Raw genomic sequence first — 144,179 nt, forward strand, 5'->3', positions numbered from 1 at the left:
CCTCCACATGGAAACAGGCTTGGGGCTATTGCAGGGGGCACAGTGACAGTGAGACTGGCCCTTCAGTTTGTGTGGGAGTAGGGTGAGGCCTGTGACTGCCGGCTTTCCCCAACTTCCCTGACAACCTGCATGGCTCAGCAGAGACAGCCATAATCCTCCTGGGTACACAACTCCAGTGACCTGGGAACCTCACCTCCATCCCCTACAGCAGCTGAAGCAAGAACCACCCAAGGAGAGTCTGAGCTCAGACGTGCCTAGCCCTGTCCCCACCTGATGGTCCTTCCTTACCCACCCTGGTAGCGGAAGACAAAGGGCATATAATCTTGGGAGTTCTAGGATGCTGCCTGTCACTGGTCCCTCTCCACACTGCTATAGCTGATGCTTTATAGAAAACACCATCTCATAACAGGAGGCCAACCAGCACAAAAATAGAGCACTAAACCACCAAAACTAAGGACCTTCCTGGAGTCCACTGCACTTCCCTGCCAACCTACACCGGAACAGGTGCTAGTATCTATGGCTGAGAGACCCGTAGACAGTTCACATTACAGAACTCTGTGCAGACAATCCCCAGTACCAGTCCCGGACCCTGGTAGACTTGCTGGGAGGCTAGACCCAGAAGAGAGACAACAATCACTGCAGTTTGGCTCACAGGAAGCCACATCCATAGGAAAAGGGGGAGAGTGCTACCTAAAGGGAACACCCCGTGGGTCAAAAAAATCTGAACAGCCTTCAGCCCTAGACCTTCCCTCTGACAGAGCCTACCCAAATGAGAAGGAACCAGAAAACCAACCCTGGTAATATGATAAAACAAGGCTCGTCAACACCCCCCAAAAATCGCACTAGTTCACCAGCAGTGGCTCCAAACCAAGAAGAAATCCTTGATTTACCTGAAAAATAATTCAGGAGGTTAGTTATTAAGCTAATCAGGGAGGGACCAGAAAAAGGCAAAGCCTTATGCAAGGAAATCCAAAAAATGATACAAGAAGTGAAGGGAGAGATATTCAATGAAATCGATAGCTTAAAGAAAGAACGATAAAAAATTCAGGAAACTTTGGACACACTTTTAGAAATGCAAAATGCTCTGGAAAGTCTCAACAATAGAACTGAACGAATAGAAGAAAGAAATTCAGAGCTCAAGCACAAGGTCTTCCAATTAACCCAATCCAACACAGACAAAGAAGAATAAGAACATATAAACAAAGCCTCCAAGAAGTCTGGGATTATGTTAAATGACCAAACTAAGAAAAATCGGTGTTCCTGAGGAAGGAGACAATTCTAAAAGCTTAGAAAACATATTTGCGGAATAATCGAGGAAAACGTCCCCAGTCTTGCTATAGACCTAGACATCCAAATACAAGAAGCACAAAGAACACCCGGTAAATTCATTGAAAACAGATCTTCACCTAGGCACATTGTCATCAGGTTATCCAAAGTTAAGATGAAGGAAAGAATCTTAAGAGCTGTGAGACAGAAGGAAGCACTGGGTACCCCACAAAGGAAAACCTATCAGATTCACTGCAGATTTCTCAGCAGAAACCCCACAAGCTAGAAGGGACTGGGGCCCTATCTTCAGCCTCCTCAAACAAAATAATCATCAGCCAAGAATTTTGCATCCAGTGAAACTAAGCATCATATATGAAGGAAAGATACAGTTGTTTTCAGACAAACAAATGCTGAGAGAATTTGCCATTACCCAGCCACCACTACAAGAACTGCTAAAAGGAGCTCTAAATCTTGAAACAAGTCCTGAAAACACATCAAAATGAATCTCTTTAAAGCATACATTACATAGGACCTATAAAACAAAAATACAAGTTAAAAAACAAAAACAAAAAACAAAACTAAGTACACAGGCCAACAAAAAGCATGATGAATGCAACAGTACCTCACATTTCTATACTAACACTGAATGCAAATGGCCTAAATGCTCCACTTCAATGATACAGATGGCTGGGCATGGTGGCTCACACCTGTAATCCCAGCACTTTGGGAGGTCAAGGCGGGTAGAGAGAATGTTGAACACCTGAGGTCAGGAGTTCAAGACCAGACTGACCAACATGGTGAAACTCCGTCTCTACTAAAAATACAAAAATTAGCTGGGCTTGGTGGCACACACCTGCAATCTCAGCTACGAGGGAGGCTGAGGCAGGAGAATTTCTTGAACCCAGGAGGAAGAAGTTACACTGAGCTGAGATCATGCCATTGCACTCTAGCCTGGACAACAAGAGCAAAACTCCATCTCAAAAATAAAAGATACAGAACAGCAGAATGGATAAGAACTCACCAACCAACTATCTGCTTTCTTCAGAAGACTCACCTAACACATAAGGACTCATATAAACTTAAAGTAAAGGGGCGGGAAAAGGCACTTCATGCAAATGGACACCAAAAGAGAGCAGGGGTAGTTATTCTTATATCAGGCAAAACAAACTTTAAAGCAACAGCAGTTAAAAGAAACAAAGAGGGCCAGACTCGGTGGCTCACACCTGTAATTCTGGCACTTTGGGAGGCCGAGGTGGGCAGATCACCTGAGGTCAGGAGTTTGAGACCAGCCTGGCCAACATGGTGACACCCCGTCTCTACTAAAAATGCAAAAATTAGCCAAGTGTGGTGTTGCATACCTGTAATCCCAGCTACTTGGGAGGCTGAGACAGGAGAAACTCTTGAACCCAGGAGGTGGAGGTTGCAGTGAGGCAAGATTGCACCACTGTACTCCAGCCTGGGTGACAGAGTGAGACTCTGTCTCAAATAAAAAAAAATTATATATATATAAATATATATATTATACATATATAATTATATATTATACATATGTAATTATATATTATACATATATAGTTATATATATAATACAAAAGATAAATGAAACAACAAACTGTTTCTTTGAAAAGATAAATAAAATCGATAGACCATTAGCAAGATTAACCAAGAAAAGAAGAGAGAAAATCCAGATAACCTCACTGAGAAATGAAACAGGAGTTATTACAACTGACACCACTGAAATACAAAAGATCATTCAAGGCTACTGTGAACACCTTTACGTGAATAAACTAGAAAACCTAGAAGAGATGGAGAAATTTCTGGAAAAACACAACCCTCTTAGCTTAAATCAGGGAGAATTAGATACCCTGAACAGACAAATAACAAGCAGCGAAATTGAAACCGTAATTTAAAAATTACCAACAACAAAATGCCCAGGACCAGATGGATTCACAGCAGAATTCTACAGATGTTCAAAGAAGAATTGGTACCAATCCTTTTGACACAATTCCACAAGATAGAGAAAGAAGGAACCCTCCCTAATTCATTCTATGAGGCCAAAACCAGGAAAGGACACAAACAAAAAAGAAAACTAAAGACCAATATCCTTGATGAACATAGATGCTAAAATCCTTAACAAAATACTAGCTAACTGAATCCAACAACATATCACAAAGATAATCCACCATGATCAAGTGGGTTTCATAACAAGAATGCAGGGATGGTTTAACATATGCAAGTCAATAAATGTGATGCACCACATAAACAGAATTAAAAACAAAAATCACATGATTATTTCAATAGATGCAGAAAAAGCATTCAACAAAATCAGTATCCCTTTATGATTAAAATCGCATAAAAATCAGCAAAATCGGCATACAAGGGACATACTTTCATGTGATAAAAGCCATCTATGACAAACTCAGCCAACATAATACTGAATGGGGAAAAGTTGGAAGCATTCTCTCTGAGAATGGGAACAAGACAAGGATGCCCACTCCAACCACTCCTCTTCAACATAGTACTGGAAGCCCTAGCCAGAGCAATCAGACAAGATAAATAAAGGGCATCCAAATCGGTAAAAAGGAAGTCAAAATATCCGTGTTTGCTGACAATATGATCATTTACCTTGAAAATCCTAAGGACTCCTCTAGAAAGTTCCTAGAGCTGATAAAAGAATTCAGCAAAGTTTCCGGATACAAGATTAATGTACACAAATCAGTAGCTCTTCCATACACCAACAGTGACCAGGCTGAAAATCAAATCAAGAACTCAATCCCATTTACAATAGCTGCAAAAAAAGAAAAAAAAATACTGTCCAGGCATGGTGGTTCACACCTGTAATCCCAGCACTTTGGGAGGCCAAGGTGGGCAGATCATCTGTGGTCAGGAGTTCGAGACCAGCCTGACCAACATGGTGAAACCCCATCTCTACTAAAAATACAAAAATTAGCCAGGCATGGTGGCAGTCACCTGTAATCTCAGCTACTCAGGAGGCTGAGGCAGGAGAATCGCTTGAACCTGGGAGGCAGAGGTTGCAGTGAGCTGAGATCATGCCACTGCACTCTAGCCTGGGCAGCAGAGTGAGACTCCATCTCAAAAAATAAATAAATAAATAAATAAATAAATAAATAAATGAAATAAACTAAGATAAAATACTTAGGAATATACCTAACAAAGGAGTCAAAAGACCTCTACAAGGAAAACTACAAAACACTGCTGAAAGAAATCATAGACGACACAAAGGGAAACACATCCCATATTCATGGATGGGTAGAATCAATATTGTGAAAATGATCATACTGCCAAAAGCAATCTACAAATTCAACACAGTCCCCATCCAAATACCACCATCATTGTTCACAGAGTTAGAAAAAACAATTCTAAAATTCATATGGAACCAAAAAAAAGCCCACATAGCCAAGGCAAGACTAAGAAGCAGAAAGAACAAATCTGCAGGCATCACACTACCTGATTTCAAACTATACTATAAGGCCATAGTCACCAAAACAGCATGGTACTGGTATAAAAATAGGCACATAGACCAATGGAACAGAATAAACAATCCAGAAATAAACCCAAATACTTACAGCCAACTGATCTTTGACAAAGCAAACAAAAACATAAAGTGGGGAAAGGACACCCTTTTCAACAAATAGTGCTGGGATAATTGGCTAGCCACATGTAGGAGAATGAAACAGGATCCTCACCTTTCACCTTATACAAAAAGCAACTGAAAATGGATTAAGGGCTTAAACATAAGACCTGAAACTATAAAAATTCCAGAAGTTAACATTGGAAAAACCCTTCTAGACATTGGCTTAGGCAAGGATTTCATGACTAAAAACCCAAAGGCAAGTGCAATAAAAAGAAAGATAAATAGCTGGGACCTAATTAAACTAAAGAGCTTTTGCATGGCAAAAGGAACAGTCAGCAGAGTAAACTGACAACCCACAGAGTGGGAGAAAAATCTTCACAATCTGTACATCTGACAAAGGACTAATAACCTGAATCTACAATGAACTCAAACAAATCAGTAAGAAAAAAACCATCCCATCAAAAAGTGTGCTAAGGATGTGAATAGAAAATTCTCAAAAGAAGATATACAAATGGCCAACAAACATATGAAAAAACGGCCACCATCATAATAATCAGGGAAATGCAAATCAAAATTACAATGCAATACCACCTTACTCCTGCAAGAATGGCCATAATCAAAAAAACAAAAAACAGTAGATGTTGGCATGGATGTGGTGAACAGGGAACACTTCTGCACTGCTGGTGGGAATGTAAACTAGTACAGTCACTGTGGAAAACAGTGTGGAGATTCCTTAAAGAACTAAAAGTAGAACTACCATTTGATCCAGCAATCCCACTACTGGGTATCCACCCAGAGGAAAAGAAGTCATTATAGGAAAAAGATAATTGCACACGCGTGTTTATAGCAGCACAATTCACAACTGCAAAATTCTGGAACCAACCCAAATGCCCATCAATCAATGAGTGGATAAAGAACTGTGATATATATATATGATGGAATACTACTCACCTGTAAAAAGGAATGAATTAATAGCATTTGCAATGACCTAGATGGACTGGAGACTATTATTCTAAGTGAAGTAACTCGGGAATAAAAAACCAAACATTGTATGTTCTCACTGATACGTGGGAGCTAAGCTATGAGGATGCAAAGGCATAAGAATGATACAATGGACTTTGGGGACTTGGGGGGAATAGTGGGAGGGGGGCAAGGGAAAAAAGACAACATATATGGTGCAGTGTATACTGCTCGGGTAATGGGTGTGCACCAGGATCTCACAAATCACTACTAAAGAACTTACTCGGGCCGGGCGCGGTGGCTCATGCCTGTAATCCCAGCACTTTGGGAGACTCAGGTGGGTGGATCACGAGGTCAGGAGATCGAGACCATCCTGGCTAATATAGTGAAACCCTGTCTCTACTAAAAATACAAAAAATTAGCTGGGCGTGGTGGCGGGCACCTGTAGTCCCAGCTACTCGAGAGGCTGAGGCAGGATAATGGCGTGAACCCAGGAGGCGGAGCTTGCAGTGAGCCAAGATCGCACCACTGCACTCTAGCCTGGGTGACAGAGAGAGACTCTGTCTCAGAAAAAAAAAAAAAAAAAAAAGAACTTACTCATGTAACCAAATACCACCTGTACCCCAATAACTTATGGAAAAAAATAATAATGAAAAGATAACTGAAAAAAAAAATAATAGATATTGGCATGGGTGTGGTGAACAGGGAACACTTCTACACTGCTGGTGGGAAGGTAAACTAGTACAACCACTATGGAAAACAGTTTGGAGATTCCTTAAAGAACTAAAAGTAGAACTACCATTTGATCCAGCAATCCCACTACTGCGTATCTACCCAAAGGAAAAGTAGTCATTATATGAAAAAGATACTTGCACATGCATGTTTATAGCAGCAAAATTTGCAATTGCAAAAACGTGGAACCAAACAAAATGCCCATCAATCAATGAGTGGATAAAGAAACTGTGGTATATATGGCTGGGCGCAGTGACTCACAGCTGTAATCCCAGCACTTTGGGAGGCTGAGGCAGGCAGATCACATGAGGTGGGGAATTCGAGACCAGCCTGGCCAGGATGGTGAAACCCCATCTCTACTGAAAACACAAAAATTAGCTGGGTGTGGTGGCAGGTGCCTATAATCCCAGCTACTTGGGAAGCTGAGGCAGGAGAACTGTTTGAACCTGGGAGGCAGAGGTTGGGTGAGCCAAGATCGTGCCATTGCACTCCAGCCTGGGCAACAGAGCGAGACTCCATCAAAAAAAAAAAAAAGAAGAAAGAAACTGTGGTGTAAACATATACGATGGAATACTACTCAGTCATAAAATGGAATGAACTGGCTGGGTGTGGTGGCTCAGGCCTGTAATCCCAGCACTTTGGGAGGCTGAGGTGGGCAGATCACAAGGTCAGGAGATCGAGACCATCCTGGCCAACATGGTGAAACCCTGTCTCTACTAAAAATACAAAAATTAGGCTGGGCACAGTGGCTCACGCCAGTAATCCCAGCACTTTGGGAGGCCGAGGCAGGAGGATCACGAGGTCAGGAGATCGAGACCATCCTGGCTAATATGGTGAAACCCCGTCTCTACTAAAAAAAAACAAAAAATTAGCCAGGCATGGTGGCAGATGCATCTAGTTCCATAGTTCCAGCTACTTGGGAGGCTGAGGCAGGAGAATCACTTGAACTTGGGAGGCAGAGGTTGCAGTGAGCCAAGATTGCGCCACTGTACTCCAGTCTAGGCAACAGAGTAAGACTCTGTCTCAAAAAAAAAAAAAAAAAAAAAAAGGAATGAATTAATGGCATTTGCAGTCACCTGAATGAGATTGGAGACTATTCCTCTTTTTGTTTTTCTTTTTTTTTTGAGACAGGGTTTTGCTCTTGTTGCCCAGGCTAGAGTGCAGTGGTGCAATCTCGGCTCACTGCAACCTCCACCTCCTGGGTTCAAGCAATTCTCCTGCCTCAGCCTCCCGAATAGCTGGGATTACAGGCACGTGCCACCAGTCCCAGCTAATTTTGTATTTTTAGTAGAGATGAGGTTTCTCCATGTTGGTCAGGCTAGTCTCAAACTCCCGACCTCAGGTGATCCACTCACCTCAGCCTCCCAAAGTGCTGGGATTAAAGGCATGAGCCACCACTCCTGGCCTCTGGAGACTATTATTCTAAGTGAATTAATTCAGGAATGGAAAACCAAACATTGTATGTTCTCACTCATATGTGGAAGCTAAGCTATGAGGATGCAAAGGCATAAGAAAGACACAATGGACTTTGCAGGCTCAGGGGGAAAGGGTGAGAAGAGAGTGAGGGATAAAAGACCACAAATTGGGTGCAGTGTATGCTGCTCGGGTGATGGGTGCACCAAAACCTCACAAATCACCACCAAAGAACTTACTCATGTAACCAAACACCACCTGTTCCCCAATAACCTATGGAAATAAAAAATAATAATTAAAAAGGAAAAAAGAAAGCTGTAGTGGATCAGACTGGCAGAAGACCACCAAAGAGTGACCATGACCTTTTTTTGGTGCAAGTTTGGCTTGAGAAGTGCTTTGGAGCTTCTTCTTGGTCTAACCACTGAGCTGGTTATCACTGGTCATTGTATAAAATCCACTTTTCTTTCTTTCTTTTTTTTTTTTTTTTTTTTTTTGAGATGGAGTTTCACTCTTGTTGCCCAGGCTGGAGTGCAATGGCTCGATCTGGGCTCACCACAACTTCCGCCTCCTGGGTTCAATTGATCCTCCTGCCTCAGCCTCCCGAGTAGCTGGGATTACAGGCATGCGCCACCATGCCCAGCTAATTTTGTATTTTTAGTAGAGACAAGGTTTCTCCATGTTGGTCAGGCTGGTCTCAAACTCCTGACCTCAAGTGATCTAAAATCCAATTTTTACTGTCATAATTAAATTGAGAAATGGTTCACCACTGTTGCATAGAATAAGAAAATATGACATTTCAAAATGACAATTTTTTAAATTTTCCCTCAGCTCGAGAGGCACCCACTTTTGAGCTTTTTCACCTTTCCAATTTGCTTCAAGTGCCTAACAACCATAGAATGTTCGATGTTGAGTTCTTCAGCAACTTTTCGAGTATTTGTAAGAGAATCAGCTTCAATGAGTGCTCTTAACTGGTCATTGTCAACTTCCGATGACCGGCCACTACGCTCCTCATCTTCAAGGCTCTCATCTCCTTTGCAAAACTTCTTGAACCACCACTGCACTGTTCATTAGCAGTTCCTGGGCCAAATGTGTTGCTGACTTTGTGAGTTGTCTCCATTACTTTATGATCCATTTTGAAATCAAATAAGAAAATTACTCAAATTTGCTTTTTGTCTAACATTATTTCCGCAGTCTAAAATAAACATAAAATAAGCATCAAGTAATAAGTCATTAGCAAAAAAATGAAGCGAGAAATGTGTGCTAAAATGATGCATAACATAACCACATTTATTTATTCATTTATTTATTTATCGAGACAGAGTCTCCCTCTGTTGCCCAGGCTGGAGTGCAATGGCACAATCTCAGCTCACTGCAATCTCTGCCTCCTGGGCTCAAGAAATTCTCCAGCCTCAGCCTCCTGAGCAGCTGGGCTTACAGGCACCCACCACCAAACCTTTTTGTATTTTTAGTAGAGGCAAGGTTTCACCATGTTGGTCAGGCTGGTCTCGAACTCCTGACCTCAAGTGATCCACCCAACTCGGCCTCCCAAAGTACTGGGATTACAGGCGTGAGCCACCATGCCCAGCCCATAACCACATTTATTTAAGAATGAATTCCAATATCAAATGGCAAATTCCAAAAATGCAAAAACTGCAATCACTTTTGCACCTAGGAATTCAAACATCCCTAGGTCTGAAATGAGATTTCAGTAGTTTAGAAGGCAATTGTGTTTCTTTTGATAAGAAGCTTTCTTAGTTTAGATAAGAAAATTTCAGAGAGAGTCCCTCTGTGCACTTTGGGGGAGGGGAGGGGAGAAAGAACAATACAAGACTAGAGGGTCCTTGATTCTGGGGCTTATTTCTGAGGCATTTCAATTTTCAGAAATACTCAGCATGCCCAAGTGCCATGTTTTAGAGAATCATTTCTGCATTTCTCCATGCCAACATCTGGCTTTTCACATATTCTGATGCCTCCTCTTCCCCAGAGGATTCCTCTGCTGTGTTTCTGCTTAGCCTTAGTCTTTGTTTTTTTATGGGGCCAGAGACGGGGCTGGGAAGTTGTCAGAGTTGAAGAATAAAGAGAGACTAGAAGAGCATCAAGGATATTTAGCAAGTGGCAGGGGGATTGAAGACTGAGCTAGCGTTAGAAACAAGTCTTTGTGTCACAAAAGAAATAGCACTGGCACAGAAATTTTCTCAGCAAGGCAAATTTACTTCTGCAGAAGGGTGCAACTTGCATCAGTCACGATTGCAAGAGCACACCGAGCAGGGTAGGGCAGGGGTTTTTATCCCTAATGAAATTGGTTCCTACTGCTGTGTTCTTTCTTCATTGGCTGGGGTGGGACTGCATAGTCTAAACTAACCCAATTGGTTAATGTTTGAAATTGAACACAGCTATCTAGGTGGGAAGGGGAAGGCTATCCATTATGCATGTCTAGGCATATCCGAAGGCATATCTAGGCTTCTTAGGGCATGTCAGGGCATGGCAGGGGTGGGAAGGGTTGTTTACAGCAGGGGTAACCAGAGAAACAAAGAAATGGAATAACAGGGAATTAAAACCTTTTGAAGAGGAATTTATCATCTCTGCCAATTTCCCCCTCTAGATTTTGTAGTTTTTCCTCTTCAAAATGTCTTAGCATATCTCAGCTCTGTTGTTCTTCTTGGGCATCTAGAAGGAAGAGTTTATCTGAATAGGGTGGGGGTGAACTAAGGGAGGTTTTGGTGAGAGCTGTTTCTATAATCTTTGCACTAAACCACGAATACAGTATATGATACAGCATCCTACAAGAATGAGCACACCTATAATGATTACAAGGGAGGTGAGTATTGAGGTCATAATTCCTTTCCATTTTCCAAACCATTTTTCCATGAGGCTTTGTAAAGGGGTCATTTATTCTAGAATTTTTAGCTAACTAATTTGATAAGGAGGTAAGACCTTGTAAGGCTTTTCTTATTGTTCCATTGGGGATGGTGTTATTAGGAATAAAAGTACAACAATGGACTCCAAACATGACACAACCCCCACATTTTTCAGCTAATATCATGTCAAGGGCTATTCTATTTTCCCAGGCCATTTAGCTGGTACAGCCTAATTGTTCAACTATTCCTTTAACAGCATCTCTAGTATAATTAACAAAGTGTTGTTGATTATAAAAGATATAATTTATCTAAGCTACATTCTTGTTTACAGTTGACCACCAGAACAATACAGACTCGAATCCTGCAGCTATTTGATTTCAGGATTTGAATTCATCTGGTATCCCTCATGGTACTCTGGTAGCGTCTATATAAATATGAGGATCAAATGATCCGTGAGAGACATCTCTCTTTTTAAAATATTCTGTTTTCAACTTTCTTGGTTGATGAAATGTCAAGGTGAAAGGGATAGCCAATTGAATTAGAGTGTAAGTGCCGCTCCAGTTACTTGGCAGAGTACCCAGCAATAGTCCCCCGCAATACCACCACGTACCTGCTCGGGGATGAACAAGGGCAGACTGCTTGGTAAGCTCTTGAAAAGGCTTGGTTTCACTGCACCCTGTTAAGTCTCCAAGGAATTCTAACATTTCCCCCTGCCATGAAAGGCATGAGGTGAAGTTAACATCAGGGACTGGAGGCCAGATGGCCCTCAGGGCTGACCCACAGGGCTCTTGACCTCAGGGAACAGCAGTGAAAGAGTCTTGCATGACTCATCACCCCAGGCTGTGGGGTTCTGGAAGAGAGCTACCATACAGCTCATGCCCGGTCATGAGAGTCCGTGAGTGGACCACCCAAGTGGAAAGGGGACAATTCGGGTCTCTGGCCTGCCTGTCGCACAAGCATAACAGTCACTTTTGTTTAGCTTGTGAACAGAATATTTAATCCATTCCAGACAAGCATTTGCATCCTGATACCATGTTTCAATTGCTATAATTTGTTTTAAATCTTTTACCACTACAACAGCTACTTTGGTTTTATCATTGGATATATAACGAGAAAAGGTTTGGTTAGCAGAGAACTTAGGAGAGGGAGAAGGGGGTGCAGGAGGTGGGGAAGCAATGAAGCACATTTCAAAGGATCCTATGGGGTCCTTCCCTGAGACTTCTGCTCCTATATCATAAAAATGGCTTAATGAAGGGGAAGAACTCTGGGGAGCAGAGATGGTAATCTGTGCTGGATTACATTGTTTCAGCTGACAATTGAGAGGGATAATTCCTTTAGTAAAATGAATATATGGTTTTAAGAAACTGCAAGTGCTCGTTGGGGTGGTTCATACTTGCTCTTTAGTATTTCATAGAACATTGGACCAACTTCAGCAGAGAAGCTCTGCTCTAAGAGGACAAGATTCCTGGTTCACACTGGAATCTTCGTCAAACTTTTCCCTAACTAACTTATCCCAGTTAACAAATGCCCAACCTGAGGAGAGCCAGGAAGGACAGAGATACTTTTCTGAGGTGGAGAGTTGCTTTTGACTTGACAAATCTCTGTGGGGTATAACAAGGCAAGCATCAAAGGTAATAGTTTGGGGTGAGCTTGACTTGGTTACATTAATGATAAGGGGACTAGCGATGGTCGGGGGCAGGGAAGGAAAGAAATACAGAACAAGAGGGTTAAACCTGCTTTAGACTTAGTTTGGAAAGAGTTGGTCCTGGAACAATGGTGCATGATTCTGGGAAGGGTGGTGCCTGCTTAACTTGAGTGTGATGAGTCCAGCTCTTCTCAGTGGTCCGAACTGCTGTCTCAGTTGTTAAGAGCACTAAATAAGGTCCTTCCCAAGTGGGCTCAAGCTTCCCTTCTTTCCAACTCCTTATGAGGACGTGATCTCTAGGCTGGTGTTGGTGAACTGGAAATTCAAGAGGTGGAGTCTGGGCTGGAACGCCTTGAGTCTTAAGGGAAGAAAGGGCAGAAGGCAGACCTAATATATAGTTTTTGAGAAACTGAGTGAGGGTTTTCTCACTCAAAGGCAAATAGGTCTCGGCTGTCCTCTGCTATTGGACAAGCCCAGAAGGCATCTTTTAAATCTATTACTGTAAGCCACTGGTGACTGTATGGGATCCTACTGATAACAGTATAAGGATTGGGAACAACAGTGTGTGTAGTTTGGACTATCTGATTAATAGCTCTAAGGTCTTGCACTAACCGGTATGACCTGTCTGGCTTCTTTACAGGCAGTATTGGAGTGTTATAGGGAGACATACAGGGTTCAAGAAGCCCATCACGGAGGAGATCTTTAATTATAGGTTTTAAATTTACCCTGGCTTCTAAAGGAATAGGGTATTGCTTTCGCTTTACTACTTCCCCAGGGGTTTTTAATTTAACAAGAATTGGAGGAATCTGTAACTTTCCTCTATTCCCGTCTTTTGACTATACCTCGGGATGAATGTGTTCTTCATCTGTGGTGGTGAGCAAGTTTAGAGAGGGGAGGAATTTTCCATGATTGATTTGGAGGCCTAAGCCTAATTTTAGCATGAAATCCCTTCCTAATAGATTTGTCCCTGCTTCTGGAATTAATAGAAATCTGATACTAGCTGATCGGTTTTTATATTTCACTTGTGTCTCCTACTTACTGGTTCCTTCTTTAAATCCATATTTTCATTCCTGGGTGTTATGTCTCCCCCCATCTCTCTCAGCCCCTATGTCCTACCCAGGACAAAGCACTATTAGTTGGCCTAGCAGAGAGGAGCTGAGCCGCTGACGGGAGTGTGCTGACGGTCCTAGTAGGCCCTGACCGCAGCCAGCCACACCTTTGCAGGGACTCTGGTTGCCGTAAACACACAGCTGGGCTGAAGTGGGCAATGCCGGGCGCAAGAGCCCTCCAGAGTGGTCCCTCAGCCAACCTGTCCCAGTCACCCAGCTTGCAGCCGAACTTGCCTTTCTTCCTCTTTCCTCGCCAGCTTCACAGTCATGCCGGGATGGGGTAAAATGACAAGCTTTTATCTACTTTAAACAGTCATGCCACACTGCCAACACAGTTTTCAAAGCATTATAGCCTTCAAAGAGATCCTTTCTTCCTTTTCTAATTTTAAGTTCGAAGGCTTCGCTTTTTGGTGCTCTTTATATGGCTTGGAAAGTGGGGGCCTAGGCTCTTTATAGGTTCTCGCCCCCTGAGTACTGTGTGGTATGGTTGACAGCAGAAGTTTTGCCTTCTGCTTTTGTTTGTTGTTTCTTTTTGTCCCTTCTTACGTACACTTTTGAGCCTCCCTAAGAAGTTTACTCATGGGACAGTTTTTCCAATTTTCTATCTTTTGTAATTTCTTTGAAATATCTGTCCAACTGTTAGTAAGAAAATGAAGTTTTAACATTCCCTGCCCAAGAGGATCCTCGAGATCTAGACCTGCATACTTTCTCATTTGTTCTTTTAATCTGTCTAAAAATTCTATAGGCCCTTTATCTTTCCCTTGCTGAATATGAAATGCTTGGGTAAGATTCTAGGTTCAGGGTACTGATTTTTAATTCCTTTTATTATCATTTCCCTAAGGTCTTGCATATTTTCTTGGTGGGCTGCATTGTTATTGTCCAACCAGGGGTCTTGGGAGGGGAATTTTTGATCTGCTGCAGGAACGTTTTGGCCAGGAGGGTGTTCACGTTCCCAGACTACCATAGCAGCTCTACGAATGATGCTTCTTTCTTCTCCTGAAAAGAAGTTGCCTAGGATGGACATTAGCTCAGCCTAAGTATGTAACTGTGGTCCTAGAAAGTGGTCAATTTGGTTTGCTACCCTGTAAGGGTTGTCTAATAGTGGCTTAAGCTCTCTTTTTAGGTTTTGTACTTCTGAGCTGGTTAAAGGAGCATTTACAAAGCCAATGCCTCCTCCTCCTAGGGGCACCTCCCTCAAGGGGAAGAGAGCTGGAGCTGATTCCCCTAAGGCAGAGGGGAAGGGGAAGTTTGGGGAAGTTTTGAATATCTTTTTTACATTTCTCTATTTCACGTTGAAGTTCCTTTAGGGAAGGGTACTTAGGCTGGTAGTGAGTGGGCTCTTGGGATGATTCCCAAGAGGCAGGGTTATAAGGAGGGGGAACAACGGGGGTAGGAGAAGGGTCTGGGACAGCAGTTGCTTGAGGGGGAGGAAAGTTAGGAGTGTTTGGTGGGGGAAGGTGATTTAGCAGGTCCAAGGTGTAGATTGCTTGGGGTTAAGAGTTTCAGTTTCCTTAGGGGAAATATTCTCTGGCTTATGCTTATCTTTTAGAGTTTTGGGGGGTAGAGAAGAACAGGTCCTTGTCACCAAAACAAGGCATAATCTATCTCTTCTTGGGAAACAGGACTCTTGATATTAACATGTTCTATTAGAAGCTGACAAATCCAGTACTCATTTGACCCAAATTTTGTCCACAAAACTGAGGGTTTGAGGATTGGTTCCTGGGTCCAAATAAAACTATTTTATCATTTGTTGCTTTATCTTATGCTTAGTCCTTTATTATCTTTCAAATACTTTAACATGAGACCTAAGGGACTATCAAGGGGAATATCATTGCTGTTAGGTTTATCCTTTTTACTTCCTGTCTTACTTGGGGTATTTCCAATCTTGATGGTTTTGGGGTGAACCTTAACTTCCCCTACTGGAAATTTTTTTGCCTTCCCTAATACTAGAGGTTTGTGTGAGGCTCAGTGCCCCCTACTGGAGATTTCTCACCTTTCCTTTCTTCTAGAGGCTCAATGCCTCATATTAGGGATTTCTTGCCTTCCTTTTCTCTAGAGGCTCAACCCTCCCTGGTGGAGGCTTCTTGCACTCTTTTCCTTTCATTTCATCCTCTCTGGCCACTTCCCCAAAGGGAACATCGGGTCCCTCTTAACGTTGGCGGGTCAGTATAAACCCCTGATGGGACCCTTGAAAGGCCGCCATATGAGGTGACCATGGAACCACAGATTGAACTCAACTCACTCTGCACGCTAGTAGTGCTTATTCACACACTTACAGCTTTCAACCTCCAAGATGTCCCAACAATCAAGGAAATACGTTGTCAACCCAGTAATGTTTCTTACCTTGGTCTGTGCACAGAGTTACCTGGTTGCCATGGTATATGATGATCTTTTTCTTTTTTTTTCCCAAGTTGTTGGTCTGTTTTTTCCTGCATTGCTGAGAGTCCAGGTTTATTCGTCACACCAGGTGGGTCTTGATTCCTTACCCCTGAGTCCACTGCAATGAGGCAGCAGGGCACACCTCCTCACAGGAGAGGACTGGACCCTTCCCCAGAGGAGAATGGGAATCCTGGACAAACCCCCAAATTTGTTAGAAACAAGCTTCAGTGCTGCAAAAGAAATAGCACTCAAACAGAAATTTTCTCAGCAAGGCAAATTTACTTCCGCAGAAGTGTGCAGCTTGCGCCAGTCACAATTGCAAGAGCACACTGAGCAGGGTGGGGCAGGGGTTTTTATCCCTAATGCAATTGGTTCCTACTGCTGTGTTCTGTCTTCATTGGCTGGGGTGGACCGCACAGTCTAAACTGACCTGATTGGCTAATCTTTGAAATTGAACACAGCTATCTAGGTGGGAAGGGGAAGGCTATCCTTTATGACATAATGCATGTCTAGGCCTGTCAGGCATGTCAGGGTGCAGCAAGGGCGGGATGAGTTGTTTACAGCATGGGCAACTATAGAAACTAGAGAAACAAAGAACTGGAAGAACAGGGAATTAAAAACTTTTGAAGAGGAATTTATCATCTCTGACGCTAGGAAAGTCAAAAGGCAGTTGACCAATGTCTGAATTAGAGGTGTTACAACAAAAATGCGGATGTAAATCAAAAACAAAATTCTAAGTCCTCCAACTGACTGAATGGAGCCCCCTCTCCACCAAGGTGACCCAAAGACACCTGAAAAACTAGTTCAGGCTGTGACAGGAACGGGACATTTGGACATGCCTCATTGTACTCTCCTTCCCTTCCAATTTGGGCACAACTGACCAGCATTAACATTGAAACAGAGATCATAAGACTGACAAAACAGATTATTTGTAGCAAGAAAATAGCAAATTCCAACCTGACTCTACTATATCATGACATGACAAAGAAGGAAATGAAAATATTTTACCTCAAAATATATTTCTTTGCCATACTTTGAGATGACCCTGCAAAGCCATATTTTGCAGGGAGAAATTTGCATCTGTGAAAAATCTCTATCAATATAACTAGATTTTTTCCCCCTTGCAGGTCCTCCCAATCCTGAAGAGAGTAACTAAGAGTTCAGCATCCTTTAAAGGTCTAAATAAGAAGCATTTGGCCAGGCACAGTGGCTCACACCTGTAATCCCAGCACTATGGGAGGCCAAGGCAAGTGGATCACTTGAGGTCAGGAGTTTGAGACCAGCCTGGCCAACATGGTGAAACCCTGAAATCCTGTCTACTAAAAATACAAAAAAAACCAAAAAACAAAAAACCCAAAACATTTGCCATCTCTCTCTAAGGGTGACCACCTATGTAGACTTCATCTACGTAGTAAGAACCTTGATCTCCACAATCCCTGATCTTAATCCAAAGACTCCTTTCTCTTGATTCCAGGTCTTTAGATAATCACTTTTTTTCGGGGGGGTGGTTGGAGGGACCAGGTTCTCGCCATGTTGCCCAGGCTGGAGTACAGTGGCATGATCATAGCTCACTGAAACCTAGATCTCCTGGGCTCCAGTGATGCCCCCACCACCCTCAGCCTCCTGAGTAGCTAGGACTATAGACATGCACCACCATGCCTGGCTTTTTTTTTTTTTTTTTTTTTTGTTGTTGTTCTTTTTTGGTAGAGACAGCGTTTCACCATGTTGCCCAGCCAGGTCTCAATCTCTTAGGCTTTAGGGATCCTCCCACCTTGGCATACCAAAGTGCTGGAATTACAGGCATATCCCAACATGCCTGGCTAGATAATAACTTATCTCTTTCAACCAATTGCCAATCAGAAAATCTTTTAATCTGGCTGGACACAGTGGTTCATTCCTGCATGTTGGGAAGCTGAAGCAGGTGGATTGCTTGAGCCCAGGAGTTCAAGACCAGCCTGGGCAACATGGCGAAACCTTGTCTCTACTGAAAATACAATAACAGCAAAAAATTAGCCAGGCATGGTTACACGTGTCTGTAGTCTCAGCTACTGCAGAGGATGATGTGGGAGGATCACCTGAGCCAAGGAGATTGAGGTTACAGCAAGCCATCATTACACCACTGCAGTCCAGCCTAGGCAACAGAGTAAGACCCTGTCTCAACAACAACAAAAAGAAAATTTTTGAATCCACCTATAACCTGTAAGCACCCCTTCCCCTGCTTTGAGTTTTTCTGCCTTTCCAGATTGAACTAATGTATACATCACATGTACTGGTTGATGTCATCCGTCTCCCTAAAACATATACAACCAAGCTGTAACTCAACCACCTTGGGCACATGTTCTCAGGACCACTTGAGACTGTGCCTCAGGCCATCGTTATATCATACTTTGCTCAGAATAAACCTGTTTAAATATTTTACAGAGTTTGGGCCGGGCGCAGTGGCTCACACCTGTAATCCCAGCACTTTGGGAGGCCAAGGCAGGCAGATCACCTGAGGTGAGGAGTTTGAGACCAGTCTGGCCAACATAGTGAAACCCCATCTCTATTAAAAATACAAAACTAGGCCAGACGAGGTGGCTCACGCCTGCAATCCCAGCACTTTGGGAGGCCGAGGCAGGTGGATCATGAGGTCAGGAGATCGAGACCATCCTGGCTAACATGGTGAAACCCTGTCTCTACTAAAAATACCAAAAAAAAAAAAAATTAGCTGGCCGTGGTGGCAGGCACCTGTAGTCCCAGCTACTCCGGAGGCTGAGGCAGGAGAATGGCATGAACCCATGAGGCGGAGCTTGCAGTGAGCCAAGATCACACCACTGCACTCCAGCCTGGGAGGCAGAGCAAGACTCTGTCTCAAAAAAATAAAAAAATAAAAAATAAAAATAAAAATACAAAAATTAGCCAGGCGTGGTGGCAGGCACCTATAATCCCAGCTACTCGGGAGGCTAAGGCAGGAGAATCACTTGAACCCAGGAGGCAGAGGTTGCAGTGAGCTGAGATGGCGCCACTGCACTCCAGCCTGGGTGACAGAGTGAGACTCTGTCTCAAAAAAATAAAAAAATTAAAAATTTACAGAGTTTGGCTTTTTTTTTTTTTTTTTTGAGATTGAGTCTCACTCTGTCACCCAGGCTGGAATGCAATGGCGCCATCTCGGGTCACTGCAACCTCTGCCATTCAGGTTCAAGGGATTCTTATGCCTCAACCTCCCCAGTAGCTGGGACTATAGGTCCACGCTGCCACATCTGGCTAATTTTTGTATTTTTTAGTAGAGACGGGGTTTCACCATGTTGGCCAGACTGGTCTCGAACTCCTGACCTCAAGTGATGTGCCAGCCTTAGCCTCCTAAAGTGCTGAGATTACAGGCGTGAGCCACCATGCCTGGCCAAGTTTGGCTTTTTTTGTCAACATAGGTACTGTGGTATATAAAAATATTATGGTAAGAAAACAAGCCAGGCATGGTGGCTCATGCCTGTAATCCCAGCATTTCAGGAGGCCGAGGTGGGAAGATTGATTGAGCATAGGAGTTCAAGACCAGATTGGGCAACATATCAAGACCCCATCTCTACAAAAAAATTGTATGCTATATACTTTTATACAACTGGCAGAGCAGTAGTTTTATTTGTTGTTTTGTCTTTTAAAATAGATATGGCAGCCGGGTACACTGGCTCAAGCCTGTAATCCCAGCACTTTGGGAAGCTAAGGCAGGAGGATCACCTGAGGTCAGGAGTTCAAGACCAGCCCGGCCAACATGGTGAAACCCCATCTCTATTAAAAATACAAAAATTAGCCAGGCATGGTGGTGCACACCTTTAATCCCAGCTACTCGGGAGGCTGAGACAGGAGAATCGCTTGAACCCAGGAGGCGGAGGTTGCAGTGAGCTGAGATCACGCCGCTGCACTCTAGCCTGGGTGACAGAGCAAGACTGTGTCTTGAAAAAAAAAAAATTAAAATAGATATGGCGTCTCACGATGCTGCCCAGGCTGGTCTCGAACTCCTTGGCTCAAGGGATCCTCTTGCCTCAGCCTCTCAAAGTGCTGGGATTACAGGCATGAGCCACCACACCTGGCTCAGTTTTTTTTACACCAACATTTTGTTTTGTTTACACCAACATTACCGCAAATATATGAGTAATGCTTTGCACTAGATATTATGACAGCTAGAAGGTCACTAGATGACAGGAATTTTTCAGCTCCATTATAATCTCATGGAACTAGTCATATATGCAGTCTGTCCTTGACCAAAACATTGCCATGGACCACATGGCTGTATAAGTTAACATCGTACAGGAAGTGCCATCCCACCACCTCTGCCATTTGCCATTGGTTAGTAGAAAGTCGCAGGTCCTACCCACACTCCAGGCAAAGGAATGATCCCTTCGCCTTGGTTCCTACATAAGGGTAGGACCACTGGGAAGAGATCACGGGGGACCATCCTAGAGTCTCCTGCCACACCTGGCATAGGTGCTGCTCGGGTGGGGACAGTGGTATAGAATGTGATACCAGGAAGAGAGAGATTCTTTAGTTTGCCCAGGGTAATAAACAGATGGAAGTTGTAAAAACGATGGATACAGGCAAGCTCAAAAGCAACACATCCTTTACGTGTATGGCTCATTTAATCTACACAACAAGCTGGAGATAAATAAGGGTATGCTCATGTTACACAAGTGACCTGGAAGAAACTAGGCTTTCCTTGACTGGGAGGTTGAGTCAAGGGGAGTATTTGGACAGATGGCAACTGCAGAGAGTCAGTATCGTTAGACTGCTCATGCAGTGACTAAGTGAGAACCGTCTGGGTCCGATGGTAAAGAGGCCCACCAAAGTGTAATTACCTGGCTGACTCTGGGCATACTGCCTATGAGTTAGCCCTGCTCCACAATGAGCAGTACTATTCAATAAAAAGTTGCAGGCTACTACCACCAGTTTGCCCTGGAATTCTTAAAAAAAAATTTTTTAAGAGAAAAAAATGCAACAAAGTGTTGGATCACCCAGTGGGTTCTTCCTGTCCACTGTACAGACAAAATCAATCCACTGAGATCGTGGCATTGCAGCAGAGAAACTGTTTAATTGACAGAAGGTGGGCAACAGGGAAGAATTAGAGTTATCACTCAAACCAGTCTCCCCAAAGGCTCAGAGCTTAGGGTTTTTATGAACAATTTGGTAAGCAGGGGGATAGGGAATGAGTGCTACTGATTGGTTGGGGATGAAACCATAGGGGTGTGGAAAACACTCCTCGTGTGCTGAGTCTGCCTCTAGGTAGGGCCACAGGACCAGTAGAGCCATGAGTCACGAGTTCAGATCGGATCAGTATGAAAGATATCTCAAAAAAACAATCTTTACAACAGTGATGTTATCTATAGGAGCAACTGGGGAAGTCATAAATCTGAGACCTCTGGCCACATGACTCCTGAGCAGTAAAGGATTATAGAAACGGACTACTTTTTAGCAGAGTTCAGGCCCCTCTCATAATCCTATTCTTGTGGTCTTTCATTGGTTTACAAAGGTGGTTTTGGTACCCAAGCAAGGAGGGGGTTAGTTTTAGAAAGGGACTATTATCATCCTTGCTTTCAAGTTAAACTATAAATTCTGAAACATAGCTGAGTCTATACCCAGGAATAACCAAAGACAGTGTGGAGGTCAGAAGTAGGATGGAGTCAACTATGTTAGATATCTCTAACTGTCACGATTTTGCAAAAGTGGTTTCAATCACATCACCAAGTCTCAGGGACCATTCGCTGACATCTGACTGACTTCCACAGAACGCTCACGTGGAGAATCTGCTTTTCTCTAGAAAATCACCGAGCAGATATGATGCCTATTGTATCTCTGCTTAATCCATTCAAAAGATCATGGGTGGACAACACTTTTTTAAATTTTTTTTATTTTTTGAGACTTGCTTTGTCGCCCAGGCTGCAGTGTAGTGGTGCAACCTTGGTTCACTGCAACCTCGGTTCACTGCAACCTCCACCTCCCAAGTTCAAATGATTCTCCTGCCTCAGCCTCCCATGTAGCTGGTATTAATTTTTGTACTTTTTGTACTTTTAGTAGAGATGGAGTTTCACCATGTTGGCTGGGCTGGTCTCGAACTCCTGACCTCAAGTGATCTGTCCGCCTTAGCCTCCCAAAGTGCTGGGATTACAGGTGTGAGCCACCACGCCTGGCCAATTTTCAAGAACCTCAAATACTAGTAAGCTCCTGAAACTGGCATAGGGCTTGAATACTTGAGGAGTGTAGAAGGTTCAGTCTGGCTGGGGCACAAGGTGTGTTTTCTGCACACCAAGCTCAGTTGATGGGAATTCTAAACCCTAGTGATAAAAGATGGGTGAAGCACCTGTTTCCCTTTAAGTGTCCACTATGTGCAGGACCAGAGACATGGATGAATAAAGCCATAGCTACTGTCCCAAGTAACTCAGGAAAACTCCAATTTCAATCATATAGTAACGCCGATGTGTTTGTGATTATATTTAGCAAACATTTATTGAATGCTTCCTGGATCTAAAACCCTGTTGACAGGAGATATAAAGATAAATAATTTCTCTGTTTGCCTACTCCAGGAGGAATATGGGCAGACACAGATCAGTGCTGTAAGAGAGGTACTGAGGAAATTCTATGGAAATATTCTAGAGGGTGGGGAAAAGAGAGGAATTGGAAGAAGGCTTCTTGCCGAACAGAAACAGTTTTATTTCCAGTTCGGCATTATAGAATTGGCAGAACTCTTCTAGATGATTGCTGAGCATCCTAGCCTATTAGAAGGCACTTCAGGCCAGAGCAAAATGCTGGAAGCCAAACTGCGCAGATAACTAGTAGAAACTGTTGTTGGCAGAGTATCCAGTTTTTGGAGAGGCAGGAGAGACTAAATTATTAAGGCCTTTGGATAACGGGCATAGGGATTTGGAATATATTCCGAAGATATGGAAACATCGTGGATGGGAAGGATAGATCCAGATTAGTGATTTAGAAAAAGAATTCTGGAGGACATAGTGGGTGTAGGAAGAGATTTCAGTGGGGGCAGCAGCATTGCTGCAATTCAGATAAGAAATAATGACAGCTTGAGCCACAGCTATGGAAACAATAGAAAAGGAGGCAGAGGTGCATATCAATGTAATATGGCGGCTGTGGGAGATGGAAGAGTGTGGAACAACATATATGAAGCTGAAGACAGAAAGGATGGTGATGCCAGTAAGTAAACCCAGGTATCAAGGGGAATACATAGGGGAGGCAAATCAATAAAGGTGTTCAATACATTAACTTTGAGGGGCTTGTTAAGACTTCTGTGTGGATTGGCCCATCAGGCGGAAATATAGGTATACAACTCAGAGAGGTCACCTATGCATAGGTAACATTTTCAAAGATATTTGAGGCTGGGTGTAGTGGCTCATGCCTATAATGCCAGCACATTGGGAGGCTGAGGTGGGCAGATCGCTTAAGCCCAGGAGTTCAAGACCAGCCTGGGTATATGGTGGAACCCTGTCTCTATTAAAAAAAAAAAATATATATATATATATACACACACACACACACACGTATATATACGTATATATACATACAACTCCATCTCAAAAATATATATTATATATATTCATATATAAATATATATTTTTGAGACAGAGTTTCGCTCTTGTTGCCCAGACTGGAGTGCAATGGCTTGATCTGGGCTCACAGCAACTTCTGCCTCCCGGGTTCAAGCAATTTTCCTGCCTTAGCATCCCGAGTAGCTGGGATTACAGGAATTTGCCACCATTCCCGGCTAATTTTGTATCTTTAGTAGAGATGAGGTCTTTCCCATGTTGGTCAGCCTGGTCTCAAACTCCTGACCTCAGGTGATCCGCCTGCCTCGGCCTCCCAAAGTGCTGGGATTACAGGCATGAGCCACGTGCCTGGCATATATATATATGTTTAGTGGGGTGTGGTGGCATGCGCCTGCAGTCCTGGCTACTCGGGAGGCTGAGGCAATAAGTTAGTTGAGCCGAGGAAGTCGAGGCTGCAATGAGCTGTGATCACGCCACTGGACTTCAGCTTGGGCTGAACTGAGAACCTGTCTCAAAAAAACAAAAAACAAAAAGGATGACATTTGAAACTGTGGAAATACATTAAACCATTTAGGAAGGCAGTATAGCATTAGCGTGTTGGAGCCCTGAAGAATGCTGTATTTATGAGAAAGAGGAGGTATAATGGAGCTTGAGATAGGAGTAGAAGCAGGAGACAGCCTGGTTCTAGAGGCCAAGGGAAGACATGAGGAGGAATTACTACTCGTCAGTAAGCTAAACAAGATGAGATCTAAGTGAGGACCGATGGGTTTGAAGTTGAGTAGGTGTTGGCAACTTTTGGGGAGCAGTCTGAGAAGAGTGGCAACTCCAAAAGGGATAAGGACTGCCTAGGCAGAGAGGAGGCTGAAGTCTATCACAGGAGTCACTCTTTAGAAGTTTGAGAATGAAGGCATGAAGGTGGAAAAGGAAAGTGGCTTGAAGAGGAGTATCTGAGACTCATCCCTGGGCTATAGCCAGGAGCTACTCTCTCCTAACCAAGCAATTGTCTTACACAGCTGTGCATGATAGGAAGAGGGGGGTTTGAGCCCCATTTATTTCCTAACTAATCACAAAACTCCAGGCCTAAATTACCATCTGGTAAGGGAAGAGGGAGACTTAATCTCTTATCAGACACAAATGTGGCCTCAAAAGATATGGCTAAGTCTTCTACAGGTGCATAAACTCCAACCCTGAACCCCAAACAAAATGACAAAATAAAACTGCCCCCTTCAGCTCCTTTATAATCCGGAAAGGGCGCGCAGGTGCGCCCCGGCCGCCCAGAGCCCTGCCGGCCTGCTTTCACAGAGCCGCGCCCGCGCTGCGCCTGGCGGCTCCCGCCGCGCGTAGGCTGTGCCGACCGCGGTTCCCGGTGGGGACACCGAGTCCCACTCGCGGCATAGGGAGGCGGGCACCGTCACGACACTGGCCTGGCCCGCGGATCCCTTGGCCGCCGCAGTTGGCCTCCATTACCCTTTCCCGCGCCGCGCCTCCCCGCGGGGAAAATGAAACCCAGTGCCCTCAGGTTAAGGCACAGGGTGGGATCCACTGTCTTCTCACTTAGCCAAGAGAAAAGGCAGAACCGACTTCAGACAGCAAAGGGGTGTGTTACCCTGGCCGGGTCGCCTGCGGCCCCGCCCCGGCGCTCTCCACCTCCTTCGCGGCCCGCCCTCCTGGCTCCGGCGACTACATTTCCCAGAGGACGCCGCGGCTCAGAGGGGCGGGCCCGTCCGCTCTCCCGCTCACGACCACCGGCGACTGGCTGACTCGGCAGGGGGCGGGGCCTGCGCCAGCCAATAGACGGGAGGCTCGTTACGGCGGCGGAAGCAGCGGCGCTGGAGTGAGGGGTGGGGGGCAGAGTGCTAGCTCCCCGGCGGTGGCTGCGGGTCCGGAGCCTGGGGACGTCGGCCCCACAGACGGAGAGCGCGCGGGAGCGAGCTCAAGGCGGCGCGGCGGCCACTGGGCGCAGCACCCAGGTAATGGCGGGACGGGCGCCCGGGAGGGAAGGGGAGGAGACGAGGGGGCGGGGCGGCCGAGCCGGGCTGCAGCGTCCGTCCCGTTGCGCGTCCCCGGGGAAGGGCAGAGGATCCTCGTCTCCTGCGGCTCGGACCGCGGCTCTTTCACGAGCAGGGCACGGCGGTTGGGCCGGCGACAGGGGCTGGGTGTCCTGTGGCGAGGAAGGGAGAGGCACCGGGAGGGGTGGGCTGACCCGGGCGTGGGGGCGTGGCGGACGTGGGCCTTGGCGGGGAAGCAGAGCGGCCGGGGGAGCGCGGGCGGGCGGGCGGCCGGCCCAGGGAGTTTGGCTCCTGGAGCAGTTTAAAGTGACTCTCCACATCCGGGCCCTGCGCCCGCCGCTTTCAGACCCTGGCTGAGGCGGGGCCTCCCCGCTCCCCGCCCCCCTCGCCGGGGGCGCCTGTCTTCCTCTGCCATTGGCTCAGCCTCGAGGGGTTTGGGCTGCCCCGGCCAGGCTCGCGCCTGATTGGCTGGCAGTCGGCGGGAGGGTGGGGCGGGCTCTGACCGTGCAGGTCGCTGTGGATTGGTCCTGGGCCTCCACTGACGCGTCGGGCGTGGGGCCAATGGGCGGGCGGGGGAGGCAGGGGCAGGTTCGGGGGAAGAAGACTGCGAGCACAGCGGCGGCCGGGTGGCGGGGGTGAGTGGGGCCAGCGGGGCTGGACAGCGGCGGGCCCCGGGCGCCGCCGCCGCGATCCCTCCCCGCGCCCGCCGAGCACATCGCCGCCGCCGAGATGGGCCCTCCGCGGCACCCCCAGGCCGGCGAGATAGAAGCGGGCGGTGCGGGCGGCGGGCGGCGGCTACAGGTAAAGAGGCACAGTGCTCGTCTTGTGGTCGGGTCCCCAGATCGCCCGTCCGCACCCCCACCCCGGAGACGGGGGTCTCACACTCCGAGGTGTCTGGAAACCGGCGTCCTCCGGTCTCGGCGGGGGCTTCGCGGTGGGGTGGGGTTGCGGGCGAATCAGGGGAGATCGCTTGGCTCCTGAGGGAAAAGTGGGGGGCGATTTTAGGGAAGATGGAGAAGGTGTAGGGTACTCTGGCTCTGTGAGGGGATCTGTGAAAGAGAAGGAAAAGGAAATCCGTAAATGGAGGCCTTTGCCGAAAAGCATTGGAGAATTCCTTTTGCATCGGGTCTGGATGTAAGATATCCGATCTTTTCTTAGGGCTGGATATCTTCCTCCGAATGTTCCTATGACATACTGATCACAGTTCTGTTCACCTTGGTGTGAGATTTGAGTGTTTCAAAGAGACATGCCATTTTCCATAAAACTTTACACAGAGAAATACACATGCATTGTGGTAATACCTGTCATGTGACTCTTGTACAGGATTCAATGGTGATTTTTTTAGCATAGCAATCCACAAGTATTTATGGAGGGTCATAGTACCCGCCAGCTCCGTATAAACAATATTTGTAGAAAACTTAGGTAGTTTAGATAATATCTGCATTTATATTGATCCCAAGTTATTGTTTTTAAATAAATGATGCAGCATTTGCTTTTCCAAGGGACTATCTCATAGGTACTAAAGATGCTTTAATTTCTCAGTATTGATTCAGATCTCAGAATCTAGCAATAACCATATAACTGTATGTACTACAGGTGGAAATGAGTTCTCAACAGTTTCCTCGGTTAGGAGCCCCTTCTACCGGGCTGAGCCAGGCCCCTTCTCAGATTGCAAACAGTGGTTCTGCTGGATTGATAAACCCAGCTGCTACAGGTGAGATATGTAATATTCTAATATATTTTTTCCTACTTTAAGAATATTACCAGTTTTCTAACTTAAAAATTAGCAGATTCTTCTAGGATTTTAGTAAATTCTTGTTTCTTGAATTTGAAGAAAGGGTATTTTACTATTCTAATTTAAACAAGGCTTTTTTTCCTTCCTGTTTTAACCACTTCATTCACATAGAGTACACATGCAACTTATAGCAAAGCGTGCCTGTAAGAACTGTTTTTGAAATGCATTAATATATTCTTGTTTAATTAATGTCCAGGAGTATAGCATTAGTGCTGTGAGGGAGCCCAGAGGTGTTTAAGGAACAGATCTTGCCTTTTAGGAGTTTATTATCTAGGAAAAGAAGTGGAAAACAAAGGATATGCGGTTTCCCTATGGTATCTGTGGGGGATTGTTTCCAGGACCCACCTCAGATACCAAAATCCATGATGCTCCACTTTCTGATGTAAAATGGTATAGTGTTTGCATATTACCTATACCTATCCTCCAGTATATTTTAAATCATCTCTAGATTACTTGTAATACCTACTACAACGTAAATGGTATGTAAATAGTTGTTATACTGTATTGCTAAGGGAATAATGACAAGAGAAAAAAGTCTGTATGTGCTTAGTACAGATGCAACCAGGGTTTTTTTTCCCCCCTGAATATTTAACATCCAAAGTTGGTTGAATCCACATCAGGGAACCCATGGATACAGAGGGCTGATTGTATACACATAGATAAAACTTGGTTTTTAGTCTTATACCCTTTGAGTGGTAGAAATTAGTGGTTCTCAGTGACAGGTGTTTGGGGAGGTGATTTTTCCTCCAGGGGAGTACTTGGCAATATCTAAAGACAGTTTGGTTGTCACAACTAAAGAGTACTATTGGCATCTGATAGGTAGAGGCCAGGGATACTGCTTAACATCCTACAAGGTAATGGGAAGCCCCCCACAACAGAGAAGTATCCAGTCCAGTCAGCAGTGCTGAAGTTGAGGAATTCCTTCAAATACTCTTTTTCTCTATGTATTAAGTAAATATATGACATTGCAAAGTGAAATAAATGCTTTTCTATTCCTTTTTCTTCACCACTGGATTCTGGTGTTCCTTATGGTAAATGATACCACTGTCTACTCATTGCTCAAACCAGTAGCTGAGGCTTTTTTTTTTTTTGCACAACAGGGTCTCACTCTGTCACTCAAGCGGGAGTACAGTGGCATAATCACAGCTCACTGCAGCCTTGATCTTTTGGGCTCCCCAGCTAATTTTATTTTATTTTTTATTTTTTAAGTTTTTTTTGAGACAGAGTGTCACTCTGTAGCCCAGGCTGGAGTGCAGTGGTGCGATCTCAGCTCACTGCAGTCTCTGCCTCCTGGGTTTAAGTGATTCTTGTGCCTCAGCCTCTGAGTAGCTGGGATTACTACATGCGCTACCATGCCTGGGTAATTTTTTTTTTTTTCGCATTTTTAGTAGAGACAGGGTTTCACCATGTTGGCCAGGCTGATCTTGGACTCCAGACCTCAAGTGATCCACCCTCCTTGGCCTCCCAAAGTGCTGGGATTACAGGCATGAGCCACCACACCCAGCCACATGTTCAGCTAATTTTAAATTTTTTTGTAAAGAGGGGATCTCACAATGTTGCCGAAGCTGGTCTCAAACTCCTGGACTCAAGTAATCCTCCGTTCTCAGCCTCCCAAAGTGTTAGGATCACAGGTGTGAGTCACTGTGCTGAGCTGGAAGCATCTTTAATTGCTCTGCGTTTTCTTATGAGCTATGGCCCTTGTCTAATGTTCCAGCCTCATTTCTTACTATTTAGCCTTCCTCCTGCCAACTTAATTTTTTTTTTTCCAATGGAGATGGAGTCTTGCTATGTTGACCAGGCTTGTCTCAAACTCCTGTTCTCAAGGAATCCTCCCGCCTAGGCCTCCCAAAATTCTGGGATTACAGGTGTGAGCCACTTGCGTGGCCGCCAGCTTAGTTTTTGTTATAAATTTATTTTAGTTATCTTTAGACTTGAAGTGACTTTAAGCTACTTATGACTCCTGCTCGATGGTATCTACTCATATTTCTAAATAAATGATTAAAAAATTCCCAATTTCATGACTTTGGGACTTTGTACATTCTTTTCCTTTTGCCATAGTCTTCCTTGTTCCTTTCCATATACTTACTTATTTGGCTAATTCCTTCTTTTTTCAAGTTTCAACTTAGATGTTATTTTCTCTAGAAGAAATTATTGTTATTCTCTAGAATAACAGAAGACTCTATCTTCCATAACAACTCAGGTAGAGAATCTAGAAATAGAACCAGATATATATAGCCAATTGATTTTTGATAAAAGTTCCTAAGTAATTCAATAGGGAAATGATAGTCTTCTTTTTTTCTGAGACGGAGTCTCGCTCTGTCTCCCAGGCTGGAGTGCAGTAGCGTGATCTCGGCTCACTGCAAGCTCTGCCTCCCAGGTTCACACCATTCTGCCTCAGCCTCCTGAGTAGCTGGGACTATAGGCGCCCACCACCGTGCCCGGCTAATTTTTTGTATTTTTTAGTAGAGACGGTGTTTCACTGTGTTAGCCAGGATAGTCTTGATCTCCTGACCTCTTGATCTGCCCGCCTCGGCCTCCCAAAGTGCTGAGATTACAGGCATGAGCCACTGCACCTGATAGTCTTTTCAGTAAAATAGTGCTGGAAGATCATAACATCATTATGGGGGAATAAAGGCTGTGTGCTGTAGACTCATGCCTGTTATCCCAGCACCATGGGAGGCCAAGGCAGGTGGATCACTTTGAGCTCAGGAGTTTGAGATAAGCCTGGGCAACATGGCAAATCCCCGTTTCTACAGCAAATACAAAAATCAGCTGAGGCCAGGCTAATTGTACAGTGGCTCATGCCTGTAATCCTAGCACTTTGGGAGGCTGAGGTGGGCAGATCACCTGAGGCCAGGAGTTCGAGACCAGCTTGGCCAACATGGTGAAACCTGTCTCTACTAAAAATACAAAAATTAGCTGGGCGTGGTGGTGGGTGCCGGTAATCCCGGCTAATCAGGAGGCTGAGGCAGGACAATCACTTGAACTTGGGAGGCAGAGCTTGCAGTGAGCCAAGATAGCGCCACTGCACTTCAGCCTGGGCAACAAAGCAAGATTCCATCTCAAAAAAAAAAAAAATTAGCCAGGTGTGATGGCTCATGCCTATAGTCCCAGCTACTTGAGAGGCTGAGGTGCGAGGATCGCTTGAGCCTGGGAAGCGGAGGTTGCAGTGACCTGAGATCTTACCAATGCACCCCAGCCTGGGTGACGGAGTGAGATCTTGTCTCCGGGAAAAAAAAAAACAAGAACTTATAACTTAGTGGTAAAAAGACAAACAACCTGATTTTTTTTAAGATGGGAAAATATTTGAGTACAGAAGAGCTAGATAAGTGCCAAAGAAGCACATGAGAAGATGCTCACCATTATTAATCCTCAGGGCAGTGCACATTAAAACCACTGTGAGAAACTACTGCACATCCAGTAGAAAGACTGAAATTACAAAGACTGACAATACCAATGTTGGAATGGTTGTAGCACAAATAGAACTCATACTTTATTGTTGGGAATGCAAAATGGCTAGCCACTTCAAGAAACAATTTGGCAATATCTTATAAAATTAAATATACACTTACCACACCACTGAGCAATCTCATTCCATAGGTATTTATCAAAGGTAAATGAAAATGTATGTTTATACAAGGACTTATATTCACATGTTCATAGAAACTGTATTCATAATAGCCAAAACAGGGTTCTCACCAAATGTGTATCAGATGGTGACTGGATAAGCAAATTGTTGTGTGTCCATCCGTGCAGTAGAATGCTACTTGGCAATAAAAAGGACCAGACTACCAATATACACAACATTATGGATAACCCTCAGTAACATTACACTAAGGAGAGAATCCAGATACATAGGACTACAGATGGTATGATTGTGTTATATGAAATTCCAGAAAAGACTATGCCATAGTGACAGAAAGCAGATCAGTGGTTTCTGGAGAATAGAGGTTGTGGGGAGGGAATTGACTGCAAAAGGGTGTGAGTGAACTCACTGGAGTAACAGGAAATGATCTGTATCATGATTGTGTTATACTGCTGTATACTTTTGCGAACACTTATCTAATGTTACACAAAGAATTAGTGAATTTCATATGTAAATTGTACCTCAGTAAAGCTAATTGATTAAAATGGACAAAAGATAAACATGCACTTCACTAAAGAAGATATATATGAATGGGCTGGGATCACATAAAAAGATGTTCAACATTACTAGTCATCATGGAAATGCTAATTAAAACTACAGTGAGACACACACTACAACCCACTAGAATGGCTGTATATCAAGCATGAGTAAGGAAGAGGAGCAGCTTGTATACTGCTAATGGGAACAGGCAATGCTACAATCACTTTGGAAATGACTTCGGCAAAGTTAAACATATACTTACCATTTGACCCAACCATTCTGCTCCTTGGTGTTACTGAGGATATTTGTAAAAAAATTATTGAACTTTTCTTGTAAACCAGTGGTGTTATTCTATGTAATTTATTCCCCAATAAAGAGGTTTTATAGATCAAAATTTTAAAAATTCTGAATGACCTGGGAGAAAAGTCAATATATAGTGAAAAAGAAAACGTATATCAGTCTTTTCTTTCCTCTCTGTTTTTTTTTTTGTTTTTTTTTTTTGAGATGGAGTCTTGTTCTGTCGCCCAGGCTGTAGTGCGTGGCGCGATCTCGACTCACTGCAACCTCCACCTCCCGGGTTCAAGCAATTCTGCTGCCTCAGCCTCCCAAGTAGCTGGGACTATAGGCGCCCGCCACCATGCCCAGCTAATTTTTGTATTTTTAGTAGAGACAGGGTTTCACCATATTGTCCAAGCTGGTCTCAAACTCCTGACCTTGTGATCCGCCCGCCTTGGCCTCCCAAAGTGCTGGGATTACAGGCTTGAGCCACCGCGCCCGGCCACATCAGTCTTTTCATCCAGCACTTGTACTTTTAGAAATTTTTTCCTGAAGAGATCACTGGACAAGATTGTTGATAAAAGCAAAAATTTGGAAATAACCTAAAAGCCCATCAATGATACAGTGATTTTAAAAGCTATAGTACATCTATACAATAGAATCCCATTTCACTTTTTTTTTGAGACAGAGTCTTGCTTCGTTGCCCAGGCTGGAGTGCAGTCTTGGCTCGCTGCAACCTCTGCCTCCGGGGTTCAAGTGATTCTTCCGCCTCAGCCTCCCGAGTAGGTGGGATTACAGGCAACCGCCATCATGCCCAGCTAATTTTTGTATTTTTGTGGAGACGGGGTTTCACCATGTTGGATGATGGTCTTGAACTCCTGACCTCAGGTGATCCACCTGCCTCAGCCTCCCATAGTGCTGGGATTATAGACATGAGCCACTGTGCCCGGCCCCATTTCCCCTTTAAAAAATCATGCAGTATTCTCTACTCAGTAGTTCCAATCCTAGGTATATATTGAGTAGAAGTGGTACATATGTTCACCAAAAGACACGTACAAGAACATTACTAGCACTATTCAAAATAGGAAAAAAGTGAAAACTAAAGTGCCTCTTAAGAGTAAAATGGATAATTTGTACGTTACTCATGTGTCGTACTATATACAGCATTGAGAATGAAAGATCTACAGCTGTGTACACTAATGTGAATGAATCTCATACCTGTAAGTGAAAGAGGCAAAGCACAATAGGGTGTATTTGTTATAAGTCTGTTTACGTAAAGTTAAAAAACAGACAATACTAATCTATAGTGTTACAAGGTAGAAGATTGATTTCCTTCGGAGGATAGTGGCTAGAATAGGGCCAAACTAAGGGTCTCTCGGGGACCAATAATGTTTTCTATCTTGAGCTGGGTGCTATTTACTCAGGTTTATTCAGTTTGTGAAAGTCCATTGAGCTGCACAGCTAACATTTGTGCACTTATCTTTATGAAAATCATACTTCAAGAAAAAAAAGTCAAATGAATAAAAACCCAAAATTTAAAAGAAGCGAGAACTGTCACCAAAACTTTAAGTGTTGGTGCCTTTGTGGGGTAAGTTTGGGGGCAACATTACTTTGTTTATGGTACTCCAAATAATTTAAATTCTCTACATAAGTAAATATTATCTTTATGCTCAGAAAAAAATATTATTATTTTGGAAAAATTATAGACAAATATGAGTTAATATTTTCACAGGCTCTTCCTTTATTACATTAGTATTGTTCTCTGATTTTTTTCCACTTAATTTTTTTTTTTTTTTTTTGACACAGAGTTTTGCTCTTGTCCCCCAGGCTGGAGTGCAGTGGCAGGATCTCCCAACCTCCGCCTCCCGGGCTCAAGCAATTCTCTGGCCTCAGCCTCCTGAGTATCTGGGATTACAGGTGTGCACCATCACACCTGGCTATTTTTTGTATTTTTAGTAGAGACAGGGTTTCACCATGTTGGACAGGCTGATCTCGAACTCCTGACCTCAAGTGATCTCCCCACCTTGGCATCCCAAAGTGCTGGGATTACAGGCGTGAACCACCACGCCCGGCCTCCACTGAGTTTTTAAATACTTAATTTTTAAATAGGCCAGGTGCAGTGGCTCACACCTGTAATCTCAGCACTTTGGGAGGCCAGAGGTGGGAGGAACACTCGATCCCAGGTATTCAAGACCAGACCAGGCAACATAGTGGAACTCTGTCTTCATAAAAAAATAAAAGAATTAGCCAGGCATGGTGGCGTGCACCTGTAGTCTTAGCTGCTTGGGCAGCTGAGGCAGAGGATCACTTGAGTCCAGGAGTTTGAAGCTGCAGTGAGCTGATATCCTGTCACTTCGTTACAGCCTGGGAGACAGAGTGAGACCTTGTCTCAAAAAAAAATTTTTTTTAATTAAAAAAAATTTTTAAATAGATTGTCTTCTGGTAGACCAAAACACCAAAAGAAAAAGAGCATACATTGGAAAATATCTCTCCTATCTCTGTCCCTCAGTTTTGAAAAATTATATGTTCTTAAAGTTAGGAACCGTACTTAAAATATCTTTTTTTTTCTTTTTTTTGAGATGGAGCCTCACTCTTGTTACCCAGGTAGGAGTGCAGTGGCGCAATCTCAGCTCACTGCAGCCTCCCATCTCCTGGGTTCAAGTGATTCTCCTGCCTCATCTTCCCTAGTAGCTGAGATTATAGGTGTGTACCACCACGCCCGGCTAATTTTTTTGTATTTTTAGTAGAGACGGGGTTTCTCCACGTTGGTCAGGCTGGTCTGGAACTCCTGACCTCAAATGATCCACCTGCCTTGGCTTCCCAAAGTGCTAGGATTACAGGCGTGAGCTGCTGTGCTCAGCCCCCCACCACCTTGTTTTTTTTTTTTTTTTTGAGACAAAGTCTCACTGTGTCATCCAAGCTGGAGTGCAGTGGCACAATCATGGCTTGGCTCACTGCAGCCTTGACCTCCCAGGGTTAAGTGATCCTCCTCCCTCTGCCTCCAATATAGCTGGGATTATGGGTGCGTGCCACCATGCCCATTTAATTTTAAAATTTTTTGCAGAGATGGAGTCTTATTGTGTTGCCAAGGCTGGTCTTGAACTCCTGGGTTCAAGGGATCTGTTTGCCTTGGCCTCTCAAAATGCTAGGATTGCAGGTGCGAGCCACTGCACCAGCCATATTTTTTTTTGGAGACAGTCTTCCTCTCTCGCCCAGGCTAGAGTGCAGTGACGGAATCTTGGCTCACTGCAACCTCCGCCTTTTGGGCTCAGGTGATCCTCCCACCTTAGCCTCCCAAGTAGCTGGGATTACAAAAAAACGTGGCTTTCGGTTTTTGGTGTTTTTTTTTGTATTTTTAGTAGAGATAGGGTTTTGCCATGTTGGCCAGCATAAAATATCTTTTTAATGTCAGGCTTTTATAACTTTCTAAGAGGATGTTTTAAATGAAATTGTCTTACATCCTGTATTGTACTTTTAACTATTTCGGCTCATTTTAGATGATTTTCAGGTAGTTTGTTCATAAGGCTACAATATCCAGAATAAATTCTATATTCCACAGTTGTGGCTCTTTTGTCTGATGTCCATCAGGAGAATCCAGTGCCCATATTGACCTTGTTAAGAAAACATCACAAGGAAATGGCCACTTTGTCAATCCTGAGATTTAACTTCAGGTGCCACTCTTGTCTGTGCTGCTATCTTACACTGGGAGACTGTGACATACTGTCTCACTCTTAATGTCTTTACTAGTCAATGATGAATCTGGTCGAGATTCTGAAGTCAGTGCCAGGGAGCACATGAGTTCCAGCAGCTCCCTCCAGTCCCGGGAGGAGAAGCAAGAGCCTGTTGTGGTAAGGCCCTATCCACAGGTGCAGATGTTGTCGACACACCATGCTGTCGCATCAGCCACACCTGTTGCAGTGACAGCCCCGCCAGCACACCTGACGCCAGCAGTGCCACTTTCATTTTCGGAGGGACTTATGAAGGTAATGGAGAGGGTTAAAACTTCACACTGAACCAGAGCTCGAGACTGGCTAATGTTTGTAACAATTTGTATAAAATCTTAGGCTGTATCTTAGGATCACATTTCATTTTTTCTTTATGACATATGAGTTCAGCTCCTTTCTGTAACTCAGCCCTGGTTTTCTGCAGTGCCTTGTCTTGTGCTACTGGGCAGTTGGCATCATAGGATCTTTGCTGTTATCCATTTTGATACTGATACTATTCAACTTATGGGCATGTTAAGTTAGATACAATCTTGAAGGGACCCTCTTTTTTTTTTAAGCCAGTCAGATTTAGCAGTGGGGGCTTAATGACACTAATGTTTTGTTTCTGTTTTCATTTGAGACGGAGTCTTTCTCTGTCATCCAGGCTGGAGTGCAGTGGTGCAATCTTGGCTCACTGCAACTTCCACCTCCAAGGTTCAAGCAGTTCTGCAGCCTCGGCCTCCCAAGTAGCTGGTACTACAGGCGCACGTCACTACGCCTGGCTAATTTTTGTATTTTTAGTAGAGATGGGGTTTCACCATGTCGGCCAGGCTGGTCTCAAACTCCTGGCCTCAAGTGGTCTGCCCGCCTTAAGCTTCCCAGATGGCTGGGATTACAGGCGTGAGCCACTGTGCCCAGCTGACAGTAATGTTATAAGTTCAGATAACCCAGTACCATGGGACCAAGTGGAGTGGCACTCTTCTTTAAGGTTTGTTTTAATAACTGGTTAATTTGGGGGTTTCTGAGAATATTGCCTGTGTATTACCTTGGGGTTATGTTTCAGTTACTGGGAGTTTTGTTCAATCTACCCAAACTTGGGAGGCAGCATCATGTAGAAGAAAGGGTGTGGGCTGTGAGCCGTACAGCTCTGGGCTTTATTCCCAGTTCTACGTCTTACTGTGTGTGTGGCTTTGAGCAAGTCAGTTAGCCTTGCTTTGTATGTTTCTTTATCTGTGAAATAGAAATGCTAGTACTTCAGTGGAAACACTGTGATGATAATAGATAAAATGTATAAAGCTTATGGCATCTTTCCTGGCACTTTCCAGGTTCGATTTGTGCACTCTTAATTGTGGATTGAAACGCATCACCAGTATGAGGCCATTGATATGTTTTGTGTGGTTTTCTGTTTGCAGCCGCCCCCGAAGCCCACCATGCCTAGCCGTCCCATTGCTCCTGCTCCACCTTCTACCCTGTCACTTCCCCCCAAGGTTCCAGGGCAGGTTACCGTTACCATGGAGAGTAGCATCCCTCAAGCTTCAGCCATTCCTGTGGCAACAATCAGTGGACAACAGGTTTTTCTTCCTTTTAATTTGCTGATTTTCGAACGGAAATGCCAAACTGTTGATCATGATTTATTGAATGCTAGCAGTACATTAGTCACGGTAATAAAAAAAAGATTAAACAGTCACTGATACCTGCAAGTGAAGATAGTAGGTTTGAGAGAGAAGGATAACTGTAAAGGGAGTAGAAGCCAGTGTCCATAGTGGTCATTTAGCCAGAATTTATTGAGCAGCTACTAGATGCTCGATTCGACCCTAGTGTGATATATAAATCTAGATAAAACAGTCCGTGTCCTTGAGGAGTCCGGAGTCCGGTTCGTGTTTGATTTTAGCGTCAAGAACTGCCTTCCGGGGGTAGGCAGTGCTGCTCTGTGGTTTCTCTGAGGAGAGCAGATGTGCATCTCTTGGGATAGGTTACCTCAAGCAGCTCTCTAGTTCCAAACTTTTTTTTTTTTTTTTTTTGAGACAGAATCTCACGGTGTCACCCAAGCTGGAGTGTAGTGGTGCAGTCTTGGCTCACTGCAACCTCCACGTCCCGTGTTCAAGCGATTCTCTTGCCTCAGCCTCCCGAGTAGCTAGGATTACAAGCATGCACCACCACGCCCAGCTAATTTTTTTATTTTAATAGAGACGGGGTTTCACCATGTTGGCCAGGCTGGTCTCCAACTCCTGACCTCAAATGATCTGCCCGCCTCAGCCTCCCAAAGTGCTGGGATTACAGGCATGAGCCACCGCACCCAGCCTTAGTTGCGAACATTTATTCTGAAGTCTTCTGTTTTAAGGTTTTTTTGTGAAATTTTGCAATCCTACTCTGCTGTGTACCTGATTAATTAAATATTTTACATTTTTTACCTGGGGAAAAAAACTAAATCTAAAAACTTTCCCTTCACATTTTCAAGAAAAATTTACATCCCAAAGAGATGTACCGTGTTTTTTCCTTTTGTCATAGTGCTGAGTATTCTCAGAAGTACCAGAACCCTTAGCTGAGAAGCCCTGAACTCTGTGGTTTGGGAGAATGTAAGGGACATTTCAGGGTTGAGCTGAAGAACTGGTAGGGAGCACCTGTTGGATACCAACTGACATTTACTTAGAAACAAAAAAGCTTAAAGAATGGATGGATGCAGTGGTATGTAAAGGAAATAGTGAGAATGGGAAAAAAAATAAGCATTTGGCCAGAACAGGGAAAACAAGTGTGAAAGGTAATATCGCAGATGAGAGTTTCTAAACGTAGATATCGGAGTATATTATCTGTTATTATGTGGGCCTGCAGCAGTTGTGGGGTCCTCATACTTCTCACATGCCTGTTAGTGCAGTTCATTGTACGGTATGGCATGTAAAAGTAGCTCAAGCTGAATGGCCTTAGCCATTTCCCTTGGGATACTCACTATCTAAAAGAAACAACCTGACCCACATTTGGAGGCAGGTGACTTCCTAGAGGCAATGGCTAAGAGCAAACATGTAAAAATAACGTTCTATCCTCTTTCTTTCAGGGCCATCCCAGTAACCTGCATCACATCATGACTACAAATGTGCAAATGTCTATCATCCGCAGCAATGCTCCTGGGCCCCCTCTTCACATTGGAGCTTCTCATTTACCTCGAGGTAACGACTTGCAAGTTTTGTTCAAACTCTCAAAATGCAGTAGTAGATATACATTTGGTAAAATACATAACACAGAATGTATCTAGAATCAGCTTGTTAAAGTTGCAGAACAACAGTCTGCAGAACCGTGAACCAAATAAACCTCTTTTATTTAAAAAGAAAAAAAGGCCAGGTGCTGCGGTTCATATCTATAAACCCAACACTTTGGGAGGCTGAGGTGGTAGGTTCACTTGAGTCCAGGAATTTGAGACCAGCCTGGGCAACATGGCGAAACCCTGTCTCTACAAAAATACAAAAAATTAGCCAGGTGTGGTGGCATGCATCTGTAGTCCCATCTACTCAGGAGGCTGAGATGGGAGGATGGCACTCAGGAGGCGGAGATGGGAGGATGGCACTCAGGAGGCTGAGATGTGAGGATGGCACTCAGGAGGCGGAGATGGGAGGATGGCACTCAGGAGGCTGAGATGGGAGGATGGCTTGAGCTCGGGAGGCAGAGGTTGAAATGAGTTGAGATTGCGCCGCTGCCCTCCAGCCTGGGTGACAGAGCGAGAACCTGTCTCAAGAAAAAGAAAAAAAATTGCAAGACAGTAGAAATAAACTTAGAGCAATCCATGTTTTTAGCATGGTTTAATATGTGCTTATTATAGTTGTATTACAAGTGTGTATATTTATGCAATTAAAGTGTTCAATATGGTCTAAAATTGTCCTTTATATTGAGGAACTGCCCAAGCTTTGATAATCTCAACATGGTCTTTATTATTAGACTGCTTATCTGCAACATGGTCTTTATTTTTAATACATAAGTCACAAATATTAATACTGAATATTTTTAAAGTTCAATGATGATCTTTACTCAGTTTTTTAACTTATGTAACAATAAAATGATGATGATAATTATTTTTTGAGACGGGGCCTCACTGGGTTACCCAGGCTGGTCTCAGATTTCTGGGGCACAAGCGATCTTCCCACTTCAGCCTCCTGAGTGGCTGGGACTACAGGTGTGAGCCACCACATGGCTAAGATTAATTTATTTTTACCCTTAAGTTCTAATAGGTTGTGAGGTAATAAATGAGTTTTGACTAGAAATTTTTACCTTTTATTGGAGACTTTACAACAATTGGAGATTGTTGGCAAAATCAAGTTAGCAAACGCAAGACCAGGTTTGCTTGGTTATAGCATAACTCAGCAGTTCTCCAAATGTGGTTCACAGGCCCTTATGGGGGTCTGCAGGGTGAAAAGTGCAGGGTTAGGTTTAAGGTTAGGGTTCATAATGTGTCCCTTTCTCAATGTCGACGTCTGCTCTAATGGAACGAAGACTGGAAGGCAAAGTGTCCGAGCCCTCGTCAGTGCTGAGGCAGTGGCATCACACTGCTGTTCCCTGTGTGCTTTACCACTGTGCACACTTGCAGTTAACAGAAACAAAAAACAGCAGCTAGTTTCACTTAAGGTTGTCTGTGAAGAGGCAATATAAATTATTATTAAATCTCTTGAATACTCATTTTCTTTGTTTTCTCTGTGATGAAATGGGAAGTATACATACCATACTTCAGCTCGATTTTGACATGCTATCTGAGTTTTGAGAAACATACTGATTATTTTCCCAGGGAATATAACTAGAATAAATATAATAAACACTTTTTTTTTTTCAGGTGCAGCTGCTGCTGCTGTGATGTCCAGTTCTAAAGTAACCACAGTCCTGAGGCCGACCTCACAGCTGCCAAATGCTGCTACTGCTCAGCCAGCAGTACAGCACATCATTCACCAACCAATCCAGGCACGTCGGAGCCTGGGGTGCATTAAGGGCCTCATTGGAGTTATTCATTCTGCCAGGCACTAGGCACATCCTTGACCTCAGGGACTTTCCATCTAGTTGCCAAGACATAGGGAAGTTTAAAAGATGCACAGTGTCATGTGGCAAGCTGTAAGAATGCAGAGGAGAGATGGTGAGAAGCCTTCCTGTTGGAAAGGCTGTGCTAACGAGGAATCAGAGAAGTGAAGAGGAAGTGAAGGGGGAAATGAACAGTGGCAAGGAAGGGAGTGATGGTTGTAGACAGCAGTTAGTAAAGGCTAGCTAGGATTGAGAGATTTTAATTTGGATTGGGGGGATCTGTGGACTCCTAAAAGTTAGGTGTGTATCTATGTATGTTCCAAGAACATGGTCCATGCCATTCAGCTTTTTCTTGAGGAAATCTATGACCTCATTATTACTGAAGTATAATATATTTGCAGGAAATATAGTATCTATAAATTGGGTTCTCTAGGATATGGAGTATAAACTAGACTTTATATACAGTAGAGAGCCACTGCGTTTTTTTGTTTATTTGTTTTTGTTTTTTGAGACAGTCTCACTCTGTTGCCCAGGCTGAAGTGCAGTGGTGCGATCCCAGCTCACTGCAACCTCCGCTTCCTGGGTTCAAGCGATTCTCCTGCCTCAGCCTCCCAAGTACTTGGGACTACAGGTGTGCACCACCATGCCCGGCTAATTTTTATACTTTTAGTAGAGACAGGGTTTCACCCTGTTGGCCAGGCTGGTCTCGAACTCCTGACCTCAAGTGATCTGCCTGCCTCAGCCTCCTGAAGTGCTAGGATTACAGGCGTGAGCTACTGTGCCCGGCCAAAAATCATTTTTGTCTTTTTAACACAATGGCTCTGTGTATCATTAAAGTAATACTGTTGAAAGATGAGATTAGGCCAGGCGCAGTGGCTCACACCTGTAATTCCCAGCATTTTGGGAGGCCAAGGCGGGCGGATTGTCTGAGATCAGGAGTTTGAAACCGCCTTGGGCAACATGGTGAAACCCTGTCCCTACTAAAATGCCAAAAAATTAACTGGGCATGGTGGCACGTGCCTGTAATCCCAGCTACATGGGAGGCTGAGGTGGGAGAATCACTTGAGTCCGAGAGGCAGAGGTTGCAGTGAGCCAAGATCGTGCCACTGCACTCTAGCTGGGACGACAGAGTGAGACTCCATCTCACAAAAAATAAGAAAGATAAGATTAGTCTAGCTGAATCACACACAGGAGGTCTGTCCCCTTAAGCACTTTCAGGGGACAGACAGATGTATAAAACAACTGGGTTTAAGATAATAACGAAATCTTGATTATGACACTGGGTAGTATCTGTCTAGCCTACAGCTTTCAAGATAAATACTTTTCTGGCCAAGAAAACAGAGTTGGAGGAGTATTAGGCCTCTAGTAGTATATGTGATACATATGAAGGGTTAGAGGAAGACGAGAACCAAGACAAGGAGCTCCCGAGTGAGGAAGCTGGTGCTGTAGCCCTAGTGTGAGACACGCACCTGCACATGGTAGAAGCGGCAGGTAAAAGGGCTGCAGATGAAAAGCAAGGATGAGGAATGGGCAGAGCTCGGCCATTTAGATGCATGTTTCAGGGCTAAGAGCAAGGGAAGAATCAGAACTCAGGTGATTTGAAGAGTAATGGTGGGTACGTGGATGAAGCCCAGTGTGGAGCTTATTTTTCAGAGGAAGATTTCACACGTAAGTGTGATAAGGGCACTCTCTCCATGTGAAAACATCCAGAAAGCATATGGGCATCCTGAACGATTACCTAGAAAAGAATACTGTTTCCTTGAGTTGCCCTTGTACTCACTATCGTAGATGGCCTGAGAGCCAACAGCTCTATTCAGCAGCTGAGTAGGCCCTCTGTGGAAGTGCTGGGTTGGATGGCAGCGTAAAATGTCTACACCAGGACCAACAACAGACCTGTGGCAACTCTAGATTGAAGGGTGAGATCCCAGTGGTACCAATAGTAGGGCAGAATTTTGACTCCAATCACATTTGTACAGGAGGGACTCATGTACTGTTCAATCAAAATGGGATTTTTTTTTTTTTTTTCAAAACACTTGTCAGTGGTATCTTAATAAGGGATTTTTTTTTTAATAAGTCTGACTCTTAGTCTTTTTTTTTTTTAATTTCTATTTTTTCAAGACAGTTTCTCTCTTGTTGCTCAAGCTGGAGTGCAATGGTGCGGTCTTGGCTCACTGCAACCTCTGCCTCCCAGCTTCAAGCGATTCTCCTGCCTCAACCTCCTGAGTAGCTGGGATTACAGGCGGCGTGCCACCGCACCCGGCTAATTTTTTTTGTATTTTTAGTTAAGACAGGGTTTTACTGTGTTAGCCAGCCTGGTCTTTTAACTCCTGATCTCAGTTGATCTGCCCACCTCAGCCTCCCAAAGTGCTGGGAATTACAGGCGTGAGCCACCGCGCCCGGCCTGGCTCTTGGTCTTATAACAACCTATCTGAAAAGAGAATTCCTTAATTGGAATGGTGAGAATTTACTTTTACTTGGGCAGAAACATGCTTATCTGTAGGCTCAAGTTTCAAATTACACATTTAGTATTTGACTTCCTCTATTTTATTTTTGTTTTAAATGAACTGTTTTTTCTCTTTTGGTAGTCTCGGCCACCTGTGACCACCTCCAATGCCATCCCTCCTGCTGTGGTAGCAACTGTCTCAGCCACCAGAGCTCAGTCTCCAGTCATCACTACGACAGCGGCACATGCTACTGATTCAGCACTTAGGTATACACGGGGAGTATGAAGTTTGAATCTTCCTGCCATCCTCCTCCTTCACTCTTTTTTCTTTAGTTCCTTCATTTAAGTAAATATTTATTAAGTGGCTTTTTTTTTTATAATGAGCTATGTAGTGTTCTAAATCCTGGGGCTAAAGCTGTGAACAAAGAAATTCCTGCCCACACAGAGCTTCTGTTTTTACAGGCTGGAGACACGATAAATATGTAGCTTTTTAGATGGTGAAAAGTGCTTTGGAAAAAAATAAGGGTAAAAGGGATTGGGAGTGACAGGGTGGGTGGTGCAGGGGACTTACAGTTTCATGTAATGTGGTCGGAGAGGGCTTTGTTGATAAGAATACATTTCAGTAGAAAATGAAAAGATACAATGAAGTGAGTGAGCTATATGGTTATCTGAGAGAAGAGTATTCTAGGCAGTGGGAACAGTAAGCGCAAAGGCTCTGAGACAGGATTGTGTTTGCCACTTATAAGGACCACCAGTGAGGCCAAGGTGGCAAGAGTTAGGTTTGGGGAGGTAGCAGGGTCTCCAGATCACATAGGCCCTTAGGAGCCACGCTAAGGACATGGACTCGGCTGGGGCATGATGGAAAGCCTTAGTGGAGTTTTTAGCAGAGCGATGCAATGATCTGAAGTTTCAGTTGGTTCAGCCTGGTTGCTGGATAGAATAGGCTCTGGAGAGGCCAAGTTAGAAGCAGAGTTGGGTAGAAGGGTATAGCCAGCATGTAGGAGAGATGCAAATGGATGTAGAAAGACATGATTAGATTCTGGGTAGATTATTATTATTTTTTGGAGACAGGGTCTCACTCTGTCACCCAGGCTGGAGTATAGTGGCACGATCATGGCTCACTGCAGCCTCAAACTCTCAGGCTCAAGTGATCCTCTTGCCTCAGCCTCCCAAGTAGCTGGAACTCCAGATGTGCACCACCATGCCTAACTAATTTTTTTATTTTCTTGTAGAGACAGGTTCTCACTTTGTTGCCCAGGTTGGTCGTGAACTGGGCTCAAGTGATCCTCGCGTCGCCCTAAGTGCTGGGATTACAGGCATGAGCCAGCCACCACACCTGGCCCTGGGTAGATTTTGAAGGATAGAGTCAAGAAGATTTCTGAGGAATCACTGGGGCAGGCGGTGGGGGTGTGGGAGTGTGAAAGAAGGAGAGGAGTCAGGATTATTTGCCAGTGCTAGTTGGCCTGTATACCTAACAGGGTGGAGGACAGTGGGAGGTTTAGGAAAGGAGTTTTATACTTTGATTTTAGGCATTTTAAGATTGTGATGGCAAGATATAATGGCTCATGCATGTAATCTCAGCACTTTGGGAGGCTGAGGCAGGAGGATCACCAGAGTCCAGGAGTTTGAGACCAGCCTGGGCAACATAGGGAGACCCCATCTCTTTAAAAAATAAAAAAGTAGCCAGGCATGGTGGTGTGTACCTATGGTCCCAGCTACATGGGAAGCTGAGGTGGGAGGATGACTTGAGCCCTGGAGATTGAGTCTATAGTGAGCTATGATCGTGTCACTGCATTCCAGCTGGGGCAACAGAGCGAGACCCCATCTCCACCAAAAAAAAAAAACAAACAGGAAAAGGATTTAGGCTAGGTGCAGTGGCTCGTGCCTGTAACCCCAGTGCTTTTGGAGGCCAAGGTGGGAGAATCACTTGAGACCAGGAATTCAAGACCAGCCCCAGCAACATACCAAGATCCCATTTCAACAAATTAAAAAAAAAAAAAAAGGTAAGCGTGGTGGCATGTACCTATAGCCCTAGGTACTTGGAGACGGAGGTGGGAGGATCATGTGACCACAGGAGTTTGAGATTACTATGAGCTATGATTGTGCCACTACTCTCTAGTCTGGGCAACAGAGCGAGATCCTGACTCTAAAAAAAAGCAAGAAAGATTTGTAGAGCCATACAGGGATAAAGTGTGGTTGATGAGGGATGATCTTAAAGGCTTTTTGTGAGTGACACAATCAGGGATGACATTATGCTGTTTTTCCTCATGATCTCCAAGTCACATTACAGGGAGGTTAGGGAGGGCAGTTGATTCTTGCCATTGGTTATGTTGAGGGAAGGGAGCCTTTGGCAATAGCGCAGACAAGAAGGGATTCACTGAATCAAAGCAAGGATAGTAGGTGTGGAGAGAGGAATTGTTAGAAGCTGGCGGGGCACCACTAGGACCTGTCAGCTAAAAGCAGGGCAGAGTGGTGAGGAAGAAAGAGGAATCGGAGATGCCTCTTTGATTTCCTCCTTACTTGTCCGAGTAAATGAAAATCAAAACAAGGGAAGGAAAGCAGGTTTTAGAAAAGCTTGAGCTTTGGGATACTGAGTTTATCTGTGTAACAACCAAGTGGCTGTTGTCAGTATGTGGTTGAAGAGATGTCTGTGCTAGAGATAATGGGTTTAGGAGTGATCAGTGTGTGGGCCACAATGAAAGCCTTCAGGTGTCTATCCGGGGGTACTAGAGAGTGAGAAGAGGGCCTAGAACAGAACTCTGAAGAAAATTATGTTTAAATGAACAGCAATACCTGGAACTTATCTTAAGCCATTAGCTCTGTTATCTACTTGTGTGACATTAAGCAGGTTTTCAACTCCCCTGATCCTTTGTTCTCTCTTCAATAAAAGGGATACTTTACTTTGTGGCAGTTATTAATAAATATGTTGCCTGAGGTACAAAGAGACAGAACTACCCAACATAAAATAGACTACTTGTTGTTGCTCATTTTAACTTTATAAAAGTTAATGTATTCAGATGGTATGAGGAAATTCACAAGGTATAAATGGATATACAGTCATCTCTATCTATGGGGTCTTGGCTCCAGGAGCCCCTGCAGATGCTGAAATCCAAGGACGCTCAAGTTCCTTCATATAAAGTAGCATAGTATTTGCATATAACCTACGCACCTCCTCCCATGTACTCTAAATCATCTCCAGGTTACTTGGGAGTGCCTATTATGATGCCTGCACATCACTTCATTCATGTGGATTCCGTGTAGTACTTGGTGCTCAGCTAATTCAAGTTTTGCTTTTTGGAATTTGGGGAAATTGTTTTCCCCTTTGAATATTTTCAATCCATGCTTGGTTGAATCCATAGATGTGGCACCTATGAAACTGAGGGCCAACTGTATGAGGAAAACTAGGGGTAGGCTTTTTATTTTTAATCGTTTTGTCAAAGTATCTTTTCCATTGTGTTGATTGTTTTAATAAAACCTGGATATTGAATTTTGTTGAATGCATTTTTAGCATTCACTCATATAACACTAGCAATATACTACAAGTAGTGAATGAAACAGACAAAAACCCTAATCAGATGATTTTTCTCTTTATATCTACAATTACAATAAATTCCTAATGTCTAACTTTTTTTGAATTAAGATAGAACTTTTTCAACAGACCAATTTCCTTAGAAGAAATAGAAAAAAATTTTAAGCACTATCTCTCACAAAAGCACCAGATCCAGCTGGTTTCATAGAATTCTTTTTTGAGACAACGTCTTGCTCCGCCAGCCAGGTTGGAGAACAGTGGCTTGATCACGGCTCACTGCAGCCTCGACCTCCTAGGCCCAAGTGATCCTTCTACCTCAGCCTCCCAAAGCTGGGACTACGGGCACGTGCCACCATGCACCATGCCTGGCTAATTTTAAAATGTTTTGTAGAGACAGGGTCTCCCTATGTTGCTCAGGCTGGTGTCAAACTCCTGGGCTCAAGCGATCCATCTGCCTCAGCCTCCCAAAGTGCTGGGATTACAATTGTGAGCCACCACACCCAGCCTTGGTTTCATAGAATTCTACCAAACCTTCAAAGGGGCCAGATAAACCAGTGATAATGAAATTGGTTCAAGGTATAGAAAAAAAGGTAAAATTCCAGAAAAATGTAAGTCATATCTTAATTTTTCTGCTAAATACATTCAGTCTGTCAGTTCTTTGACCCTTGTCTTTTTTTAGTCATTACTTGGTTGAATGAAATTTATTTTCTATCACTTTCTTCAAAAAGGGCAAAATTTAAAGCACCAATATTTTGAAAGTTTACATGCTGAGAATCATTTCCCATTTATACTTAGGCAATAGTTTGGCTGATTGAGTGTTTTATTGTTTCTATATTCTTTCCATGATTACTTGATGGGTAATTTTTCCCCTGTCTTCTAGATCTGGATGTTACTGGAGTCTGTTTTTTTTTTTTTAACCGCTTACAAAGGCCTTAGTCTTTTTGCCTCATTGCCTGATTCTTTTTCGTTGAATATCAGCAAATTTCATAGCATTTATTTTGTAATGACCATTATTTATGGTTTTGTTCTAAACATGGTGTGCCTTTTCAATCTGTAGCATAAAACTATTCATTGGCCAGGCATGGTGGCTCATGCCTCTAATCCCAGCACTCTGGGAGGCTGAGGCAGGCAGATCACTTGAGGTCAGGAGTTTGAGACCAGCCTGGCCAACATGGTGAAACCCTGTCTGTCAGCTGGGCATGGGGCCGGATGCCTGTAATCCCAGCTACTTGGGAAGCTGAGGCGGGAGAATCGCTTGAACCTGGGAGGCAGAGGTTGCAGTGAGCCAAGATCGCGCCACTGCACTCCAGCCTGGGCAACAGAGCGAGACACCATCTCAAAAAAAAAAAAAAAGAAAGAAAAACTATATGAACAGTTTGTTTGTTTTTTTTCTTTTGAGACCTAGTCTTGCTCAGGTTGGAGTTCAGTGGCGCGGTCTCGGCTCACTGCAGTCTCCACCCTCCGGGTTCAAGCGATTCTCTTGCCTCAGCCTTCCGAGTAGCTGGGATTACAGACACCCACCACCATCCCTGGCTAATTTTTGTATTTTTAATAGATGGGGGTTTGCCATGTTGGCCAGGCTGGTTTCGAACTCCTGACCTCAGGTGATTTGCCCACCTCAGCCTCCCAGAGTGTTGGGATTACAGGTGATTCCCAAGTGTTGAATCTTTTTGCACTCCTATGTAATTTTTTCAACTGTTCCCTTTAATGTTGCTTTCATACTCTTCTCCGTCCTTGACTGCATTTTCAGCATTGTCTCTCATGTTCCACTTCTAATTTTGCCTTCATTCTTGAAACTGCTGAGCAGTTGCCTTCTGTTTCTCTCTGGAGCTCTGCCCATATATTTTGTCTTCTTCTGTTGTTCTCTCATCATTTCCACTGAGTTCTTATGTCTTTGCTTTGTGTTTCCATTTCATAGAAGCAGTTACTTCATTAAGTTTTTAAATTCATGGTACAGTGTTCATCTGCGTAGTGAAAGCACTTCTGGTGTGTTTCGTTCCACCTTTTGTCTTTTAGCATCTTTAAATAGATCCTGTTTTGGGTCCTTTCTGAGTATTCATCTTTGATTGGATTGGCTTTATTCTGGATCCCCTATTTGTAATTGGTTCTTATTGTAGCCTGGACTATATACTGGGTTTGGATAAATTTTCCAAATGACTCAGTGTCCTGTGTTTGAATTTTGTTGTCCATTACTTCACTCCTGTCAGTGCAGATAGACCACTTAAAATGGCAAAGCCTCTCTTCCCTAGGTCCCCCGCACACTGTTCCCCACAGACGGGGCTTATCTGTGTCTGTGTCTGATTCCTGGTTTAACCCTAGATCGTTTGCTTTCTAACCCTTGGAACTGGTCCAAATGCTCCTTCACTGCCAGCTTCATTTCCACTGTTACACAAAAGATTTTGGTTTTCTCTGTCAGTTTATGCTCCTTATTTTGGAGTATTACACTTCCTTACTGGATTTTATCCCCAGAATTATAGCCCCAGAAATTCTCTCTTCAGGCTGGGCAGGGTGGCTCATGTCTGTAATCGTACACTTTGGGAGGCTGAGGCAGGAGGATTGTCTGAGCCTAGGAGTTCAAGACCAGCCTGAGCAACATAGTGAGAATCTATCGCTTTAAAAAAAAAAAAAGAAAAGAAAAGAAAGCAATCCTCCCTTCACTGGCTCCTGAGTCCCTGTTTGGTTGTCCCTACCTTTGGCAGTTCTTCTGTCCTGTGGTTTGAGATTTCAGATGTCTCCTAATTTTGCGAAAGGAGGATACTGTATTTCTCTTTTTTGTTTTCCTTACTATTTCCTTACTATTCTCTGAGAGGAGGAGAAAATACCACACTGGCAGTCTCTGCCTACAATCCCCTTGTCCTCCAAATAAGCTAGTCATACAAGGACCCATCTGAACACTGGAGGATAATCACAAGTCCATTTATCATTTAACCCCTGTATTTTCTGTAGATGTCAGATCACTGAATTGGGGCTCTATCCTTAGAGTTGCCTTTCAGGCTGTTAACAACAACAACAAAAAAAAGCTGATCTGTGGGAGAACTACACAGTTGGGTATCCCTAAACCAAAATCCGTAATATGCCAAAATCTGAAACTGAGCACTGCCATGACACTCAAAGGAAATGTTCCTTGAAGCATTTCTGCTTTTTGGATTGGGGATGCTGAGTCTATAAGTATATAATTCCAAAATCTCAAACACTTCTCATCTCAAACGTTTTAGATAAGGGATACTCAACGTGTAATATGGTGATTAAGACAACAGATTAGGGAGCACTTTCTGAATGACCTTACTTACTCCCTCTGACTGTTTTTGGTACGTGTGGGTGAGTCACTATGGATCTGTCGATGTTAAATACTCAGACTGGATTTTTTTTGTTGTCGTTTGTTTTTGTTTTTGAGACAACGTCTCACTCTGTCACCCAGGCTGAATCACATCTTGACGCCCACCTGTAGTCCCAGGTACTCAGGAGGCTGAGGTGGGAGGAGACCTTGAACCCCAGAAGTCAAGGTTGCAGTGGCGCAGTCACAGCTCACTGCAGCCTTAACCTCTGGGCTTCAAGCTGTCCTCCCACCTCAGCCTCCTGAGTACCTGGGACCATAGGTGTATGCCAAGATGCCTGGTTAGTTGTTTTATTTTTCATAGAGACTGGGCCTTGCCATGTTGCTCAGGCTGGTCTCAAATTCCTGGGCTCAAGCAGTCCTCCTGCCTCAGCTCCCAAAGTGCTAGGGCTTACAGATGTGAGCCACTGCGCCCAGCCTCAAAATATTTTAATCAAAGTCTCTTTCTTTTGCTCCCAGTGCCCCAAATTGGGCTAGTGAGAACCCCTTTTTGCTGGCTCAAGTGTCTTTTTTTTTTTTTTTTGAGACCCTCTCATGTGTCGCCCAGGCTGGAGTGCAGTGGCACAGTCTCAGCTCACTGTAACCTCTGCCTCCTGGGCTCTCAAGCGATCCTCCCACTTCGGCCTCCCAAGTAGCTGAGACTACAGGTGTGTGGTGCCATGCCCAGCTAATTTTTATATTTTTAGTAGAGGTGGAATTTCGCCATGTTGCCTACGCCAGTCTTGAACTCCTGGACTCAAGCAATCTGCCTGCCTTGGCCTCCCAAAGTGCTGCTGGGATTACAAGCGTGAGCCACTGTACCAGGCCTGGCCCAAGTTTCCTTTTGATGCCTCCCATTAGCCTTTGAGTACTTTATTGTTTTTGATACACGATGTCTCATGCTTTCTCCTGTTGTTTTGTTTGTTTGTTTTTTGTTTTTTTTTTTTTAGTTTTCAAATAAGCCAATTCTCCTTGGTTCTTTTTAGTGGAGAGTAGTATTTATAACCCAAGTTCTGGGTGTTAGTGTTCATTGTTTCTGGTGTGTCATTGCTTTTGGGCTCTTTCTGGGGACAGAGGTACTCAGTATAGTAAAGATAGTCATGTCTTCCTGCTGATATTTTCCTCTTTATTTATTTATTTATTTTTTTGAGACAGACTCTTGCTCTGTCACCCAGGCTAGAGTGCAGTGGTACAATCTTGGCTCACTGCAACCTCTGCCTCCCAGGTTCAAGCGATTCTCCTCCCTCAGCCTCTGGAGTAGTTGGGACTACAGGCATGTACCACCGCACCCGGTTAATTTTGTATTTTTAGTAGAGATGGGGTTTTACCATGTTGGCCAGGCTGGTCTCGAACTTGATCCACCTGCCTCAGCCTCCCAAAATGCTAGGATTACAGACATGAGCCACCACCTGTTTTAAAATCTTATGTTATTTTAAATCTTATGTTAATTAAAAAGTTTTGGCCGGGCACATTGGCTCATGCCTATAATCCCAGCACTTTGGGAGGCCAGGGCGGGCGGATCAAGAGATCAAGACCATCTTGGCCAACATTGTGAAACCACGTCTCTACTAAAAATACAAAAATTAGCCAGGCATTGTGGCATGCGCCTGTAGTCCCAGCTACTCAGGAGGCTAAGGCAGGAGAATTGCCTCTGCCTGGGAGATGGAGGTTGCTGTCAGCTGAGATCATGCCATTGCACTCCAGCCTAGTGACAGAGTGAGACTCCGTCTCAAAAAAAAAAAAAGTTTTTTTCACTCCTTCTCTGGTAATGGACGCATATTGGTATTTACAGATGAAATTTAACATTACAGTTTTGTTTTGTTTTTTTTTGCTTTCTAAGGTTTTACACTCATTCATTACTTAATGATGGGGATACAGTCTGAGAAATGAATAGTTAGGCAGTTTTGACATGCGAACATCATAAGAGTATACTTACACAAACCTAGATGGTGTCACCTACTACACACCGAGGCTATGATGCTATAACTATTGCTCCTAGTTTGTAGACCTATACAGCCTGTTACTGTACTGAATACTGTAGGCAGTTGTAACACTGTGGTATTTGTATATCTAAATACAGAAAAGGTACAGTAAAAATACAGTGTAAAAGATTAAAAAAAGAGGCACCTGTATCATTTGTCCATCTGACATAAATTAACCTCTCACTATTTGTAGATTACTACTAACAATAAGAATACCGAGTAACTAACTTCACAGTTCTTTTTGTCCTCCAGCTAGATCCCACTAACCAGAGTGGCAATGTGTTTGAATGTCACTTGAAGTGATTCTTTGCATTTTATTTTATTTTATTTTATTGGAGACAGGGTCTCACTCTGTCGCCCAGGCTGGAGAGCTCACTTTAGCCTTGGCCTCCCAGGCTTAAGCGGTCCTCCTGCTGGGATTACCGGTGTGAGCTGCTGCCTGTGGCCTCCCCTCTGATTTGAATAGCCAACTTTGTTATACTGTCAAATTTTCTTGCCAGTGTTGCCATTTCAGTAGCTTGCTACCAATTAATTTGGCATCCTCTGTTGATTTCCCTTCCAATCCTGAGGCAGCCATAACTAACTTTTTATCATTTTAGGAGTGTTCTTACATTTGCTAAGGAATGATGTAAAATTGGGAGGAAGGTCCGTGCTTCAAGGGTCATAGTTTAAGCTGCTGTTAATCCAAATTGTCTCTGATCTTTCTTCAGGAAATTTGTCAAAAACTTACAGCATGTAAATTTATAGTATATTTTCAGATTTATCCACAGAGTTCAGTGCAATTATTTTGTTTTTATTTTTTATGTAGACAAGGTCTTACTCTGTCCCCCAGGCTGGAGTGCAGTGGCAGTCATCGCTCACTGTAACCCTGACTTCCTGGGCACAAGCTATCCTTCAGCCTTTGCGCCCCCCAAAAGCACTGTGTCTACAGGTGTGAGCCACCGCACCTGACCTGAAGTGCAATTATTATAGTGATATTAACTCAAGTTTGTTACGGAGTGTTGATTAACTACATCAAGGATTCTGAGAACAACTAAGGGTTAATGTCTTCAGTTTGTGGTACAAATTGATGCCTTTTAAAACAAGACAAACTCAGTGCACCTTTTGCCACATTGGTGTGATTAAAGACCAAGTATTGGTTTAACTCTGAACTTCATAGACCTATGAAAAAGTATAACTTGCATGACTGTAACCTAGCAGAAGATTGTAAATGACCTTGCCCATCTGCATTGTGTCTTTGTTATCTTTTCAGTAGGCCAACTTTGTCTATCCAGCATCCTCCATCTGCAGCAATCAGTATTCAGCGTCCTGCCCAGTCACGAGATGTCACAACAAGAATCACACTACCATCTCACCCTGCATTAGGGACGCCAAAACAGCAGCTTCATACAATGGCTCAGGTAAAACCAAAAGTGGAGAACCACCTGTGTACTTTGTTGGGTAAAACCAAAAGTGGGCAAAATGTGCTGAGGGCCTAGTGATACTGAAGGCATTGATTGTGTTTACCCTGGACGCAGTGGATAATGTTCTTATAACTGTGTTGTGGGGTTTCCCTCACAGAAAACAATCTTCAGTACTGGCACGCCAGTGGCTGCAGCCACAGTAGCACCTATTTTGGCAACCAACACCATTCCTTCAGCGACCACAGCTGGTAAGTCCATGACCCTCCTCTTCCTTCTACTGGGGAAAAAGGAGGCAAGAGTGGTGGGTTAATTTTTCATTTCTCACCTTCAGTCAGAGAAAAACAACGGGCTAGAAAAATTCTCTTAACTTTTTCCAAGAGATTTCCCAGGTTTTTGAGAATCTGTAACGTGTGCAGAGAAGTTCTTGTTAAAGAATTTCCTTTTTTCCCCTATTTCAGGATCTGTGTCACACACGCAAGCTCCCACAAGTACCATTGTTACCATGACAGTACCCTCCCATTCCTCCCATGCTACTGCTGTGACCACCTCAAACATCCCAGTCGGTAAGTGGCCTGCTGCCTTCAGACAGAAGCTTACCAGGAGTGCTGTAACCCCTCAGACTAGGCCTTCATGGTGATGGCTAGTATTGATTTTTACCATTGTTGATTTCCTCTTTTTTTTTTTCTTTTTCTTTCCTTAAGTCTCACTCTGTTGCCCAAACTGGAGTGCAGTGACGCGATCTCGACTCACTGCAACCTCCACCTTCCGGGTTCAAGCAATTCTCCTGCCTCAGCCTCCCAAGTAGCTGAGACTACAGGCACACGCCACCATGCCTGGCTAATTTTTTTGTATTTTTAGTAGATACGGGGTTTCGCTACGTTGGCCAGGCTGGTCTTGACCTCGTGATCTGCCCGCCTCGGCCTCCCAAAGTGCTGGGATTACAGGCATGAGCCACCGCACTCGGCTGAGATAAGGCAGTTTTTGTGAAGAGGACACCCTGACATACTGGTGACTGGACGTAAAGTGTGGGTTCCAGCCCCTCTGAGCAAACTTTGAAGCCCATTTTCTGGAATAATGGTAGTACCCAGGAAGTCCCTACTCCTGTTCTAGGGTGACCAGCCTACACCAACCCTTAAGTAGGTGCTCATCCTCACAGAAGTCTTTTAGCACAGAGGGTGCTGCTATTGGGTCTTTTCTGCATCACTGCTCACCATGACTTGCCATTGGAGAGACCAAATTTTTCCCGTAACCTTCTGAATTTAATTCATATTTGTCAAAAGAAGTTTGTTTTGTTTGTATCTGTTTAGCATAACACACCTGTTGAAAAGGTAGTAAATTGTCCATATTGCCATCTCAGCCCATTTCCTTCCTCTGCCTGCGTCATCAGCTCTCCTGAGTGCTATCACGGCAGAGCCAAGCCCAGACGCTTAACGTTTATCAAGTCAGGAGCCTCACTCGGGTATTTGTATCTATGATCGAAAGTCAGACCAATAAAGAGGGGCCCTTGTGGCCCAGAGGGACTGTCTAGTTTCCTCCTGACCCTCCACCATGAAGGATTTTTTAGAGATTGGTTCTTGTGAATGTCCTTCTATCTTCCTAAGAGATCCCACTGTGGAAGTAGACTCACTAAAAAGTACCAGGAAACGTACATACATGTATTCCTATTTCCATGGGGTTTATGCTGTCATTTTGTTTTTCTCTTTTATGCTAACCCCAATATTTCTGTATTATAATAGGATCTCTCTAAGAAAGGTAGCTCAGTTGAGAAGGGAAACCTGATATAACCCTAGACCACTGATTTTCAAGTTGGGAAGTAAAACATACATATTAAAATCACCTCAGTGACTTTTTCCAAGTGAGCTTGCCCTCTCCAGGTAATATTAAATCCGAATTCAGCTATTCTTATTAGGAATATGTTGGCTCAGAAAAAAAGCCTAATAAATCACAAGTATAAGGTTTTTGCCTCTATTCCAATGGAATACCATTCTTATTTTCTTCATGTTCTGGTCAACATATGATCATGTTCTCAGAATTATAGAAAGCAAAATCTGGTGATCACATTATTCAGAAAATAGAGATAAGTTTTGGAGATAACATTATGACAGACTTAATGTTTTCTGTGCTATATAGTTCCTTGGTTTTTATTTAATTATTGAGAATGTATGGTTTTTTTTCTTTTTTTTTTTTTTGAGATGGAGTCTCTCTATTATGCAGGCTGGAGTGCAGTGGCATGCTCTCAGCTCACTGCAATCTCCCAGGTTCAAGTAATTCTCCTGCCTCAGCCTTCCGAGTAGCTGGGATCACAGGCACACACCACCACGCCTGGCTGATTTTTATCTTTTTAGTAGAAACAGAGTTTCACCATGTTGGCCAGGCTGGTCTCGAACTCCTGACCTCAGTTGATCTGCTCGCCTCGGCTTCCCAAAGTGTTGGGATTACAGGCATGAGCCACCGCATCCAGCCTTTATGGCTTTTTAAATTAGAAAACAAGTAAAGATTTAAATTAATGGCTGAGTGGTGGGGTATGTCTGGTTACCAACCACTGGTTAGCAACTCTGTCACATGGCAGCTTCATTCCTACTGGAAGCATCATTTTCTTCTACCTTTCATGGGGCTCAGTGAAAAAAACAAGGCTAAGTTGCCCCCTGCTCACCATCCCCACTGCTTACCTCCCTGATGGAAAACCCTATCATGCCAACTTCTCTTTGCATTGGCCAATAGATGCGATCTTCAGTGGTCAGATGGGCATTCCTGTTATCACCCTGCAAAAACTTCTCCACCTGCCTCCCACAGGAGCTGGCTGGGCATCACAGTGGGTCTGTGCAGCTTACCTTTGGTGTTAAATGCTCTGCATTTAGGGTAATATGTTGGCATCCTCCTAGTCTAGTCTCTTTGTTAATGTGCCTCTCACTGGTGTAACGGGTTTTTACAAAGATGGAAGCTGTCTGTCTATGGAAGCTGTCTGTCTATATTTCTGATATAGATCATGGCTTTTCTTTCTGAATTCCCAGGCATACTGTTAATAGATAGATCTATAAAAAATAATGTCAAGTGTATTCTAGTTCAGCTATACCTTCCAAACAAAATTGGATTGCAAGTTTTAAAGGAGTACACATTTGGAGCCTCAGATTGAATTTGAAAACTCTATGGTCATTGATTTTAATTTTGCTCTAAAGTATTATATAAAATCGTAGGACATTCAAAGGACCTTAGAAATTATTAAGTGATCTAGAGAAGGTGTCCTTATAGGTAAAGAAACAGACTTGGGAATTAAAGTCGTCTTCTCATTGCTAATTAGCTACATTTTATAATTATGGACCCGGAGTAGAATCTAAGGTTTTTTGTTTGTTTTTTTTTTTTTCCGTTTTTTAATCCAAAATTGTGTGTTTATTTATTTATTTTGAGACAGGGTCCCAGTCTGTGAGTGAGGCTGGAGTATAGTGGTGCAGTCATGGCTCACTGTAGCCTTGAACTCCTGAACTCAAGTGATCCTCCCGCCTCAGCCTCCCACAGTGCTGAGATGACAGATGTGAGCCACCGCGCCTGGCCTATTTACTTTTTAAATAGTTTACCCCTTTTAAAAACAGGTCATTAAAAAGCCAGGTTGGGAGAAAAGAGCCTGGTCACTTCTATCTTTGTTTCAGTATTAATGTTGAACCCTGCTTTAATAACAGTAGGAATATATCAGTGAATGATAGGATTGAAATAATTCTGTTGAACTTTGTACTTATTTTTCATTTTTTATTTTGATTAAAAATCCAGGCTTATTTTAATTGTTTGCTTTCCTAAGATTGCTGCTAGCCAAGAATGTTTTGGCATGCCAAAAAAAAAGTGTAGAATGGTCATGGAATTGGCGTTTACTGTTTGCAGCCAAGGTGGTGCCCCAGCAGATCACGCACACTTCTCCTCGGATCCAGCCAGACTACCCTGCCGAGAGGAGCAGCCTGATTCCCATCTCCGGACATCGGGCCTCTCCCAATCCTGTGGCCATGGAAACCCGAAGTGACAACAGGTAGGAGGCTGCGTGTCAGTTATTCTGCCTCACTGTGTCATTAATCGTTCTGCTTTATCAGCATAAAACAAAGTGTCCCACAAATATGGCCTATATTTATTACTCATGTTTTCAGATTTTCCCCCGAAAGTAACACTTCGTATAATTCCTTTTTTTATGTGCGATTTTTTTCAAGCCAGTCTCCTTTTGATGGATGTTTTCCTAGTATCCATTTTTTGGGTTTTGTGTGTTTAACATTTTTTGGCCATTTTGAGAGTAAGGGTTGCAGCATTATGACCATTTATCCGTAAGTACCTCCATTTGTAGCACGGAAGAGTAAAGACATTCTTTGATGTCACCGTGGTACAGCTATCTGAAAGGATTCCGAGCTCTCCCTTCTCTTTCACTCATGGATATTTTTAAAGAGTGTGGAGAGGCTGGTTGTTTTAGGGAATTTGATACTGTCACATTGTTTCTTCATGGTTACATTCAGGTTATACCAGGTAAGCAGTGTGTTCTTCCCATTGCATCAGAGAGCTCATGCTGTCTGTTTTTCCCGTATTGGTTATGTTAACATTCATTACTTAGTGAAGGTGATGTTTGCCGGTTTTTTCTACTGGAAAAGCATGTTTTTCTCCTTTGTAAACAAGTAATCTGTATGGAAATATCTGAGTATAAATATCCTGTTCTCCAGTAAACATTCATTCAATAGTTGTAGATCTATTATTAATTCCTGGCTGAATCAATTATTAATATGATAGTTGCAAAATAGTGAGTTTTTCTAACGTGTTATCTATATATATTAGCTGGCATTCTGATGTAAAGAAACTTTCTCTTATCCAACCCCATTTATTTATTATGTTGAGCATTTTATTGTTTTTTAATCGGCTCGGCCTTGTAGATTTACTTTTATTCATTATTAGAATCCATTGCTGTCATCTATTTTGGTGCTCACATGATCTCATTTGGTCTTTGGGGGTTCTTTCTGTCTGCTTCTGTGGATTTCACCCCATCCCCTCTATTCTAGCCTTTCCTTATTTTCCAATGACGAGATATTCTAGATTCCTATTGAACTTTATCTGTCTGGTTGTGAAATCTGCTGTTTCTCCAAGGAGCCCTTTGTCATTTACAAACCAAGATCTGGGCGTTAGCCCTGCTTGTTGCTATGGGTTGTCATTCTTCTAGGCCCTTTGAGCAGGCAGAGGTAGAAAGTATATAATATTTTAAGAACATTTGAGTTCATGCTGATATCTCTAGTTCAACCCCATCGCTTCCCCCATTCCATGTTTGTATCTGCCTCTCCCATAAAGAACCCTATACAGTATACACAAAGTAGTTTCAAAAGCAGGTTATTGTTAAGTGTTCTAATTTGATCATTTGTGTCTAGGAATGCTTACAGATTTTGATACATTGATATGTCCATCCACCTTGTTGAATACTCCTGTTAGCTCTAAATGTTTATAGATTCTCTAAATAATTCTGTAAATTAGCTCTAAATGTTTATAGATTTATGAATTTCCTATGTACATGTTTATTTTGCCTACAAATAAGGACAGTTTGAGGGGAAAGCAAGAGGTTCTTATCATTTTCATTTGTTTTTATGTTTTGTTTTTGAGACAGGGTCTTGCTCTGTTGCCCAGGTTGGAGTGCAGTGGCACCATCATAACTCACTGCAGCCTCGACTTCCGGGCTCAAATGATCCTCCCACCTCAGCCTCCCGAGTAGCTGGGACTACAGGCACATGCAATCATGCCTGGCTAAGTTTTTTTATTTTTTGTAGAGATGAGGTCTCACACTGTTGCCCAGGCTATAGTGCAGTGGTGCAGTCTCGGCTCGCTGCAATCCCTGCCTCCCAGGTTCAAGTGATTCTCGTACCTCAGCCTCCTGAGTAACTGGGATTATAGGCGTGTGCCACCACACCTGGCTAATTTTTGTATTTTTAGTAGAAGATGGAGTTTCGCCATGTTGGCCAGGCTGGTCTTGAACTTCTGGCCTCAAATAGTCTGCCTGCCTCAGCCTCCCAGAGTGCTCAGGCTGGTCTCGAACTCCTGAGCTCAAATGATTCACCTGCCTCAGTCTCCCAAAGTGCTAGGATAGCAGGCATGAGCCACTGTGCCTGGCCTACTTCTATTTTCTTAGGCATTTATATCATGAATAACTATTGACTGCTGTCGAATATTTTTATCTTTTAGGTTTTAAATTATTGTTCTCTTTTAATTTTTAAAATTTATCTAAAACATGAATAGACATTTTGATGTTGAAGCATTTCTCTCCCTATGATAAACTTTATTTGATCATGATGTATTTAACTTTATATGGTACTTAATTCAATTTTATGTAGTTTTTTTGTTGTTGTAGTGAGTTAGATTTGTTTATAATCTTTCTTTTGTCATATTCTCCTGTTCCAATATTAGTATCAAGGCTATATTAAGCTCAAAAACTAAACTAGGAGCCAGGTACGGTGGCACATGTCTGTAGTCCCAGAATTCAGGCAGCTGAGGCAGGAGGCTTGATTGAACCTAGGAGTTCAAGGTTATAGTGTACCATGATTGTGCTGGTGAATAACCACTACGCTCCAGCCTGGGCAACATAGCAAGACCCTGTCTCTAAAAAAATGAAAATAAATTGGATCCCATTTTTTCTTTCCATTGTTTCTGAAGCAGTTCGAATGAAATTGGGATTATTTGTTTTATGTATTTTTAATGAAATTGGCCAGTAAAACCAATTTGAGTTGAGTGTAGTTCATAAGGAATTGAGCAGGGAAGATTTGATTACTGAGATTTTGTGAACTGGTTTTCAGACTTATTCTCAAAAATCACCCATAGAATATTATCTATGTTTTTACATTTATTGATATAGGTATTTATAGTATCCACTTTTTTTTTTTAAATTTTGCATTCTTGGTGTGTGTCCTGTGATGTAAGAGTTTGTTTGGGACACAATTTGAGCAAAGCTTGTTTGACAGTTCTGAAGGATACAAAGAGGAACTGGGGTATAGGATCATTTGAAAGTAAAGAAGAAAATGACTGTTTTGTTTGCTATCATCTGTTCTGTCTCTAGACCGTCTGTTCCCGTTCAGTTCCAATATTTTTTGCCAACTTACCCCCCTTCTGCATACCCACTGGCGGCACATACCTACACCCCAATCACCAGTTCCGTGTCCACTATCCGACAGTATCCAGGTATGAGCCCTGCTTTTTAGATGACTTTTCACAGTTTAACTTTTGCCAACAATAATGTAGAAATTGATGAGGGGTTATTTTTTGTATGAGATTAATTATTTCAGCTTCTGTTTTCAGATTCAGATAAAATGTGAAGCTTGAAGGTCTTAAATAATCATCTTTGTGATCTATAAAAGTTGTTACTCATTAGTGATATTTGCATAGTATTATGCCACCCTGAGGATACTCATGTTAACAATTTTTGTTACTCCTTAAAATGACAGTAGTTACAATGAATAGAGCTGCACTTTTATAGGGTTTCCATTGTTTTATGCAAATATTGGCTGTATTTTTAAAAAATTTATAAAGGTTTGTTTATAATAACTTTTACTTTAGGTTCCATGGTACTTGTGCAGGTTTGTTATATTGATAAATTGCATGCACAGGGATTTGGTGTACCAGTTATATGTTTTTTAGTTCAGTTATGCTCTCCTCTCATCATGATGACGTGTGAATAGCGTTCTTTTTGCTAATCCAGGAAAAACAATCCTTAAATGTCAGAGTCTGTGTAGTCTTTTACTGTGGGACCCTCAGGTCACTCTGGGCATCAGAAAGCCTTATTTCCAGCCAGGTGCAGTGGCTCATGCCTATAATCCCAGCACTTTGGGAGGCTGAGGCAGGGCAGGCAGATCACTTGAGGTCAGGAGTTCGAGACCAGCCTGGCCAACATGGAGAAACCCTGTCTCTACTAAAAATACAAAATTAGCCAGGCACGGTGGCACATGCCTGTAATCCCAGCTACTTGGGAGGGTAAAGCAGGAAAATCGCTTGAACTTGGGAGGCAGAGGCTGCAGTGAGCCACTATTGTGCCACTGCACTCCAGTCTGGGTGACAGAGTGAAACTATCTCAAAAAAAAAAAAAAAAAAAAAAGCCTTATTGCCTGGGGCCGGGCGCTGTGGCTGATGCCTGTAATCCCAGCACTTTGGGAGGCCATGGTGGGCAGATCACTTCGGCCCAAAAGTTTGAGACCAGCCTGGGCAATATAGGGAGACCCCATCTCTACAAAAAATTAAAAAATTAGATGGGCATGGTGGTGCGTGCCTCTAGTCCCAACTACTAAGGAAGCTAAGGTGGGAGGATTGCCTGAGCCTAGGAGGTTGAAGCTGCAGTGAGCCAGGGTGGCGCCACTGCACTCCAGCCTAGGTAACAAAGTGAGAGCCTGTCTCAAAAAAACAAAAAAGACAAAAGAAGGTGTTATTGCTGCCTGGATTGTGGACATTGCCCTCCTGCCACACGGTGCTGTATGGCAGCCAGCGGCATGTGTGGCCACAGAGCACTTGAAGTAGGTTAGTACATGAAAAACTCGATTGTTAATTTTGTTTAATTTCGAGAAATTTCAAGTATGTTTGGAACAACTTAGCAATGCAAAACTACTTTTTCAGTTGTAGGCTTTATGAAATCAAAATACAGATTAAGCATTTCTGATAAAAATTCATGAGATGTACTCGAAGAGTAAAATATACCCTAGATTTTGAAGACATAATATAGAAAAGAGAATGTAAAATATCTTGTTAAGAATTTTTAGGCCAGGCGCGGTGGCTCATGCCTATAACCTTAGCACTTTGGGAGGCTGAGGAGGAAGATCGCTTGAGACCAGGAATTTGAGATCAAGCTAGATGAGACCTAGTCTCTACCAAAATAGAAAAATTAGCCAGGCATGGTGGTGCGTGCTGTAGTCCCAGCCGCTTGGGAGGCTGAGGCAGGAGGATTGCTTGACCCCAGGAGGTTGAGGCTGCAGTGAGCCATGTTGTTTGCGCCACCGCACTCAAGTCTAGGCAAGAAAGCGAGACCCTTGTCCCAAAAAAAATGTTTATTAATGACATATTGAAATGGTAATATTTTGAATATATTGGGTTAAATAAAATATATGATCAAAATTAATTTGGTCTGTCTCTTTTTTTTTTGAGACGGAGTTTCACTCTGTTGCCCAGGCTGGAGTGTAGTAGTGTGATCTTGGCTCACTGTAACCTCCACCTCCCAGCTTCAAGTGATTCTCCTGCTTCACTGTCCCCAGTGGATAGTAGTATAGGTATGCGCCACCACACCCAGCTAATTTTTGTATTTTTAGTAGAGATGGGGTTTCACCCTGTTGACCAGGCTGGTTTTGAACTCCTGCTCTCAAATGATCGCCTGCCTCGGCCTCCCAAAGTGCTGGGATCACAGGCGTGAGCCACCATGCCTGGCCTGTTTCTTTTACTTTTTTTTTTTTTGAGACAGTCTTTCTCTGTCACTCAGGCTGGGTGCAGTGGTGCAGTCATACCTCACTGCCTCCTCAAATTCCTGAGTTCAAGGGAATCCTCCCATCTCAGCCTCCTGAGCAGCTGGAACCACAGGCATGTGTTATGATGCCAAGCTAATTCTTTAATTTTTTATAGAGATGGGGTCTTGCCATGTTGCCCAGGCTGGTCTCCAACTCCTGGGTTCAAGCATTCCTCATACCTCAGTCTCCCAAAGTGTTGGAATCATAGGTACAAATCACCACACCGGGCTGTTTTTACTTTTTTATTGTAGCCACTGGCAAATTTAAAGTTGTGTGAGTGACCCACTATGCCATTGAACAGTGCCGGTCTAAAATTTCAAACATTGTAAGATACTTGTTTATTTAGGGAAAAGGTAGCTTATAAGTGTAAGATATTTAAATAGCTTTGAAAACAAGTTCCAACATCTCTGGATTGTTTTGATGACTGAGGAAAAAGTCCTCTGTGTTTATTTTCTTTCCACAGATAGTAAGAAATTCCTCCTTTTTTGTTGCTTTCTGTGAATGCTCTTGTTTTCTTTTTTTTTTTTCAATATACACAGTAGATGGGGTGTTTGCCTTGTAAGACACAGGACACTTGCTTGTTCTCTGTTTCTGGTGGATACGTGCCATTTGAAATTCATAACTACTGTATTTCAAAACCACCTGTGATAGTGGCCCTATCAATTAAAGCAGAGGTTCTTGACCTGGGACCTCTGGGTGTATTTCTGACATTTTATATTAATTATTTAGCATGGTTGCCTGGCTAGTATTTGCAATTTAATAGCTGATTGCCTTTTTTCTTGTTTTAATCATATTTCTAGTAATCTGTAGAAAAACAATATCATATTGGTAGGAAGTGAAAGGAAATAACAATCCCAAGTATATTAAGTTTCAAGTAACAATGTTTATTTATTTATTTTTTTTCAAACCATGGATTTAGATCTTATACAGTGGAGGAAATCCGTTTTTAATGTTTCTCTCTTTATGTGGACTGTGTGAAATGAAGCTAACCTTCTTATAGTTACCTTTCGCATCATTTTTAGTTTCAGCTCAGGCTCCAAACTCTGCCATCACAGCTCAGACTGGTGTTGGGGTAGCGTCTACCGTCCACCTAAACCCCATGCAGTTGATGACAGTGGATGCATCGCATGCTCGACATATTCAAGGGATCCAGCCAGCACCCATCAGTACCCAGGGCATCCAGCCAGCCCCCATTGGGACCCCAGGGATACAGCCCGCACCACTTGGCACACAGGGAATTCACTCAGCAACCCCAATCAACACACAAGGGCTTCAGCCTGCACCTATGGGTACTCAGCAGCCTCAGCCTGAAGGAAAGACTTCAGGTAATTTTAAATTTTTGCATAGAAGATGGTTTGGAGAAAAGAAATACATTTGGGTTTAAATCCTTTCTCTGCCACTGGCTTTGTCGTCTTATAATTTATCTAGGCCTTTTCTTCTTTGTATTAATAATATGAGTTGCTTAGAACTTAGAGTTTCAGGGTCACTGTAAACGTTAGAAATAATATACCTCACTGTAATCCCAGCACTTTGGGAGGCTGAGGCGGGTGGATCACGAGGTCTGGAGATCAAGACCATCCAGGCTAACGTGGTAAAACCCTGTCTCTACTAAAAATACAAAAAAATTAGCCAGGCGTGGTGGCGGGCGCCTGTAGTCCTAGCTACTCGGGAGGCTGAGGCGAGAGAATGGCGTGAACCGGGGATGTGGAGCTTGCAGTGAGCCGAGATCGCGCCACTGCACTCCAGCCTGGGCCACAGAGTGAGACTCTGTCTCCAAAAAAAAAAAAGATACAGTATACATCAACAGCCCTAGTATTCATTTGAACATAATGAGAAGTGTTATCTTTTTTAAAAGCTCCTAGTTGTGGGAAAAAATTCACCTTATAAGTAGTATTCTCATTGAAGATTTTCTTCAGAGTTGTACATAAAGCTGTAAAATCTTATGCTGATGTTAGCTAATATTATGAATTCTTAAAAAGAAATACTAGTGGAATAACATTTTGAAAAATGGAATAAGTCACTGTATTTAGATCTTTTTGAGACAGAGTCTCACTCTGTCACCCAGGCTAGAGTGCAGTGGTGTGTGATCTTGGCTCACCACAGCCTCAACCTCCTGGGCTCAAGTGATCCTCCCACCTCAGCTGCCTGAGTAACTGGGACTATAGGTGCAAGCTACCATGCCTGGCTAATTTTTGTATTTTTAATAGAGACAGAGTTTTGCCATGTTGCCCAGGCTGGTCTCAAACTCCTGGGCTCAAGTAGTCTACTCACCTTGGCCTCACAAAGTGCTGGGATTACAAGCATGAGAAATTACACCAGCTAGGTTATTTTTTTTTTTTTTGGCTGAATGTAAGATTCCATGTACTTGGATTATTATTAATTAGCCATTTCTCTGATGTAGTTTAAAAAAACAAAATAGCTGTTTCTCAGCCAAGGCACTGATTTTTTTTTTTTTTTTTTAAAGACAAGGTCTCACTCACTCTGTTGCCCAGCTGGAACACAGTGGTACAATCATGGCTCACTGTAGCCTTGACCTTCTGGGCTCAAGCAGTCCTTATGCCTCAGATGCCCATGTAGCAAGGACTACAAGTGCATGCCACCACACCTGGGTAATTATTTTTGATTTTTTGTAGAAACAGGATATTGCTTGTTGCCCAGGCTGGTCTCGAACTCCAGAGTTCAAGCTATCCTTCAGCCTTGTCCTCCCAAAGTGCTGCGATTACAGGCATCAGCCACTGTGCCTGGCTGGAGCTATGAATTTCAATTGTTCTGTAGACCTTGAATTCAACTATTTAATCAAAGTCTCTCTGATTTTTTATTACTAAACTAAGTGTCTATGATAGAGATGCAATTTACCCATAATGACCCACCCGGTAGGATGGTGTACTACATATTTAAGGGCACCTGCCAGAAAACTCATGATATTAAGTTGACTCCTATGAAATTGCCATTTTTATAGGTCAAAAACTGTCAAACACGGGTATTTTCTGATTATGATCTCATGCTCACCAGTATTTTGATGCTAACTTTAAGTGTATAGTTAAAATATCTGTTAGTTGAATGTGTTTCTAAAGATAGACGGGGGAGGGTACCATTATTGAGGGTTGAGAGAGATTGGTATTTTACAAAAACTGAATGAGTACATTTCTTGAAGTGTACATTGGAGCATGCTATCAGGCTGGTAGATAGTGTTTTCTATTTGTGGCTCTTGTATTAAGCCTTTCTTGTCTGTCAGTTTTCTTATCTCTAAAATGGAAATTACAATGATGGTAAGAATTATATCAGTAAAAAATGTAAAGGAACTAGTAGAGTGAGAGACTATACTAGATACTATGTACTTTGTTCACCTTATCTCATTTATTAGTAACTGTGATTATAGAGCAAAGAAAAAATAATGGTATGGGCCAAGTGTGGTGGCTCACGCCTGTAATCCCAGCACTTTGGGAGGCCAAGGCAGGTGGATCACTTAAGGTCAGGAATTCGAGACTAGCCTGGCCAACATGGTGAAACCCCATCTCTACTAAAAAATACAAAAATTATCCAGGTGTGGTGGTGCACGCCTGTAATCCCAGCTACTCTTGTGGTTAAGGCAGGAGAATCACTTGAACCTGGGAGGTGGAGGTTGCAGTGAGCTGAGATTGCACCACTGTACTCCAGCCTGGGCAACAGAGCAAGACTCTTTCAAACAAAGAAAAAGAAAAAATAATGGTATGGATCATGCATCAGTAGACTTAGTAACTGCTCCCATTTAGCTATCTGCTCTTTGTTGGATGAACATTGTGCTCCTGTCCCTTATCAGTTTGAAATTGGACAGTTAGAACATGGATACCTAATTCTAGTGGTCTCATTATTTTTATTTATGTCTTCTGTGGCATTTTGTTTCCCTCTCTTCAATGTTCTTTCCTGTTGCCTCTCTCCTGTAGCAGTGGTGTTGGCAGATGGAGCCACAATTGTGGCCAACCCTATTAGCAATCCATTCAGTGCTGCTCCAGCAGCAACAACCGTGGTGCAGACCCACAGCCAGAGTGCTAGCACCAACGCTCCCGCCCAGGGCTCATCGCCACGGCCAAGCATACTCCGGAAGAAACCTGCCACAGATGGGTGAGTAGACCTGGTAGTGCCAAATGACACCTCTGGTTCTGGATATAACTGGTATACATAATAGGCACTCTTATCTAATGCTGGTATCAAACTCATCTCTCATTTTCTGTGGTGTGTTAAAATTTCCTCCAAAACAACTTGACCACAGGATTATTCAGTAGAGCCTTACCCAGCTGAGACTGTAAGATCTTAACAAATCCTGGAGTCAGTGAGGTGTTAGTTTGTAAGCATCTGTTGCATGCTACTTTAATTCTCTCTAGTTGTGGAACTTCAATCATAGAACTTTTAAAGTAGTTTATAAGTAACTCTTGGGCTTGTGTAGGTAGTTACCTTAACTCATACTATAAACTTCATTCAGCATGAATCGTTGCTGTTGAAACGGGAAAAGTTCCCTTGTCCCCCTCGAAGGGCGTGCAACAGTGGGAGTGGCTCGCTTCTTCATTGCCCTGCTACTCAAACCTCTAGGGGAGCATACAGACAGGCAGGCTGTGTTGCTCCAACCCTACAGCAGTGTCTAGAGGTGAATGTTTATAGCTGAAACCCCAGTGGGCATGTGTTACGGAGTGCTCTTTTAGTTTAGCCATCCATAGATGGCTTGCATTAACCAGCTCAATTAGACCCCTGCCTTATGGCAAGGACAGAGAGCTTTCTGTATCCCAGGGTTCTTGCCTTGGTGTGCTGGAAGAATGGGATCACACGTGGGCTTGGAGAATGAGTGTAGGGTTTTACTGAGTAGAAGTAGCTCTCAGCAGATGGGGGAAGCCAGAAGGGAGATGGAGCGGCCCCAGCTCTCTGACTGCCCTGGCCAAACTGCGTCGTTCTGCTGGTCGGGGGCCTGCTGGCATGCCAGCGTCTGTCATGTGCTCTTCCACCGGCATGCTCCCCTTGCTGTCCTCTCGCCGTCCAGCTGCTTGTGTCTTTTGCCAATGCGTTCCTCTTGACGTCCAGCCGCTTGTGTGCCTGTCTGCTAGGGTCTCGGAGGTTTTTACAGACGCAGGATCAGGGCGTAGCAGGCCAGGGTGGTCTGGGGGGAAATGCAACATTTGGGCAGGAAAACAAAAATGCCTGTCCTCACCTAGATCCGTGGGCACAGGCCGGGGGTGGAGCCCTCACCAGGGACCCGCCCCTTGCCAGCACTTCCCTACTCCCCTTCTATGTCACTGTGGGCAAACAAATTCTGAAGTGTAGTAAGGGTCATATTTGGTAGCAGATAGTGTTTTGTGTTGCCATGTAAGCTTCTCAGTTGGTGGATCATAGGCAGGAAGGTATGTGCTGTGCTGTTTGAGTTAAACATTCTGGAGGTGGGAGATGAGCAGACATGTTTCAGAGAGCAGAGTTTCTGTGGCTCAGCTGAGCTAATAGCATCAACATCAAAAGATTAAAGCAAGTGCAAACTTAAATTGCTGGGACTAGGGTCCATGCAGGGTTTTTATTTGCACAGAGCTGTGCATAGACCAGAGTCCCTATCTTTGCTGTTTATGAATACTTTGTACTTTTTTAAAGGATAAGTCAGTCCATGACAAAGTTACCTTATTAGTAAAAACACAAGGCAAAGCTTGTGGTTAAGATGACAGATTGATTACACACATCTAAAATCTCTCCGTCTCATAACCCTATATAACTTTTTTTCAAAAAAGTTGTAAACACACAAGGATGGGGAGAACAGGAGAGGACACAGTAGCAACTGAAGCTGGGAAGCAGACCATCACGCGATGGCGTCCTGGCTCTGAGAAAGCTAAATGTGAAGCTTGCGTAGGGGAAAGTTGAGAACCATCCTCTTTTAAAATTGGAAAATCTTCAAAAGGACCAACAACAGGCAAATCCTGGGGGCGAAGGAAGGGGCTCTCTCCTTTAAGGAGGATAAGTTAAAACCTTTGAGTTTGAAAAGTGTTAAAGTTAGAGCCCAGAATCCCATTTTCTACCTATGCCATGTGGTGTACTGCCCCTTCCCGACTTTAGCAGGAGCCTGAAAGTTCAAACTCTGCAGATGGTCCGCTAGGGTCACCCAGCACTATAGAGGTCATGAGTATTTTACCAGAAAGAGATTGTGACTCACCATGTGTGTGTGGAGTGCTGAACACTTCCCAGTCCACTCCCTGCTTTCAGCTGATAGAACTCTGGCAGGTGAACTTGATTCTAGATGGAAAATGAGAAGAGGACTCTACTTTCCTTCTGGGGAGTCTATCCAGCCCAAGGGGAAGCTCTAAAGATACTGACACTAGGGCTTCCTTAAGGACAGGGTTAGATTACCCTACAGTGGACCTCATAGTAGACATGCCCTTCCAAAGCTCAGAGCTCCCAGCCAGCATTTCAGTCCCTCTCCCCGACTCTTAATCATGAACATACAACCAAAGATAGGCACATATCTGAGGGGACCTCTAACGGTGGAAGACAGAAACCACAATAAATACATGCCCAAAGTACCTTGGAAGATGTAGAGGCCTGGCAGGGAGAATAAAACACAAAACAAATGAGCAAGGATAAGCAAACAGTATCCGTGATGCCTTCAGAAAGACAAAAGGTTGCATCCACAAAACGGTAACACAGTGCTATGCAAAAAGAACATTCAGAGGAGAAAAGAACCGGTCCTGAAATAAGATAGCAGAAATTGAAAGATCAGTAGAAGAGTTGGAAGATAAAATTGAAGAAATCTCAAACGTGGAACAAAAAGACAAGAAAATTGGAGAAAACGACAGGAGAAAATTTAAAACAACAATAAAAAGAACCAGTTCAGGAAATCCAGCCTCCAGGTAATGGGTTTCAACAAGAGAGATCAGAGAAAAGGAACAGGGATTACAAAGTAAGGAGTTACAAAGTAATAGAAAATTACCAAAACTGAAAGAAATGAGTTTCCAGGTTACAGAGATGCTCTGCACAGTATTCAATGGATGCAATAAACTCAGGCCAGTATTTTGAAATTTGGCAGCACTGGAGACAAAGAGATGTGCCTGCTTCTCCCGTACTTCCTCCCAAAGACCCTTGTATTGTGCCCTCTAATTCACAGCCTGTCATCACATGACACTCCAACCTCCACCCCAGTGCCCTTGTCTCTTCTTTCTCCACGCCTTCTTGCTTTAAACCTGGCTCTTCCTCAGGGACTCAACTTGCCCTGCAGCTGTCTAAAGTGGTCCCTGCCTCTCTTCCACATCCCTACTGTCACTCAGCCTGGAGGTAGGCAAAGTGTCCTTGTCATGCCTCACTGCCATTTGCAGACCATTTCTCCTCAAAAGCACTTGATCTGTATTTAGATTTCATAAAATGTACAGTTGAAAAAGTAGTTTCACATAGCCAAGTTATTCCAGACAATAAAAAGTTTCTCAATAACTGGATCGAGTATCCATTATAAAATTCAAATTAATTAAAATGAAATAACATTAAAAATTTTGTTCCTGAGTTGCGCTTGCCACATTTCAGTTGCTCAGTAGTACCATATGGCCTTCTTGTTGGACAGGGCAGATCTAGAGGCGCAGAGAGTCAAGTTAGATTTTGCAGGTGTATCTGTATGCCTTTTGGAAGGACATGATGTCTGGCACTTTTTAGTGATAGTGGAACCCTCTCTTCACCTTTAATGATCAGAAATGATTTTCCAGCTCCCTGGCCCCTCAGGTGCTTGAATGCTTCTCCTGCCTCCACCCTCCCCACCAGTTTGGGCACTTAGCACATAAGCTCAGTAAGCCTTCCTGACCTTGTCTCTGTGCTCCCATGCCCCTAGCCCACCTTCTTTCTTCCCACCTCCCTCCCAATGGAACTCCAGCTCCAGAGGGACCCCAGCAGCCTCCAGTCCATTGATCCACCTTTTCATGTTCTTCACTGCCTCTCATGGCCTCTTTCTCTGCTCTTCCTGATTCAGAGTCTGTGGTCACTTGCAGTCATTTCCTTACCCCCCCATCCCACTTCGCTTTGTCAAAACCAGACTTAAATCCAACTTTCTGCTTCATTTACGCTGGCACATGTACAGCAGATTGCGGCAGGGGAAGCCACTTTGCCAACTGGTCTTGCTTAGCCTCACAGACGCACTAAGGTCTTAAAGCAGCCCATCAAAGTATACTCTCTTGCACCACTCCAGATAACTATTTTACGTTTCCTTCTCTCAAAACTCCCAGGCTTCTTCCGTCTTCACTGTTAGTCGACAAATTGCTCCTTTTTTGAGAAAAAGAAAATCAAAAGACAACTACAGTCTGCAGCTATCACATCTATAATACTTAGGGTGGCAGTACCCCATGTCCTACCTCTGTCTGTTCCTCTAGACAAGCTCTCTGGGCTCCTCTCCAACATGCCCTGTCTCCTCCTCTCTTGCCTATTCAAGAATGATGCTCTAGTTCTTCTCCCCCTCTCTCCTACAGCCTCAGCTTTTTCTTGTTAGTAGATCATTCACATAAACAGTATAAACATGCCGTCATTTCTTCTGTATGAAATATCCTTCTGTTGAGCTCACTTTGCTCTACTATCTACCACCCTAATTTTTTTTTTTTTTGCTCTTCTTTGTAAAAAGAAATTGTCTGTGTTTGCTGTGTCCAGTTCTTCTGTCAGTCTTTTTTTCATCATTTTCATGGAAGTATATAGAAAATGTCACAGACGCATGTATAGTCTCAAAATAAACAGTGTCCAACCACTGTATAGGTCAAGAAACAATGTTACTGTCAGGTCAGCCAAGAGAAAGGATGAGGAGACCCAAAGTCAGGCAAGCAAGCTTTATTGAGCTGCTTGGCTGCTCCACCACAGTTAGAGGAGGCAACCCCCCTTACAGACTATAGCAGGGTTTTGTAGGGCCAGAACTGGGTCGGGGTCGGGGAGCTGAGTCGGGTGCAAGAGGACTGGGTTGGGGTGGGAGAGCTGAGTCGAGGGTGCAGGAGGACTGGGTCAGGGTGAGGGAGCTGAGTCGGGGGTGCAGGAGGACTGGGTCAGGGTGAGGGAGCTGAGTCGGGGGTGCAGGAGGACTGCGTCGGGGTGGGAGAGCTGAGTCGGGGGTGCAGGAGGACTGGGTCAGGGTGAGGGAGCTGAGTCGGGGGTGCAGGAGGACTGCGTCGGGGTGAGGGAGCTGAGTCGGGGGTGCAGGAGGACTGGGTCGGGGTGGGAGAGCTGAGTCGGGGGTGCAGGAGGACTGGGTCAGGGTGAGGGAGCTGAGTCGGGGGTGCAGGAGGACTGCGTCGGGGTGAGGGAGCTGAGTCGGGGGTGCAGGAGGACTGGGTCCGGGTGGGGGAGCTGAGTCGGGGGTGCAGGAGGACTGGGTCAGGGTGGAGGAGCTGAGTCGGGGGTGCAGGAGGACTGGGTCCGGGTGGAGGAGCTGAGTCGGGGGTGCAGGAGGACTGGGTCGGGGTGAGGGAGCTGAGTCGAGGGTGCAGGAGGACTGGGTCCGGGTGGGGGAGCTGAGTCGGGGGTGCAGGAGGACTGGGTCGGGGTGGGAGAGCTGAGTCGGGGGTGCAGGAGGACTGGGTCGGGGTGAGAGAGCTGAGTCGGGGGTGCAGGAGGACTGGGTCGGGGTGGGAGAGCTGAGTCGGGGGTGCAGGAGGACTGCGTCGGGGTGGAGGAGCTGAGTCGGGGGTGCAGGAGGACTGCGTCGGGGTGAGGGAGCTGAGTCGGGGGTGCAGGAGGACTGGGTCGGGGTGGGGGAGCTGAGTCGGGGGTGCAGGAGGACTGGGTCGGGGTGGGAGAGCTGAGTCGGGGGTGCAGGAGGACTGCGTCGGGGTGAGGGAGCTGAGTCGGGGGTGCAGGAGGACTGGGTCGGGGTGGAGGAGCTGAGTCGGGGGTGCAGGAGGACTGGGTCGGGGTGGGGGAGCTGAGTCGGGGGTGCAGGAGGACTGGGTCGGGGTGGGGGAGCTGAGTCGGGGGTGCAGGAGGACTGGGTCGGGGTGGGAGAGCTGAGTCGGGGGTGCAGGAGGACTGCGTCGGGGTGAGGGAGCTGAGTCGAGGGTACAGGAGGACTGCGTCGGGGTGGAGGAGCTGAGTCGGGGGTGCAGGAGGACTGCGTCGGGGTGAGGGAGCTGAGTCGGGGGTGCAGGAGGACTGGGTCGGGGTGGGGGAGCTGAGTCGGGGGTGCAGGAGGACTGGGTCAGGGTGGAGGAGCTGAGTCGGGGGTGCAGGAGGACTGGGTCGGGGTGGGGGAGCTGAGTTGGGGGTGCAGGATTACTGGGTCGGGGTGGGGGAGCTGAGTTGGGGGTGCAGGAGGACTGAGTCGGGGTGGGGGAACTCAGGGGTGCAAGAGGACTGGGTCGTGGTGAGGGAGCTGAGTCGGGGGTGCAGGAAGACTAGGTTGGGGTGAGGGAGCTGAGTCGGGTGCAGGAGGACTAGGTTGGAGTGCGGGAGCTGAGTCAGGGGTGCAGGAGGACTGGGTCGGGGTGGGGGAGCTGAGTCGGAGGTACAGGAGGACTGGGTCGGGGTGGGGGAGCTGAGTTGGGGGTGCAGGAGGACTGGGTCAGGGTGGGAGTGCTGAGTCGGGTACAGGTGTCTTTACCCGCATCCTGGAGATGTTTTTTGCCAGCTTTGTTGTGCGAGGTGAACAGACATGTTAACCGCATCCTGTAACTGGACAGTTACTGGAGGGGTCAGCGAAGGGTTGGGTGGGGGTTTGTCTTTTGCCCTCGGGTAGCTGTGAGGAGAGTGCAAGGGACTGTATTGTAAGGCCTGTGGGAGGGGAAGGAAATGGTCTGGTCGTGGTGACCTTAACAGTTACCAACATCTTTTCCCAAAGGTAACTAATCAATGGATAGATAGAATCATGTGATGTGCATTTTTTTGTGTGAGTCTGACTTTCATCACTTGGTTTTACGTAATTCATCTGCATTATTGCATATGAATTTGTTGTTGTTGTTGTTGAGATGGGGGTCTCACTCTGTCTCCCAGGTTGGACTATGGTGGCGCAATCACAGCTTACTGCAGCATTTACCTCCCCAGGCTCAGGTGATCCTCCCACCTCAGTTTTTGTATTTTTAGTAGAGATGGGATTTCACCATGTTGCCCCGGCTGGTCTCGAACTCCCGGGCTGAAGCATTCCACCTGGTTCAGCCTCCCAAAGTGCTAGGATTACATGCGTGAGCACCTGGCCTTGATTGTAATTTTTTAATTGTTGTATAAAATACCATGTATAACAGTACCGTGTTTTATCCATGGTTATTTGGGTTGCTTCCATGTTTTCCTGTAATGATACCCTGAACATTTTTGTGCATGACTTTTGATTCATGCATGAGTACATTTCTGTTAAATACTGAGGGATTTGCTATGTCATAGGGTGTGCTTGTTTTAAACTTTCGTGGAGCATGGTTTTCTGCATGGTTTTACCCATTTACACTCTCACCAGGAGTAATCATTGTTTCATCCTCACCAACACTTGTTCTGGGCAGTCTTTGTGAGTTTGGTCATTCTGTCGGTTTATAGTGATGTTTCGCATTAGGTTCTTTTTTTAAATTTGTTTTTGGTTTGGTTAGTTTTTGGCCAGTGTTGGGGGTGGGAGGGGGTTGGCAGCAATGCAGTTGGTCTTGCTTTTTTAACTTTTATCCTTATTTTTGTTATGGAAAAGTTTAAACATAAGAAAATCCTGTGGCCAGGCACGGTGGGTCACGCCTGTAATCCCAGCACTTTGGGAGGCCAAGGCGGGCAGATCATCTGAGGTCAGGAGATCGAGACCAGCCTGGCCAACGTGGTGAAACCCCGTCTCTAGTAAAAATACAAAAATTAGGTAGGGCATGGTGGCAGGCACCTATAATCCCAGCTACTCGGGAGGCTGAGGCGGGAGAATCACTTGAACCCAGGAGGCGGAGATTGCAGTGAGCTGAGATCGTGCCACCACACTCCAGCCTGGACAACAGAGCGAGACTCTGTCTCAAAAAAAAAAAAGAAAAGAAAAAAATTTTGAACATATGAATATATGCCTGTCACCCAACTTTAGTTCTCAGCTTATCAGCTCTTGGCCAATTTTGCTTCACCTATATGCTTACCTACCTGCTCGTATCATATTATTTTGAAGCAAATCCTAGATACCATGTCATTTCATTTGTATGTATTTCAGCATGTTCCTATGGAGAGATACATAACATTAAAAAACCAATAACCCCTTAATATCAAATAGCCAGTCATTGTTCAGGTTTCCAATGGTCTGAAATGTCACACAATTTGTTATATTTTATATTATCTATTTGAATGAGTATTCTGATAAGATGCTCATATTATCATGTTATCATTCTGATAACATTGTGATTAGTTAATATGACTTTAAAAGCCATTTTATTATCGAGGTTTCCTCTATCTTTTTTTTTTTCCTGCAGTTTATTTGTTGAAGAAACTTGGTCTTCTGGGCCATACCCCCTCTGGATTTTGTTGATGGCATCCCCAATGTATTCATTTCCTAGGGCTTCTGTAACAAACTACCATAAATCTTCTGGCTTAAGGCAGCAGACATGTATTATCTTATAGTTCCAGTAGCTAGAAATCTGAAATGAAGGTGTCATCAGGGTCAGTTCCCCCGGAGGTTCTCAGGGAGAATCCACTTGTGCTGGCTGCCAGTGGCTGCTGTTGATCTTTGTGTTCTTTGGCTTGCAGGCACAGCACCCCAATCTCTGCCTCCGTCGGCACATGGCCTTGCCCTCGTACCTGTGTCTCAAAGCTCCCTTCCCTTTCTGTTACTAGGATACTTGTCACTGGATTTTAAACTAAACTCTACATCCAAAACTCTACATCTAAATGTAATTAAGAATCTCTTATCTTGAGATCCTTAATTACATTTGCAAAGGCCCTTTTTTCAAGTAAGGTCACATTCACAGTTACTAAAGATTGGGACTTACATATATCTTCTTAAAGAACTCAGTTCAGCTGACTGCACCCGTAGAGTCATTTCACTTGTTCTGTCTTCCACATTTTCTGTAAGTTGTTACTTGACTCTGAAGGTTTGATCTGATTTTTCTTTTTTTTAATTTCTTCTTATGGCAAGACTACTTCATAGTTTGGTGATTTAGTCTCTTCCCAGAAGACACATGATGTCTGATGCTCACCCTTTTTGAGATGTTAGTGGCTCTGAAGATCAGTACCCAGATCCATTAGTGATTAAGTGTTGTAAACTGGTATATTCCTGTCTAGTTATTTTCTCTCAGATCCACTCTGAACTGGTATTTGTTCCCACCACTCTGTCGAAACTAACCATGTCAAGATTGCTAGTGTTTTCAAAGTGCTAACCTGATGGGTAATTCTCTGTCAGAGCCTTACGTGGCCTCTCTGCTGCACAGCACAATTGATCTCCAACTCTTCCTGGATCAGGTTTTTTCACTTGGCTTCGGGGTCTTTATAAACACCATAGGCATAATAATAATTGTAAACACTTACTATGGATGTCAGTGTTAATAACATTAAGTAGAAAGGAGATGTGGCATGCTAGAAGCAGCGGCTGAAAGAGTCACAATGGTTGCTTCCTGGAGGGAGCCTGGCAGGAAGTGAGCAGGAACGGGGAAGGGACCTGCTCTTTTTTTTTTTTTAAGATTTTGTGTACTATTTGGGTTTTTTGGTAATGTGTCTGTGGTATCCGAGAAAATGAAAATCCATTTTAAAAATACTTAGTCAATGCAGGGCTTTATTTTGTCCTAGGTATGCCTGGCAAATGTGCATCCTGTATTTCTTAGCCTTGAATGCCCTTGGACTGCTGTTCTCCGGGTTTGTCTCTTGTCTCTTTCAGAATGGCAGTTCGGAAAACCCTCATTCCTCCTCAGCCTCCTGATGTTGCTAGTCCTCGAGTGGAAAGCTCTATGCGGAGTACGTCTGGGTCACCTAGGCCTGCAGGGTGAGCACCTAAGTGTTCTTCGCACTCTTGCTTTTACCCACACATCGTTGCAGTTGAGAGGAGTCTAATATTCCTGCATGACATAGTCTTGTTAGGTTATATAGCCCAGGCTGGAGTGCAGTGGCTATTCTCAGCCGCCATCATAGAAAATTGTAACACACGACAGCCTTGAACTCCTGGGCTCAAATGATCAGCCTCAGCCTCCTGAGTAGCTGGGACTATAGACGTGTGCCACCACTCCCAACTTATATGCACTTTCTAGCTGCATGACCTGAACGCGTTTTTCAACCTCTCTGATTCCCATTTGCCTCATTTATAAAGTGGGCATTGCGCATTCCTATAACATCTACCTCATAGAATTTTTGTGTATTTAAACAAAATGATACTTTTAAAACACTTTGTATGTGCCTTATAGCAAACACCCAGTTGCTATGGCATTCAAAAATGACATCGTGACAGTATTTATTTTTGTTTTTTCTGTTTTTGAGACAGAGTTTTGCTCTGTTGCCCAGGCTGGAGTGCAGTGGCACTATCTCGGCTCACTGCAACTTCGGCCTCCCATGTTCAAGCAATTCTCCTGCCTCGGCCACCGGAGTAGCTGGGATTACAGGCATGTGCCACCACACCTGGCTTTTTTTTTTTTTTTTTTTTTTTTTAAGTAGAGACAGGATTTCGCCATGTCGGCCAGGCTGGTCTCAAACTCCTGACTTCAATTGATCCACGTGCCTCAGCCTCCCAAAGTGCTGGGATTATAAGCATGAACCACCATGCCGGGCCTTATGACAGTATTTGTTCTTTCTCTTCTTAATTCCACAAGTAATACTATACTGGAAAAAGTAATTAGATTATATAAAAATTCTTAAAGTATGAAGTGAAAATTATTGTCTCATTCTCTACCCACATTGCCAATCCCACTTCCTAGAATAATGTTGACTGGTAACAGTTTTGGGGTTTTGTTTGTTTGTTTTTTCCTGTAGACTTCCTCTATGATCAAGATAATCGTTCTGATAAGTATCTTTCCACGTCTTTTTCTGCATACACATGTAGATAGATTGATAGATTCTTTTTGTTTGTTTGTTTGTTTTGAGACAGAGTCTTGCTCTGTCACCAGGCTGGAGTGCAGTGGCCCTCACTGCAACCTCCGCCTCCCAGGTTCAAGTGATTCTCCTGCCTCAGCCTCCTGAGTATCTGGGACTACAGGAGCGTGTTACCACACCCAGCTAATTTTTGTATTTTTAGTAGAGACGGAGTTTCACCATGTTGGCCAGGATGGTCTCTATCTCTTGACTTCGTGAACCGCCCGCCTTGGCCTCCCAAAGTGTTGGGATTACAGGCGTGAGCCACCGTGCCCGGCCCCAGTTGATAGATTCTTAAAAGAGATCTTACTGATTATATTGTTTTATGTCTCGCACTTTTACTTATATCAGTAATAGTTTGCCATGTTAGTATATTTAGATTTACTTCTTCATAAAACCGCATTTGAGAAAAAAAAAATTGTGAATGCCTTGTTTGTGCCTGGTATTATTTTAGCATGTGGGGCTATAGAGCAGTCACAAAAATAGATGTAATGTGTCCATTCCCTTTCAGTTTACTTTCTAGTGGATGTGAAGAAATAATAAACATAAGAAGAAAGGGAGACAGAGTAAAGGGAATAAAAAGTAATGGGAGGAAGAGGTGATGATTTACAGAAAAAGGCTTCTCTGAGAAGAGTGTGAAGGAATAAGCCATGTGCTCCTTGATGCTGGAATGTGTCAGGCAGAGGAAAGAGGAACCAAGGCTTTGATATAAGGATACTTGCAGTTGTCAGTTTGCACATTAGTGCCGTAACATAAAAATGACCAGCCGGGCACGGTGGCTCACACCTGTAATCCCAGCACTTTGGGAGGCCGAGGCGGGCAGATCACGAGGTCAGGAGATAGAGACCATCCTGGCTAACATGGTGAAAACCCTGTCTCTACTAAAAACACAAAAAAAATTAGCCGGGCATGGTGGCGGGTGCCTGTAGTCCCAGCTACTCAGGAGGCTGAGGCAGGAGAATGGCGTGAACCCAGGAGGCGGAGCTTGCAGTGAGCCAAGATCGCACCACTGCACTCCAGCCTGGGCGACAGTGTCGTGGAACATCTCCAAGACTTCATTAAATGTGAAGGTTTTTGCCGGCGTAACTTCTGAGACCCCTTCATCTTTTTCCTCAAAACCACTTTGCCTTCACTTCTCCTCGGACTCTGGGTACACACTTTATAGTACCATCTTTCTGTGTGATGGCAGTTAGCTGATTCACTCAACACCACTCATAGTCATACTGACTTCTGAAGTGCTAAAACCAGCCTTCACTAGCAGTAATTCATTTCCCTAATTACCATTTTCTTTCAGTGTGACAGCTAACTTCAACGCTTCAGCCTTGAATAATTGTAATTTTTTTTGGTTATTACTATTGTCAATCCAAAATAGAAATAAACTATTTCTGCCATAGGTGGCTTTCCTGATGCAGTTTAAACTGAAAGATGATATTAAAGCTACTTTACCTTCCTTTTTATATTCACTAGACTTTTTCAATATGGTCCATACAGCTTTTTACAAGTCTAGGTCTTATCCTTTTTTCTCTTTGCTGGGCCATTTTGAAATCTTCAAATCACATACAATTTCACTTCTGGCCTTATCCCTTTTTGGTCTTTTGTTGCATTTTCATCTTGGTTGACCCATTCTCACATTCAGTCTTCCATTTTCTTAAAATTTCACATTGGTTTATCACTAGGATGGCAGAGCAACACAACTACATGCTTTGTTTTCTTTATGAACTGTTTATGCAGAACTGTTTATAGTCAGTGATTGATCATTACCAGACTTAAGAAGTGATGTGATTGGTTACTGATCATGATGGGCATCTGTTAGTTACATGGTGATTTGGGGACCGTAGAGCTAGCCACATAACAATGTGGATACGTTCTGAGAGATACATCCGTAGGCAATTTCATTGTTGTATGAACATCATGAGTGTCCTTGTACAAACCTATATGGGATGGCCTACTGCATACCTAGACTATGTGGTACAACTTATTGCTCCTAGGCTAAAAATCTGTACAGGACTTTACTATACTGAATACTATAGGCAGTGGTAACACAGTGGTACATATTTGTGTATCTAAACATAGAAATTATAATCTTTATTTATTTATTTTTGAGACAAGAGTTTCACTCTTGCTGCCCAGGCTAGAGTGCAGTAGCTCAATCTCGGCTCCCCACAACCTCTGCCTCCCAGGTTCAACTGATTCTCCTGCCTCAACCTCCCGAGTAGCTGGGATTACAGGCATGCACCACCATGCCTGGCTGATTCTGTATTTTTAGTAGAGACAGGGTTTCTCCATGTTGGTCAGGCTGATCTTGAACTCCCGACCTCAGGTGATCCACCCACCTCGGCCTCCCCAAGTGCTGGGATTACAGGCGTGCACCACCGCGCCCGGCCAGAAATTATAATCTTATGGGACCACTGTCATGTGTATGGTCCTTTGTTCATTGAAACATCCTTATGTGCTGCATGACTATATCTGATATTTACATGTGTGAGCTTCGTGCTCAGTGAGGACTCCCTGTATATTAGGAATAATATCACAGGACCAGCAAGGAAGACTAGCCTGGAACCAGAGGGGAGAGTTGTACAAGATGGCTTAGAGATGACATTGAGAGCTAGATTATTTAGGGCCTTGTGGGCTATTCAGAAGCCTTTGGATTTTATTCTAAGACGGAGAGCCGCTGGAGGGTTAAGGCATAGGAGTGACATGATCTGACTTATTTTAAAAGAATCACTCTGGCTACTGTGCTGAGAATAAACTGCAGCAGAGCAAGGGTGGAAGCAGGAAGACCAAGTGAGAGCTGATAAAATCGTTAACTATCTTCATGGCTTGAACCTGCATGGAGGTAGTGTTTTTTGTTTGTTTGTTTGTTTGTTTGTTTTAATGAAATAGGGTCTCACTCTGTCACCCAGGCTGGAGTGTAGTGGTGCAATCTCAGCTCACTGCAACCTTAACCTCCTGAGTAGTTAGGACTACTTAAGAGCCACCATACCCAGCTCATTTTTGTATTTTTTTGTCGAAACGGGGTTTCACCATGTTGCCCAGGCTGGTCTGGAACTCCTGGGCTCAAGCAATATTCCCACCTCAGCCTCACAAAGTGCTGGTATTACAGGCATGAGCACCACACCCTGCCCATATGTCTTAACAAGTGTTTGGATTCTTGATATGATTTGAAGGTACAGCTGACAAAATTTTCTGATGGAATGGAGAGAAAGAGAGGAGTCAAGGATAGCTCCCAAATTTTACCTGAGCATTCTAAAATGAGGAAAGCTATGAGAATAGCAGGAAAAAAATCAGGTTAGTTTCAGTCGTTTTACTTTTGCAATATCTAGATGATTGGATACCCAAGTGGAGATGTCAAATAGACAGATAGAAAATTCTGAAGGAAGCCGGGTGCAGGGGCTCATGCCTGGAATCCCAGCACTCCCTCGGACTTTGGGAGTCTGAGGCGGGCGGATCACCCGAGGTCAGGAGTTTGAGATCGGCCTGACCAACATGGAGAAACCCCCTCTCTACTAAAAATACAAAATTAGCCGAGCGTGGTGGCGCATGCCTGTAATCCCAGCTACTTGGGAGGCTGAAGCAGGAGAATCTCTTGAACCCAGGAGGCAGAGATTGCGCAGAGATCGCGCCATTGCACTCCAGCCTGAGCAACAAGAGCGAAAGTTCATCTCAACAACAACAACAAAAAAATTCTGAAGTAATACAGCTCTAGAATTGAAGTATAAGTCCATGCTGGTGATAGAGATTTGGGAATTGTAAGCAGGTAGATGTTCTTTAGAGCCATGAGAGTGGAAGGTAGTATAAATAGAACAGAAGTGGTGCAAGGACCAGGCTTGAGGACATAGCATCTTTAGAGGTCAGGAAAATGAAAAACCAGAAAAAGTGACTGTTTCCCTATATTGTGTGATGTTCTGAGGTGTGTTGGTGCCACAATTAGTCTTCAGCTAATGAACACTTCGGGTTTTTGTTTGCTTATTTTTGTTTTATTTTTAGAGACAGGGTCTTGCCCAGTCACCCCGGCTGGAGTGCAGTGGCGTGATCATAGCTCACTGCAGCCTTGAACTCCTGGGCGCAAGGATCCTCCCACCTTAGCCTCCTGAGTAGCTGGGACTGCAGGTAGTCATCATTATGCCCAGCTATTTTTATTTTTTTAATTTACTTTTTTTTTTAGACAGAATCTCACTCTGTTGCCCAGGCTGGAGTGCACTAGCACCATATTGGCTCACAACAGCCTCTGCCTCCCAGGCTCAGGTGATTCTCCTGCCTCAGCCTCCCAAGTAACTGGGATTACAGGCACCCACCATCACACCTGGCTAATTTTTGTGTTTTTAGTAGAGACGGAGTTTCACCATGTTGGCCAGGCTGGTCTCGAACTCCTGACCTCAAATGATCTGCCCACCTTTGCCTCCCAAAGTGCTGGGATTACAGGGGTGAGCCACCACGCCCAGCCTGCTAAGCTGATTTTCATATTGTTTTTGTAGAGATGGCAGTCTCACTGTGTAGCCCAGGCTGGTCTTGAACTCCTGGCCTCAACTGATCTTCCCACTTTGGCCTCCCAAAATATTGGGATTACAGGCATGAGCCACTGCACCTGGTCTGTTTCTGTTTTTGTCTTTTTCAAAACAAAGTCTCATATGGACTTAGTTTTCAAGTGTTGGTCCTGAAGGTGAAGAACCTGCCATGAGGTACCAAAGTCTCCCTGTGAGCAACAGCAGGTGCAGAAATAGGGTGAGCAGGGGCTCTTTTTTAGACTCTTTCTTGGATTTGCTGTGCTTCAGAGAAGTTGTGGAGGTAGGGCCCACACAGGCACTCAGACTGGCTTTATTTGCAGTAGTCAATCTGTGGCACCTGAAAGAAGAGAGCATTTGGATTGTGAAGAAATAACTAGCTGGAAGAATAAACCCCCCACACTCCCACACCCAAGTAAAAGTAATCTCATATAAATGGCTGTTTTAGAAATAGCCAACTCCATTCACTGATGAGTAACAAAAAAGGATTAATATGAAGATAATTAAAATTAAAACATAGGAAAAGAACAACAAAGTATATTAATCTGTCCCTTAAGACACTGACCAAAAGATGTTGACAGGGGACAGATGAAATTTATAATGAAACATGCCACCATTAATTTAAATAACATAACAAAATAACCACCTCTATGAAGGAAAACACAAAGTTCAAATACAAAAGACTCCTGGAGTAAATGGCAAAACATGAAGTGATGACACAGGAGTTGACAGGACTCAGTAGAGAACTAATGAAGATACCACAGAAGGAAGGCAAAATTAAAACTGCACAAGAGAGTATTGGCCGTGGAAGATAGAAATGAGAAAGTGGGTGGCGGGGCGCGGTGGCTCACGCCTGTAATCCCAGCACTTTGGGAGGCCAAGGCGGGTAGATCACGAGGTCAGGAGATCGAGACCATCCTGGCTAACACGGTGAAACCCCGTCTCTACTAAAAAAATACAAAAAATTAGCCAGGCTTGGTGGCGGGCGCCGGTAGCCCCAGCTACTCGGGAGGCTGAGGCAGGAGAATGGTGTGAACCCTGGAGGTGGAGCTTGCAGTGAGCCGAGATTGCACCACTGCACTCCAGCCTGGGTGACAGAGCGAGACTCCATCTCAAAAAAAAAAAAAAATGAAAAAGTGGATAAAATATAAAGAAAGATAGTCATGTGTTGTGGTTCATGCCTATAATTCTAGCACCTTAGGAGGCCGAGGTCAACAGATGGGGGGAGCCCGGGGGTTCGATATCAGCCTGGGCAATATGGCGAAACCCCAGCTCTAAAAACAAAATTAAAAAATTGGCCAGGTGTGGTGGTATGGGCCTGTAGTCCCAGCTACACAGGAGGCTGAGGTGGGAGGATCGCTTGAGCCTGGCAGGTTGAGTTTATAGTGAGTTGTGTTCATGTCACTCTATTGCAGCCTGGGTGACAGAATAAGAACCTGTCTAAAAAAAAAGAGAAAGATAAAAGAAAAACCATACAGAGCATATCGTGATAGAAGTAAGACCAAGCATGCGTCATATCATGTCATGTCAGTGACTTCGTTGTGGGTTGAGTTGTGTCCCCCAAAAGTCAACTCCCAGTACCTCGGAATGCAGCCTTATTTGGAAATAGGGTCATTGCAGATGTGGTTAGTCAAGATGAAGCCCTACTGGAGTAGGGTGAATCCTCAATTGAATATGACTGGTCTTTTTTTTGTTTTGTTTTGTTATTTTTGGAGACAGTGTCTTGCTCTGTTACCCAAGCTGGAGTACAGTGAGCGGTGTGATCTAGGCTCAAGTGGTCCTTCCACATTAGCCTTCCGAGTACCTGGGACTCCAGGCATGCATCACCATGCCCGGCTATTTTTTTTTTTTTTTTTTTTTTTAGACAGAGTCTTGCCCTCTGTCGCCAGGCTGGAGGCAGTGATACGATCTTGGCTCACTGCAACCTCCAACACCCTGGTTCAAGTTATTCTCCTGCCTCAGCCTCCTGAGCAGCTGGGATTACAGGCACACACCACCATGCCCAGCTAATTTTTGTATTTTTAGTAGAGACAGGGTTTCACCATGTTGGCCAGGATGGTCTCGATCTCCTGATGTCATGATCCCTCCGCCTCGGCCTCCCAAAGTGCTGGGATTACAGGCATGAGCCACTGTACCTGGCCCATGCCCAGCTAATTTAAAATTTTTTTTTTTTTTTTGAGACGGAGTCTCCCACCCAGGCTGGAGTGCAGTGATGTAATCTCGGCTTACTGCAACCTCCGCCTCCCGGGTTCAAGAGATTCTCCTGCCTCAGCCTCCCAAGTAGCTGCAACTACAGGTGCGAGCTACCATGCCCAGCTAATTTTTGTATTTTTAGTAGAGGCAGGGTTTCACCATGTTGGCCAGAATGGTCTCGATCTCTTGACCTCGTGATCCGCCCACCTCGGCCTCCCAGAGTGCTGGTATTACAGGCGTGAGCCACTGCGTCTGGCCTAAATCAATTTTTTTAATAGAGACAAGGTCTTGCTATATGGCACAGGCTGGTCTCAACCTCCTGGCTTCAAGTAATCCTCTTGCCTTGGCCTCCCAAAATGCTGGGATTACAGGCATGAGCCACCATACCTGACCCATGACTAGTATTCTTAGAAAAAGGGGAAATTAGGACACAGACAAATACATTATGTGAACATGAAGGCAGAGATTGGGAAGGCGCCGAGGAATAACAAAGATTTCCAGCAAAGCCACCAGAAGCTGGGAGAGGAGGCATGGAATAGTCTGTCCTTCAAGCCCGCAGAAAGAACCAGCCCTGCCGACGCTTTGATCTCAGACTTCTGGCCTCCAGAACTGTGAGACAAGCTGCTTCTGTTCAAGCCACACAGTTTGTGATGATTTGTTGTGGTAGCTCTAGCAATCTAATACAGGTCTTAACTCACCTGTTTCCAGATTGCATTGCAAAGCAGAACCCACTTCTGCTCTGCCTTGTATTCAGAGGCAGGCCAAACACAAAGTGATTCAGGAAGGTCAGAATGAAACATTAAGTAAAGGGATGCTGAACTTGTGCTAACTCACAAGAGTAGATTGATACATTATCAGGAATTTTATGAGGTAGGTGTTAGACACAGCCATTGAAAAAATTATAATCCTGGGTGAAAACTCGTAATTAAATTAAAATACCCAGTACTTGCTAATTATTCAACTACATTTTATCCTTCTTCCCATGGAATAATTATGTAGAATGGTGTGCTGTTTCATGTCTCCCTCTCCCCCCGTCAACCTCCACCCCACTCCACACTGAGTCATTTAGCATTGGCAGCTTGAAATTGGCCCCAGTTGGAGCACTTGTTCCACAGAAATTATCAATAGCACTTTGTTTACTGTTTTGTTGATCATCTAAGCAGAGATTGGTAGGCGTTTTCAATAAGGGGAAAAATAAATAGTAAGTTATTTTAGGTTTTGTGAGTCGCGTAGTCTCTGTCATGAGTCCTCATGTCTGGTGTAGCTGTACTGAAAGATTTCATCTGCAAAACTGATGTTGGGCCGGGATATAGTTTGTCAACGCCTGGTCTAGACATAAGAAAGTAATGGAGAAAACGTTAGTCATACAGAACTTGAAAGTGCTTGTCAGGCCGGGCACAGTGCCCTCACGCCTGTAATCCCAGCACTTTGGGAGGCTGAGGCGGGTGGATTACTTGAGGTCAGGAGTTTGAGACTAGCCTGGCCAACATGGTGAAACCCTGTCTGTACTAAAAATACAAAAATTAGCCGGGCGTAGTGGTGCACCTGTTGTCCCAGCTACTCGGGAGGTAGGAGATTTGCTTGAGCCTGGGAGGCAGATCTCTGCAGTGAGCCAAGATCGTACCACTGCACTCCAGCCTGGGCAACAGAGTGAGACCCTGTCTTTTTTTTGTTTTTGAGACGCAGTTTTGCTCTTGTCGCCCAGGCTGGAGTGCAGTGGTGCGATCTCTGCTCACTGCAACCTCCTCCTCCCAAGACCCTGTCTTTAAAAAAAAAAAAAAAAAAAACCAACTCCGGGCATGGTGGCTCACGTCTGTAATCTCAACACTTTGGGAGGCCGATGCGGACAGATCACCTAAGGCCAGGAGTTCAAGACCAGCCTGGCCAACATGACGAAACCCTGTCTCTAATAAAAATACAAAAAATTAGCTGGACATGGTGGGGGCCGCCTGTAATCCCCAGCTACTCCGGAGGCTGTGGCAGGAGAATCTCTTGAACCTAGGAGGCAGAGGCTGCAGTGAGCCAAGATGGTGCCATTGCACTCCAGTTTGGGCAATAAGAGTGAAACTCTGCCTAACAAAAAAAAAAAAAAAAAATGCTTTACTATAGCTGTTACATTATGAAGATGCCAAAAGTTTAAGGAAGTGTTCTGCATATGTTCAAAACCGTTACCTGACTCAGGGAAGAAGTCTCACCTGTCATTGTGAATTTTTCCATTTTCCCTCATATTGATTTTTTAGGTCCTTTCCATTGTACTTGGAAAAGATCTTTAGTTTGGATTCAGACTTTATGAATTTTTTGAAGTTTGAATTTTGACCTAACATATGGTCTATCCTGGAGAATGTCCCATGTGCCCTCGAGAAGAATGTACAATCACTGTTGTTGGGTGGAGTATTCTATACATCTGTCAGGTCTAGTTTGTTTAGTATTCCAGTCCTCTGTGTCCTTGCCAAGATTCTGTCTGGATGTTTCATCCATTATTGAAAGTGGGGTATTGAAATCTCCAGCTATGGCCGGGCACAGTGGCTCACACCTGTAATCCCAGTGCTTTGGGAGGCCAAGGCAGGTGGATCACAAGGTCAGGAATTCAAGACCAGCTTGGCCAAGATGGTGAAACCCGTCTCTACTAAAAATACAAAAATTAGCTGGGCATGGTGGCGGATGCTTGTAATCCCAGCTACTCGGGAGGCTAAGGCAGAGAATTACTTGAAACCCGGAGGCAGAGTTTGCCATGAGCTGAGACTGCGCCACTGCACTCCAGCCTGGGCGACAGAGCGAGACTCCGTCTCAAGAAAAGAAAAGAAATCTCCAGCTATTCTTGTCATCCTCTCTGTCTCTCCCTTTAATTCTGTCAGTATCTCCTTTATTCTGTCACATGGGGCACTATTCTTTGATGGGCGAAGGTTTATAATTGCTGTTTCTTTTTCTCTTTATTGTGGTATGAACACTTAACATGAGATCTGCCCTGGTAGGGAGAAGTTAAAATGTACATTGTTGTTCATTGTAGGCACGGTGTCACACAACAGAGCTCTAGAACTTCTTCATTTTGCTTAACTGAAACTTTATGCCCTTTAATTAGTAACTGCTCATTTCTCCAAGTTCTTTGATCTTCTTGATGAATCTTTTGTTAATATAGTATGTCCTTTGTCTTGTTTTGGATTTAACATCCATTTTCTCTGATATTGATATAGGCCCGTAGCTTTCTTTTACTTACTGTTTTCATGAAATATCTTTTTCCATCGTTTCACATTTTGTATGTTATTGAAGTTAAGTTGGTATCAATGCAAACTACATTGATATGAATTTAGAATGTTGATTGTAATCCCATGGTAACCAGTTTTAAAATACCAGTGAAAAAAGATAATGTCATCTGAGGACTCAAATTACACAAATATTTTTTCAAAAGATTTATCAAGCAAAGGTAAACAAATTGAAATCTTATCAGAAAAGGTGGAATTCAGCTTAAAAGCAAAACACAGAGGGTCCTTTTTCTTTCTTTTCATGAGACGGAATTTCACTCCTATTGCCCAGGTTGGAGTGCAGTGGTGCAGTCTCAGCTCACTGCCGCCTCCGCCTCCTGGGTTCACGCGATTCTCCTGCCTCAGCCTCCTGAGTAGCTGGGATTACAAGCATGCGCCACCACATCCGGCTAATTTTTGTATCTTTAGTAGAGACAGGGTTTCACCATGTTGGCCAGGCTTGTCTCCAACTCCTGACCTCAGATGATCTTCCCGCCTCGGCCTCCCGGAGTGCTAGGATTACAGGTGTGAGCCATCACACCCGGCCCACAGAGGGTCCTTTATAATGCTGAAGAATCTAATTTACAATGAAGTTTGTTTGTTTTATTTATTTTTATTTTTTTGAGACGGAGTCTCGCTCTGTCCCCCAGGCTGGAGTACAATGGCACAATCTCGGCTCACAGCAACCTCCATCTCCCAGGTTCAAGCGAGAATCTCCTGCCTCAGCCTCCTGAGTAGCTGGGATTACAGGCGCACGCCACCATGCCTGGCTTATTTTTTTGTATTTTTAGTAGAGACGGGGTTTCACCATGTTGGTCAGGCTGGTCTTGAACTCCTGACCTTGTGATCCACCCGCCTCAGCCTCCCAAAGTGCTGTAATTACAGACGTGAGCCACCACACCTGGCCTACAAGGAAGTTTTAACAGTTAAGAGTATCTGTGTACCAAATAATGTAGCATTAAGACTCATAAAGCAGAATTTACAAGAAGTATGAGGAGAGTTTCAAAGAGCAGCTTAGGAGCAAAAGGGCTTTAATTCACGTTTTTCAGGCCTCATCAGTTCTAGCAGACAACAAATAAATAGGATATAATAATAAATCGAAATAATAATAAGGGGAAATAGATAATATTAAATTCCCTGTGTTAATTACACTTTTTCTTTTTCTCTCTCTTTCTCTCTTTTTTGAGACAGTCTCACTCTGTCGCCCAGGCTGGAGTGCAGTGGCATGATCTCGGCTCACTGTAATCTTCACCTCCCTAGTTCAAGCAATTCTCATGCCTTAGCCTCCCGAGTGGCTGAGATTACAGGCGTGTGCCACTATGCCCAGCTAATTTTTGTATTTTTAGTAGAGACAGGGTTTTCCCATATTGGTTAGGCTGGTCTCAAACTCCTAATCTCAAATGATCCACTCGCTTCAGCCTCCCAAAGTGCTGGGATTACAGGCGTGAGCCACCATGCCCACTCCCTGCCCCGCCCTCCACCCCTCGCTTTTTTTGTTTTTGAGACAGAATCTCACTGTGTCACTCACGCTGGAGTGCAGTGGCACAATCCTGGCTTGGCTCACTGCAGCTTTGACCTCCCAGGCTTGAATGATCCTCCCTGTTCTGCCTCCAAACTAGCTGGGACTACTTGGGTTAGTGTTAGTCTGGGTTTTTCTGTTCGTTTTGTTTTGTTTAGAGACGGAGTCTCGCTCTGTTGCGAGGCTGGAGTGCAGTGGCGCTGTCTCGGCTCACCACAACCTCTGCCTCCCAGGTTCAAGCGATTTTCCTGCCTCAGCCTCCCGAGTAGCTGGGACTACAGGTGCACACCACCACGCCCAGCTAATTTATTTGTATTTTTAGTAGAGACGGGGTTTTACCATGTTGGCCAGGATGGTCTTGATCTCCTGACCTCGAGGTCTGCCCACCTTGGCCTCCCAAAGGGCTGGGATTACAGGCGTGAGCCACCACACCCAGCCTGTTTTTTTTTTTTTTTTGAGACAGAGTCTCATTCTGTCACCCAGGCTGGAGCGCAGTGGCACGTTCTCGGCTCACTGCAACTTCCGCCTCCCGGGTTCAAGTGATTCTTGTGTCTCAGTCTCCTGAGTAGCTGGGATCACAGGCGTGTGTGCCACCAAACCTGGCTAATTTTTGAATTTTTAGTAGAGACGGGGTTTCACCATGTTGGCCAGGCTGATCTCGAACTTCTGGCCTCAGGTGATCCACCCGCCTCAGCCTTCCAAAGTGTTGTCATTACAGACGTGAGCCACCACGCCCAGCCAGTGTTAGTCTCTTTTCTAAGTTACTAGTTTCTGTTTTTATATTTATTGTTTCCTTTATTTTTTTTGTTTGTTTTCTAGTTTTTCAGCCTAACAGTTTTCAGTATTTAAGGCTATGAACTTTCTTCTAAATAATGCTTTCATTGCAGCCCACTGATTCTGCTGTATAATGCTTTCATTGTGGCTTTTTTAATTTACTTTTTTTTTTTTTTTTTTTTTTGAGATGGAGTTTCGCTCTTGTCTCCCAGGCTGGAGTGCAGTGACGCGATCTCAGCTCACTGCAAACTCCACCTCCTGGATTCAAGTGATTCTCCTGCCTCAGCCTCCCGAGTAGCTGGGATTACAGGCATCCACCAACACGCCTAGCTAATTTTTGTACTTTTAGTAGAGGTGGAGTTTTACCATGTTGGCCAGGCTGGTCTCGAACTCCTGACCTCAAGTGATCTGCCTTCCTTGGCCTCCCAAAGTGCTGGGATTACAGGCGTGAGCCACTGCGCCCAGCCTAAATTTCCTTATTTTTTAGATAGGGTCTCACCGTGTCATCCAGGCTGGAGTGCAATGGGTGTGAACAGTTCACTGAAGCCTTGAACTCCTCGGCTCAGGTCATCATCCTGCCTCAGGCTCCTGAGTAGGGGACTACAGGCACAAACCACTATGCTCAGCTCTCAGAGAACATTTTAAAATGGGTAAAAAGGGCTTTCTGTTTTCTCCTTTCATTCCTATTTCTAGTTTGCCTGCCTAACACTATCCCAATCGAGATAACCCATAAAAAAATTAAAAAGGAGTTTTTTACATTGAACTTACGTAGTTCTATGCAAATAACGATAGAAAAAACCATGCATAAATTTATGTGGCTGGGGAGGCCCCACATTCATGGCAGAAGGCAAGGAGGAGCAAGTCACATCTTACGTGGATGGTGGCAGGCAAAGAGAGAGCTTGTGCAGGGAAACTCTCCCTTTTTAACACCATCAGATCTCATGAGACTTAGTTACTATCACGAGAACAGCACAAGAAAGACCTGCCCCCGTGATTCAGTCATCTCCCACAGGGTCCCTCTCGTAACACATAGGAATCATGGGAGCTACAAGATGAGATTTGTGTGGGGACACAGAGCCAAACCATAACACATTATGACTCAAAATTCAGAATCTATAAAAAGAAAGTTTTGGGAAATTTGACTCAGGGCTGGTTATGGTGGCTGACACCTGTAATCCCAGTAATTTGGGAGGCCAAGGTGGGCAGATTGCTTCTAACCCAGGAGTTCGAGACCGGCTTGGGCAACATGGCCAAACTCCATCTCTACAAAAGATACAAAAATGAGCCGGGCATGGTGGCACGCACCTGTGGTCCTGGCTACTCAGGAGGCTTAGGTGGAAGGATTGCTTGAGTCTGGGAGGTCGAGGCTACAGTGAGCCAGCATCATGCCACTGTACTCCAGTCTGGGTGATAGAGTGAGACCCTGTCTTTAATAAGAGAGAGAGAAATTTGACTCAGTAAAAATTATTTAAAAAACAAACTACTTTTGTCAAGAAAAAACTTGATAAGCAAAGTGGAAGACAAATGATGAATTGGGAAGATATATTTCTAACTCATATCACAGTCTAACGGCTAATCTTCATAGTATATAAATAACTGCCAGAAATGAAGAATAAAGAAGTAAGTCCAGTAGAAAAATGAACAACCTTTTTGTTTTTTCTTTTTTTTTCAGACATTTATATACAATTTATTTTTATTCAGTTTCTTTGAAGCAGCAACACTTAAGGTTTATGTGACTATTTCTAGTTAACTTTATTCTATGACATCAAGCCAGTCATCTTTTTTTTTAATTTTATTATTATTATACTTTAAGTTTTAGGGTACATGTGCACAACGTGCAGGTTTGTTACATATGTATACATGTGCCATGTTGGTATGCTGCACCCATTAACTTGTCATTTAGCATTAGGTATATCTCCTAATGCTATCCCTCCCCCCTCCCCCCACCCCACAACAGTCCCTGGTGTGTGATGTTCCCCTTCCTGTGTCCATGTGTTCTCATTGTTCAATTCCCACCTATGAGTGAGAACATGCAGTATTTGTTTTTTTGTCCTTGTGACAGTTTGCTGAGAATGATGGTTTCCAGTTTCATCCATGTCCCTACAAAGGACATGAACTCATCATTTTTTATGGCTGCATAGTATTCCATGGTGTATATGTGCCACATTTGCTTAATCCAGTCTATCGTTTTTGGACATTTAGGTTGGTTCCGAGTCTTTGCTATTGTGAATAGTGCCGCTATAAACATACGTGTGCATGTGTCTTTATAGCAGCATGGTTTATAATCCTTTGGGTATATACCCAGTAATGGGATGGCTGGGTCAAATGGTATTTCTAGTTCTAGATCCCTGAGGAACAAGTAGTTCACAGGTAAAGAAGTATCAGTGGTCCATAACATGTGGAATGATGCTTTATATCAAGAGATGAGCAAACTGAGAGCACACTGAGACACCAACGTTTACCTTTCATACTGGCAAAATCCCAGGAGTTTGAAATATGCTGTTGGAAGAGCTGTGGATAATTGGATGCTTTTATTCTTGGTGAGAGTGCAAACTGTTATAACCCTTACGGAAAGGCAACTTCGCAATACTTACCAAAATTACAGAGGCATTTTTCTTTCCCAGGTATGTGTGGTAATTTATTATTCGGATACACTAGCACACATATCAGATGACAGAGGTGTCAACGTGCTGAGAGCTAACACGCCAGAGTTGGAAGGGCTCTGTTGAAAGATAGCTGGCTTGCTGCTCCCTGGACAGCTCCACTCTGAAATGCAGCTCTCCTGAACAGTCAGCACCAGAGCTCAGAAGTACCTCCTCCCACCCCCATAGTTTTCATGCCACCCTCACGTTCCCCAAATTCCTTAGTGTAGAGAACCAAGGAAGCAACATACTTTGGGAAGTCTGGCTCTGACAGCAAGTGGTTCGTCCACTGTGGCTGGGCATTGCATTTCTTGGTAGGATGGGGAGCCTGGGGAAGTGTGTGCATTCCGTTCACCTTCCGCCTCCAAATATTCCCAGTTAAATTTATAGTTTTTTAGTCTGTTGAATGTTGTTATCTGTATTGGTCTTTATACTCTACTCCACAAATAGGGGACTGGGTAAATAAAATATGGTTACAAGTCAAAAAAGCAACCCAATTGAGTCAAAAAAAAAAAAAAAAGCAAGGTATGAGGTATATGCTGTGACAGTTTTGAAATAAGCAGGGAGGTTGGGTAAGAAAATAACATTTGGGCCAGGTGCAGTGGCTCACACTTGTAATCTCAGCATTTTGGGAGGCCAAGATGGGAGGATCAGTTGAGCTTAGGAGTTTGAGACCAGCCTGGGCAACACAACATAGCAAGACCTTGTCTCTACTAAAATTTAAAAAAAAAAAAAAAATTAGCTGGGCATGGTGGTACACCCCTGTAGTCTCAGCTGCTAGAGGGGTTGGGGAGGGGAGGCTGAGATGGGTGGATCGCTTAAGCCCAGGAGTTTGAGACTGGCCTGGACAACATGGCGAAACTCTATCTCTACAAAAAATACAAAAATTAGTTGGGTGTGGTGGTGCACACCTGTGGTCCCAAGCTACTGGGAGGCTGAGGTGGGAGGATTGCTTGAGTCTGGGAGGTCGAGGCTGCAGTGAGTCCTGATCGTGCCACTGTACTCCAGTCTGGGAGACAGCCAGACCCTGTCTCAAAAAAAAGAGAAAGAAAGAAAGAAAAAACATTTGTATTTGCTTATGTCTCATTCATAAGTATTATAAGGTCATACAAGAAATTATTATATTTCATTGATTGTGAGAAACAAGGTTTTAAAACCATAGCATCTCTAAAATCAGTATCTTAAAACTGATGACATCTTAATATTCTAGAATTCAGTTATTGCATTTTTAAATATGCACAAAATAATGGTTCATTTTGTAACTGTTGCCATCTTAGAGTCAGTGGAATGCTGAGATATAGTGATATTGTGTGGAAGATAATAGTAGATGGGTTAGAAAAAGGGAACTTTCTTGATATATCGTTTGAAACATGTGAATGCATTACTAATTCCAAACAAAAAAACTTAAGGAAAATTAAGATATTGGAAAATATAAAATAGATTTAAAAAGGAAATCCAATAGCTGTCAATATAAGTAAATTTAATTTTTTTAAGTTATGTAGTACTACAAGGCTTATAATGTTTGTGTAGATTTTTCTAGGTATCACTAGTTCATCTTCAAACTTTCCACCAAACCTACAGAACTGCTCTCAATGAGTTAAACCTGTCAGATCTCTGTCATTTTTGCTTTTTCTTGATCATATCCCTCCTTGAAGCCCTGCTTCTGCCTGCCGCAGTCTGTATCGGTGCCTGTCTGGACTCGGTGCCCAGCTGTTGTTCCTGGTGCCTCCTTTCTCCGCCAGGCTCTGAATTCCCTTCACCTTGTCACCTGGAGCCTGTATGCTTCCTTTTTCTTGATTTACCCCCTTGATTTGTAAGAGCACCTCTTCAGTAGTAGGGACAGAATGCCCAAGATGTCAGTTTTTGATACTTGGCATATCAGAAAACATCTTTATTCTATCCACACTCTTCAGTCTGTTTTCTCTATATTGTTCAGATTAGGCTAATAATACTGATCCGTCTTCGGCCTCATTGATTCTAAGGCAGATGTGATGGCTCTTACCTGTACAGTCCCAGCTACTCAGGAGGCTGAGGAGGGAGGATCATTTGAGGCCAAGAGTTGGAGGCTGTAGTGCTCAATGATCATGCCTGTGAAGAGCCACTGCACTCCAGCCTCGCCAACACAGCAAGACCGTCTTATTTCAGTTATTATATTTTTTATTTCTTTAATTTCTATTTGGTTCCAAAATTTTTATAACTTTGGGGTTTTTTTACTAAGATTTTTCTATCTTTTTCATTCATTTCAAGTGAATTAGTAATTGCATATTAACACGTATTTATGATATCTACTTTAAAGTCCTTGTCAGGTAATTTGCTTCATCATTCATCTCTTGTCTTACTCAAGTTGTGATTTTTCCTGTTTCTTGATGAGTGATTTTCTGTTTGGAACTGGACATTTTAAGTGTTAAGTCATAAGACTGGATTTATATATAGGTTATACTTTAGCAGGCCTCCTCTCAAACTACACCAGCAGGGAAGAGGGGGCATTGCCTTGTTACTGCCAGGTGATCGGTGAAGGCCAGGTTCCCGGTTGGCCTCTGATGATACCGCATGAGTAGTGGGATGGGGAGGAGATTGAGGTCTCTCATTACACCCTGGCTGGGGAAGTCTAGACTCTTCTCAGCCTTTGCCAAGTCCGCAGTTGTTTCTGTGACGTTTCACTGGAGTATAGCAATTATTGTCTACAGGATTTTCGTCATGCCAAGCCACCCCTTTTTCTTGGTTCTTGGGCTAGACAGAGTAGGCTTTTCTTGGGACTTTTTTTTGTCTCTGCTCTTTCGCATTTCCATGTTATCAGCTTCTCCAGCGCCCTGTCCGGGACACACAAGGAAAAAAGCAAATCCAGGGAACTGACTGTCGTGCCATTCCTGGGGTCCCGAGGTCCCTAGACAATGTGCCTTTTACTCCTCACTTTTCAGCAGCTCGTTGTGCTTGGTTTATATATAACACTCACAATTTTCAGCTATACTTTGTGGGAGGAATAGGAAAAAGTATGTCTACTCCATCATGCCTGAAACACAACTCCTCACTCTTAAATGATAGAATGGCAGGCAGAATTTTAGATGGGAAATCATTGCTCTTTAAAAATATTAGCCGGGTGTGGTGGCTCACCCCAGAGCTTCAGGAGACCAAGGCAGGCAGATTGCTTCAGTCCAGGAGTACGAGACCAGCCTGGTCAATATGGCGAAACCCCGCCTTTACAAAAAATACAAAACTTAGTCAGGCATGGTGGCACATACCTTTAGTCCCAGCTACTGAGGCTGAGGCAGGAGGATCACCTGAGTCTGGGAGTTTAAGGCTGCAGTGAGCCATGATCATGCCACTGCACTCCAGCCTAGGCAACACAGTGAGAGATTCTCTCTCTCTCTCTCTCTCTCTCTCTCTCTCTCTCTCTGTCATCTGTCTCACTCTCATATATATGAGAGAGAGAGTATGTGGCATACATATAAAGGTATTACTCTGTTGTCTTCTACATTTTGTTTTTACTTTTGAAAACCCAGATATGATTTTTGAGTGCTGATCTTTATATCTTATGTGTTCATTTCTTTCTGAATGCTTTAATGATCTTTGTTCTCAGTGTTCAAAAACTTGACAGTAGAATTTGGGTTGGTTGTTTTTTGAGACGGAGTCTCGCCCTGTCACCCAGGCTGGAGTGCAGTGGCATGATCTCAGCTCACTGTAACCTCTGCCTCCTGGGTTCAAGCGATTCTTCTGCCTCAGCCTCCTGAGTCGCTGAGATTACAGGCGTTCGCCACTGCGCCCCACAAATTTTTTGTATCTTTAGTAGAGGCAGGGTTTCACCATGTTGGCCAGGCTGGTCTCGAACTCCTGACCTCGTGATCCTCCTGCTTTGGCCTCCCAAAGTGGTGGGATTACAGGCGTGAGCCACTGTGCCCAGCCTTTTTTTATACTTTAAGTTCCGGGATACATGTGCAGAACGTGCAGGTTTGTTACATAGGTATACATGTGCCATGGTGGTTTGTTGTACCAGTTGGTTGGTTTTATATGTGCTGTATACTCAGTGGTCTCTTCAGTCTGAAAACTTGTATTGGTCGGTACAGGGAAATCTTAATGTATTATTTCTTTCATGATTTGTTTTCTGCTACTCAATTTCCATCTCCTCCCTTTTTTGGGGAAACTCTTATTTGTCAGGTGAACTTCTAGAATTGATTTTTTTTATTTTTTCTCTCTTATTTACTGTCTCTCTTCTCTCTTTTTCTTTCTAGATATCTTCAACTTTATCTTAAAGCCTTCTCAATATGAAAATCTGTAAATGTCTGAGAAAATAGAGAAAATAATAGTAATCAAACATATGTAACTTTTAATATTTTGCCGTAATTTATCTTTTTTTTTTTTTTAAGAGGCAGGGTCTCGCTCTGTTGTGGCTGGAGTTCAGTGGTGCCATCATAACTCATTGCAGCCTCAACCTCCCAGGCTCAAGCAGTCCTCCTGCTCTTCAGCCTCCAGAGTCGCTAGGACCACAGGCATACACCACCATGCCCAGCTAGTGTTTGTGTTTTTGTAGTTTTGGGGTTTCCCTATGTTAACTAGGCTGGTGTCAAATTCCTGGGCTCAAGTGATCTTCCTGCCATGGCCTCCCAAAGCACTGGGATTATAGGCGTGAGTCACCACGCCTAGCCAGTTCTTTCTTATGCCTATTCAAATATACAGTTCAGACTCTAGTGTTTTTTCTTTTTTTTCCCCTTTCAGCCTTTACACTTTTGTATTCCATAACTTCTAGTCCCTCTGTTGCCCAGGCTGGAGTGCCAGTGTTACAATTATAGCTCATTGCAACTTCAGACTCCTGGGCACTAGTAATTCTCCTGCCTCAGCCTCCTTAGTAGCTGGAACTACAGGTGTATGCCAGTGCACCTGGCTAATTAAAAAAAATTTTTTTTAAGAAATGGGGTCTTACTATTTTGCCCAGGCTGGTCTCGATCTCCTGGCCTCAGATGATTCTTCCGCCTCAGCTTCCCAAACTGCTGGGAATTTATAGGCATGAGCCACTGTGCCCAACTCAATATTTTCATTTCTATAGGTTGAAAATCCCAAGTATACAATTTCTCATCTGAGAATATAGGAGTAAAAACCAAAGTGTTTTTGTTTTTGTCTTCTCTCACTCAACAACACGGAAACTTCTGTGACCTTTGGTTAGTAAGAAGTGGGGAAGGATTTCTCCCCAGCAACCAACCAATCAGTTTTGCAGAAGACACCAATTGAATTGGACACCCTCCAATTCAATTACGACACTTGGAGATAGTGTCAGATCTCACAGGTTGAGGTCTCAGTCCCACAAGACTGCACCCAACTTTCTTTCTTTTTTTTTTTTTTTTTTAATTATACTTTAAGTTCTAGGGTACATGTGCACAATGTGCAGGTTTGTTACATATGTCTACATGCACCATGTCGGTGTGCTGCACCCATTAACTCATCATTTACATTAGGTAGATCTCCTAATGCTGTCCCTCCCCCTCCCCCGACCCCATGACAGGCCCTGGTGTGTGATGTTCCCCTTCCTGTGTCCAAGTGTTCTCATTGTTCAATTCCCACCTATGAGTGAGAACATGCAGAAGACTGCACCCAACTTTCAACGCCAAATGCAAGCCCCAGGTGGTTTTACTTGTTCTTCTGACCAGCTAGTTCCCATGCATAAGTTTGATTAATTTGCTAGAACAGCACACAGAACTCAGGAAAACACTTTACGTACCCTAACCTATTTTCATAAAGGCTATTACAGAGGATGCAGATGACCAACCAAATGGAACAGAAGCATAAGGCCTGGGAGAAGGGACGTGAAGCTTCCATGGCCTCTCCAGGCACGCCTGCCCTCCAGGAATTTCCATGTGCTAGCTATCCCAGAAGCTCCTGAACCCAGTCTTTTAGAGTTTTTATGGAAATTCCATTTATACAGGAATGGTTGATTAGGCATTGGCCATTAGTAATCAGCTCAACCTCAGTCCCTCTCAATTACAACTGTAGCTAAAGAAAAAGAAAAGAAAAAAAAAACAGAAAAATAACAACTCCAAAGACAACATATATATTAAGGAATTCTGGGAGAAAAGATACATTAATATTATGAAAATTGGTTGTGCTATGACGATATGACTTTGAGTTCTTTAAAGTGTTATTTCTTAGTTAATTTTATTACTGCTTATAAAAACTTGGGAGCAGGACATACAGTATATCTTTAAAACCTGATTTCCATTTAAAATTGCTTTGTTAAACTTTAAAGTCAAGGAATAGAGTATTAGAGCTGGGTGTGGTGGCTCACACCTGTAATCCCATCACTTTGGGAGGCCGAGGCAGGCGGATCACTTGAGTTCAGGAGTTGGAGATCAGCCCGGGCAACATGGTGAAACCCCATCTCCACAAAAAAATACAAAAATTAGCCTGGCATGGTGGCACACACCTGTAGTCTCAGCTACTCAGGAGGATGAGGTGGGAGAATCCCTCAAGCCCAGAAGACAGAGGTTGCGGTGAGCCAAGATCACGCCACTTCACTCCAGCATGGGTAACAGAGTGAGACCCTGTCTCAAAATTTTTTTTAAATTAAAAATTTAAAAAAAGGAAATACAGTATAAATTGTGCAGTGTGCTGGACAGAAATAATTGGGCAAATACTCATCCTCTGAGATGTTGTAGATGAAGGCAGTTTTTTTCTTATTTGCTACATGTGCTTTTCTTTTGTGTTTTAGTGCCAAACCCAAGTCTGAAATCCATGTGTCTATGGCCACTCCCGTCACTGTGTCCATGGAGACTGTATCCAATCAAAATAATGATCAGCCTACCATTGCCGTCCCTCCAACTGCCCAGCAGCCCCCACCGACCATTCCAACTATGATTGCAGCAGCCAGTCCCCCGTCACAACCAGCCGTTGCCCTTTCAACCATTCCTGGAGCGGTCCCCATCACTCCACCCATCACCACCATTGCAGCTGCACCACCTCCATCAGTCACTGTGGGTGGCAGTCTTTCCTCCGTCTTGGGCCCTCCCGTTCCTGAAATTAAAGTGAAAGAAGAAGTAGAACCAATGGATATCATGAGGCCAGTTTCTGGTAAGTCCGTCCATAGAATACTCTCCATTGGCAATTGCCTCTTCCCCTTCCCTAATTCTCCTCCAGCATCCAGATTCTTCTGTAACCCTCAGCCAAGACTCCCTGATAACCCATTTTAGATGTTGCATGTCATTAGTTTTTGATAAGTAGGAGAAAGCAGTAAACTCATTGTGAAAAGTAAAACTACTTTGCTTCCCTTTTGTAATAAAGTTTAATTTCTGGCCAAAATCATGAAAGAGATTAATATTTCCCCATGGATATCCTTCAACATAGTTTCCTTCCATGCCTAGTAGTATTAAGAAAGTAGTATTAAGAAAATACTACTATGTAAAAGGAGGCACAATATGGCTTTAGTACTATTTATTCCAAGTTTCATTGCCTTGTTATACAATCAAGTAAGATTTGTGTTGCTGAAAAACCTATATGTGATTAGTAAAATCTTAAAACAATTCATTTCTCCCTTTACCACTTCATCTTAACTCCAAACTTCCGGTTTGAGAAAGTCAAGTCACTTGAGAGGTTTTCTTTCTTTTTTTTTTTAATAATTTATGTGGAATTTTGTTTTTCCTACAAAAGTAACATATTCAGTATACAAACTGTGTGAAGTATAAACAAATCCAAAGAAGAAAGCAAGTTATTTGTGCTCTGGTACCCAGTATTACCTGCTATTTCAGTGAGAAGTCCTCCATTTCTTTCTCATGCTGTTTGCCCAATAGAGGTGTGATTGTGCTGTCTGTAGTTTTTTTAATCTACTGTTTATTTATTCATCTGTTTATTCTGCCATGAAATCTCTTTCTGTGGGTATATTTACCCTTGGCACTTTCTTCAAAAGATACCGTGAGTAATCCAGAAGGGAAAAATGAAGCACCCTCAGTTATGCTACTCACCTGCTCTTTTTCGCTGGTTCTCTTTACCTCTCTGTGCTAGGAAACTGCCTGTAATCCTACCTCAACCTATAGGGGTCTATTCCAGGAATTGTTCTGGGCACTGACGATGCAACTTTGTGTAAGACAAATGCAGCTTTATCCTCTTAGGTCTTACATTCTAGCAAGGGAGACAAAAGCAAAAAGATGACTACATTATATATGTATGTATGTATGTATGTATATATATATGTTTGGGTGATAAGTTCTATGGAGAAACAAAACAGGGACAAAATATAAGGAAAGTTGTAGCCAGGGCTGGAATGTGTGTAAAGAGTTTTAGGAGAAAGCCTCACTGAGGAAGTGACCATTGAGTAGAGACATTAAAGAAATGAAGTTGCTGGCCATGAGGATATCCGGGGAAAGGGTATTCCAGGCCAGAGAGCAGTAAGTACAAAAATCTTGAGATAGGAGCATGCGTGATGTGCTCAAAATATAGCAAAGAACCAAAGGTCGCTGGAGCTAAGTAATAAGGGGAGTGGCAGGCAGCAGGATCAGATCATGGTTGAACAGGGCCCACAGGCTGTTGTAAAGGTTTTGGCTTTGCTGGGGTTGGCAGGGAGCTGTTGGAGCAGAGCAGGGAGTGTGAGCAGAGCAGTGCCAAGCACTCACTTAGGACTGAAGATAAACACTCTGGCTGCTGGGGAAAGAACAGACTCTGGGAACAGGGATGGAATCGGGGAGACCTGTCAAGCGGCTGTTGCATTAATTGCCAGGAACAATGAAGGCTCAACCAGGGTATTAGTAGCGGAAGTGGTGTGAGGTGGTAGGATTCTGTTTATGTTTTTGAGGTAGAGCTAAGAGTGTTTAATGATTGGATGTTGAGTGTGAGAGAACAGTATCTGGGACAATTTCCAAGATTTTTGGCCTTAGCAACTGGAAGCCATAGAGTTGCCATTGGCTGAATTAGGAAAGCCTGCAGGAGGACCATGTTTTGTAGGGAAAGATTAGGAGTTTAGTTTTTGATAGGGTAAGTTTCAGATGTCTGTTAGACATTTCAAATGTAGACATCAAATAAATAGTTGGATCTGTGAGGCTGGCTTTTGGAATAGAAAATGAAGTTGCAGATACAAATTTGGGAGTTGTCATTATATATATAAATTGTATTTAAAGTCATGAGCCTGGATGAGTCGTTCACATCACCTAGGGAATGAATGTTGATAAAGACAGAAGCAGTCCATGATCTAGTCTTAGGATGGTGTGCTATCATGAGATGGGGGAGGAAGTAAAGTCCAGCAAAGGAGGCTGAATGGAGGGAACACAGGGTAGGAATATCACTTATAGTATGTGGTGTCCTGGAAGTTGCAAGAACAAAAATATTTCAGAGAGGAGAGAATGATCAGGTGGATCACATGCTCTTGAGAGATCAAGGAAGATGAGGTCTGAGCAGTGACCTTTGGATTTGGCAAACAGAAGTCACAGAGGTCTTGAGAAAAGCAGTTTTTCTGTAATGATGGGGTAAAAGCATGACTGGGGGCAAGTTGAGGAGAAAGCCAGGAGAGATAGAGACATTATATATAAACAGCACGTTTGAGGCATTTGTTCTAAAGGAAGAGAAAAAAAGTGTTTGAAGTGACATGATGTCAAGAAGTTTTTTGTTTTTTTTTTTTAAGTTGGAGTTGTGCTCTTTCGCCCAGGCTAGAGTGCAGTGGCGTGATCTTGGCTCACTGCAACCTCTGCCTTCTGGTTTCAAGCAATTCTCCTGCCTCAGCCTCCTGAGTAGCGGGGATTACAAGCACCTGCCACCACACCCAGCCAATTTTTATATTTTTAGTAGAGATGGGGTTTCACCATGTTGGCCAGGCTGGTCTCGAACTCCTGATCTTATGATCTGCCCGCCTCAGCCTCCCAAAGTGCTAGGGTTATGTGAGCCACCACACCTGGCCAAGAAGAAGATTTTTTTAAGATGGGACAAATAAGAGTTTTGTATGTTAATAGGAATGATCCAGTAGAGTGAGAAGAACTGATGATGCAGGAGAAAGTTGTGAATTCCTGGAGCACTGTTTGAGGAAGCGAGAGTGGGTGGGATTTGTGTGTAGCTGAAGAGTTTGGCCTTTGCTGAAAGCATGGAGAGAAGGAGAATATAGGGACACAGTGGAGATGGGGAGATAAGGTGGTGGGACTTGATGGACATGTTCTTGTGATTGCATCTATCTTTTTCAGTAAAATAGAAAGCAAGGCCATCCACTGAGAGTACAGATGGTGGAGGAGGCATCGAGTGTTTGAGGGAGAAGAAGGTGTGAAGTAGTCATCCCAAGAGAGACTGGACTTAACAGATAGGGTTGTCCAAGTGAGGCCAGTCAGCATGGTAGTGTGTCTCCCTCTGGCGACATTCAGTTGCATAGGTGCAGACTGGTTGGAGAATAGGATTTAACCTCTTGGCCTTTTGCTAAGTGAGCACAGTAAAGCAAGAAAAGGAAGGGACAATGAAGGAAGAAAAGGAATACAGTGATTATAGGGTTCAGACCTAGTGATGGGGGAGGATAGACATGAGAGGGGTGAGTGACTGCAGGAACATGGTCGGATGAACAGGTTCCTTGTAGGCCTAAGAAGTGCTGGAGGCTGAGTACCGAGGGGAGGAACCTAGAAAGAGAGTTGGATTTACCTAGGGAGTTGGATGCTAGAAATTCAGATTGGGTGTGAGGCAGTTTCTATTTAATGGTGACAGGAAAGTTTAGGGTATGACTGTTGGGAGTGGGCAGCAGAGTGGGTAGAGGAAAATAGGGCAAGTATGTGGTAGAGTGAAAATAAGAGTTAAGGTGAGCCCTTAACATGATTTTTAAATTCCTAGATGTATGATTCATACAAGCTCAAGCAAATGTTTACGTCCTCACAACACATGCTTTTTATCTGGAGGTAGCACACTGTGGTCGGTGAGAGTGCAAGCTCTGAAGCCAGACTGCCTCTGTCAATCCCAGCTTGCCCACTTCATACTTGTGTGACTTGTGCCATATTTTCTCATCTGTGAATTGGAGGATAATAATAATGCCTACTTATTCAGATGATTTTTACGATAATGAGTTAATAGGTTACCTGCTAGGCATTTATGTTTAAAAAGTGTGAAAAATAGTAGCTTAACTCATAAGGTCCTGTTATCTCCTTTGGAGCAAGTCCTGAGGCAAACAGTTCAGGGATGGTGTGTGGACTTCATCAAATTATTAGAAAGCCAGGCTCCTTCCACCTCTTTGCTCCACCACCCCTAAGATTTGACCTTCATGCTCTTGATTCAGGACAGCTGCTGATGCTGCAGCCATCTCATCTGAGTTCCAGGATCACAGAAAGAAGACAAGGAGATCACACCTGCTCTCTTTCTCCCTCCTGGAAATTTGCTAAAAGTGCTACAAAACACTTCTACTTCCATCTTAGATGACCACACCTGTAATGGAGGCTAGGAAGTACATTCTTTAGCTGAATATCATTGTGTCCTTGTCAAAGGACGTCCTGGAACTAAGGAAGATGAAGATATGGGCTATTAGGGAGGAGTTTGCAGCTTCTGCCACAGAGTGCTTAGCACAGTGCCAGACACATAGGAAGACAATAAATGTTGGTGCTCTGTGCTGTCTTCTTAATCGTCTTTGTTGGAAGGAAGGAAGTGAAACTTTCTGTTATCTTTGAGTTCTTACAGATATGTGTGCTCCTTTTCCTATGACAGCAGTTCCTCCGCTGGCTACCAACACTGTGTCTCCATCTCTTGCATTGCTGGCAAACAACTTGTCCATGCCTACAAGTGACCTACCACCTGGTGCCTCCCCAAGGAAAAAGCCTCGAAAGCAACAGCATGTGATCTCAACAGAAGAAGGTGACATGATGGAGACAAACAGCACTGATGATGAGAAGTCCACTGCGAAGAGTCTTCTGGTGAAGGCTGAGAAGCGCAAGTCTCCTCCCAAGGAGTATATTGGTAATGGTCACAGGCTGACTTGTGTTATGATGCTTCCCAATAAAGTCAGAGTCCAACCCAGAGGCTCGTTACATAGTCAGCCTCACTCATACCTCACTTACTGGAAATGAACTTTGAGGATTGTTGACAATGTTACTAAGTTGTTTAATGTCTTCTCTTTAATAGATGAGGAAGGTGTGAGATATGTCCCAGTGCGTCCAAGACCCCCCATTACTTTGCTTCGTCACTATCGGAACCCCTGGAAAGCTGCTTACCACCACTTTCAGAGGTACAGTGACGTCCGGGTCAAAGGTTAGTTTCCCCAGAAACACTTGATATTAATGCATGAAATTGGTGTAAACTTAATTAAAATAGAAGAGAAAAACAGAACCATAATTTTCCGGTTTCAAAAAAACCATAAATTTTTGTTACAAAATCTTGAGGCTTTAGTGTTTAAGTATATCCTGTAGAATATAAAACCTAGAAAATTACCCTTTGCCCTAGCAAGCTGTGTGTATTTATTGGAATCGCAGTTTAATGGTTAAGTGACAGCCTTGGTTTTTGTAAAACCCACATGTTAACAGCTCCCAAAGTACTGATAGAGGATACCTGTGGCTTCCAGAGTCATTGTGGAAGAGCTGTACTGGGTTACTGTGTAACACAGTTCTCAGTCCACAGTAGTTCCTAAGATGCTAAAAATACGCATGCATTGTAAGCATTTCTGCCAAAAGATCTTTTGTTTAACAAATACACAACGCTCTTGGAGTGGTCTAAGGTAAGCCCTCAATGAATGTTCTGTTGTTCTGGTGGAACCTGAGAATAACATTTTAATAAACCCACATATGATTGAAAATGCTGATAGTACTTTGCAAATACCTGCAAATATTTCTACGGATGGACTTTAAGTGCCATTAATCTCAAATATAATATATGTACAAAGAAATGTGAGCCTCTAGATAATTGGTCACATTTCCCATTCTCTTACATAAATCCCATTTGGAAACTGCTATAAGGGTTTTCTTGAAGGCTCAAGATGAGTCTAACTTGGATGGAGTACTGACTAATTAAGCAGAGGTGGACATGCTAACAGTTCAGTCTCTGAATGGAATTACAGAGGCGGCTACATTTCCCAGCTTTTCTTCCTCACAAGTGTACTCTGAGGTTTGGAAAGAAGGTGAGATTTCCAGAGGTCAAGGAGTGTTGCCTTTTAGTGGAAGTAGGATATGAACCACTAAACATCTCTTCATGCCACAAGAATTCCATAGAAAAAATATTTAGGAATTTGCCTGGTAGCATTTCAAGCCACACTACAAGAGTCTAAATGCTTATTGGGACTCGCTCTTCAAAAACTATCTCAAGAAAGATAACTTGACAGCTGAAAGGTTTATGATCCCTAAATCTTCTGTTTCAATATATTCATACTAACCTCCTTTACACAGTGCCTCTTGACTATGAAACTTCAGTGCAGCTATTTTGCCTCACCTATAAAATAACATATAAATTATATATATATATATAAATACATCAAGATAGACTAAAACTCACAGGAGGCCAGGCACGGTGATTCACGCCTGTAATCCCAGCACTTTGTGAGGCCGAGGCGGGCGGATCACTGGAGGTCAGGAGTTCAAAATCAGCCTGGCCAACATGGTAAAACCCTGTCTCTACTAAAAACACAAAAAAATTAGCCAGGCATGATGGCGGGTGCCTGTAATCCCAGCTACTCAGGAGGCTGAGGCAGGAGAATCTCTTGAACCCGGGAGGCAAAGGTTGCAGTGAGCCAAGATCGTACCACCGCTACCACACTCCAAGACTCTGTCTCAAAAAAAAAAAAAAAAAAAAAACTCACAGGAAAGAAAAGAGAAACAAAAAAGAAGTACAGAAAACACATAGTAATGTGGCAGACCTAAGCCTTACATACTAGTTATTGTCATAAATGTAAATAGTCTAAACATACCAATTAAACACAGATTGGCAGAATCAGTGAAAAAACACAGTCCAACTATGTGCTGTGTACAAGAAACTCACTTTGAATGCAGTGGCATAGGTAGATTGACAGTAAAAGACTGGAAAAATACATACAAGCCAGGTGCGGTGACTCACGCCTGTAATCCCAGCACTTTGGGAGGCCAAGATGGCTGGATCACCTGAGGTCAGGAGTTCGAGACCAGCTTGGCCAACATGGTGAAACCTCATCCCTACTGAAAATATAAAAATTAGCCAGGCATGGTGGTACACACCTGTAATTTCAACTATTCAGGAGGCTGAGGCAGGAGAATTGCGTGAATCCCCGGGAAGTGGAGGTTTGCAGTAAGCCGAGATCATGCTACTGCTCTTCAGCCTAGGTGACAGAGTGAGACTCTGTCTCAAAACACACACACACAGACACACACAATACAAAATTAATTCACACAATATGAAATTAATTTACAGAAAAGCAGGAGTGGCTATATTAATGTCACATAGAGTAAAATTCTGAGGAAAGAAAATTGCTAGAGACACAGAGGGATATTACATACTGATAAGATAATCGGCTGACCAGGTAATGATCCATTTCTCTGCAGTGTCTTTTAAAATATAGGCAAGGACATTCCAAATTTATTTTATGAAGCCAATATTTTCATGCTATCAACACCAGACAGAGTGTACAAATACAGAAAATGACAGATCAATATTCCTCATGAATATAGATGTAAAAATGCATTAATAAAATATTAGCAAATCAGATCCAGCAGTATATACCTTGACCAAGTAGAATTTTTTCTTGCTGTGCAAAGCTGGTTCAACATTTGAAAACCAAAGTAATCCACCATATTAACTGGCCTTATTAATTTCCTAGGGTTGCCATAACAAAGTACTGTGAACTGGGCGGCATAAAACAGTACAAATTATTCTCTCATGGTTCTGGGGGCTAGAAGTCCAGAATAAAGGTCTGATAGGATCATGTTCTCTGTGAAAGCGGTAGAGGAGAATCCTTCCTTGTCTCTTTGGTTTCTTGTGATTGCCAGCAATCTTTGGTGTTCCTGGCTTGCACCTGCACCACTCCAGTCCCTGCCTCCATCTTCAAATGGCATTCTTCTCTGTGTCTCTCTGCCTCTCCCATCCTCCTTTCTCTCTCCTTCTCTCCCCTTCCTTTTCTCTCTCTCTCTCTACTTCTCTGTCTCCCTCCCTCCTTGTATGGACACCAGTCATTGGATTTACAGCTCACCTTAATCTAGTATGACTTCTTAACCAAATTACCTTTTTTGTTTGTTTTTTCTTGTGACGGAGTCTCGCTCTGTCCCCCAGGCTGGAGTACAATGGTGCGATCTTAGCTCACTGCAACCTCCGCCTCCTGGGTTCAAGCAATTCTCCTGCCTCAGCCTCCTGAGTAGCTGGGATTATAGGCGCCCACCACCACACCCGGCTAATTTTTTGTATTTTTAGTAGAGACAGGGTTTCACCATGTTGGCCAGGCTGGTCTCGAACTCCTGACCTCAAGTGATCCACCTGCCTCGGCCTCCCAAAGTGCTGGGATTACAGGTGTGAGCCACTGCGGTCAGACTACATTACATTCTAATATAGTTATAGTCACAGGTACCAAGGATCTTCAACATGTCTTTTGGGGGGAAAACCATTCAACCCACAACAAAAGCTAAAGAAGAAAAATCACATGATTGTATCAATCAATATAGAAAATTTGACAAAATTAAACACCTTTTCGTGATAAACAGTGTTCAAAAACAGAAAAAGAAGGGTTCTTCCTTGATTTGATAAAGTTGTTCTGCCCTTGGAAAGGCTCCCCCAGCTGTCTTATGCTTTGTTCTTTCCTTCAAACCAGCCTGCACATAGTCTAGGCTATATCTTCATTAGTTCCACAAATCTCCCCCAATTCCCTTTGCCACAGCCTCCACTGTTATGGGGAGCACCTTTAGGTTTGAACTTCTTCACACTCTTGCAAATGGACTCACTTCCTTCAGGGAGAAATTAGAAGGTATCTGTTTTACAGCCCACTTCTTCCGGCAAAATGTTTGAGCCAGGGCCTTAGAGATGGGGGAGGCCCTGGCTTGACATGTGGCAAGCTTCTCTCCGAGTGACAGCCCTGCTTTAGGAGGTAGCACTTAGTGGAGGTAAAGGAGGGGAGTAAGCAGCCTGTCCTCTTGGCTTGCCTCTTCTAGATGAAACCATTACCTCAAATAAAAAAGTTCTTATGGCCAGGTACGGCGGCTCATGCCTATAATCCCAACACTTTGGGAGGCCAAGGCAGGCAAATTGCTTGAGCCCAGGAGTTCAAGACCAACCTGGGCAACATAGCAAGACCTCATCTCTACAAAAAATACAAAAGTGAGCCCAGCATGATGGCGCACACCTGTAGTCCCAGCTACTTGGGAGGCCGAAGTGGGAGAATCATTTGAGCCTAGGAGGCAGGGGTTGCAGTGACCTGAGATTGTACCACTGCACTTCAGCCTGGGTGACAGCCAGACACTGTCTCAAAAAAAAAAATAAAATTCTTGTTAAAATAATGGCATTTACACTGCTCGAACACAAATCATTTACCTTTTTAAACACTGAAATACATGTATTTTTATTTTTTATGGTTCCAGAGGAGAAGAAAGCTATGCTGCAGGAAATAGCTAATCAGAAAGGAGTATCCTGTCGTGCTCAAGGCTGGAAAGTCCACCTCTGTGCCGCCCAGTTACTACAGCTGGTAGGTGGAGTTCTAGCAGTTGTTCATCATGCTGAAGAGAGGAGAAGACACTGCAGATAGCTGAGTTCAAGGAACTTTTTAAAAGTAACTCTGAAGCATTCCCAGCTAACATGGGTTATGATAGAATTTTTATGTGTGCTATGTAATATCACACTGTGTCAGTTACATGTGATTAAAATTGAAATATATCTAAGTTCTGGTATCCAGATCCAAAATATATGGAACAACTGTGGTGTAAGACCTAAATTTAAGATTCAGTGTTATGTGATATTGTGACATCTGAAATAGGGGGAGCCTCAAACGGCCTAACCGAGAGTCCCTCCTCCCAACTCTGCTCCCTCAGATGAAGTCTCCTAGGCAAACAACCCTTCATACCACAGGGACCAGGCACACAATTCCTGCTCCTTGCTGAGTAGTAGGCTCCAGTTCCCTGCCAGCTTCCAGTATTCCAATTTCCAATGTTACTCAGATAAGCCAGTCACACACATCATCATTCAGAGACCGGGGCATACCTCTCCCTCTCTCCTGTTCTTTTTTTTTTTTTTTTTGAGACAAGGTCTTGCTCTGTTACCCAGGTTGGAGTGCAGTGGCACGACCATGGCTTACTACAGCCATGATCAACCTGCTGGGCTTAAGTTAATCCTCTCACCTCAGCACCCCCAAACAGCTGGGACTGCAGGTGTGAGCCACTGCACACAGCTGATTTTTAAAAATTTTTTGTAGAGGCCAGGCACGGTGGCTCACATCTGTAATCCCAGCACTTTGGGAGGCCGAGGTGGGCAGATCACGAGGTCAGGAGTTCGAGACCATGGCCAACATGGTGAAACCCCTGTCTCTACTAAAAATACAAAAATAAGCTGGGCGTGGTGGCAGGCGCCTGTAATGCCAGCTACTCGGGAGGCTGAGGCAGGAGAATTGCTAGAAACCAGAAGGTGGAGGTTGCAGTGAGCAGAGATCATGCCACTGCACTCAAGCCTGGGCGAAAGAGCAAAACTCCCTCTCGGGAAAAAAAAAAAAATTGTAGAGACAGGGTCTCACTATGTTGCCCAGGCTGTACTGTGTCTTAATTTTTAACAAGTATAAAAAGTTAAAAAATTTTTTTAATGGAACATAAGGGGCCAGGTTCAGTGGCTCAGGCCTGTGATCCCAGTACTTTGGAAGGCTGGGGCAAGAGGATTGCTTGGGCCCAGGAGTTTGAGGCCCACCTGGACAACATAGTGGGACCCTGTCTCTACAAAAAAAAGTGTTTTAATTAGCCGGGTGTAGTGGTGCACACCCCCTAGTCCCAGCTACCTGGGAAGCTGAGGTGGGAGGAACTCTTGAGCCCGGAAGACCAAGGCTGCCCTTAGCCATGATCGCACCACTGCACTCCATCCTGGATAACAGAGTAAGACACTCTCAAAAAAAAGGAAGAAAACAAAGTTTATAGAATAAAGATACAAAGAAAGAAAATATTTTTTGTAACCACCCAACAGTATCCACATTTGTCCAACAATGTGTTTTAAGCTAAGTTTTATTGCAAAGGAGTCAAAAAGTTTAAAACAATTTAAAAGTTTATAAAGTAAAAAGAGTATGCTATGGTTAATTTGTTATTGAAGAAAGAAGAATATTTTTAATAGATTTAGTGTAGCCTAAGGGCACAGTGCTTATAAAGCCTACAGTAGTGTACAGTGATGTCTTAGACCGTCACATTCACTCCCTGCTCACCCACTGACTCACACAGAGCAACTTAACAGTCCTGGTAGACTGCATTCATGTAAGTGCTCTTTACCATTTTTAATCTGTCATGCCATATTTTTACTGTACCTTTTCTATGTATAGATATGTTTAGATACACAAATACTTAACACTGTGTTTCAGTTTCCCGCACTATTCCTTGCAGTAACATGGTGTACATGTTTGTAGCCTAGGAGCAGTAGGCTCTATCATATAGTCTAAATATGTGGTAGTTCATAACATCTAGGTTTGTGTAAGTACATTCTGTGATGGTCACACAACAATAAAATTTCCTAAAGACATTTCTCAGAACGTATCCCTGTCATTAAGCAGAGCATGACTGTATTTGTGACTCATAAACTGCTGTTAATCTTATCTGTTCAGTGTTGGATCTTATATGTTTGGCCATTTCTATAACCCTAGGGCAAGAATCCCTCCTTCACCAGCAGGTGAAGAGGAGGCAACAACCTCATAAAGTTTTTCCTTTTCAGTAGCAGTGACCTGAAGAACATTGTCTGTTGTCAATATCTAAAAAAATGTAGTGCCTTGGCTACTTCTGACTTAGCAGAAATCACTTCTATGAAACTTGGAGACTTGTGTTTCAGAAGAATTGTGGATTCAAGGCAGTATTCAAAAGTTATCCTTGAAGATAGGCTCTGAACTATGGCAAATTATAATGTAAATCTTTGTTGATCAGTTTCCTTTACTGTTTTTATTTTATTTATTTATTTATTTATTTATTTTTTAGATGGAATTTCGCTCTTGTTGCCCAGGCTGGAGTGCAATGGCGGGATCTCAGCTCACTGCAACCTCTGCCTCCCGGGTTCAAGCGATTCTCCTGCCTCAGCCTCCCGAGTAACTGGGATTACAGGCATGCGCCACCACGCCCAGCTAATTTTGTATTTTTAATAGAGATGGTGTTTCACCTTGTTGGTCAGGCTGGTCTCAAACTCTGGACCTCAGGTGATCCACCCGCCTCGACCTCCCAAAGTGCTGGGATTATAGGCGTGAGCCACCGCGCCCAGCCCCTTTACTGTTTTTAAACCTTAGTATCTTAGTCCTTAGGAGAAAGGACGTTGTCACCCAAACAACTCTTAGACAGTTTACAAAGGTGATTGAAGGTGGGTTCATTTGCCTGGGGTTGACATAGAAAAATATTTCCGAGCTTATGATATCCTCCCTTTTGTGTGTTGCAGACGAATCTAGAACATGATGTCTATGAAAGACTTACCAACCTGCAGGAAGGGATTATCCCAAAGAAAAAAGCAGCAACAGATGATGATCTCCACCGAATAAACGAACTGATACAGGTTTGAGTGCGCCCCTTCCCTTCTGATCATCCACTTTATGAAGTTGCTTTCTGTAAAGCCCTACTTCTCCCGTTTCCCCCTGTCTCCCTCATATCTTCAGTAAAAACATATGTGCTTCAGCCTGCACTCCTGAGAAACAAGAAGACATTTTCTCTGTTGTGGAAGCCTCAACATGGCCTCTGCCCAAAGGCAAGCAGTTTTTTAAAAGCTGTACTATCCTCATGGTCACTGATTGATGATGCAATGTCTTCTGTTTCAGGGAAATATGCAGAGGTGTAAACTTGTGATGGATCAAATCAGTGAAGCCAGAGACTCCATGCTTAAGGTTTTAGATCATAAAGACCGTGTCCTGAAGCTGCTTAACAAGAACGGGACTGTCAAAAAAGTGTCCAAATTGAAGCGAAAGGAAAAAGTCTAGACCCAGAACAATCAGGAGATTGGAAGCAAATTTATGAAGAATGATGGTGGGGGTGGGGGGAGGGTTTTGGTTTTTTCCAAAGTGGAACATTGAAATAAAGGAAGTGTTCATTAGTTCCCGTGTGAAAGCAGAGGAACCCATGACATCCAAGGGCATGAAAGGATCAGAGCTGACTGGACATAGTGAGCTGCCTTCTTGCGTTCGGGTGCACCCCTGTTAAACCTGATCTGTGTCATAAGTGACTCCGGATGCATCAGTGTCCACCAGTTGGAAGCAATGACAAGGATGGCTGGCTGGTGTTTTTCAGCCTTCCGGTTTATAGACTGTATTTATCTAGTGGATTCCTGCAGGCCCCATACTGAGCCTGGACTGAAAGTATCCACTCGGACCATCTGTTATCTTTCTACACTGAAAATAAAACCTCTTCCACCCACCCCATTCGGTTCTTCTGCCTGACCTTCAAATGCCCATGTTGGTCTTTTACAGCAGTGCCACGGCACCAAGCGAGCTGCCACATCTCACACTCTAAAGGGTTTGAACTATTAGTTCTTGTCATTTTTTAAAAAAACCATTCCCAAGTGAAATTGTTATATCGTCTGTCTTGCGTGTGTCAGAACTGGGTTTTTGTGGAGGTTCAGAGCAGGCAACACCATAAGTTGCTCTCAGATCCTTGTTCTGAAGTACATTCTTGGTTATCTGTACTTCTGTAGCTGGTGTGATGCTGTTAATTGTATGTACCACACATCTCCAGACGTTAATAAAGGACTCAAAGAGGTTTTTGTACTTGCGCAGTTTGCATCTTTTTGTAAAGTGAATCAGTGCCATACTGACCCTCACTGAAATGTTTACCCTGCTTCAGTTTTTCACACATTGTTGGGAGCCTACTTTGTTTGTTGAAGTTATGCTGTTCGCATAGAGTTCCTCTTAGAGGGTAGTCTAAATATGCTACAGTGGTGAAACCTGTTGGATCTCGGCTCCCTTAAATACGAGCCTGTATTGTGGCCCAGTGCGGATAAAAATTGGCCCGATTACAGGACTATTAAGGCTGCAGTACTGGGGGCGGAGCTTTTGGGCGGGTGGATCCTCTCCACACATTGCTCTTCGTCTGAACTAACCTGAGTGGAAAGGCAGCTCAGATCGGCTTCCTTTGGGCAGAAGACCAACCGTCTCCATCTGGCCTCCATGTGACAGACCAGGAAAGATTTTTCTCAGAGGCTTCTGCCTCTGCAGACACGACGTGACCATCCTCCTTCCTTAGGACACCTGCTTTCAGCTACCAGGTTGGGGCTAGAGTGCTTCCCTTTGCTCTGACTTGAACAGATTTGAGATGGGCCGTGCCTTTGGGACCAATGCCCTGGCTCACCGGAGACAGCCTTCCTCATAGTAGAATGGTAAGCTGTCATCTGTGGGATTGGGAAGACCACCCAGGCCTGCAGAGCCTAGGCGAAAGACAGCCTGGGTGCAGTCGAGGCTGCTTGACTAGAGTATTCGATGAGGATATGGAGAAAACTTGAGAAGGTTTTACTAGGTGCCAATCTAGCATAACTCCTAGAATAGTGTTCCTTTGCTGCAGTTTCTCATCAGTACACACATTGCCTTAGTGGTCACATGTGGTCTTTGGTTAGAGCAGGAAAGGATTCAGGTATGTGGGATCCTATATTATAGACATATTCTCTGGCTTTTTTTTTTTTTTTTTTTTTTTTTTTGAGACTGGATCTCACTCTGTCACCCAGGCTGGAGTGCAGTGGCTCAATCATAGTTCACTGCAGCCTCCAACTCCTGGGCTCAAGCGATTTTTCTGCCTCAGTCTCTTGAGTATCTGGGACTACCAGTGCTTGCCACCATACCCAGCTATTTTTTTTTTTTTTTTTTTTTTAAGAGATGGGATCTCACTGTGTTGCTCAGGCTAGAGATTACTTTTTTGAAGAAAGCTTGTCAGTACAAGCCTCGAAGTCAGTGCAGGTAAGAAAATAGTGTTTTCAGGATTTCTTCCCCTTATGAGGACAATGCAGTCAGAAGTTAGAGGCAAAGGGGATGATTCTTGCCTACAAACAATGGTTTTTGAATATAGTTTTATTGGCTGGGCACAGTGGCTCACACCTGTAATCCCAGCACTTTGGGATGCCAAGGCAGGCAGATCACTTGAGCTCAGGAGTTCAAGACCAGCCTGGCCAACATGGTGAAACCCCGTCTCTACTAAAAAAAATAAAAATTAGCCCGGTGTGGTGGCGCATGCCTGTAGTCCCAGCTACTTGGGAGGCTGAGGCAGGAGAATCACTTGTACCTGGTAGGCAGAGGCTGCAGTGAGCCAAGATCACACCACTGCACTCCAGCGTGGGTGACAGAGTGAGACCCTGTCTAAAAACAAACAAAAATGCAGTTTTATTAAAGAGGAATAGTGGCCCACGCCTGTAATCTGAACACTTTGGAAGGCCGAAGCAGGAAGATCTCTTGAGCCCAGGGGTTCGAGGCCAGCCTAGGTAACATAGTGGGACCCCACTTCTACAAGAAAACATTTAAAAAGAAAATGTCTTGTAATATTTTTATGTCTTCATAACGAGTGATTTTTTTTTTTTTTTTTTGAGATGGTCTTGGTGTTACTCAGGCTGGAATACAGTGAGGCGAACACAGCTCACTACAACCTCAACCTCCCAAGTGCAAGCAATCTTCCTGCCTTAGTTTCCTGAGTAGCTGGGACTACAGGTGCACACCACCGTGCCTAGCTAGTTTTTTAATTTTTTGTAGAGGTGGGATCTCACTATGTTGCCCAGGCCAGTCTCAAACTCCTGACCTCAAGCAGTCCTCCTGCCTCAGCCTCCCAAAGTGCTGGGACTACAGGTTCACACCACCGTGCCTAGCTAGTTTTTTAATTTTTTGTAGAGGCGGGATCTCACTATGTTGCCCAGGCCAGTCTCAAACTCCTGACCTCAAGCAGTCCTCCTGCCTCAGCCTCCCAAAGTGCTGGGATTACAGGCGTGAGCCACTGCACCTGACCTACTGCTTTTGTCATAGTAATAATAGTCATACAATTACAGGATTGAATATTTATTTACAGATTATGTAGTCCAACCCAACCAATGATGAAATGGACTCCTTAAAAACATTTTTTTTTCTTTTTACATTATAAAATACCACACATCCAAAAGCCTAGTACATGAAGCAAATGTATAGATTCATCAATTCTTAAGAACAACTTTCAAATCACCCCCATGGTAAGAAATAGAAACTTGTCAGTCATCTCCAGAAGCTTCGCCACTGCCACATCTAATCACAGCCCTCCAGTGCCCCACTAACTTTTCCAAATAATCATTTTTATTGTAGTACAGAGTCGAATGCTCAAATCCTAATAAGATTTGTCAAAATCTTGTGTTTTGACAAATATATACACCCATCGCCAACACCCAAATAAAGACACATGACATTTCTATAATCCCAAAGGAGCACCTCTTTGTAGTCAGTACCCCTCTGCCTCAGCCCGCCCCCCACAAAAAAAGGTGAATACTCATCTACAGATTAGTTTTGTCTGTTCGTTAACTTCATTTAATAGATTCATGCAGTACACACTTACTTGTGTTTGGCTTATTTTGCTCAACATAATTTGAGCTTCATCCATTTGTCATGAGTATCAGTATGTTGTTTCTCTTGCTGAGTGGTATTCTGTGTGAGGATGCAACAGTTCGTCCACTTCCCTATTGAAGGACCCATTGGTTTGCTTTCCATTTTTGGCTATTATGAATAAAGCTGCTATAAACATTTGTGTGCAGGTTTTTATGTGTAAATCACTTTTCAGATCGTTTGGGTAAAAACCTAGGAGTGTGATTGCTGGGTTGTAAGGTGAAAAACTGTTCAGTTTTGTAAGGAACTGCAAAACTGTCCTCTAATAGGGGTGTATCATTTTACATTGCAACCAGCAATGAATGAGAGTTCCTGTATTCGGTGTTGTCAGTGCTTTTTGGATTTTAGTCTTTCTAATAGGTGTGTAGTGGTATTTCATTTTCATTTGCAGTTCCCTGGTGATATATGATGTTGAGCATTTTCATGTGTTCATTTGCCTTCTTTAGTATCCTCTCAGGTGAAATATCTATTCACATCTTTGCCTTTTTATTATTATTATTATTTTGAATTGAGACAGGGTCTTGTTCTGTTTCCCAGGCTGGAGTGCAGTGGCATGATCACAGATCACTGTAACCTCAACCTCCTGGGCTCAAGCAAACCTCCCACCTCAGTCTCCCGAGTAGCTGAGACTTCAGGCATGTGCCACCACACCCAGCTCATTTTTGTATTTTTTGTAGAGATGGGGTCTCACTATGTTGCCCAAGCTGGTCTCAAACTCATGGGCTCAAGGAATCTCCTACCTCAGCCTCTCAGCCTCCCAAAGTGCTGGGATTACAGCACTGTGCCTGGCCAGTAGTACCTTTTGAAGAGCAGAAGTTTTTAATTTTAGTAAAATACAACTTTTTAATTTTTTCTTTCATGAATTGTGCTTTGGACATTATATCTAAAGATATTGCTAAACCTAAGGCACCTAGATTTTCTCCTGTTTTCTATGAATTTTATATTTTTATGTTTTATATTTAGGTTTGTGACCCATTTTGAGTTGATTTTTATGAAAGATGTAAGGTCTGTCAAGGATTTTTTGTTTTCGTTTTTATTTTTGTTTGAGACAAGGTCTTGCTTTCTCACCCAGGCCGGAGTGCAGTGGCATGATCATGGCTCACTGCAGCCTCAATCTTCTGGACCTAAGCAATCCTCCCACCTCAGCCTCCAAAGTGTCTGGGACTACAGGCGCATGCCACCATGTCCAGCTAATTTTTGTATTTTTTGTAGAGATAGCATTTCACCATGTCGTCCAGGCTGGTCCTAAACTCCTGAGCTCAAATAATCCACCCTCCTCTGCCTCCCAAAGTGTTGGGATTACAGGCATGAGCCACTGCGCCCAGCCAGGGTTTTTGTGTTGTGTTTTGTCATATGAATATCCAGTTGTGTTCCAGCACCATTTGTTGAAAAGCCTCTCCTTGCTCCATTGAAATCCTAGTAAGATTTCTCTTTGAAGCCTTTGCTAATAAGCCTTCGCTCCCTTTTCAGAGATCAATTGACTGTATTTGTGCGGCTTTCTCTTCTGTTCCATGGATCCACTTCCTTGATGAATAGCACATTAGTGTAGTTTTATAGGAAGTCCTAAAGTTGGGCAATGTCGGTTCTTCATCTTTGTTCTTCATTCTTGTGTTGGCTATTCAGGTCTTTTGTCTTTTCCTATAAATTATAGACTGTTGACATCTACAGAATAGTTTGCTGAGACTTTGATTAGCTTTATGTAGACTTTGTAGGTCAAGTTGGAAATAATTGATAACAGTGTTGTGTGTTCTAATTCACAAATATGAACTATCCCTTCATTTATCTATATATTTGATTTCTTTCACTAGAGTTTTCGCAGTTTTCCTCATATACATCCTATGTGTATTTCACTAAGATTTGTAAGTGTTTGATTTTTTTGGTACTATTGTAAATGGCACTATGTTTTCAGTTTCAAATTCCAGTTGCTCACTGGTGGTATATAGAAAAAGCAATTGACTTTTTTTTTTTTTTTTTTTTTTTTTTTGAGACGGAGCCTCACTCTGTCACCCAGGCTGGAGTGCAGTGGTGCAATCTTGGCTCACCGCAACCTCCACCTCCTGGGCTTAAGCAATTCTCCTTCCTCAGCCTCCTGAGTAGCTGGGATTATAGGCGCACGCCACCATGCCCAGCTAATTTTTGTATTTTTAGTAAACACAGGGTTTCACTATGTTGGCCAGGCTGGTCTGGAACTCCTGACCTCTCGTGATCCATCCGCCTCGGCCTCCCAAAGTGCTGGGATTACAGGCGTGAGCCACCGCACCTGGCAGCAATTGACATTTCTATGTTATTAACCTTGGGTGCTGCATGTTGCAATATTTGCAGAAGTTTGTTTTTTTGTTTTGTTTTGGTGGCCTTTATTGTCAATTCTTAGAGATTTTCTACAGAATCAATCATTCCATCTGTGAACACATAGTTTTATTTCTTCTTTCCCTATCTGTATAACTTGTATTTCCTTTTCCTGACAATACATTAGCTAGGACTTCCAGAAAGATGTTGAATAGGAATGGAGAGAGGGGAAATTCTTGCCTTCTTTCTAATCCTAAGGGTAAGGTGTTCGATTTCTCACTATTAAGTATGATGTTAACTGTAGGGTTTTTTGTGGATTTATTTTATCAAGTTGAGGAAGCTCCCTGCTATTCCTCCTTTGCTAAGAGTTTTCAACCATTGAATAGATGGTAGATTTTGGCAAATGCTTTTTTACATCAACTGATATGATCATATGAATTTTCCTTTTAGACTGTTGACATAGTAGATTACATTAACTGAATTTTTATTGTTGATACAGCCAGTCCAACCAGCATACCTGGAATGAATCCCACTTGATTGCGATGTGCAATTCTTTTTATACATTGTTAGATTCAGTTTGCCAATATTTTGTTGTATCTATGTTCATAAAAGTTAGTGGTTTGTGATTTTCTTTTTTGCTCTATCTTTGCATGGTTTTGGCATCAGAGTAATACTAGTCTCATACAATGAGTGAGGAAGTGTTCTTTCTGCTTTATTTCCGAGAAGGAGATCATAGACAATTGGTATTTCTTCCTGAAATGTTTGGTAAAATTCAGCAGTGAAAATATTTAGATCTGGCATTTTCTTTTTTGGAAGATTATTAATTGTTGATTCAATTTAAAATAGATACAGGCATAGTCAGATTGTCTATTTCTCCTTATGTGAGTTTTACTAGTTTCTGTCTTTGAAGGAATTGGGTCATTTCATCTAAATTATGAGATTTGTGGGCATAGAGTTGTTCATAGGATTCCTTTGTCATCCTCGTGATATCCATGGAATCATTAATGACAACGCTTTGTCATTTCATTGTTTAAAAGGATTTATTGAGATATTACAATTTACATACCATACAGTTCACCTACTTGAAGTATACAATTCAATGGCTTTTTCCATAGTCACAGCGTTGGGCATCCACCATGATAATCAGTTTCAGAACATTTCTGTTGCCCCCAAAACAAATCCTCACCCTATAACTATTACCCTCATTTTGGTGTTTATTGGGAGTTAATTTTTGCATGTGGCATGACATAGAGCGATCCCACTTGATTTTCTTAATATTACACCTGGCTAACCAGTTGTCCCAGTACCATCTGTTGAAAAACGATTCTTTCTCCATTGAATTGTCTTGGCAGCTTTTCAAAGATCAGTAAGTTGTATGTGTAAAGATTTATTTATAGACTCTCAATTCTACTCCATTGCTCTATATATGTGACAGCCACTACCCCACTGTTTCACTTATTGTAACACTGTAGAAAGTTTTGAAATTGGGAAGTGTGAGTTCTCCATTTTGTTAGTCTTTCTTAAGATTGACCTGGCTGTTCTGGGTCCATTAAATGTCCACGTGAATTTAGGATCAGCCTGTCAACTTCTGCAAATAAGTCATCTGGGATTTTGATATGGTTTATGTTGAATCTATTGAGCAGTTTGGGAAATTTTGCCATCTTAGTATTGACTCCTGATTCATAAACATGGGATGTCCTTCCATTTATTTAGTACTACTTTAATTTCTTTCATTTGAAGCATTCAGAGTATAAGTTCTTCACTTCATTTGCCAAACCTGTTTCTAAGGACTTTATTGTTTTTGATGCTATTGTAAATGGAATTGTTTTCTTTTTTTTTTTTTTGAGATGGAGTCTCACTCACTTGCCCAGGCTGGAGTGCAGTGGCGCAATCTTGGCTCATTGCAACCTCCACCTCCCAGGTTCAAGCTATTCTCCTGCCTCAGCCTCCCAAGTAGCTGGGACTACAGGCGCATACCACCATGCTCGGCTAATTTTTGTATTTTTAGTGGAGACAGGGTTTCACTGTGTTGGCCAGGCTGGTCTTGAACTCCTGACCTCAGGTGATCCGTCCGCTTTGGCCTCCCAAAGTGCTTGGATTATAGGCATGAGCCACTGTGCCCGGCCGGAATTGTTTTCTTAATTTCATATTTGGTGTACTCATTGGTACTACAAAACCAATGAGTATACAGTAGAAATACAATTGATTTTTTTATTCTTTACATTTTTGGCCAGGCGCAGTGGCTCACAGCTGTAATCCCAGCACTTTGGGAGGCTGAGGCAGGCGGATCATGAGGTCAGAAGTTCAAGGCCAGCCTGGCCAACATAGTGAAACCCCATTCTCTACTAAAAATACAAAAAAATTAGCCAGGTGTGGTGGCGGGTGCCTGTAATCCCAGGTACTCTGGAGGCTGAGGCAAGGAGAATCACTTGAACCGGGGAGGCAGAGGTTGCAGTGAGCCGAGATCATGCCCCTGCACTCCAGCCCAGGAAACAGTGCAGACTCCATCTCAAAAAAAAAAAAAAATTTAAACAGCTTTATTGAGATACAATTCATATATCATGCAACTTACCCATTGTAAGTATACAGTTCAAAGATTTTTGATACATTAAATTACTAATTTTTAAAACTATTAATATATGTAACATAAAATTTGCCATTTTACCGGTACAATTCAGTGGCAATCATTATACTCACGATGTTGTGCAACATTACCATTATCTAATTCTAAGAGTTTTTCATTACTCCTTTGTAACCAATAAGCCCCTGGTAATCTCTAATCTACTTTATTTTTACAGATTTGCGTGTTCTAGATACCTTGTATAACTAGAATTGTACAATATATGTTCTTCTGTGTTGGGCTTATTTCATGTAGCAGATGGTTTTCAGGGTCCATCCATGTTGTAGCACACATCAGGACTTCATTCCTTTTAAAATCTGAATAATATTCCATTGTAAATGTATATCACTGTATATATCACTTTTTTAATTCATTTATGTGTTGATGGATACTTGATTGTTTCTACCTTTTGGCTGTTTTAAGTAATACTGCAGTGAACACTGGCATACAAGCGTCTGTTTAAGTGGCTAATTCCTTTGGATCTATATCTGTGAATGGAATTGCTGTATCATATGATAATTCTGTGGATAGCCACCAAACTATTTTTTATAGTAGCTGCAACATTTTAAATTCTTTTATTTATTTATTTATTTAAGACAGAGTCTCACTCTATCGCCCAGGCTAGAGTGCAGCGTTACAATCTTGGCTCACTGCAGTCTCAACCTCCTGGGCTCAAGTGATCCCCCCAACTCAGCTTCCCAAGTAGCTGGGACCACAGGCACGTGCCACCATGCCCGGCTAACTTTTGTACTTTTTGTAAAGACAGGGTTTTGCCATGTTACCCAGGCTGGTCTCGAACTCCTGGGCTCAGGCGATCACCTGCCTCAGCCTCCTGAAGTGCTGGGATTATAGGCATGCGCCATTGCGCCCAGCCCCATTTTACATTCTTAAGTATTCTTTTGAAGCTATTATAAATGGAATTGTTTCTAAAAATTTGCTTTCAGGCCGGGCATGGTGGCTTACACCTGTAGTCTCAGCACTTTGGGAAGCCAAGGCGGTTGGATCACCTGAGGTCAGGAGTTCGAGACCAGCCTAGCCAACATGGCAAAACCCCTTCTCTACTAAAAATACAAAAATTAGGTGGGGGAGTGTGGTGGTACACACCTGTAATCCCAGCTATTTGGGAGGCTGAGGCAGGAGAATCACTTGAACCTGGGAGGTGGAGGTTGCAGTGAGCTAAGATCGCACCACTCCACTCCAGCCTGAGCAACAGAACAAGACTCCGTCTCCAAAAATAAGATAAATAAAATTTACTTTCAGACTATTTATTGCAAAAGTATAAAAATACAACTGCTTTTTGGGAGTTAATTTGTATCCTGCAGGTTTGCTGAATTTTAAAATTATCTCTAATAGTTTTTGTGGAGTTGTTAGGTTTTTCTACAAATAAGATCGTCAAAAAAAGATTCTGTCATCTGCAAACAGTGATAACTTTATTTTGTTTTCTAATTTAGATGCATTTTCTTGTTCTTACCTAATTGTTCTTCTTAGAACATCCACTACTACATTGAATAGAAGAGGTGAAAGTGGGCTGGGTGTGGTGGCTCACACCTGTAATCCCAGCACTTTGGGAGGCTGAGGCAGGTGGATCACTGAAGTCAGGAGTTCAAGACCAGCCTTGCCAATGTGGCAAAACCTTGTCTCTACAAAAGTACAAAAATTAGCTGGGCGTGGTGGCACTTGCCTGTAATCCCAGCTACTCAGGAGGCTGAGGCAGGAGAATCACTTGAAACCAGGAGGCAGAGGTTGCAGTGAGCAGAGATCATGCCACTGCACTCCAGCCTGAGAGACTCTAAGAGAAGAGGTGAAAGTGGGCACTATTGCTTTGATCCTGACCTTAGAGGGAAAGCGTTCAGTCTTTCACCATTGATTATTATGTTAGTTGTAAATTTTTCTCATATGGGCTTTATCATGTTTAGGAAGTTTCTTGCTATTCCTGGTTCATTGAGTATTTTTATAATAAAAGGAGGTTAAATTTTTTCAAATCTGCATCAATTGAGATGATCATATAGTTTTTTTTGTTTTTTGTTTTACTTGTTTGTTTTAATCATCTAGCTTAAAATGTCATTATATGGTTTTATTCCTTCCTTCTATTAATATGATATATTACATTAACTTTAGTATGTTGAACCATCCTTGCTTTCTAAGGATAAATCCCACTCAGTCATGGTGTATAATCTGTTTTACATGCCACTGAATTTAGTTTACTAGTATTTACTGAGTATTTTTATGTATATTCATAAAGGATATTAGTCTATATCTCTCTTGTACTTTTGTCTAATCTGAGCATCAGGGTAATACTGGACTTGTAGGGTGATATAGAAAGTGTTCCCTTTTCCCTAGTATGTTGGAAGTGTTTGTGAGTAATTGTTGTAGAATTATTATAATTTATCAGAGAAGCCATTTGGTTGTGTTTATTTGTTGAGAGGTTTTTTGTTATTGATTCAATTTCCTTAATAGTTCTAGGTCTATAGTTATGTATCCCTCAATGACAGGGATACATTCTGAGAAATGTGTTATTGGTCAATTTCATTGTTGTGCAAACATCACAGGTTGTACTTACACCAACTTAGGCTATATGGCATAGACTATTGCTCCTAGGCTACAAACCAGTACAGCATGTTACTGTACTGAATACTGTAGGCAGTGGTAACATAATGGTAAGTATTTGTGTATCTAAGCATATCTAAACATAAGAAAGGTACAGTAAAAATATGGTGTAAAAGATTTTTAAATGGTACTTGTATATAGGGCACTCTCCATGAATGGAGCTTGCAGAACTAGAAACTGCTTTGGTGAGTGAGGGATGAGTGAATATGAAGGCCTAGGACATTACTCTACACTACTGTGGGCTTTATAAACACTGTACACTTAGGCTACACTAAATTAATTTACAAATTTTTTCTGACCAGACACAGTGGCTCACGCCTGTAATCCCAGCACTTTGGGAGGCAAGGCAGGTGGATCCCTTGAGCTCAGGAGTTCAAGACCAGCCTGGTCAACATGGCGAAACCTCGTCTCTACTAAAAATACAAAAAATTAACCGGGCATGATGGTGCATGCCTGTAGTCCCAGCTGCTTGGGAGGCTAAGGTGGGAAGATTGCTTGAGCCTGGGAGGTCGAGGCTGCAGTGAGCTGTGATCACACCACTGCACTCCAGCCTGGGCGACAGAGTGAGACCCTGTTTCAAAAAACATAACAAGTATACTCTAAAACAATGATTAAAAGTATAGTGTAGTAAATACATAAACCAATAACATAGTTGTTTATTATCATCAAGTATTATGTACTGTACTTAATTGTATGTGCTATGCTTTTATGATTGACAGTGCAGTAGATTTGTTTACACAAGCATCACCACAGACACGTGAGTAATGCGTTGCTCAACAATGGCTACGATATTACCAGGCAATAGGAATTTTGCAGCTCCATTAAAGCTTATGGGACCACAGTCATTTATGAGGTCTGACTCGCCCAAAACGTCATTATGTGGCAGATGACTGTTTGCAGATTTTCTATTTCTTTTTTCTTTTGTGTGCAACTATTTCATTTTAATTACTCCTATTAAAAGATTGTTTATTTTGGAGGGCTGCAAGGCATTTTATTATCCACTCTTTTCTTAAAAGTTTCCATGGGTCTGGTAAATTCACATTATTCCCATGATGATGTTTCAGAGTGACTCCAGGAATGTCAGGAGATTTCATCATCAAGCACTTGGTTACCTTTCTAGTGTTGAAACCATAGCACATTGCAACTTGCAGAAATAGATGGGCAAATAGATGGGCTGCAATGAGCTGCGATTGTGCCACTGAGCCTCCTGAGTAGCTGCTCTACAAGCACATGCCACCATGCCCAGCTAATTTTTTAATTTTCTATAGAAATGGGGTCTTGCTTTCTTGCTCAGGCTGGTTTTGAACTCCTGTCCTGGACTCCCAAAGTACTAGGATTTCAGGTGTGAGGCAGTGCACCTGGCCTTTTTTTTTTTTTTTTTTTGGAAATTTCAGAATTTTATGATATGTAGAGAGGGTGAGTTGTTACACTTTTACGCCTTGCGGGTTTAAATTCCTTTTTTTTTTTGAAATGGAGTCTTGCTCTTGTTGCCCAGGCTGGAGTGCAGTGGTGTGATCTCAGCTCACTGCAACCTCCGCCTCCCAGGTTCAAGTGATTATCCTGCCTCAGCCTCCCAAGTAGCTGGGATCACCATCACGCCCGGCTGATTTTTGTATTTTTAGTAGAAACAGGGTTTCTCTATGTTGGCCAGGCTGGTCTCGAACTCCTCACCTCAGGCGATCCACCCACCTCAGCCTCCCAAAGTGCTGGGATTACAGGCCTGAGCCACCACGCCCAGCCTAAATTATTCTTATAGAAAAACTTTCTTTCTTTCTTTCTTTCTTTCTTTCTTTCTTTCTTTCTTTCTTTCTTTCTTTCTTTCTTTGTATATATTCAAGGAATAAAAACGCAGTTTTGCTACACTGTAATATATTGTGTTGTGGTGAAGACAGGGCCCTCAGTGCATCCATCCTTGGAGCAACACACACTGTACCTACTAAGCAAGTCATCCATCTCCCGCTCAAGTCTTGCAGCATTGAAGCGGCAAAATACTCGCCATTCCAGGACTGTAATTGTCACTTGAAGATGTTCTCTGGGACCTCTTCACATTGCTTTTATATCATGAACAATAAAAATCACTGCCATACCTGGCAAAGCTGAATTCCCCACACCATCTGTCAAAGAAGCCTGTCCAAACACAAAATTCCAGGTGTCTCTTGGGTTAAGATCAATCATTGTTATCCCTGCAACATAGAATGCATCTTTAGGTTTCCTTTTTGTTTTTTTCACTTCAGAATGTGCCCTACATGAATTTGCAGGTTTGGTACATTATCACCGACTCTGAAAGAACACCTCATTGCAGAAATAGGAGCTGGTTCCGGGAGTTGTACTGTCAAGCTATAGAATAACGCTTCGTAGTGGCCCATGAACCATTGAACATATTCTACACTGATAATTCTGGTATTTCCTAGAGATCCAATACATACCAATGGACTATACATAAATACTGCATTTCTCTGGGGCATTTCTCCTGTAAGGATCATAGAAAACTGTTCAATCTTCAGAAGCCTTCCTCTCAAGCTGACTGAAAATGCAGGCTAGTGAGTCCAAAGTGATCACTGTCTGGTTGGAAGCCTGCTTTCATAGAACAGTCTTCCCCAGTATCTGAGCTCTGATACTGGGATATACATGCTGTGTTCTTTGGCATGAGAACAGTCTTTAGCATGTTTACAGAAGGAGATTATCACTGAATGTTTCACTTTACAAAGACATGCATGTCTGCGCCTGGCCCTGTTGTATGAGACGCCTTCACCCCCAACAGCCCTCGACACTGCCAGCTTGCCTTCCATGGGACCCCCGCCTGCATTCATTTCTTGAGTCAGTTTGGGTAGATTGTGTGTTTCTAGAATTTATTTATTTCATCTAATTAGGCGTCTTAAGTTGTGCCTAGGTTGGGTTATCTAATTTGTGGGTTTGTAACTATTCATAACATTCTCTTATGGTCTTTTCCATTTCTATAAAATTGGTAGTAGTATCTCTACTTTCATTTTCTAATTTCAGTAATAATTTTTCTTTTTTTATTTCCCCTTTCGAGAATGAAAGATTTTAGTAATTTGTCTCCTCCCTTTTTTCCTAGTCAAGATTTGTCAGTTTTGTTGATCTTTTTAAGAATCAACTTTTAGTTTCATTGATTTTCTCTATTGAGTTTTGATTCTGTACTTAATCTATGCCCTACCACTATGATTCCTTCTTTCTCCATTAGTTTGCTTCTACTAGTTCCGTAGGTGTAGAATTAGTTTATTGATTGGAGATATTTCTTCTTTTTCAACATATACATTTACAGCTATAAGTTCCTCTTAGCACTTCTATGTTGTGTTTTGTTTTTATTCGTCTCAAAATACTTTTTAATTTCCCTTGTGATTTCTTCTTTTACCCACTGGTTGTTTAAGACTTTAATTTCCACGTATTTGTGAATTTTCTGGTTTTCCTGGTGTTATTCATTTCTAGTTTTATTCCATTGTAATTGGAAAAGATGCTGTGTATACTGTTAGTCTTTTTCCCCTTCTGTCTCTCTCTTTTTTTTTTTGAGACATTCTCATTCTGTCGCCAAGGCTAGAGTGCAGTGGCACAATCGCAGCTCACTGCAACCTCTGCCTCCAGGGTTAAAGCAAAATCATGCCTCAGCCTCCCAAGTAGCTGGGATTACAGGTATGTGTCACCATGCCTGGCTGATTTTTGTATTTTTAGTAGAGACACGGTTTCACCATGTTGGCCAGGCTGGTCTTGAACTCCTGGCCTCAAGTGATCCACCCACCTTGGCCTTCCAAAGTGCTGGAATTACAGACATGAGCCACCACGCCTGGCCTGATGTTAGTCTTTTTAAATTTATTGAGATTTGTTTTATGGCTTAACACATGGTTTATGCTGGAGAATGTTCCATATACACTGGAGAAGAATGTGTATTTTGCTGTTGCTTGGTACTCTATATATGTCTGTTAGCTCAGACTGGTTTATAGTATTGTTCAGTTTCCTGATTTCCTTATTGATCTGTCTGTTGTATCTATTACTGAGAGTGGGATATTGAAGTGTCTAACTATTATTGAAGAATTGTTTCTCTCTTCAATTCTATCCATTTTTGCTCTGTACATTTGGGGACTGTATTATTAGTTATAAATATGTTTATAAGTGTTATCTCTTTTTGCTATAGTTAACATTATAACAATATGAAATGTCCCTTCTCTCTTGAAACCATTTTTCATTTAGAGTCAATTTTGTTTAACAATGATACAGTCACTTTGGCTCCCTTTTGGTTATTATTTGCATGGAATATCTTTTTCCATCCTTGCATTTTCAGCTTCCTTGTTTTTTTATATACGAGTATCTTGTGGACAGCATATAGATTTTTTTTTTTTTTTTGAGACAGAGCCTCGCTCTGTTGCCAGGCTGGAGTGCAGTGGCACAATCTCGACTCACTGCAACCTCCACCTCCCAGGTTCAAGTGATTCTCCTGCCTCAGCTTCCTGAGTAGCTGGGATTACAGGCACCCACCACCAGGCCTGGCTAGTTTTGTATTTTTAGTAGAGACAGGGTTTTGCTATGTTTGCCAGGCTGGTCTCGAACTCCTGACCTCAGGTGATTCACCTGCCTCTCAGCCTCCCAAAGTGCTGGCATTACAGGCATGAGCCACCATGCCTGGCCAGATTTTTTTTTTTTTTAATTCATTCTGCTAGTCTCTGCTTTTTTTTTTTTTAGACGGAGTTTCACTCTTGTTGCCCAGGCTGCAGTGCCACTCTTGTTGCCCAGGCTGGAGTGCAATGGTGCGAATCGCTTGAATCTCTGCCTCCCGGGTTCAAGCTTTTTTCCTGCCTCAGCCTCCTGAGTAGCTGGGATTACAGGCATGCGCCACTATGCCCAGCTAATTTTGTATTTTTAGTAAAGACGGGGTTTCACCGTGTTGACCAGGCTAGTCTCGAACTCCTGACCTCAGGTGATCCGCCCACCTCGGCCTCCCAAAGTGCTGTGATTATAGGCATGAGCCACCAGAGCCAACCTGTTTTTTTATGTTTCTTTATTTTTTTATTGATACATAATAATTGCATATTTATGGGGTACACGTAGTGTTATGATACATGTATGTAATATGTGATGATTGAATCAGGATATTTAGGATATTCATCGTCTCAAACATTTGTGTTGGGAACATTTCAAATCTTCTAGTTATCTTTGAAATGTGCAGTATATTATTAACTATAGTCACCGTACTGTTCTGTGGAACACAAGACCTTGTTCCTTCTAACTGTATGTTTATACCCATTAACCAGCCTCTCTTCATCCCCTCATTCTCTGCCTTCCTTTTCTTTTTTTGAGTCAGGGTCTCTGTCACTCAGGCTGGAGTGCAGTGGCACAATCACAGCTCACTGAAGCCTCAACCTCCCGGGCTCAAGCTATCCTCCCACCTCAGCCTCCTGAGAAGCTAGAACTACAGGCACCTGCCACCACAACTGGCTAATTTTTTTAATTATTTGTACAGACAGGGTCCCACTATGTTGCTCAGGCTGGTCTCAAATTCCTGGGCTCAAGCAATCCTCCCCCCTCAGCCTCCCAAAGTGCTGGGAATACAAAAATGCAAACCACCACACCTGCCCACCCCATTCTGTCTTTTAAAAGGAGAGTTTAGTCAGCTTGCATTGAAGGTGATTGCTGATAAAGAAGGATTTACCTCTGTTATTTAGCTATTTTTTTTTCTGTGCATCTTCTAGTTTTGTTTCTTAATTCCTCCATTACTGCCTTTTCTTGTAGTTAGCTGATTTTTTATAATATACCATTTTGATTCCCTTCTTCTTTACTTTTCTGTATGTTTTTAAAGTTCTTAGGCGTTACCTTGGGTATTTCAGTTAAGATCCTAAACTTATGACGATACTCTGAATAATACCAACTTAGTTTCAATAATATACGTTAAATAAAATGTATGGGAAGCCATTGGTTTGTATTGAGCTTCTGAACCAGACCCCAGTAGACCAAACCAAAATGGAGTCACTCATGCTAAAGTTTCATGTCACCAAAGTGAAACTAAGTTATTTATCTGACCTTCTGGGAAATCAGGAGAGAGAGAGAGATAATAACCACATCTCCAAACAAGCCAGTTTTAGCCAGCTTGCTGAGGAAGTCCCCCCGCTTTAACTCTTACAAAGAAAATACCTTGAAGTAATCTATGCTGACCAATCTGCCTTTGGTTGTTTTTTTTTTTTTTTTTGAGACGGAGTCTCGTACTGTCACCCAGGCTGGAGTGCAGTGGCGCGATCTCGGCTCACTGCAACTTCTGCCTCCCGGGTTCAAGCAATTCTCCTGCCTCAGCCTCCGGAGTAGCTGGGATTACAGGCACCTGCCACCACGCCCAGCTAATTTTTTGTATTTTTATTAGAGACGGGGTTTCAGCATGTTGGCCAGAATGGTCTTGATCTCCTGACCTCGTGATCCGCCCGCCTCAACCTCCCAAAGTGCTGGGATTACAGGCGGGGCCACCGCGCCGGGCCTGCCTCTGGCTTTCTATTTCTGCCTTCTTCAGCCCTTTTTCTACCTATAAAGCCAATCTCTTCTGCTCAGCTTATCAAAGCACCTTTTCTAAATTTTTAGAGTAAATGCTGCCCTTATTCATGAATTACTAATAAAAGCCAATTGGCTCATTTAACCAAATTATTTGTGATTTTGGCTTTTGACAGTTCTGATGATCTGTGAAGCAACCCGAAGGAGATTTCTGATGGCCCTTGAGGTCCCTAAGGAACACAGGCAAGACGCCACTGACTCCTGCTGGGTCCTCTCTTTCTCACAGAGCCCTGGGGTCATGAGTAGGTTCCTCTCAGGTCTGGGCTGCGTTGAGCCTAATCCTTTTGGCTTTTGTATCCAAGGTCCATTCGTGCTGTGAGAGAACACATGATCTTTAGATACTGATAGGGTTTGAATCTGTGTCCCCGCCCAAATCTCATGCAGAATTGTAATCTTCAGCGTTGGAGGTGGGGCCTAGAGGGAGGTGATTGGATCATGGGGGTGGATTTCTCATGAAGGGTTTAGCACCATCGCCTCTTGGTGCTGTTCTCATGATAGTGAGTGAGTTCTCATGAGATCTGGTTGTTTAAAAGAGGGTGGCACCTCCCCCTTCTCACTCTCTCTTGCTCCTGCTCCTGCCATGTAAGACATGCCTGCTCTCTGTTCACCTTCCGCCATGATTGTAAGCTTCCTGAGGCCCCCAGAAGCCAAGCAGATGCCAGCATCATGCTACCTGTACAGCCTGCAGACCTGCAAGCCAATTAAACTTCTTTTCTTTATAAATTACCCAGTCTCATATATTTCTTTTTTAATATTACTTTTTTGGAGACAGTCTCTCTCTGTCACCCAGCTTGGAGTGCAGTGGCGCAATCTTGGTTCACCACAAACTCCACCTCCTGGGTTCAAGCGATTCTTGTCCCTCAGCCTCCCAAGTAGCTGCGATTATGGGCACGCGCCATCACGCCCAGCTAATTTTTGAATTTTTTTGCAGAGACGGGGTTTCACCATGTTGGCCAGGCTGGTCTCAAACTCCTGACCTCAAGTGATCCACCCACCTCAGCCTCCCAAAGTGCTGGGATTACAGGCAGGAACCACCATCCCTGGCCAGATACTTCTTTATAGCAATGTAAGAATGGACAATACAAGTACCAAGAATTCATTAGTGCTGTGAGGGGGCAAATGTCCTTTTGGGGTTTATGGTGACCAAGGGATCACTGACAAGTGCCAATGTTTAAAGGTAACTGGTGGCAGCTGTAGTAAGTGATAATTACTACTAGCTGGTGATTCCAGTTTTCAGATGTTTGCAGGGATTTGGGTTGTCTCCTCTGAAGTAGGGAAAAAACTGGCTAAATTGTTCAAGGGACTCTCGGACTTGAACTGATGAGCACAGGAAGGGATCCTAAAAGCTCATAGAGTGCACGCCACCTACAAAGAGGCCTCCAGTGAAAGGTTCATAGAGTGAGTCAGTTTGACACTAGGTCACCCACAGCTTCAAGACAACTTCTTTTTTTTCTTTTTTGAAGCAAGATCTCGCCCTGCCGCCGAGGCTGGAGTGCAGTGGTGTGATCTGGGCTCACTGCAGGCTTGACCTCCCAGGCTCAAGAGATCCTCCCACCTCAGCCTCCCACGTAGCTGGGACTACAGGCACATGCCACCATGTCTGGCTAATTTTTCTTTTTTTTTTTTTGTTAGAGATGGTGTCTCACCCTGTTCCCCAGGCTGGTCTCAAACACCTGGGCTCAAGCAATCCTCTCCCCTCGGCTTTTGAAAGGACTGGGATTATAAGTGTGAGCCACGACGCCTGGCAAGAAAATTTCTATGCAATAAGAAACACTGAAAACTTCAGATGACCCCACCCCCATATAATTCCCTGTTAGGCTTTTATTTTGGCTCTCAGAGACCCAAGATTGGACGTAAAAAATGGGATCCTTAATTTCCTTTTTTTTATTTTTTATTTTTTTGAGACAGGGTCTCACTCTATGACCCTAGCTGGAGTGCAGTGGGACTATCATGGCTACTGCAGCATGACCTCCCCAGGCTCAGGTGATCCTCCCACCGCAGCCTCCCGAGTAGCTGGCACTACAAGCATTCGCCACCATGCTTGGCTAATTTTTGTATTTTGTAGAGATGTGGACTCACCATGTTGTGCAGACTGGTCCTGAACTCTGAGGCTCAAATGATCTGTCCTCCTCGGCCTCCCAAAGTGCTGGGATTACAAGCACGAGCCACCAGACCCGGTCCTTCCGTTTTTTCTTTTCTTTCTTTTATTTTTTAGAAACAGTCTTGCTCCGTCACCTAGGCTGAAATGTAGTGGTGCGTTCACAGCTCACTGTAACCTCAAACTCCTGGGGTCAAGTGATCCTCCCACTCAGCCTCCCAGAGTGCTGGGATTAGAGGCAGGAGGCACCAGACCGGGCCACATATCCTTGATATTTAAAGAACTGAGCACTCCACAGTCCTGCTATGTCTACCTTTTACATGGATAAGAATTATTGCCCTGGAAGCCCTTATTTGTAGTTGTTGTTGGTTTTTTTTTCTTTCTTTCTTTCTTTTTTTGAGATGGAGTCTTGCTTTGTCACCCAGGCTAGATTGCAGTGGTGCCATCTCTGCCCACTGCAACCTCCACCTCCTGGGTTCAAGTGATTCTCCTGCCTCAGCCTCCCAAGTAGCTGGGATTACAGGTGCCTGCCACTGCACCCAGCTAATTTTTGTATTTTTAGTAGAAACGGGGTTTCACCATCTTGGTCAGGCTGGTCTCAAACTCCTGACCTCAAGTGATCCACCCGCCTTGGCCTCCCAAAGTGCTGGGATTAAAGTGTGAGTCACCACATCCGGCTGGAAGCCCATTTTTTATGAAGACTTAGAAAAATGATAAAATCTTACCCATTGATAATTGAGAATTACAGTGGTCATTAAAAAGAACATTACAGGTGGACAAGATCATCCATCTAAGAAGTACATTTGAAAATGAGGAGTCCGGGCACGTTGGGTGGTTCAAGGCCAGGCGCGGTGGCTCATGCCTGTAATCCCAGCACTTTGGGAGGCTGAGGAAGGCAGATCACCTGAGGTCAGGCGTTCAAGACCAGCCTGCCAACATGGTGAAACCCCATCTCTACTAAAAATAAAAAGATTAGCCAGGCACAGCGGTGGGCACCTGTAATCCCAGCTATTTGGGAGGCCAAAGCAGGAGAATCACTTGAACCCAGGAGGCAGAGGTTGCAGTGAGCCGAGATTGTGCCATTGCACTCCAGCCTGGGCGACAGAGCAAGACTCCATCTCAAAAAAAAAAAAAAAAGAAAGAAAGAAAAGAAAATGAGGGGCAGAGCATGGTGACTCATGCCTGTAGTCCCAGCTACTCAGAAGGCTGAGGTGGAAGGATCACTTGAGCCCAGGAGGTCGAGGCTGCAGTGAGCCATGATCAGGCCACCGCACTAGCCTGGACAACTGAGTGAGACCCTGCCTCAAAAAAAAAAAAAAAAAGGAAAGAAAAGAAACGAAGTGCTCCCAAATTAGATTCACCCAGGGACAGCTATTTTATTTGTCATGCAGATCAAATAGCCAGGCATGGTGGTAGGCACCTGTAATCCCAGCTACTCAGGTGGCTGAGGCAGGAGAATCGCTTGAACCGGCGAGGCAGAGGTTACAGGGAGCCAAGATGGCGCCACTGCACTCCAGCCTGGGTGACAGAGCGAGACTTCGTCTCAAAAAAAAAGTAAATAAGTAAAACAGCAGGACCCCCAAAAAAATTTTTTTTGCTTATTTAAAATACTCTTTTAAAAAGGCAAATAATAATCTTAAGCAGGCTGGGTGTAATGGCTCATGCCTGTAATCCTAGCACTTCAGGAGGGAGGATTGCTTGAACCCAGGAGTTTGAGAGCAGCCTGGGCAACATAGCAAGACCCTGCCTCTATAAAATATTAAAAAATTAGCCAGGTATGGTGGCATGTGCCTGTAGCCATAGGTACTCAGGAGGCTGAGGTGGGAGGATCACTTGAGCCCAGCAGTTCAAGGCTGCAGTGAGCTCTGATCATGCCACTGCACTCCAGCCTGGGCAACAAAGTGAGACCCTGTTTCTAAAACTAAAAATAAAAAAGAATCTTAAGCAACTAATTGATGAGAAAAAAATGAGTTTATTTACTAACCTTTTGGCTTAGTGACCTTCCCCCCGCCCCAAGACTAATAGAACGCTAGATAAAGTGTTTATACAGGTTAGGCCACTAGGTCAAGAAAGTTTGCTTCTTTAATTACTTTTCTGCTCTGGCCAAATTCCTGAGCTCAGAACCATCCATGCTGAGTCTAGGCAGAGGAAAAGCTTTGTCTGCCCTGTTTGTTAATGAGCTCTGCCCTGAACCCAACAATCTGGTTACAAAAAACAAAACTAGAGGCTAAACTGAAAAGCTTCCTATCTAACTAAATTATTATCCAAAATATGCCTTTCTTGGCCCTCAGCCAGTTATTTTGAAAATCGACATAACTCCTGGCTAACATGGTGAAACCCCGTCTCTACTAAAAATACAAAAAAAATTAGCTGGGCGTGGTGGCGGGCGCCTGTAATCCCAGCTACTCGGGAGAATGGCGGGAACCCGGGAGGCGGAGCTTGCAGTGAGTCGAGATCGCGCCACTGCACTCCAGCCTGGGCAACAGAGCGAGACTCCATCTCAAAAAAAAATAAAAAAAGAAAAAAGAAAATCGACGTAGCAAGCCTTACCTTTGCTGACCATCTTGTCTTAACTGGGCTTTTTACCCATACCCTTCTTTGTTTTGGCAAATGATGGTATTTAGACCTAAAGTGTAAACTGTACTCCTTTAAGATATAAATTTTCTGCCCTTGTTTTACCTAAGAGCTATGCCGTTGGAAATGCAAATGTAGGGAGGAAAAGTTTTAGATGCTGATTGAAAATGTGCCAGGCCATGCGCAATGGCTGCCTGTAATCCCAACACTTTGGGCAGCCAAGGCGGGAGGATTGTTTGAGCCCAGGAGTTTGAGACCAGCCTGGGCAACGTGGTAAGACCCCATCTCTACAAAAAATTTTAAAATGAGCTGAGCGTAGTGGTGCATGCCTGTAGTCCCAGCTACTCTGGGGACTGAGGTCAAAGGATCACCTGAACCCAAGAGGTCAAGCCTGCACTAAACCCTGATTATGCCACTGCACTCCAACCTAAGTGACAGTGAGACCCTGTCTCAAAAAAAAAAAAAAAAAAAAAAGGGCTAAATAAAACAGACATTAATGAGGTTAAAACCAAGGTCTAATCTACCAAATGTCGGGCATGCCAGAGGGACCTCCTGCCAGGTCCCCAACATTACAGAGCCCCAAACCAGTCTGCTCTATTGATCCCAGTTTGGAGAAATTTTAAAAACAGAAGAAAAAGATTACAATGAAAAGTCTAATCTGAAATTACTTAGGGCAATCATCAGGCAGGTCACTAGAGATAAGGATTGAAAATGGGGCAGGGATCTTTGATTCGGCCCCTGCTAGAGTGAGTAAGGCAGTCAGGTGGTGAAGACAAGACATCTGTAGACCAATTGTTTGATAGAAAAGTAAGTCAATTGAAAGATTGGTAGTCTGCAGGCAGAGGGTACTATTTAGGAATAGGCAAATGAAAAACCTTAATGTTTCCACAGAAACACCCTCATAAAAAGAAAAAGAGAGGCTGGGTGCGGTGGCTCACGCCTGTAATCCCAGCACTTCAGGAGGCCGAGGTGGGAGGGTTACCTGAGGTCAGGAGTTCGAGACCAGCCTGGCCAACATGCTGAAACCCCGTCTCTACTAAAAATACAAAAAAAATTAGCCGAATGTGGTGATCCATGCCTGTAATCTCCTGCTGAGGCAGGAGAATCGCTTGAACCCATGAGGCAGAGGTTGCAGCAAGCCGAGATCGCACCACTGCACTCCAGCCTAGACGGCAGAGTGAGACCCCATCTAAAAAGAAAAAAAAAAGAGAAAAACCTTAATGAAACTATAGATCCTTGCATCTGTCTGCATGTAAGCTCTTGAAAGTGCAGAAATGGACACAAATGCTTTTGAATTCACATAACTTGGAATCTTTGGTAAATAAGACGAGTTTAATATTGTTGGTTTAATAATAAACAGAGGGCCCAGCATGGTGGCTCATGCCTGTAATCCCAGCACTTTGGGAGGCCAAGGCTGGCAGATTGCTTGAGTCCATGAGTTTGAGACCAGCCTGGGCAACATAGTGAGACCTTCATCTCTACAAAAAAGAGAAAAAATGAGCCAGGCATGGTGGCACATACTTATAGTCCCAGCTACTCGGGAGGCTGAGGTGGGAGGATGGCCTGAACCCGGGCGGTCGAGGTTGCAGTGAGCCATGATTGTGCCACTTTACTCCATCCAGCCTGGGTGACAAAGTGAGACTCTGTCTCTAATAATAATAATAAAAATAATAATAAAGAGCTCAGTCTTCTGAGTTATCAGCAAAATCCATGTATTTAACTTTTTGGTTCTTGCTTTGGGGACGACTGCTTAACGTGCATGTGCTGTAGAAATAGTTAACAGGGAAGGCCGGGCACAGTGGCTCACACCTGTAATCCCGGCACTTTGGGAGACTGAGGCGGGCAGATCACCTGAGGTCAGGAGTTCGAGACCAGCCTGGCCAATATGGCGAAACCCCGCCTCTATTAAAAATACAAAAAAATGGGGCCAGGCACGGTGGCTCATGCCTGTAATCCCAGCACTTCGGGAGGCTGAGGCAGGTGGATCATGAGGTCAAGAGCTCGAGACCATCCTGGCCAACATGGTGAAACCCCGTCTCTACTAAGAAAAAATACAAAAATTAGCTGGGCGCAGTGGCTCACACCTGTAATCCCAGCACTTTGGGAGGCCGAGGCGGGCGGCTCACGAGGTCAAGAGATCAAGAGCATCCTGGCCAACATGGTGAAACCCTGTCTCTACTAAAAATATTAAAATTAGCTAGGCGTGGTGGCACATGCCTGTAGTCTCAGATTCTCGTGAGGCTGAGATGGGAGGGTCACCTGAGCCCGGGAGGTGGAGGTTGCAGTGAGCTATGATGGCACCACTGCCATCCTGGAAGACAGGGTGAAACCCTATCTCAAAAAAGAAAAAAAAAGTTTTACTTTGGGAATAACAGGTTAGTTTGGGCCTAAGTCATATTAAATGTCATACATATTAAATGTATATTGTGCTTAACTCTCCACCTCTGCATCAGCCTCTCTCGTCAAAGAAGCATATTCCAAAGACTGAAATGAGCACTTGCCTGACCTCATGGCCAGGGTGGAGGAATGACCTCAAAAACCCTTTCCACTGATATCCTGGGACCTGAAGCTTTACAGATCATTTAGAAAGGAATATCTGCATTCCAGATTTCTGTACGGAACACCTGAGATTTCCTTTCTAGTCCTACCACCAATGCATTCGAAATTAGTGGCTGGCCTGAAGACCTAATCTTGAAATGCAGCAATGCCCCTTTAATTTAACAAATCTCGGCCGGGTGCAGTGGCTCATGCCTGTAATCCCAGCACTTTGGGAGGCCGAGGCGGGCAGATCACCTGAGGTCAGGAGTTAGAGGCCAGCCTGGCCAACGTGGTTGGCCCGTCTCTACTAATAATGCAAAAATTAGCTGGGCATGGTGGCACACGCCTGTAATCCTAGCTACTCGGGAGGCTGAGGCAGGAGAATTGCTTGGACCCAGGAGGCAGAGGTTGCAGTTAGCTGAGATCACACCATTGCACTCCAGCCTGGGCAACAAGAGAAAAACTCCATCTCAAAAAAAAAAAATTTTAACGAATCTCCTGTGATCACCAAAGTTCACCAAGGGCAGGATGGTTAATATTTGGATGGAACATGCTGCATTTTAGGAAAAACAGCTTTAAAACATTGGAATAAGTGTTCGCCTGGGTTCTGAGACCTGGCCAGTGCTCCTGGCATTACTGACCATGATTTTGTGAGTTGGGGTCACTGTACCTTCTGGGGCTCAATTCCTGATCGGCACAACAAACATTTTGGACCAGGTAATTTCTAACTCTGGGATTATACTTCTCTCTATAATAGATACAGTTATGTATGATTATGGCAACTAAGACCAATATTCAAATTTTGGATTTCCTTCTGTTCTTTTATAAATATATCTATTTTCTTTTTTTTGAGATGGAGTCTCACTCTGTCACCCAGGCTGGAGTACAGTGGTGCAACCTTGGCTCAGTGCAACCTCCGCCTCCAGGGTTCAAGAGATTCTCCTGCCTCAGCCTCCAGAGTAGCTGGGATTATAGGTGCCCACCACTACACCCAGCTAATTTTTTGTATTTTTAGTAGAGACGGGGTTTCACCATGTTGGCCAGACTAGTCTGGATCTCCTGACCTCGTGATTCACCCACCTGGCCTCCCAAAGTGCTGGGATTACAGGCGTGAGTCACTGTGCCTGGCCCTATTTTCTTGTTTTAATAAAAATTAATATCAATTCTGGATACTTACTTTGTGTTTATTAATTTATACCAGTAATATTTAGTTTTATTCTTATTAAAGGAGTAAAAACACTCAAAGATACATTGGCTAATTTGCATGATGAGAGTCTGCTCCCCCCTGCAATGAGGGACTGAGGTGAGTCACAGGAAGGGGACAAAACAAGAGCCCTATTGCAGGCAACATAGTGAGACTCCATCTCTACAAAAAGTTTAAAAAATTAGCTGGACATGGTGCCTCACACCTGTAATCCCAGCACTTTGGGAGGCTGAGGCAGGAGGATCACTTGAGGCCAGGAGTGGGAGGCTGCAGTGAGCTATGATCGCACCACTGCACTGCAGCCTGGAGAACAGGGTGAGACCCTGTGTGCGTAGCCCTCTGATCTGTAGAGGAAACTCCTGTAAGCAGTTGTATGTGCCCTTCCCATCTTTTTCCAGTAGATCAGTATACATGAGCAGGCCTCGTTTCATTGTTTCACTTTATTGCGATTCGCAGCTACTGCATTTTTATGATTTGAAGGTTTGTGGCAACACTGCATCAAGCAAGTCTATTGGTGCCATGGCATTCCAACAGCATGTGCTCACTTTGTGTCACATGTTGGTAATTCTTACAATATTTCAAACTTTTTTATTATTATTATATCTGTTGTGGTGATCTGTGATCAGTGATCTTTGATGTTACTATTGTAATTGTTTTGGGGCGCCACCAACTGTGCCCATATAAGATGGCAAATAATCCATGTTGTGGGTGTTCTGGGTGCCCCACTAACCAGCCATTAGCCCCCTGCCCAACGTCTCTCTCCCTCTCCTCCGGTCTCCGTACTCTCTGAGACACAACAATATGGAAATTAGGCCAATTAATAACCCTACCATGGCCTCTAAGTGTTCAAGTGAAAGGAAGATTCCCACAACTCTCACTTTAAATCAAAAGCTAGAAATGATGAAGCTGGGCTGGGCACGGTGGCTCAAGCCTGTAATCCCAGCACTTTGGGAGGTCGAGGCGGGTGGATCACAAGGTCAGGAGATCGAGACCATCCTGGCTAACATGGTGAAACTCCATCTCTACTAAAAATACAAAAACTTAGCCAGGCGTGGTGGCGGGCGCCTGTAGTCCCAGCTCCTCGGGAGGCTGAGGCAGGAGAATGGCGTGAACCTGGGAGGTGGAGCTTGCAGTGAGCCGAGATCGCACCACTGCACTCCAGCCTGGGAGACAGAGCGAGACTCCATCTCAAGAAAAAAAAAAAAGAAAGAAAGAAAAAAGAAATGATGAAGCTTAGTGAGGAAGGCCTGATGAAAGCCAGGATTGACTGGAAGTGAGGCCTCCTGGCACCAGCCAAGCTGTAATGCAAAGGGAAAGTCATTGAAGGGAATTAAGTGCTGCTCCAGTAAACACACAAATAATAAGAAAGCAAAACAGCCTTATTGCTGATATGGAAAAAGTTTGAGTGGTCTAGATAGATCAAACCTGCCACAACATTCCCTTAAGCCAAAGCCTAATCCACAGCAAGATCCTACAACACTTCAGTTCTGTGAAGGCTGAGAGAGGTGAGGAAGCTGCAGAAGAAAACTCTGAAACTAGCACAAGCTGGTTCATGAGGTTTAAGGAAAGAAGCCATTTCCATGGCGTAAAAGCTAACGGTGAAGCAGCAAGTGCTGATGTAGAAGCTACAGCAAGTTATCCAGAGCATCTAGCTAAGATCATTGATTAAGGTGGCAACACTAAACAGCAGATTTTCCATGTAGACAAAGCAGCCTCACAGACGGAAAAGATGCCATCTAGCATAGCTAAAGAGGAGAAGTCAATGCCTGGCTTCAAAGCTTCAAAGGACAACCTGAGAATTTTTTTTTTTTTTTTTTTTTTGAGACAGAGTTTCGCTCTTTTTGCCCAGGCTGGATTGCAATAGCACGATCTCAGCTCACTGCAACCTCTGCCTCCTGGGCTCAAGCGATTCTCCTGCCTCAGCCTCCCGAGTAACTGGGATTACAGGTGCTTGCCACCACACCGGCTAATTTTTTATTTTTAAATTAGTAGAGACGGGGGCGGTTCACCATGTTGGTCAGGCTGGTCTCAAACTCCTGACCTCAGGTGATCCACTCACCTCGGCCTCCCAAAGTGCTGGAATTACAGACATGAGCCACTGCACCTGGCCTTTTATTTTATTTTATTTTTTGAGAGAGGGTCTCACTGTGTCACCCAGCCTGGAATGCAGTGGTGTGACCATGGCTTCCTGCAGCCTTGACCTCCTGGGTTCAAGTGATCCTCCTCCCTTATCTTCCCAAGTAGCTGGAACTACAGGCACACCACCACCACACCCGGCTAATTTTTTGTATTTTTTGTAGAGACACAGTTTCACCATGTTGCCCAGGCTGGTCTCAAACTCAATGAGCTGAAGCGATCTGCCCATCTCGGCCTCCCAAAGTGCTTAGGATTACAGGCTTGAGCCACGGTGCCCAGCCATGAAAGACTAATGTTGATTTTCAAGTCTTATTTGAGAAATGCATTTTGTAGGCCATAGCTGCCATGGATAGTGATTCCTCTGATGGATCTGGGCAAAGTAAATTGAAAACCTTCTGGAAAGCATTCACCATTCTAGATGCCATTAAGGACATTTGTATTCATGGGAGAAGGTCAAAATAGCAGCACTGACAGGATTTTGGAAGTAGTTGATTTTGGAAGTAGTAGAACCCTCATGGGTGACTTCGAGAGGTTCAAGACTTCAGTGGAGAAAGTAATTGCTGATGTGGTGGAAATAGCAAGAGAACTAGAATTAGAAGTGGAGCCGGAAAATGTGACTGAATTGCTGCAGTCTCATTATAAAACTGTATGGAAGGCCGGGCGCAGTGGCTCACACCTGTAATCCCAGCACTTTGGGAGGCCGAGACGGGCGGATCACTTGAGGTCAGGAGTTTGAGACCAGCCTGGCCAACATGGTAAAACCCCGTCTCTACCAAAAATATAAAAAGTTAGCCAGGTGTGGTGACAGGCACCTGTAATCCCAGCTACTCAAGAGGCTGAGGCAGGAGAATCTCTCGAGCCTGGGAGGCGGAGGTTGCAGTGAGCCGAGATCGCGCCACTGGACTCCAGCCTGGGCAACACAGTGAGACTCTGTCTCAAAAAACAACAACAACCAAAAAAAAAAAAAAAAAAAAAACCTGTGTGGATGCCGGGCACAGTGGCTTATGCCTGTAATGCCAGCACATTGGGAGGCCAAGGTGGGTGGATCACTTGAGCTCAGGAGTTCGAAACTAGCCTAGGTAGCATGGTGAAACCCCATCTCTACAAAAAAAATACAAAAATTAACTGGGCATGGTGGTGCACGCCTGTAGTCCCAGCTACGTGGAAGGCTGAGGTGGGAGGATCTCTTGAGCCTGGGAGGCAGAGATTGTGGTGAGCCGAGATGGCGCCACTGCACTCCAGCCTGGGTGACAGAGGGAGACCCCAGTCTCAAAAAAACAAAAAACAAACAAACCAAAACTGTATGGATGAGGAGTTGCTTCTTATGGAATAAGCAAAGAAAGAGGCTTTTTTTTTGAAGCAGGATCTTGCAGTGGTGTGACTACAGCTCCCTGCTGCCTTGACCTCTTGGGTTCAAGTGATTCTCCTGCCTTAACCTCCCAAGTAGCTGGGACTACAGGCGCACCACCATCATTCCTGGCTAATTTTTTATTTTTCATACAGACAGGGTCTCACTACGTTGCCCAGGCTGCTCTCAAACTCCTGGGCCCAAGCAATCCTCCCGTCTCAGCCTCCCAAAGTGCTGGGATAACAGGCATGAGCCACTCTGCCTGGCCAAAAGTGGCTTCTTGAGATGAAATCTACTCCCAGGGAAGATGCTGTGAACACTGTTGAAACGACAACAAAGGATTTAGAGTATGACATAAATTTAGTTGATAAAGCTGTGACGGGGTTTGAGAGGATTGACTTCAATTTTGAAACAAAGTTGTACTATGGATAAAATGCTATCAAACAGCATTGCATGTTAGAGAGAAATCTTTCACGAAAGGAAGAGTTCATCAATGTGGCAAACATTATTGTTGTCTAATTTTAAGAAATTGCCACAGCCACCCCAGCCTTCAGCAGCCACCACCCTGATCAGTCAGCAGCCATCAACAAGGCAAGACCCCCCCCCAGCAGCAAAAAGATTGGGACTCACTGAAGATTCAAATGATCATTAGCATTTTTTAGCAATAAAGTATTTTTCATTAAGGTATGTACATTGTGGTTATTAGACATAACGTTACTTCACACTTAATAGATTACAGTATAGTGAAAACAATTTTTTTTCTGAGACAAGGTGTCTCTTTGTCATCCAGGATGGAGTGCATTGGTGCAGTCACAGCTGACTGTAGCCTCAAACTCCTGGGCTCAAGCGATCTTCCTGCCTCGGCCTCCTGAGTAGCTAGGACTGTAGGTGTGGACCACCACAACTGGCTAAGTTTTTCATTTTTTGTAGAGATGGGGTCCCACTACGTTGCCTAGGCTGGTCTTGAACAACTGGCCTCAAGTGATCCTTCCACCTTGGCCTCCCAAATTGTTGGGATTACAACCGTGAGCCACCACACCCAGCCAGTATAACTTTTATATGCTCTGGGAAACCAAAAAAAAAAAAATTGCGTGACTCACTTTATTACAATATTTGCTTTCTTGTGGTCATCTGGAACAGAACCTGCAATGTCTCTGAAGTATGCCTGTACGGAGACATATAGCAGTTATTTCATACTAATAAATGAGGCTGAGTTATTGTCGTACGGCTTTTTCACTGTACAGAAATTTTTCACTGTAAAATTTCTTTATCAGGGTGTAGAGATCTACCTGGCTCTTTTTCCCAAATGTATAGTTTTCCTTTCTTTTCTTTTCTTTTCTTTATTTTTATTTTTATTTTTATTTTTTTTTGAGACAGAGTCCCGCTCTGTCGCCAGGCTAGAGTGCAGTGGTGCAGTCTCGGCTCACTGCAACCTCCACCTCCCGGGTTCAAGTGATTCTCCTGCCTCAGCCTCCTCAGTAGCTGGGGCTACAGGCGCCCGCTACTGTAGTAGTCTGGCTACTTTTTTGCATTTTTAGTAGAGACGGGGTTTCACCATGTTGCCCAGGATGTTCTCGATCTCTTGACCTCAGGTGATCCACCCACCTCGGCCTCTCAAAGTGCTGGGATTACAGGCGTGAGCCACAGCTCCCAGCCCAGTTTTCTTATATAAACACGTCATAGGCTGGGTGCAGTGGCTCATGCCTGTAATCCCAGCACTTTGGGAGGCCAAGGCAGGCAGATCACCTGAGGTCAGGAGTTTGAGACCAGCCTGGCCAACATGGCGAAACCCCGTCTCTACTATAAATACAAAAATTAGCTGGACATGGTGGCGCATGCCTGTAATCCCAGCTACTAGCGGGGCTAAGACAGGAGGATCACTTGAACCTGGGAGGCAGAGGTTGCTGTGAGCCAAGATTGTGCCATTGCACTCTACCCTAGGCAACAAGAGGGAAACTCTGTCTCAAAAAACAAAACAAAACAAAACAGGTCATAGTGAAATCAGGACTCATTTTCCCTAGTGATGAAGCTCTCCCTTAAAGATAAAATCAAGTGGCAAAAATTCTTTTTTGCATCATGCACCTAGTATTGGTGTTTTGTGCACATGTGCATGACACTTAGAAATGATGTTGTGGGGTCCAGGCGCGGTGGTTCACGCTTGTAATCCCAGCACTTTGGGAGGCCAAGGCAGGTGGATCACAAGGTCAGGGGTTTGAGACCAGCCTGGCCAATATGGTGAAACCCCTTCTCTACTAAAAATACAAAAATTAGCCAGGCGTGGTGGCATGTAGTCCC

General features: G+C 43.7%; 1 protein-coding gene across 11 annotated transcripts; it reads left to right on the top strand.

The window, feature by feature from the left end:
* The first annotated feature begins 25,289 nt into the window (after positions 1-25,289).
* Positions 25,290-113,098, top strand: SAP130 (Sin3A associated protein 130). Of its 11 annotated transcripts, none has more exons than XM_008953595.4 (21): positions 25,290-25,450; positions 27,086-27,203; positions 35,434-35,669; positions 36,803-36,961; positions 38,440-38,551; positions 40,201-40,325; positions 42,965-43,089; positions 52,899-53,046; positions 53,207-53,297; positions 53,508-53,612; positions 56,920-57,061; positions 60,101-60,222; positions 63,545-63,847; positions 66,449-66,623; positions 76,279-76,383; positions 99,023-99,381; positions 103,957-104,205; positions 104,371-104,496; positions 108,768-108,871; positions 111,784-111,897; positions 112,157-113,098. In XM_008953595.4, the coding sequence occupies exons 2-21, from the start codon at positions 27,092-27,094 to the stop codon at positions 112,313-112,315; spliced, it is 3,171 nt and encodes a 1,056-aa protein (XP_008951843.1). In that variant the 5' UTR covers positions 25,290-25,450; positions 27,086-27,091; the 3' UTR covers positions 112,316-113,098. The 11 variants fall into 11 exon arrangements, with proteins under 11 accessions (XP_008951843.1, XP_008951845.1, XP_008951841.1 ...); XM_008953593.4 differs by having other exon boundaries at positions 25,291-25,450; positions 66,446-66,623; XM_057301409.2 differs by having other exon boundaries at positions 25,291-25,450; positions 52,902-53,046; positions 66,446-66,623.
* The last annotated feature ends 31,081 nt before the right edge of the window (positions 113,099-144,179 follow it).

Source organism: Pan paniscus, chromosome 13 (genome assembly GCF_029289425.2).
Source record: "Pan paniscus chromosome 13, NHGRI_mPanPan1-v2.0_pri, whole genome shotgun sequence".
Lineage (NCBI taxonomy): Eukaryota > Metazoa > Chordata > Mammalia > Primates > Hominidae > Pan > Pan paniscus.

Coding starts and splice junctions, on each gene's coding strand:
- SAP130 (XM_034954204.3), top strand. CDS start 26,219: ATGGGCCCTCCGCGGCACCCCCAGGCCGGCGAGATAGAAGCGGGCGGT. Junction 27,204..35,433: donor GATAAACCCAGCTGCTACAG/GTGAGATATGTA, acceptor TGTCTTTACTAG/TCAATGATGAATCTGGTCGA. Junction 40,326..42,964: donor TCATTCACCAACCAATCCAG/GCACGTCGGAGC, acceptor CTCTTTTGGTAG/TCTCGGCCACCTGTGACCAC.